The following is a 137388-nucleotide window of genomic DNA, read 5'->3' on the forward strand; positions in this document are numbered from 1 at the left end:
CAGCTGCTGGCCTATGCCACAGCCACAGCAACACCAGATCCAAGCCTCATCTGTGACCTATACCGCAGCTCACAGCAATGCTGGATCCTTAATCCAGTGAGCGGGGCCAGGGATTGAACTGCGTCCTCATGGATACTGGTTGGGTTCCATAACCCACTGAACCACAGGGGGAACACCTATCCATTCATTTTTTTTTTTTCCCCGTTAGTGTGTCTTTTGTTCCCCTCCCCCACAACCTCTCCACGAATCAGCTCAGCAACCCCTAAGAATGAAAAGGAAATAGGCGTTTATAGCATTTCCTGGCCCAAACTTGACTTCCTCTGGGACACTGGGACAAGGTGAGGCCAAACTTAGCTCCTGCTGCGCTAAGTGAATTTGGATGCACCCCTTCCCGCCCCCGCCCCAGGCACAAAACTATCATTGATTTTTTAACATTATGGACAAATTAATGAAATTTGAAAATTTTAACTCGGGCTTAGATCAGTGACGCCCCAACCTGGCTGTGCCATAGAAGCAGTTAGGAAGCTTTAGAATTCAGATGCATTTCAAAAGCATCACTCTCAAAGATTCTGAGCTAATTTTCTTAAGCTCTTCAAGTGACTGATTTACTCAGTAACTGTATGAAAGTCCTGGAGTTACCTGGTGGCTCAGCGAGTTAAGGATATATACACCATTGTCACTGCTGTGGCATGGGTTTAATCCCTGGCCCACGAACTTCCACATGCTGTGGGTGTGGCCAAAGAAAAAAAAGTCCTAATTAATAGATGAGCTTCCTTTACTCTGACATACTGATAAATATACATGAAAAGCATGAGCCTTGTTATATGTTAATTGATAACATTTTATATTACTCTTAAGCACTTATAATTCTTGACATTTCTAATTTGTTCATGATAAATCTGTTGCAGAATATTGACTCCTGGTTATAGGGCTATATATTGATAATTATTTTATAAAGGTACTATTTTGAAAATATTTTACAAAGTAATATTATGGAACATAGGGAATTATTATTTGGGGATTTACTGGTATTTTCAGGGATATCAGTTAATATTTTAGAGACATAGAATTTGATTACTAAAATCCATCAGCTAGTTAAGAAACCATTTTATGGGTGATTTGAATTTACTTTTAGATTCCTCACTTATTTGTTTTTGTATTTGGTTTTCATTTTAGGGTATTTTAAATCTTTATGATACAGTAGTTGGCTACTATGGAAACCATGCTTCTGATATGGCAGTTTGTTAGAGTATAACACTGATTTTGTTATATAAATTTGGTTCCTAGATTTTTCCAGTTTGCTCTATAAATCTTATTAAAAATAGGAGACATTAGCTGCTGTTATAGTAAACATGATGTAATAATTTTGTTGGATGCATGGTTTTATTTGTAAGTTAAGTTTTATGCCTTGTTGTTTAATAGACTAGACTTGAATTAGTAACCTAGTGACCATAAATCAGTCCAGTTTATATAGAAAAACAATTGCCAGATTGTCACATTTTGGTAGGTTTGAGGAGAGTATAGATTTTTCCCAAATGTTATAGGGATACTTCTTAGTGGTGATTTGTTCCCCTATCACTCAGTTTAATTTACAGACTTTTACATTATGTCAGAAAATGAGTGTATGTATTTGCCCTGGAAAACAAGATAGTCAGTTTCTTAGTGGTGGCCTGAGAAAAATTAGTTTACATGGTAAAAGTAAGTCTGAACTGATTACAAAAAGTAGACCTTAAGGTTAAGCAGTATTAGCTTATTTCTCATTAGGACAGGGTTTTGTTGGAGTTGTTTTTTTAGTAAATAAATCTATATTATCATTTTTGAGGAATTTTTATATGAAGCCTTTCTTTGAAGAATTTAATTTCATTTTTTATTTACTCACTTACGTCATTTACTTATTAAAACATTCTCCAAAGTGGTCAGAATGTATTGTGGGAGCCAGTGATACTGATTACTCACATTTAGCAGACTAACAGTTATAAAAGGTAATTTTAGATTGTTAGCATTGGTATTCGGACAAGGAGTAGATTGTAGTTATCTTTTTCCATAGTCGATGCTAATGAATATTTATAGTTTTACAGATAATTTTTAAGTTATGACCCATTATCTTAATGCTTGATAAAATTTCTTCTGTGCATAAATATAATTGGTAACTTATTTTGTTAAATATATATTTGTTATGATAGGTGATTTATGTTGTATATGTACTTACCTATTGACTGGGCCATTTACAAAAATGGTGAACGTGATAAATTCTGGCTCTTGATCAGTTGTATCTTTATTTCAGAAATAAGTTAATCACATTATCTGAAAGGAAACAGTTGAAAAATGGATATTGTTATTTTCTTTAGAAGTAAATTCAAGGATAATTATTTTCTTCTTTATACTCTTCCATATTTTATAAAATTAATGTGAATTATGTCTCAATTAGAAAAACATATATATGTGTTTTACTTCTTTTTTAATGCTTTTTATTTTTTCCATATAGCTGGTTTACAGTGTTCTGTCAATTTTCTACTGCACAGCAAAGTGACCCAGTCACACACACACACACACATTCTTTCTTATTTATTTATTTATTTTTACTTTTTAGGGCCTCATCTGAGGCATATGGAGATTCCCAGGCTAGGGGTCAAATCGGAGCTACAGCAGCCAGCCTACACCAGAGCCACAGCAACTTGGGATCCAAGCTGCATCTGCAACCTACACCACAGCTCACGGCAACGTTGGATCCTTAACCCACTGAGCGAGGCCAGGGATCGAACCCACAACTTAATGGTTCCTAGTCGGATTCATTTTCACTGCACCAAGACGGGAACTCTTGAAAAATGTTTTTGATGTGTGCCTTTTGAAAAAATATATCATACAGAAAGCTTTAAGATACCCAGGTAACATTTATATTCTTTTCACTCATTAGGGAAAGATAATTTCTTTTTACAAACGGGCCCAAATCCTTGTGGCAGATACATGGAGCGTATTAGAGGGCAAAGGAGACGGCTGCTTTAAGGACATCTCCAGTATCACCATGTTTGCTGACTATAGGTTGCCTCAGGTTCTTGTTTACCTGGGAGCCCTGAAATACTCTGATGAACTACTGGAAAAGCTTCTCAGAGGTTTGCCAGCTTAATTAAGACATTCTTTGTCATACTCTGAATCGTTGTTGAGTTTTTGTCTAGTTTAGTTTCTTTCACAAAAGGTCTAATTTCCTTAAAAAAAAAAAAAAAAAGAAGCACTATTATTGTTAAAAGCACATGTGAAGAAGAGGGGCAATTAAAATACAGAGAAAATTGCTTTTTGTTGTTTATGCTGTGGAATCTGAATATTGTGGGGAATCACACTATTTGAACAGCATCATTTCAGAGCCTCATAATAAAATGAAACCTAAATTTATGTCACATGAAGGTGAGCAACATTAGGACAGCTCACCACGCTTGTATTTAAAGAGTGTCTATTAAGCTAAAGAGACATGGTGAAATAAAAGGTGGGCTGAGAGATTGAGAGATAAATATGTACTGGGTGTTGAATTGCCACCGGCTTGCTATGCACAATCCACTCACTTTTCTAGGTTTATTTATTTATCATTGTTGGATTTGATTATTGATTCTCAAGAGTGGGAGCCTTATTATGATATATGAGTGTAGATGGTTGAGTTTGTGTGAAAAGTGGCTTTTTTAAAAACATTTCTTTGTGTAAGAAAAATAATCATATTGCATACATTTCATGTTAATTTCCTTTAGGTGTAGTATTTTCAGCTACTTTTTTCTTTATTTTTAAAAGAGGTAGTTGGTTTTCTTTTTGCTTTTTAGGGCCGTACCCATGCCATATGAAGGTGCCCAGACCAGGGGTTGAATCTGAGCCGTAGCCGCCAGCCTACGCCATAGCCACAGCAATGCCAGATCTGAGCCATGTCTGCAGTCTACATCACAGCTCACAGCAATGCGGATCCTAACCCCACTGAGCTAGGCCAGGGATCAAATCTGCATCCTCATGGATACTTGTCGAATTAATTTCTGCTACGCCATAATGGGAACTCCCTAAAAGAAGTAGTTTTTATGATTGGATAATTTTCTCTTGTGAAAGAGCTTTCAATCACCCAGAATAACACAGAATATAAAGGTGCCCTTATTCCTGTGGTTGCTTCTACCAGGTTTTTATGCAGCCTTGGGGTATCCATTTTGCCCATTTCCTCATTTGAAAAATAACAAGCTATTTTATGTTGTAATGCTCATAACCGGGTTCATTAATTGTTGGATACCTTTAAAAAGGACAACATTTGGGGGAGTGCCTGTTGTGGTACAGTGGGTTAATTAATGATCCAGCATTGTCTCTGTGTCTCTTTGGGTATAATCCCCCGCCCAGTGCAGTGGGTTATGAATCCGGGGTTGCAGCTGTGGCTCTTAATTCCATCCCAGGCTGGAGAACGTCCATAGGCCATGGGTGCTGCCAAAAAAAAAAAAAAAAAAAGGCAGCATTAAGCAATCCAGGCTTCCACTACAAATAGCCATATTCAGCTGATCTTTTTTTTTGGCCAGTATGCATGCTCATTCCTCTCTCTCTATACTGTCTTGTCTGGTTTCCCTCACTCAAATTTTCTTTTTTTTTTTTCAATTGAAATCCTACACAGCCACAAAGGCTTAGCTCAAATGCTACCACTTCTTCTCTCTCTCTTTTTTTTTTTTTTTAGGGCCGCACCTGTGGCATGTGGAGGTTCCCAGGCTAGGGGTTGAATCGGAGCTACAGCTGCCAGCCTATATACCACAGCCACAGCAACTTGGGATCTGAACCGTGTCTGTGACCTACATGACAGCTCATGGCAACGCTTAACCCACTGAGCAAGGCCAGGAATCGAACCCGAATCCTCATGGATACTAGTCAGGTTTGTTAACCACTGAGCCATGACAGGAACTCAGTCAAAAGCTACCACTTCTACATAGCTTTTCCTGACTCTTCATGATTTGTCCATGCCATTCTGAATTTTTAGAGCACCTAGTTGTCTCTGCTACTGTGAGAAAAACCCTGGTGAGAAGGAATCCCCCAGCATAGTTGTACAGAGTCCTCTGAATTTTCTTCTGCCCTCCATTTCACCTCCGGAGGCTCTTTTCCAGGTGTCCAGTTGCAGCTGTTATTGCTTCCATTAAATTTGGCTTCAAAAAGGATACTCTGCTATCCTTAGCTTTTGACATAGGGGGAGCAAATTCCCTTGCCCCTTAGTGTATTTAAGCAAAGTTGGAATTTTTTTTCCCAAAAAGTACTTCACTAGCAAACCAGAGGAGAAATAGAAACTATAAATGTAAAGGAGCATTTCTCTGTGTGTCACTGTTGTGGCTCAGGTCACTGCATGCCATGGCCAGAGAAAAATTTTTAAATAAAAAAATATCTTAAGTTGGAGTTCCTGTCGTGGCACAGCAGAGACGAATCTGATTAGGAACCATGAGGTTGTGGGTTCGATCCCTGACCTTGCTCAGTGGGTTGAGGATCTGGCATTGCCGTGAGCTATGGTGTAAGTCTCAGTCTCGGTTCAGATCTGTCGTGGCTGTGGCTGTGGCTGGCAGCTGTAGCTCTGATTAGACCCCTAGCCTGGGAACCTCCATATGCCTTGGGTGCGGCCCTAAAACGACAAAAAAATCTTAAGTGAAATATAGATTCTGGTGGCTTGACTAGATGAGGTAGAACCCTCCTTAACTAGCCCCCCATGATACTTCTTAACTAGGCCCCAATGATCTTCTAAACTTGAAGATCTTCTAAACTTGAAGATATGCTACACTTTTGTTCCTTCTCTTCTGGGTATCTCTGGGGTAGTCCTTGGGAGACCTACTCAGATTGCTGTCCATTTTGTTTTTAATCCATCTCTTCACCAGAGGCATATTTTTTAGCCAGTTATAAAGACTGGCAATGCAGTTTGCTGAATTAGGTTCTTCATTGTGATTCTAGGGCTGAACTGTAGGCCTCAAATGTTGGCCATGTTACCTTCCCTGAATCTAATCTATGTCAGTCCTCTCCAGCTTTCATTCTTTTTCTGTTTCAAAGTCCATGTCCTATCCCATACTATAAGTTGCTTATTAGTTTATTAGTTTCCTAAGGCTGACATAACAAATTACCATGAACTTGATGGCTTAAAATGACAAAACATTATTTTCTCACATCTTTGGAGGCTGGAAATCTGAAATTACGGTGTTGGCAGGGGCATGCTCCCTCAGAAGGATCTTGGGAAGAATCCTTCCTTGCCTCTTCTACCTTTGTGTGGCTGCCAGCAATTCTTGGCATTCCTTAGCTTGTAGCTGCATCTCTCCAACCATGGCTTTCTTCCCTTTGTGTCTCTTCTGCCTCCTTATCCTCTCCTTGTTTTATGAGGCATGCAGAAAGTCCCTAGCCAGGGACTGAATCTGAGCCACAGCAGTGACAATGTCGAATCCTTAAACACTAGGCCACCAAAGAACTCCAATTTACAATTTTTAAATGAGTACTATTTAAATACTGTATTTTGTCCTGCAGTAAAGTTTTAAGTAGATTTCATTTCCTCAACTATCAGTACTTCTTGCTCTTTTTTCCCCTTGTAGGAGAAATGCTTTCATATGGAAGTAGACAAGAGGTGGAGATCAGAGGGTGTTCACTTTGGTGTGTTGAGCTGATCCGGGATTGTCTTCTGGAGCTTCTTGAAAAAAAGGGTGAAAAAATCTGGTGGAGAGATCAATTCCATTCTTCTGGATTATTACTTGTGGGATTATGCCCGTGATCACAGGGAAGACATGAAAGGAATTCCGTTTCATCGCACACGTTGCATATATTATTGACCCACCATGTAAAGTAATCCTAAGAAAACTCTGCATTTTTATGTCACATAATTATTTGTACAATTTTACTTTGATACTAAGAGAAAGTGAAAGAAGTGACAGCAACAAGGAAATTGATTATCCAGTTCTCTCAAAATATTTTTTCTAACATACCACTCTGTATTCCCAGCTTTATCCTTTGTTTGCTTGTTTAATTTTGACTATGTTTTCCTTTCTGTGGACCCATGACAGAAATAGTGAAAGGAATTTAATGCTTTCTTTAAATTTCTTAAAGTTAATCATGCTTTATAATGTGATTAGTCTTCAGTGATAATATTGCATCCATTCGATTGGTATCTTTTTTCAAGGTTTAATAATTCTCTATATACCTTAATCACTTGATATGAGAGAGAGTAGGGTCTTTGCTGTGTGAATGCTGCTGTTTTTATAGAAATCAATTTTGATGGATTTTTTAAAAAGTTTTGTTGCTAAATACAGTGGGCTTTTACATCTGATTTTCAACTTAGGATATCTGTCTAGTGATTTGTTTGTTTGTTTGTTTGTTTAGAATAACTACATTGGAATTGATTTTTTTTTTTTTTTTTTTTTTTTGCTTCTTAGGGCTGCACTCTCAGGATATGGAGGTTCCCAGGCTAGGGGTAGAATCGTAGAATCAGAGCTGCAGCTGCCAGCCTACACCACAGCTCACAGCATTGCCACACCCTTGACCCACTGAGCAAAACCCAGGGTTGAACCTGCATCCTCATGTATACTAGTCAGGTTCATTTCCACTGTGCCACAATGGGAACTCCCTGGAATTGAATATTTTAAAACTTTTCTTAAACCTGGAATGAATGATTTCATTAAAATAGAGTTTACCACATATAATTTTAAAAGGTTTACAGTGAATTTGATTATTTATGTTGTTGAGCTCTCATTACCTACCAAGCATTCATTTCTACCTTCACCTCCACCTTCCTTCTAATATAATTTTGGTCTTTTGTTACCCTCCCTGTGACTTTGTGTGAACCAGAAAAAGCTGTCCTTGGAAGTTCCCCTGGAGGTGTCACGGGTTAAGGATCCAGCATTGTTGCAGCTGTAGAGCAAGCTGCAACTGCCTTGCAGGTTCAATCTCTGCCTGAGGTTGCAGAAACAAAACAAAACAAAACAAAAAACGCTAAGAAAAAGCTGTCCCTTCTCCAAGCACTTTACTGCCATCTGCTGGACACTTGTCATAATAACTTTACAAATGACAATGACTGGAAATGTGAATGGGGGCCCCTGGAGTCTGTGCACAACTTGCACCACCAGAAGTAGTGTAAGTAGTGGTCCCCTATCTAACGCACTCCCCTATGTGACTTGGGAAAGTGGTCTCGTTCCCAGTTCCAAGGTAGACCCAAGTTAATATGAATGGTTTATTATTCATGATAATCCTATTCTCTGACTGTGATTGTTCTAGTAGTGGAAACATAATCTAGTTCTGGCCAGTGCCATTAGAGGACAAGTATACAGAAAGGCTTATGGCAAAAATAATAATAATAATAATTTAAAAATAAATAAAATTATTATTTCATTAATTTTTCTTTGGGACCACCTGAGGATTTGCCGCCCTCCACAAACTCAAGTAGTTTAGTTGTGGTACCATTGTCAGTGTTCTCCAGCCAAAGTAATGGGTTGGGTCAATTACTTGCTGCAGCAAGAGTGTCTCTGTAAGGGATGACTTGGAAGAGGGTCTAAGGAAGCAAGGTTCTCTTTAGATTGGATGCCGTCAGAAAACGGCAATTCTCCCTTTGGCTGTCTCAATAAATCTTATCTGTAAGGAGGGCGGCCTGGAGCAAGGGAAAGCTGAGATTGGTAAAGAAGCAGCAGTCACTTATTTGAGCCAAGAAACTGGGATGTTTGGTCCATGTGTAATGTGGCACAGTGGCCTAGACAAAATCATCAAGTAGCCTGATTTTGTCTCACTTTATTAAGTAACCTTGTCTGAGGTCATGTTCAACAGGAGAATAACATGGCCTAGTTGTGAGTGCCAGGCCAGCTTTTGTCAGGGGCTGCTTTTGTTCCTTTCTCAACCTTTAATTTCCCCACTAATTTAACACTAAAGAAATTAATAGATTTCATCTGATTCCATTCAGGAATCAGTTAATGGACTCCTTCACTCTTCCTCTCCCCTGAAGCTGAATGGGTAATGGCTTAACAATCCGGTGGAGGAGGTACAAGTTTGATGAGCCAGAGTATGTGACCTGAGGCAACTCCACCTTCCTTTTTCTTGTAACTCTATACCCATCTCTTTCCTAGTGTGCTTAGATCATTCATCGCTCTCTTTTTTAAACTTTTTTTTTTTTGCCAAGCCTGTGGCACATGGAAGTTCCCACGCCAGGGATGGAACCTGTGCCACAGCTGCAGCCCAAGCCACAGCAGTGACAATGCTGAAATGCTGAATGCTTAATCCACTTTGCCACCAGGGAAATCCTTCTTTGCCCCGCCCCGTGCCTGTAGCAAGCAGTAGTTCCTGGGCCAGGTATGACACTTAGCCGCAGCAGTGACAACACTGAATCCTTAGCCACTAGACCACCCGGGAATTTCTCATTCATTGTTTTGTATGTTTTTGTCTTTTTGCCTTTTCTAGGGCCGATCCTGTGGCATATGGAGGTTCCCAGGCTAGGGGTCTAATCGGAGCTGTAACCACCGGCCTACGCCAGAGCCACAGCAACACCAGATCCAAGCCGTGTCTGTGACCTACCCCACAGCTCACGGCAACACCGGATCGTTAACCCACTGAGCGAGGCCAGGGATCGAACCCGCAACTTTATGGTTCCTAGTCGGATTCGTTAACCACTGTGCCACAACGGGAACTCCTCCTCATTCATTTGTTTGCTATCAAACCATGGGAAATAATGACCTCAAAGTAAGAAAGTCGAGAATTGTGAGTTATTCACAGTGTAAAATGTTCAGAGTTCCCATCGTGGCTCAGCAGAAACTAATCTGACTAGCATCCACAAGGATGCAGGTTGATACCTGGTCTTGCTCAGTGGGTTGAGGATCCAGCATTGCTGTGAGCTGTGGTGTAGGTCACAGAGGCAGCTTGGATCTGGAGTTGCTGTGGCTCTGGTGTAGGCCAGTGACTATAGCTCTGATTTGACCCCTAGCCTGGGAACCTTCATATGCTGCAGGTTCGACCCTAAAAAGACATCAATCATTCAGGCAATCAAAATAAATGTCCAGAGTCAAGATCTAAGGGCCTGGGCTGCCCTAATGGGAATCAGTGTTTGCTTACTGCCTTGGTTCTGTAATCAACTTGTGAACAAGTCAGTTAAAATCTCTATTCCTATTTCATTTACATACAATATAGGATAATCTGAGCATGAGCATGATTTGTTAGTTTTGGTTCCAATTTTCTTTTTGTATCATTTTATAAAATATATGCATGTCTCAGATTATTTATAGGCTAAGGTAGGATGGCATTTGTGGTGGTTAATTTTATGTGTCAGCTTTGCTAGGCTGTGGTGCCCAGTCATTTGGTCAATCAATCAGCAGTCTAGATGTGGTTGTAAAGATATTTTTCTTGTGAGATTAAAATTTATAACCCAGATTAAAAAACTTCCAACAAACAAAAGTCCAGGACCAGATGGCTTCACAGGCAAATTCTATCAAACATTTAGAGAAGAGCTAACACCTCTCCTTCTGAAACTATTTCAAAAAATTGCAGAGGAAGGGATACTCCCAAACTCATTTTATGAGGCCACCATCACCCTGATACCAAAACCAGACAAAGATACCACAAAAAAAGAAAACTACAGGCCAATTTCACTGACGGACATAGATGCAAACATCCTCAACAAAATACTAGCAAACTGCATCCAACAATACATTAAAAGGATTGTCCATCATGATCAGGTGGGATTTATCCCAGGGATGCAAGAGTTCTTCAATATCCACAAATCCATCAGTGTGATACACCACATTAACAAACAGAAGAATAAAAACCATATGATCCTCTCAATAGATGGCAGGAAAAGCCTGTGACAAAATCCAACACCCACTTCTGATAAAAACCCTTCAGAAAATGGGCAAAGAGGGAACCTACCTCATCATAATAAAGGCCATATATGACAAACCCAGAGCAAACATCATTCTCAGTGGTGAAAAGCTGAAAGAATTCCCGCTGAGATCAAGCACAAGACAAGGATGTCTGCTCTCGCCACTACTCTTCAACATAGTTTTGGAAGTCCTAGCCACAGCAATCAGAGAAGTAAAAAAGATAAAAGGAATCCAAATTGGAAAGGAAGAAGTAAAACTATCCCTATTTGCAGATGACATGATACTATACCTAGAGAATCCTAAAGACTCTACCAGAAAACTGTTAGAGCTCATCCATGAATTTGGCAAAGTCACAGGACACAAAAGTAATACACAGAAATCGACGGCATTTCTATATACTAACAATGAAAGATCAGAAAGAGAAATTAGGGAAGCAATCCCGTTTACCATCGCATCCAAAAGAATAAAATACCCAGTAGTAAACCTACCTAAAGAGACAAAAGACCTGTACTCTGAAAACTATAAGCCACTGATGAAAGAAATCAAAGATGACACAAATAGATGGAAAGACATACCATGCTCTTGGATTGGAAGAGTCAATATTATCAAAATGACTATACTACCCAAGGCGATCTGCAGATTCAACACAATCCCTATCAAATCACCAAGGACATTTTCCACAGAACTCAAACAAAATATTTTAAAGTTTGTTTGGAAGCACAAAAGACCCAGAATAGCCAAAGACATCCTGAAAAAAAAAAATGGAGCTGGAAGAATCAGGCTCCCTGACTGCAGCCTATACTAAAAGCCACAGTCATCAAAACCATATGGTACTGGCACAAAGACAGAAATATAGATCAGCGGAACAGGATAGAAAGCCCGGAATGAAACTCACGCACCTACAGCCAACTAATCTATGACAAAGGAGGCAAGAATACACAATGGAGAAAAGACAGCCTGTTCAATAAATGGTGCTGGGAAAACTGGACAGCCACATGGAAAAGAAGGAAATCAGAACACTCCCTAACACCATCCACAAAAATAAACTCCAAATGGATTAAAGACCTAGATATAAGACCAGACACTATCAAACTCTTAGAGGAAAACATAGGCCAAACACTCTCTGACACAAATGACAGCAACATCTTCTCAGATCCAACTCTGAGTAATGACAGTAAAAACAAAAATTAACAAATGGGACTCAATCAAACTTCAAAGTTTCTGCACAGCAAAGGAAACCCTAAACAAAACGAAAAGACAACCCACAGAATGGGAGAAAATCTTTGCAAGTGAATCAACTGACAAGGGATTAATATCCCAAATTTATAAACACCTTCTGCAGCTCCATACCAAAAAAACAAACAACCCCATCCAAAAATGGGCAGAAGATCTAAACAGACAATTCTCCAGAGAAGACATACAGATGGCCAAAAAACACATGAAACAATGTTCAACATCACTCATCATTAGAGAAATGCAAATCAAAACCACTGTGAGGTACTACCTTACACCAGCCAGAATGGCCATCATCCAAGTCTACAAGCAGTAAGTGCTAGAGAGGGTGTGGAGAAAAAGAAACCCTATTACACTGTTGGTGGAATTGTAAATTGGTGCAACCACTGTGGAAAACAGTATGGAGATTCCTCAGAAAACTAAAAATAGAACTACCATTTCATCCAGCAATCCCACTCCTGGGCATCTATCCAGAGAAAAACATGACTTGCAAAGACACATGTACTCTGATGTTCATTGCAGCACTATTTTCAATAGCCAAGACATGGAAACAACCTAAATGTCTATTGACAGAGGAGTGGATCACAAAGATGTGGTACATATACACAATGGACTATTACTCATCCACTAAAAAGGACAAAATACTGGCATTTTTAGCAACATGGATGGACCTAGAAATTATCATGCTAAGTGAAGTCAGTCAGACAATGAGACACCAACATCAGATGCTTTCACTGACAAGTGGAATCTGAAAAAAGGACAGACTGAACTTCTTTGCAGAACAGATACTGACTCTACAGACTTTTTGAAAAACTTATGGTTTCCAAAGGAGACAGTTGGGGGGTGGGGGGGATGTGCTGGGGTTGTAGGATGGAAATCCTATAAAATTGGATTGTGATGATCATTGTACAACTATAACTATAATAAATTAATTTAAAAAAACCCAAAAAAACAAAACAAAAAATAAAATTTATAACCAATAGACTTGAGTAAAGCATTGGGTTAAGGATCTGGTGTTGCTGCAAGCTTCATCATAGGTCACAGATGCAGCTTGGATCCCGTGTTTCCATGGGCAAGGTGTAGGCCAGCAGCTGCAGCTCTGATTCAACTCCTAGCCTGGGAACCTCCATATGCTGCAGGTGTGGCCATAAAAAGAAAAAAATTTTCCTAAAGCAATTGTAAGTTTGGAGAATTTATTACTGTAGTGTTCATCTAAGTTTCTCCTTCTCCTATGCACTGCATTGCTTTTCCTTTTCCTTTCTGTTTTGATTTCTCCCTTTGAGTTAAGGATATTTTAAGTTTCTGGAGGGTTTTTTGTTTTTGGCCACAGTGTGCAGTGGCTTGATAGGGGATCTCGGTTCAATTCCCAGACCAGGGATTGAACCCAGATGGTAGGAGTGATAGCCCTAACCACTGGACCACCAGGGAACTCCTGAGGATATTTTATTTATTTATTTTTAAATTTGTAATGATTTTTATTTTTTCCATATAGCTGATTTACAATGTTCTGTCAATTTTTTACTGTACAGCAAGGTGACCCAGTCACACATACATGTATACATTTTTTCTCACATTATTATGCTCCATCATAAGTGACTAGATATAGTTCCTAGTGCTATACAGCAGGATCTCATTGCTTATCCATTCCAAAGGCAAAAGTTTGCAACTATTAACCCCAAATTCCCAATCTATCCCATTCCCTCATCCTTCCCCCTTGGCAACCACAAGTTTGTTCTCCATGTCCATGATTTTCTTTTCTGTGGAAAGGTTCATTTGTGTCATATATTAGATTCCAGATATGTGATATCATATAATATTTTGTCTTTCTCTTTCTGACTCACTTAGTATGAAAGTCTCTAGTTTCATCCATGCTGCTGCGAATGGTATTATTTTGTTCTTTTTTATGGCTGACTAGTAATCCACTCCCACCAAGAACGTGGGAGGGTTTCCTTTTCCCTTTTCTCCACACGCTCTCCAGCATTTGTTATTTGTGGACTTATTAATGATGGCCATTCTGACTGGTGTGAGATGTACTTGTAGTAGTTTTGATTTGCATTTCTCTAATAATCAGTGATGTTGAGCTTTTTTTTTTTTTTTTTTTTGGTTTTTAGGGCTGCACCTGTGGCATATGGAGGTTCCCAGGCTAGGGGTCGAATTAGAGCTGCAGCTGCTATTGTACACCACAGCCACAGCAACACAGAATCCAAGCCACATCTGCGACTTACACCACAGCTCACAGCAAAGCCGGATCCTTAACCCACTAAGCAAGGCCAGGGATTGAACCCAATCCTCATGGATCCTAGCTGGATTTGTTAACCACTGAGCCATGAAAAGAACTCCGAGATGACTCTTAATAGCTATTGATTACAGGCAACAGAGTGCAAATCTTTGCCAACAGCCCATGCAAACATCTGTGGTTTGGCTGATGAGTCTGGCTTGAGTCCCAGGTCCACAGCATAGGGCCTGGGGTAAGGGCCAAGGGATTGACTGACCTACCATGTGGAGCAGGGGCTGTTTTGGAATAGAGGAGCTTTGCTTATAGAAAGGAAAAAGGTATGGTAGTCAGCCAAACAACCTTGTCTTCTGCACCTTTGTATGCTCAGAATTCTTCAGCAGGTAGGGATCATTCAAGTTGAGAACTGCTGAAGAAGAGCTAAGAAAAGGCTAAGTCTGCATTCTGAGTTGGTCTAAGGAATGAACTAATCCAATTTCCTGTTTGGAGGTGGGAAAACCCTAATAACTCCCTTCAGCATTTCTTTCTTTCTTTTTTTCTTTTCTTTTCTTTTTTTTTTGTCTTTTTGTCTTTTTGCCTTTTTCTAGGGCTGATCCCGCAGCGTATGGAGGTTTCCAGGCTAGGGGTCTAATTGGAGCTGTAGCTGCCAGCCTACGCCAGAGCCACAGCAACACGGGATCTGAGCCTTGTCTGAGACCTACACCACAGCTCACCGCAATGCCGGATTCTCAACCCACTGAGCCAGCCCAGGGATCAAACCTGCAACCTCATGGTTCCTAGTTGGATTCATTAACCATTGAGCCACTACAGGAACTCCCCTTCAGCATTTCTATTTTAATATTTTCAGGCTAGACTAAGGGTTGGTTGCCAAATAATTACTCAGTATTCTTTGGTTGCTGAACTGGAATTCATTATTAAGACAACAACTTTGATGAAGACCGAATTAAAATGAAAAGAAACAATAGGTCATGATAGTATTTAATAAGAAGTCTAAAAATACTTTGAGGAATGAAAATGGTATTTGGAAAACAAAACATATAAAATTCTATGAGTTAATAATCACTCCCTTCCCCCAGTCCAAAAGGAAAAGAAATCCTATTTGACTTTGGAGTTTGGTAGGGATCAATTCATTACTCTCGAAATTGATAAATAAGTTGGGATAGAGGCCAGGCGGAGGGGTCTTCTTATTCTTACTTTTCTTCTGAGTACGTGCGGAGGCTACGGATCTTCTTGATCTGAGGAGGAGGCGGGATGAGGCGGAGGAGGAGGAGGAGGAGTAGGAGGCGGAGGAGGAGGAGGAGAGACGGAGGAGGAGGAGGAGGGAGGAGGAGGAGGAGGCGGAGAGGAGGAGGAGGAGGAGGAGGGAGGAGGAGGAGGAGGAGGAGGAGGAGGAGGAGGAGGAGCGAGGAGGAGGTAGGAGGAGGAGGACGGAGGAGAGAGGAGGAGGAGGAGGCGGAGGCGGCGGCGGAGGCGGCGGCGGAGGCGGAGAGGAGGAGGAGAGGAGGAGGAGGAGGGGACGAGGAGGAGGCGGAGGAGGGATGAGATGCGGAGGGAGGACGGCGGAGGAGGAGGAGGAGGAGGAGGGAGGAGGAGGCGGAGGAGGAGGCGGAGGAGGAGGAGGAGGGTAGGAGTAGGCGGGATGAGGAGGAGGGGGAGGAGGAGGAAGAGGAGGAAGAAGGAGGAGGGGAGGAGGAGTAGGAGGAGGAGTAGGCGGACTTCGGCGAGGCGAGGAGTACGCTGAGGAGGCTGGATGAGGAGGACGAAGAAAGAAGCCGAAGAATCAGAAGAAGACGATACGACGATAGCAGTAAGAATGAAGAAATGAAGAAGCCGAGCAAAGAATCCGCCGCAGCCTCCTCCTCAATCGCCTTCCTCCTCACTCCTCTCCTCCTCTCTCCTACTCGCCTCCCCTTCCGTAATCCTCCTCCTCTCCTTCTTCTCTTCTTCTTCTTCTTCTTCTTCTTTTTCCACTTTTTAGGGTTGCATTCACAGCAATACGGAAGTTACCGGGCTGGGGGTCGAATCAGAGCTACAGCTGCCAGCCTACGCCACAACCACAGCAATGTGGGATCCAGGCTGCGTCTTCGACCTACACCACAGCTCACAGCAACTCTGGATCCTTAACCCACTGAGCAAGGCCAGGGACTGAACCCGAATCCTCATGGATCCTAGTCAGGTTCATCAACTGCTGAGCCACGAAGGAAACTCCTAGAAAACCCTTCTTTATAGAACAATTCAGGCTGATAAATGCAAAAAGGAATATTAGAATGAGAACATCACCGTTTTAGAATCTCTGATAGATCTGTAAAACAATCATTAATGGTTGTTAAAAGCAGTGGGTAAAGGACTTCCTGTCGTGGGTCAGTGGTTAACGAATCCGACTAGGAACCATGAGGTTGCGGGTTCGATCCCTGTCCTTGCTCAGTGGGTTAACGATCCGGCGTTGCTGTGAGCTGTGGTGTAGGTTGCAGATGCAGCTCGGATCCCGAGCTGCTGTGGCCCTGGTGTAGGCCAGGGGCTACAGCTCTGATTAGACCCCTAGCCTGGGAAGCTCCATATGCCACAGACGCGGCCCTAGAAATGACAAAAAGACAACAGCAACAACAAAAAAAGCAGTGGGTAAAAATGATGAGAAAATTTTAAATGGATGGGTTAGGCTGAAAGCACCTGTACTCACAAATAATCTTAACATCACTACAAGTGGGATACTCAGTCACTCTCTTCTTCCTGTGTGTTGCAATAGGGAAATACACAGCCCTGTCTATGAATTATTCTTGCCAGAAAAATTGAACCTGAATCTAATCAAGAATCTAGATCTGTGAGTTTACAGGAAATGTAGGAAAAAGAGGAACAAGTTAAATGACAATACAAAGATGTGATCACTAAATCTAGAATGTGAGATGTTCTAAAGGAAAAATGGCATGGTTTCTTCAACACATAAATGATGTTTTAGTGTTGTTTTTTTTTTTTTTGTCTTTTGGGGGCCGCTTCCTCAGCATATGGAGGTTCCCAGGCTAGGGGTTGAATTGGAGCTGTAGCCGCCGGCCTACGCCAGAGCCACAGCAATGCCAGATCCAAGCTGTGTCTGTGACCCATACCACAGCTCACGGCAGCGCCAGATCCTTAATCCTCTGAGCGAAGCCAGAGATTGAACCCACAACCTCATGGTTCCTAGTTGGATTCATTGCCACTGTGCCATGATGGAAACTCCCTTTTTTTTTTTTAAAGTGAGGGTTGGTGAGGATGTGGAATAATTGGATTCCTGTGCACTTTTGGTGGGAATGTAGAATGGTAAAGCTGCTATGGAAAAAGGTATGGCAGTTCCTCAAAAAATTAAAGGTAGATTATAACACAATCCAGCAGTTGCATTCTGGGCATATACCCAAAAGAATTGAAAGGGGTATCTTGAAAAGATAGTTGTACACCTTTGTTCTTAGCAGCTTTGTTCACAATAGCCAAAATTTGGGAGTACCCCAAGTGTCCAACGAGAGATGAATGGATAAACAAAATGTGTTATATCCATACAATGGAATATTAGCCTTAGGAAGGAAGCAAACTCTGACACATGCTACAACATGGGTGCAGCTTGAGGACATTATGTTGTGAATAAGCCAGTCACAAAGGAGAAATACTGTATGAGTCTACTTAGACATCTAGAGTAGTCAGAAGTTCCCGTTGTGCCTCAGCAGTAACGAATCCAACTAGTAACACAACTATGAGGATGCAGGTTCGATCCCTGGCCTTGCTCAGTGGTTAAGGATCCAGCATTGCCATGAGCTGTGGCGTAGACCTGCAGCTGTAGCTCTGGTTTGACCCCTAGCCTGGGAACTTCCATATGCCTCAGGTGTGGCCCTTAAAAGCAAAAATAAGAAGATATCTAGAGTAGTCATTGAGACAAAAAGAAAAATGGTGGCTTCCAGGGGCTGGCAAAAAGGGTGAATGGGGAATTGTTGTTTAATGTGTATAGAGTTTCAGTTTTCCAAGACAACAAAGAGTTCTGGAGGTTGGTTGAACAGCATTGTGAATGTACTTAACACACTTAACACACTGAACTACATGCTTAAAAATGGTCAAATGCTAAGTTTTATGTTATTGTCTTTTACCACAATTTTTACAGAGCTCAAGGGCAGGAGTTCCCTGGTGGTCCAGTGGGCTAAGGATCCAGTGTCACTACCGTGGCTCAGGTCACTGCTGTGGTACGGGTTTGATCCCTGGCCAAGAACTTCCACATGCTGTGGATGCGGCCAAAAAAAAAAAAAAAAAAAAGAGGTGGAGGGTAACTTCTTAAAAGAATTAAGGGAGTTCCCGTCGCAGCGCAGTGGTTAACGAATCCGACTAGGAACCATGAGGTTGCGGGTTCGATCCCTGCCTTTGTTCAGTGGGTTAACCATCCGGCGTTGCTGTGAGCTGTGGTGTAGGTCGCAGAGGTGGCTTGGATCCTGTGTTGCTATGGCTCTGGTGTAGACTGGCAGCTACAGCTCCGATTAGACCCCTAGCCTGTGAACCTCCATATGCCGTGGGAGCGATCCAAGAAATGACAAAAAAAAAAAAATTAAGGAACATGTCAACAAAATATTACATGTGGACTATGTTTGGATCGTGATTGGAGTAAATGTGGGGGGAGAGAGAGGGAGGGAGAGAGGGATAGGGGAGGGGTGCATTATGTAGAAAGCTATCACTCAACTCAGTCTTTGGGGAGGCAGTGTTGATTTTGTCATCTGAAACATATAGGCTTCAGTCTTGCCTCTGCCACTTACCAACAATGTAGGCTTGAACAAATTACTTGCTTTCTATTTTTTTTTTCTGCACCCATGGCATACAGAATTGTCCAGGCCAAGAATCAACCCCTTGCCACAGCGGTAGCCAGACCCAGAGCAGTGACAACGTTGGGTCCCTCACCTGCTGAGTCACGAGGGAACTCCTGTTTTCTATTTTTTTTTAAGTTCCATAAATATTTATTGAATCTCTGCAATGAGCTTAATATTTACTATGTGTTAAACACTGACTATTTCAACAACAGGGACATAGAAATAAATAATATATAGTCTTCTGATGCTGGAGATTAAAATATGAGGCAAGAAATATCAGAGATGAGTCTGGAAAGATGGGCAAAAAGTAAATTACAGAAGGCTATGTGTACCACGTCAAGAAGTGTAGATTTAAAAAATTTTTTTAATATAATGATTTTTATTTTTTTATTATAGCTGGTTTACAGTGTTCTATCAATTTTCTCCTGTATAGCATGGTGACCCAATTACACATACATCTATAGATTCTTTTTTTTTTTTTAGGGCTACACCTGCAGCATATGGAAGTTCCCAAGCTGGGGTTTAATCAGAGCTGTAGCCGCTGGCCTAATCTACAGCCACAGCAATGCTAGATCTGAGCCAAGTCTGCAACCTACGCCACAGCTCACGGCGACCGACGTCGGCTCCTTAACCTACTGATGGAGGCCAGGGATGGAACCCACAACCTCATGGTTCCTAGTTGGATTTGTTTCTGTTGTACCATGACGAGAACTCCAAGAAGACTGGATTTTATCATGAAGAGCTATCTTATCTTTATCATAAAGAAGCATGAAGTTCTTACACTTTAAAATTTGTCCTCTGTTTATAAAAATAATGTGTTATAATTTTTAAAATTTTAATTGTAATTTCAATTTAATTTTATTTTTATTTATTTATTTATTTTTAAGGGCAGCACCCGAGGCATATGGAGGTTCCCACCCTAGGGGTCCAATTGGAGCTACAGATGCTGGCCTATGCCAGAGCCACAGCAACTCGGGATCCGAGCCTCATCTGCAACCTACACCACAGCTCATGGCAATGCTGGATCCTCAACCCACTGAGCCAGGCCAGGGATCAAACCTGCAACCTCATGGTTCCTAGTCAGATTTGTTTCTGCTGCACCATGACGGGAACTCCTGCAATTCAATTTTAGAATCTCAATGGAACTCTCTTCTGCAAATTGTCAAGCTGATTCAAAAGTTGTTGGAAGAGAAATGTCAAGAGTAGTCAAGATAAGTTAGAACAACGAGGAGGGGCTTCCTAACAGCAAAATATACAGGAAAGCTATAGTGATTAAAACAGTATGGTATTGGTTCAGGAATAAATTTATTGATGCAACAGAATAGAGGCCCCCTCAAATAAACTCATGAATATATAGGAGTATGTCCTATTTCACTGATTCTAAGATATGTATTCATATTTCACTTCAAGATTTTTTTTTTTTTTTTGCCACACCCACAGCATGAGGGAGTTCCCAGGTCAGGGATCAAACCCAAGCCACAAGTGACAACACTGGATCCTTAACTGCTAGGCCATGAGGAACTCCAAAAAGATCAGTTTCTCTTGGTGCTGCTCTTGCAGGCTCTCCAGGTCATCCTTAGAGCCTCCTTTCACTTAGGAAGGAAGATTCTCACTTGTGAACCCTTTATTTCCAACTCCACAAGGTCTAAGACCCCATGACTCTCCTTAAGCACCTCAAGTCCCTCTTAGAAGGGCTTTGTTTATTTATTTATTTTAGATGATTTTAATTTTTTTCCATTATAGCTGGTTTACAGGTTTTTTTTTTTTTTAATTTTAGATGACTTTTATTTTTTTCCCATTATTACAAGGGCTTTAAAAGGAGATAGGGTGAGTTCCTGTTGTGGCTCATCGGGTTAAGAACAGAACTAATATCCACGAGGATGCAAGTTCGATCCCTGGCCTTGCTCAGTGGGTTAAGGATCTAGAATTGCTAGCGAGCTGCAATGTAGGTCACAGATGTGGCTCAGATCTGGTGTTGCTGTGGCTGTGACATAGGCTGGGAGTTGCAGCCTGGGAACTTCCATATGCCACAGGTGCAGCCCTAAGAGCAAAAAATAATTTAAATAAATAAATAAAAGGAGATACGGCTGAAGTTGCAATGGAATGAGACTTATTCTGCTGTAAACCCTCGGGATGCAGGGGATGACAATGACTAGTGTCCACTTTACAATGTGGGGAACTTAAGTGACAACTTCTCTTCAACTCTGTACTCAGACGCCAATTTGGGGGCAACAGAAAATGTTCTATTCTAATCCTGGTATGCATTTGCTGACTTTGTCTGCCATCATGTAGCCTCTTGAAACTTGCTACCTAGTCTTCTCTGGGATTCTCAAACCTAAATTGTTTTTTTATTTATTTTATTTATTTTTATTTTTATTTTTTTTAATAATTTTTTTTTAATTTTCCCACTGTACAGCAAGGGGGTCAGGTTATCCTTACATGTATACAATACATTTTTTCCCCCACCCTTTCTTCTGTTGCAACATGAGTATCTAGACAAAGTTCTCAATGCTATTCAGCAGTCAAACCTAAATTGTTACTGTCATCATTGCAGTTTTGTCCGCAGGCTAGTTTGACCTATCTATCAATTTACAGTCATGAAGGGCAATTTTTAAAAAAATTCCAAAAATGCAACATAATTAACATTTTCACATCTTTGAATTTTCAAAATTCAAAATAATCTAATTTAGGAGTTCCTGTAGTGGCTCAGCGGTTAAGGAACCCGACTAGCATCCATGAGGACACAGGTTCGATCTCTGGACTCATTCAGTGGGTTAAGGATCCCGCATTATTGCCATGAGTTGCCGTGTAGGTTGCAGACTTGGCTCGGATCCTGCGTTGCTGTGGTTGTGGTGTAGGCCAGCAGCTACAGCTCTAATTGGACCCCTAGCCTGGGAACATCCATGTGCTGTGTGTGGAGCCCTAAAAAGACAAAAAGAAAAAAAAAATCTATTTCATAACTTAACAGCTTCCCCCCCACCCCTACCCCTACACTTTTAAGTTTCATGAAAAAAAGGACTGCTTTTTGAAGATGCTTAGATTGTGCTACTAAAAATGGGAGGCACTGAGAAACTTAAAACTAAATTGGAAAAGATGAACATCGAATTACCATATGACCCAGCAATTTCATTCCTAGGTCTACACCCAAAAGAACTGAAAAAAATGAATTAAATACTTGTGCATGATGTTCATAGCAGCATTATTCATATTATCCCCAAAATGGAAAAACCCACATGTCCATCAACTGATGAATGGATAAAATGTGGTATGTCTGTACAAAGAAATATTCTGTCACAAAAAGGAATAAAAGTCTTGATACATGGTACAACATGGGTGAATCAGGAAAACACTGTTTAGCAAAATAAGCCGGACACAAAGGCCACAGATTCCATGCATACAAAATGCCCAGAACAGGTAAGTCCACAGAAACAGAAAGCAGAATAGCGGTTGTCAGTGACTGGGGGAGTGACTGCTCAGTGGCATGGGGATTTCCTTTTGGGGTGATGAAAATGTTTTGTAAATAGAGGTGATGGTTGCACAACACTGCGAATGTCTAAAACGTCATTGAATTGTACAGTTTAAAACTGTTCATTTTATGTTATGTGGATTTTTGTGCTTCCGTAAAAATAAATAGAATCGGTAGATAAAATTCCAAAGTAACGTGACTCTCATATTCACTTTACAACTCGTGGAGCGTTACTTTGTCTCAGCACTCTGAGGGGTCCCTGGGTATTTATTTACTTTGGAGCGGATATGGGAGGCGGACTTCCCGACTGCCGGCTCTAGGCTCCTTCCCTGACAGGGCGGGTCCAGGGGGCGGGGCTTGGAGGGGCGGAGCTGGGGGGGGGGGCGCCGGGGAGCCGCGGGACGCCCAGACGGGCGGGGCTGCGTCTGCGGCTGGCTTCACCCGTTGCCGGGAGAACCCGCGACAACAAAAGGCGCGAGCGGCGGCGGTAGCAGCGGCGCAGCGGAGCGAAGTGAAGCCGAGGAGTCCTGCGCTGCGCTCGCCGCCGGAGCCGGGCTTTCTCGAACCGGTCAGTGAGTCGCAGGCGGGCCGGGGCAGGCTGGCGGGGCCGGTTCTGGTGCGGCGTCCGCCCGCCCTCTGCGTAGGTGTCCCCACCCGGCGGTTGGGAGGAGGGGGCGCCGGCTAGGGAATAAGGAGCCGCCGCGGCGTGGCTTGAGGGGCTGTGACGCGCCAGCGAGGCCGAGGAGAGCGCCCGAGAGGCCTGGGGTCGTTGCTGGGACCTTTGGCAAGCGGCTGGGAAAAGTTGGGTGCCTTTTGAGTTAGGAGGGCCTGGAGATAGGGGCGCGCGGGAACCCCGGCCCGAGCTCCACTGAATCGGATGCTGTGTATTTCTTGTGTTCATATTTCCAGTTGCAGGATCTGAAGAGGGATAGGAAGGTCCACCCTCCTTGAGGGTTTCCTTTTGTTACAGGCGGATGTTGAAATTTTTGTGCATTCTATACTCTGGAAGTCTGAAAGCCCTTTCCTTAGAGTAGGTGATAATTGAGAAGGAAAGATGCCCGCATTCTTTCTTTGAAACAATTTTAAAATAAAATTTCTCTCTCCCCAAGTTTTAAAATCTCTGTGGTTTCCCTTTCTTTCCTATCTTCTCCATCTAGTTCTTTATGCTTCGGGGGCCTTTTCTGAGATCCTTGTGGGATTCACTGTCCATTTGCCAGAGTTTCTTTCTTTCTTTTTTTTCAGGGCTGCACCCGCAGCGTATGTTCCCAGGCTAGGGGTGGAATCGGAGCTGTAGCTGTGGGTCTCCACCGCAGCCACAGCAACGGAGGATCTGAGCCTTGTCTGCGACGTACACCACAGCTCACGAGGTAATGCCAGATCCTTAACCCACTGAGCGAGTCCAAGGTTCGAACCCGTGTCCTCATGGATACTAGTCAGGTTCCTTAACCACTGAGCCACCATGGGAACTCTGCCAGAGAATTTATGAAACTATTTATTACTTACAAACTGTAACTTTTAGACAGTTACTACTTTTGAAAAGCCAAGGGCACAGGATGGCAAACATAGACACTTTTGGATCAATGACATGGCTTCAGTGATCAAATACTTCTCTTGTTGCTGAGATTTCAAAACTCCACTGAGTGCTCCTAAATATTACCAGCCAATCACATTTCACCTTTCTTTGCGTTTATTGGTGAGATGATACCTATGCTTCTGATGGCTGTAATTGATCAAAATCTGAAGACGTATAAGTGGTATGGATTTTTAAAAAGAAATATAAATTCTTATATATATATATATCTGTATTTTTGTGCCATCTGTATGTTTATGGACCCTTACCAGCTTATAGGCCCTTACTGGTTTTAGAGTAGCTGAATTTCTATTGACTTTGTAGTCAGATTGTTTATAGGCATTCCTGTTAAAAACAAACAAACAAACAACAACCTAGGAGTTCCTGTCGTTGTGCAGGGGAAACAAATCCGACTAGGAACCATGAGGTCGCGGATTAGATCCCTGGCCTGGCTCAGTGGCTTAAGGATCTAGTGTTGCCATGAGCTGTGGTGTAGGTCGCAGACACAGCTCAGATCTGGCCTTGCTGTGGCTCTGGCGTAGGCTGGTGGCTACAGCTCTGATTCGACCCCTAGCCTGGGAACCTCCATATGCCACGGGTGCAGACCTAAAGACAAATAAATAAATAAGTAAATAATAATAATAATTTAAAAAACCAAGAAAGCAAAAAATATCTTAATTTCACTTGGCATCTTTTATCAGCAATTTTGTTGGAAGTGGCTAGGTTTAGCCTAACATAGACCATGACTTTTGTTTTAATGTGGTGGTATTTAAAAAAAAGAAAAAAAAGAAATAAACTAATCTTTACGATAAAACCTTCTGAGTGTTCAGAGACTTTTGGACGAACCAAGTCATATACATCCCTGTCATTTCTTTGGAAAAGTTTCCAGTACCAAATGATTGTAGAGCCCTTAATTATCCAAGAAAAGATTTACTGAATTTATGAGTATTTATTTTTCCAATAAATATTCATTTCGTGAGTATTTATTATTTCTGAAAAATAGTAGAAATTCACCAGAATGATTAAAACTGCGAAGGTTAGATGCATCTCTTTGGCCATTAGTTTGTTGACTCTGATTTGGGATTTTACAGCCCAGGGGAGCTGATATTTTTTTCACTCTCAGTGGGCTCTTAGTAGAGTGATGTAAATTTTTTGTTGCTATTGTGCTCCTTTTTAGATTATCCACTCACAAAATTATAATTTTGGTCAGTTTGATTAATATGTGTCTTGGTGTGTTCCTTCTTGCGTTTATTCTGTATAGTACTTGTGCTTCTTGGATTTGAGTGAGTGATTCCTTTCCCATGTTAGGGAAGTTTTTGACTATTACCTGTTTGAATATTTTCTCTGGCCCTTTCTCTCTCTCTTCTTCTGGCACCCCTATAATACGGATTTTAGTGCGTTTAACGTTGTCCCAGGGTTCTCTTCGACTGTATTCATTTCTTTTCAATCTTTTTTCTGTTTCACATCAGTGATTTCCACTGGTCTGTGTTCCACCTTGCTTATTCGTTCTTCTGCCTCCTGTGTTCTGCTGTTGGTTGCTTATACTGAATTTTTTATTTGTTATTGTATTTTACATCTCTGCTTGCTTAATCCTTAAATCTTCTATTTCTTTTTTCAGTGTTTCTTGTAATTTATCAATCTTTGCCTCCAGTTTATTTCCAACATCTTGAATCATCTTTACTATCATTAGTCTAAAGTCTGTTTCATGGAGGTTGGTAATCTCCAGATCACTTAGCTGTTTTTCTGGGTTTTTTTTCTTGTTCCGTTATCTGAGTCATAATTCTCTGCCTTTTCATTTTGTATAGATTTTTGGTGTGGTCTCTTTTTTGCAGGCTATAGGGTTGTAGCCTCTCTTGCTTCTGGTATTTGCCCCCCTTGTAGGTGAAATTGGTAGGGGGGCTTGCTATAGGCTACCTGATGGGAGGGACTGTGCCTGCCCACTGGTAGGTGGAGCTGATTTTTATCCCTCTGGTGGTTGGGGCTTTCTCTCTGGGTGAGATTAGATGCAGCTGTATGCCAGGGGTCTTTAGGCAGACTGTTTGCTGAGTGAGGCTGTGTTCCCACCTTGTTTGGCCTGAGGTTTCTCAGCCCTGATGGGTGGGGCCAGATTTTTCCAAAATGGCCACCCTTAGAGACCTCACACTATATCATTCCTGAGATCTTTGCCTCCAATGGCCTTCCCCCACAACAAACCACAGTCACCCCCTGTTTTCCCAGGAGATCTTCTAAGAACCATAGGCAGGTCTGACCTAGATTCCTATGGAGCCTCTGCTTTGCCCTGGGACCCAGTGCACGTGAAAGCCTGTGTGCACCTTTCAAGAGTGGAGTCTCCCCCAGTCCCATGGAGTTCCTATGCACAAGTCCTGCTGGCCCTCAATGCCAAATGCTCTGGGAGCTCCTCCTCCCAAAGCCAGATACCCAGGTGTAGGAACCTGATGTGGGGCTCAAAACTCTCACTCCTGTGGGTAAGCCTCTGTAGTACAGTTGCTTTTCAGTCTGTGGACCATCCATCTGGTGGATATGGGGTTGCTTATGTCGTGTAATCAGCATAATTGGCCCTCCTACTGTCTGGATGTGGCTTCCTCTTTGTCTTCTGAAGTAGGATATCTTTTTTGATCCTTTGCAGTCTATTTGGTTGAAGGTTGTTCAACAGTTGGTTGTAATTTTGTTGCTTTTATGAGAGAAGTTGAGCTCCAGTCCTACTCTGCCAGCTTAATCCCGCCTCCACTAACAAAATTGTAAATGCACAGTATTGCTGCAGAGGTTTTTTTTGAAGACTAGTGAATATTAAATATGCCTTAATTAACATTTCCATTGCATGTAGTGCTGAAAATGTTATTTTAGTCCATTAGTCTCCTAGATTACTGAACAATAGTGTTCAAGACTCTTCTCCAGTGATCCCAGTCCCACCCAAACTGATTATTTTTCATCTGTACTTAAACATAGATTACTTGTTACTTTTTTTTTTCACTTTTACGTAAACATTGTCCTACCAAGACTGTGAGCATTCATGTACAAGTTTTTATGTGAACATAAGCTCTCATTTCTTTTTGGGTATATACACCTAAGAGTGGAGTTGCTGGATCAAATGATAACTCTGTTTAACATTTTGAGGAACTTCAGATTGTTCCAAAGAGACTACATCATTTTACATTCCTGTCAGGAGTACATGAGGGTTCTGTATTCTCTACATTCTTGCCAAAATTCGTTATGATCTATCTTTTTTATTAGAGCTGTGTTAGTTGGAGTGAAGTTGCATCTCATTGTGGATTTGATCACATTTCCCCATAGCTAATGATGTTGAGGATCTTCGGATTGCTTATTGGCCAATTTTATATCATCTTCAAAGAACTGTCTTTTCAGATTCTTTGCCCACTTTTGAGTTGGCTTGTCTTTTTATTATTGACTTGTTCTAGTTCTTTATATATTCTAGTTACAAATCCTTATTAGATCTATGACTTTCAATTTTTTTTTTTTGAGCAAAGGAGAAAAAAAAGCTTTATTGCTTTGCCAGGCAAAGATGGGTCACAGCAGATTAATGCCTTAAAGACTGTGCCCCCCTTAGAAGAGCTGGGGAGGTGGTTTTATAGTTTTGGGAGTGAAAAATAGGGCCACAGAGAAGGATCAGGGTAGGGGTAGGCTTGCATTGTTTTCAAAGCTGGTGTTCTGTGGTATGGTGGTCTTTCTGGAATAAAGAATGCTGCTGTAACATCTTCCATTTGTTGGGGGTTTAGTTCCAGTGTCTGGAGTCACTGAGGTTCAGGTTCTTCATGGCTCTGTGCAGAACGAATTCAGGGAGAGACAAAGTGATAGGCAAGAAATAGAGTTATTAAGATAAGACGCTTGTGAGAGATGCAGGCAGGCAGGCAGGCAAGGAGGCTCTGCCTTGACTTGGAAATATTTTCTCCTATTCAGTGATTTGTCTTTTCACTTTCTTGGTGATTACCTTTGAAGCACAAAACTTTTAAATTTGAGTAAGTCCGTCTTATCTATTTTTCCTTTTACTGCTTATTGCTTTTGCTTTTGATGTCATATCTGAGAAATCACTGCCAAATCCAAGATTACAAATAATTATCCTTGTGTTTTCTCGAGGATTTTACAGTTTCAACTCTTACGCATAAGTCTTATGAGCCATTTGAATTAACTTTTGTATATAGTGTGAGGTAGGAATCCAGTTTTATTCTTATGTGTATGGATATCCAGTTGTCCCATGGCTACTTGTTGAAAGACTGTTCTTTCCCCATTGAATTGTCTTGGCATTCTTGTTGAAAATCAATTGCTGGAGTTCCCATCGTGGCACAGTGGAAATGAATCCAACTAGGAACCATGAGGTTTTGGGTTCGATCTCTGGCCTTGCTCAATGGGGTAAGAATCTGGCATTGCTGTGAGCTGTGGTGTAGTTCGAAGACGCGGCTCGGATCTGACATTGCTTTGGCTCTGGGGTAGGCTGGCAGCAACAGCTCAGTTAGACCCCCTAGCCTGGGAACTTCCATATGCCACGGGGATGGCCCTATAGACCAAAAAAAAAAAAAAAAAAAAAAGGAAAATCAATTGCCAATAGATATTCTTTTTTTTTGGTCTTTTGGTTTTCTTTAGGGCCACACCCTTGGCATATGGAGGTTCCCAGGCTAGGAGTACAATCGGATCTATAGCCTCTGGCCTATGCCACAGCCACAGCAACTCGGGATCTGAGCCACGTCTGGAACCTACAACAGCTCATGGCAACGCTGGATCCTTCACCCACTGAGCAAGGCCAGGGATCGAACCTGCAACCTCATGGTTATTAGGTTTAGTAACCACTGAGCCATACAGCCAACATGGCCCATAGATAGTCTTAGGTGGTAAATGAAACAAGGCCCCAAAAGACAAAAAATCAGCATAACCCAGTCAATTCCAGACTTGCAGACTCCTTCTTGTGGAACAGGTGCATGTGATGGATTGAGTTTCTGAAATAAAGGTAGCCCTGAGGAGAAAGTTAAAGATTACATCGTACTGGAGTCCCAGTTGTGGAGCAGCAGAAACGAATCTGACGAGGAACCATGAGGTTGTGGGTTCAATCCCTGGCCTTGCTCAGTGGGTTGAGGATCCGGCATTGCCAAGGGCTGTGGTGTAGGTCACAGACACGGCTCAGATCTGGCGTTGCTGTGCCTGTGGTGTAGGCTGGTGGCTGTAACTCACATTCAACCCCTAGCCTTGGGAACCTCCAAATGCCGAGGTTGTGGCCCCCCCAAAAAAAGAAAAAAAATATTACATAGTACTCCCAAATACCAACCTTAGACTACATGACTTGGCAAAAACTACCCCTGTCTGTGAAAAAACCAAGCACTCCCCTTGGGGGGGCAACACTGAGTCTTGCTCGAGCAGAGCTCCTAACCACTCTGTTGGTCAATAAACTGCTTGCAATCTCATTGCTCCAGCCTCTGCCTCCTTCTTCCCTGCTGTTCTAACAGACATGAGGGTTTATATCAGGATTCTCAATTATTTTCCATTGATATTTAAGTCTGTCCTATGCCAGTACCACATTGTCTTAATTACTGTTGCCAGGTTTTAAAATTGGGGAAATATGTCCTCCAACTTGGCTCTTTTTTCAATATTGTATTGGCTATTCTGTGTCCCTTGAATTTCCATATGAACTTTATTTTATTCTATTTTACTTTATTATTTTATTTTATTTGTCTTTTTTTTAGGGCCGCACCTGTGGCATATGCAGGTTCCTAGGCTAGGGGTTGAATCGGAGCTGTAGCCGCCAGACTGTGCCACAGCCACAGCAACGTGGGATCTGAGCCGTGTCTGGGACCTACACCACAGCTCACGGTAACGCCGGATCCTTAACCCACTGAGTGGAGGCTAGGGATCAAACCCACATCTTCATGATTGCTGGTTGGGTTTGTTAACCACTGAGCCACCACAGGAACTCTCCGTATGAATTTTAGGATCAGCTTGTCAATTTCTGCAGAGAGGTCAGCTGGGATTTTGATAGGCGTTTCACTGACTTTTTAGATGAATTTGGGGAATATTGCCATTTTTATATGTTGTGTCTTCCAGTCCATGAAGATGAGGTGTTTTTCCATTGGTTTAGATCTTCTTTCAATAATATTTTATGGTTTTCAGAGTGTAAGTTTTACATGTCTTTTGTTAGATTTATTCCTGAGCATTTGATTCCTTTTAATGCTGTTGTAAATGAAATTGTTTTCTTATTTTTCAGGTTGTTCATTGTAAGTGTAGCTACCAATTAAATTTTTAATGTATTAATTAATGTTTTAATTCCACCAGGGATCTTCAGAAATAAGTACCACATGATTTAGGAGTGAAACAGTAATTTTTCTGTTAGTTGTGGTTACTTTTGAATTAAAAATTTTGGTTTTAAATTTACTTATAGAAGTCCTTAAATATATTTTCATGGATTGATTTCTAACATTTGTGACAAAGACGAGATGTTATTTTTCAGTACATAGCTATAAAATCTAATACATGGGTTTACTTTGCACTGTTTGTGTTCATGTGTACAATTACCTAATTATTTTCCTATGTATCAAACTCCCCAGTTGTTCAATATTTAGGTTAGCGACCTGGGAAACATATTACCACTCTAGAAAGAATGGTGTAATTCTTTCTATCCTGTGCACTTAGCGATTTACTTTGTCATTTACCAACTCATGGCTCCCACCCCCCAGATTATTTTGCAGCAAATCCGGACATAATATCATTGCATCTGTAAATAATATACTTTTTAAAGACAGATATTCTCTTTGTAACTATCTTATATTGGTGCAAACCCTGCTATAATTGACTTTGCTTTAGAAAATGGTTAGTTTATTAGGATAGAGGAGTCAATAACTAAATTTTGTTTTTATTTTGATACGCAGGGGTCCAGATCTTATGTAAAATGGATGTTTCTCACACTAGATACTGACTATTAAGTAGAAAATCTATTTAGTAAAACCTAAGCTGCCATGGAAGAAATACCAGTAAAAGTTGCCGTAAGAATTAGACCTCTGCTGTGCAAAGAAGTTCTTCATAATCATCAAGCTTGTGTGAGAGTTATTCCAAACACCCAACAGATTATCATTGGGAGAGATAGAGTCTTTACTTTTGATTTTGTTTTTGGCAAAAATTCCACTCAAGATGAAGTTTATAATACCTGTATAAAGCCACTAGTGTTGTCACTCATTGAGGGCTATAATGCAACCGTTTTTGCCTATGGACAAACTGGATCTGGGAAGACGTACACCATTGGAGGAGGCCATGTTGGTAAGATGCTCTTATTCTTTGACTTTTATTGGAGACACTAGAGGGAAGCTTTAATACCACAGTGCCTGCCACATAGTGGGTGCTCAGCATATTGAGTGAAATAATGAATAGGATGTGTTCATAAGAGCATCATCTTTGAAAGATTTGTTTTTAAATATTGAAGTTGCATTGAATAATTTGATTTATGATTATATTTGCCTGAGGAAAGGCATTTAAGACAGTGTTCGGTGTTCAGTCCTTCACCATTTCCCCACAGTTTTATTGAGATAAAATTGATGTGTAATATTCTTTTTTTTTTGCCTTTTTAGGGCCGCACCCGCGTCATATGGAGGTTCCCAGGCTAGGGGTCAAATCAGAGCTGTAGCTGCTGGCCTACACCACAGCCACAGTAATGCCAGATCTGAGCTGCATCTGACCTACACCATGGCTCATGGCAATGTCGGATCCTTAACCTACTAGCAAGGCCAGGGATCAAACCTGCGTCCTCATGCATACTTGTCAGATTCATATCCACTGAGCCTCGATGGGAACTCCAACATGTAACATTTTGTTAGTCCAAGTATACAACATAGTGATTTGATATATCTGTATATTGCAAAATGATTATCACAGTTAGTTTAGCCAACTTTAGTCACCTCACATAGACTTTTTTTCTTGTGATGAGAACTTTTAAGTCAAACTCTCTTAACAACTTTCAAATATACAAAATAAAGTTCAAATAAACTATAGTTACCATGCTGTAGGTTGCATCCCAGAACTCAATTATGTTATAGCTGGCAGTTTTCACCTTTTGACCACTTTCACCCATTCTCCACCTCCCTCTACCACAGCTCCTTGTCATTTTGAACAGATTTTAAAATAGAGAGGAATGAATTAACACGATCAGATTTTACATCTTTTAATGCTGTAAATGTTAAGAGTCCTGCAATCAAAACTGAAAGGCAATAGAAGAAATTTATTATGTAAATAAAGTGTTTCAACATTTTTTTCTAGTCAGATTTGTATTTTATTTTCTTTCGGCATAATGATTTGATAAATGTATACATTGTGAAAGGATTCCTCCCATTAGTTAACATAGTCATCACCTCATGTAATATACAGATTTCTATTTTAAAAACTGAACATTTTAGGATACAGTTTCTCTTGCTTGTAATTCTAGCTGGGAAAGGTGGAATGGTAGGATTTTCTTTAGAGCTGGAAGGAACGCCTTGAAAATCATTTCTCTTCATTTATAATTGAGGAGCTGCAGCCACAGAGCAGTGAAGGGCTTGGTCAGTTAGGTGGCGAGTGACAGAGCTGAGATTGAAAGCTGGGTCCTCTGTTGAGGTCATTTACTGTATTGGTGTTTTTTTTAATAAAAGCAAAATTTTGAATGTTTCACACATTTATCATTGTTTAAAATTGTTGTTAGTATTCTCCATATGTGTAATGACTCTCAAATATGTTTTCTGCTTTCATGCTTCTGAAACATAGAATGTGTGACTTTCACAAACATCTCATTACAACTAGGGATTATTGGGGAAGGTTAGAGGGTAGCCATGTGGTTTGAGGAAGCCCTTATTCCAAAGATTAAATGGAAGAGTTGCAAGTGCCCTGTACTCCCTGCCCCTTCCCTTTAAATACTTTAAAAAAACAGTGTTTTTTTAGAATTCTGTTATACAGGATTAAGAGATTAAAGATATTAGAGGGAGTTCCCATCATGGGCACGGTGGTTAATGAATCAACTGGAACCATGAGGTTGCGGGTTCAATCCCTGGCCTTGCTCAGGTTAAGGATCCAGAGTGGCTGTGAGTTGTGGTGTAGGTTGCAGACATGGCTTGGATCCTGCGTTGCTGTGGTTGTGGCATAAGCTGGCAGCTGTAGCTCTGATTTGACCCTTAGCATGGGAACCTCCATATGCTGCTGGAGTGGCCCTAGAAAAGACAAAAAAAAAAAGATATTATTTTAGGGTCTCGCAATAAAAAATTTCAATTTTTCTACTACAGGTTGTGCATTTCCTTGAAGATTGTAGGTTTTTGTTTGTTTGTTTGTTTTTACTTTTTTGGCTGCACCCACAGCATATGTAAGCTCCCAGGCCAGTGATTAAATCTGAGCTGTAGTTACGACCTACAGCACAGCTGCAGCAACACCAGATCCTTCACCCACTGCACCACAGCAGGAACTCCTGTATCTTTTTTTTTTTTTTTTATTGGCAATTGCTTTATGATCTTATAGACTTGCTATATGCCTTATACTAATAAGATTTTAACAGCTTGGTGACTTACTTATAGCAATATATTGTGTTGTTTTTGTTTGTTTGTTTTGGCTACACCCAAGGCAGATGGAAGGTTTTGGGCTGAGGATTGAACCTGCGACCCGAACCATTGCAGTGATGGTACTGAATCCTTAACCTACTGTGCCACAAAGGAACAACATGCTGTATTGTTTTTTAAGGGGCCATGAGTACAATTTTAATTCCTTAAGGGAAAAAGATATTAAAGTTACTTGTTGTCCTAAAATACTGGCTCTAAAATACTTGATACCAAAAGAGATAGATGACCATTAGGAATAGTTTTAGATGTTTTTTACTCTAGATTTTTTTTTAAAAAAATTGTTCATTGTAAAAAGAATTACAAGTGATACTTAAGACATCAAACAAATGAAAGCTCCTCTTATTCCCAGAAAGTAACAGTTTGTATAAGTTCAGGAATCCTCTAGACATTTTTCCTGGCGTATTACAAGTACTCACACATGCAGATTTTGGTTGTTTGGTTTTCCTTTTGTTGTTCTTTGTTTGTTTAATGAGGTATTTTATACCTCTGGTTCTATAACTTTCTTTTTGCAGTTAACAAAAAAAATGTCACTTCATTTCTTCTCATTTGGGTCATAGAATTTCACCCCATTTTTTTTGGCTGTGCATATAACATTCCAGAGTTTGAATGGATCATAATTCACCCATTCCAGTATTAATGGACATTTAGGTTGGTTTTGATTTTTACTATTATAAAAAAGTTACAGTGTATATCTCTGTATATTTACCTTTATATCCATGTGCAGATATATAATCTATTTTGTAGAATAGATTCCTAGAGGTAGATTTGTTGATTCAGTGGGTATGCACATTTAAAATGTGGATAGAAGCGTTCCTGTCAAGGCTAAGTAGAAACGAATTGGACTAGTATCCATTAAGATGTGGGTTTGATCCCTGGCCTCACTCAGTGGGTTAAGGATCTGGCATTGCTGTGAACTGAGTTATAGGTCACAAATGCTGTTCAGATACTGCATTGCTGTGGCTGTGGTGTAGGCTGGCAGCTATAGCTCTGATTCAACCCCTAGCCTGGGAACTTCCATATACCACAGGTGTGGCCCTAAAAAACCAACCAATCAATCAATCAGTAAGTGCATAAGTAAGTAAATAAATAAATAAAATGTGGATAGATACTGACAGATTATCCTCCTAAAAGGCCTGTATTAATTGGATTATATTCCCACCAACAATTTATGTGAAAGCCATTTGTTTGCTCATATTCTTGCCAGTTACTGGAAATTATAAATCCAAAAAATTTTTTTCATCATTTGTTGTTTGAAGTTACATTTCTTGGTGTATTTCTGAAAATAGCATTTTCAATTTTCCCAAGTATCTGTAGGACACCAGTTCTGGATTGGCCATCTGCCGTTCGGTTATTTTTTTTTTCTTTTGATTTTTAGGGCTGCACCTGTGGCATATGGAGGGTCCCAGGCTAGGGATCCAATTAGAACTGTAGCTGCCAGCCTACGCCACAGCTGCAGCAACATCAGATCCAAGCTGCATCTGTAACTTACAATACAGTTGATGGAAACGCCAGATCTTTATTAACCCACTGAGCAAGGCCAGGGATCGAACCCGCAATGTCATGGTTCCTAGTTGGATTCATTTCTGCTGTGCCATGATGGGAACTCTTGCTGTTTGGTTATTGACCATGCAAATAATATTGTTTTTTCTCTAATAATTTATCAAGCATTTGCAGTGGCTAAGGTACCATGCTAGGCACTGTGGCAGGATAGAAATCTCTTATTTTCAAAATGATGCTTACTTAAACTAATATTCATTTCCATGCTTTTCAGAACCTTGGATTTACTACCTCTTATCATGCACAATCTTCTCTAAAAACTTTTATTTTCTTACTCTTTAAATGGTGTATAAGAACTAAATGGTGGATGTTGAGCTATAAAGCTTTACAGTTTCTTTCTCTGAGATAGTTGGTTTCAGTAATATAAGCATGACATTGAAAATGTGATCTTTACCAAAATACATATTGAAGCTTTATTTATAAATATTACTTGAAATCCAGCATTTTGATAAGTCTTTTGAATTACTGCGCTTCGTTATCTGTTGAAGTGGGAAATAAATCTTTCTTTTCTTTCTTTCTTTCTTTCTTTCTTTCTTTCTTTCTTTCGGTCGTCTTTCTTTCTGCTTTCTTTCTGCTTTATTTCTTTCTGTCTTTCTTTATTTACTTCCGGTTACGGCCTTCCTTCCGTTTCCGTCCTTCCTTCATTCCGTCCTTCTTCCTTCCATCCTGTGTAGGGCCGCACCTGCAGCATATGGAGGTTCTCAGGCTAGGGGTCTAGTTGGAGCTGTAGCTGCCGGCCTATAGCACAACCACAGCAATGCAGGATCCAAGCCTTGTCTGCGACCTACACTGCAGCTCATGGCAACGCCGGATCCTTAACCCACTGAGCAAGGCCAGGGATCAAACCCTTAACCTCAAGGTTCCTAGTCAGATTCGTTTCTGCTGTGCCAGGACGGAAACTCCAAAATGTGCTATTTCTGATCAGCCTTATATTCTGGCTAATCTGGAGTTGATAGGTAGCATTATTGGCTAGTTCCAGGAAAACTCTAAAAGGAGTCTTAACATCCTCTTGTACAGGAAAGACATGCATCTTCCTTTACTTGCCACACGATGGCGATCCTGCATTTTAAACTAAGTGAAAGGCAGTCCAACTTTGTAGGGCTCAGATTTCTGGGATTTTTGTTGCCAAAAATCTAAAACGTTAATAATCTTCAGCTTGGGAGCAAGTTGTTTTTAAGGTTATTTGTAAGCCACTTTTTTGTAGCTTGGAGTATATTTTCCGTAGAACAGTACTAAAAATGGTGGGCAGGTTTCTAAATGGGCCTGTAGAAACTTATTTAACCTTTTTTCTTTTTCTTTTTCTTTTGTTAGGGTCGCACCCGCGGCATATGGAGGTTCCCAGGCTAGGGATCTAATTGGAGCTGTAGCCATCGGCTTACATCATAGCCACAGTAATGCTGGATCTGAGCCCCGTCTGTGACCTACACCACAGCTCATGGCAAGGCCAGATCCTCAATCCACTGAGCGAGGCCAGGAATTGAACCAAAACCTCATGGTTCCTAGTTAGACTCCTTTCCTCTGTGCTACAATGGGAACTCCCGAAACTTATTATTTTTGTCTTTTCTGGGGCCACACCTGCGGCATATGGATATTCCCAGGCAAGGGTGTCTAATCAGAGCTATAGCTGCCAGCCTACATGACAGCCACAGCAATGGGGGATCTGAGCCACATCTGCAACCTACACCACAGCTCAGGGCAACACTAGATCCTTAACCCACTGAGCGAGGCCAAGGATCGAACCTGAAACCTCATGGTTCCTAGTAGGATTCGTTAACCACTGAGCCATGACAGGAACTCCAACTCCGGAAACTTATTTAACCTTAAGTCCCAATTTATTCTTTCATTTACTCTAAATTTTATCTTGTACACTTAAAAAATTATTTTTAAAATTGTTGTTAAATAAATGTAAAACTCAGTTTGACATTTTAGCTATTGTGGTAGAATTTATAACAAAATTTTTTTTTATCATTTTAACCATTTTTAAGAGTATAGTTCTGTGACATTAAGTACATTCACAGTGCTTTACAATCATCGCTGCTCTTCCAAGAATTTTTTATCACCCCAAATGAAAGCTTTGTGTCCATTAAGCAATAACTCTTCTCTCCCACATCCCCTGGTAACCTCCAGTTTACTTTCTTTGACTATGAATTTGCCTCTTCTGGATGTTTCATAGACTTGGAATCATACAGTATTTGTTCTCCTAGTTCTGGCTTCTTGGACTTAGCATGATGTATCTAAGAGTATGCTCCATGTATGTATAGCATGTATCAGAACTTCATTCCTTTTTATGACTGAATGATTTTCCATTGCATGTATAAGTCACCTTTGGTTTATCCATTCATCTGTTGACGGACCACTTGAGTTATACATCCCTTTTGGCTATTGTGAATAATGCTGCTGTGCACATTGGTGTACAAGTATCTGAGTCTCTTGTGTGCATTCCTATTCATTCGTGTTATTGTGAGACTCTGCTTTCCAGGTTATGGAAGTGATGGAGAAGAGGGGCAGAGATGTTCCCTTCCTCATGCCTGGGCCGTGGTCTTGGCCTGGGCAGAACTGGTCTTTCTGCACATCTCTTCTGCACGTGTTCTTTGCTGCCACTGGACTCTGGCTTCCTCCCCTGTCCCTTTTTTATGCCAGTCTACTTTCAAACTACCTGCACCTTTTCACCTCACCCAGAAATCTCAAAACAAATGCTTATTGGCTAAGTGTGAAGAAATATGACCCAAATATTTTTTTAAAAGGGTTCTTACTAACATAAATGAGTTGCATTCTGATGACGGAGATTCTACCCAGGCCATAATAAATAATCTAAAGAAATATTTTAGTACATAGGACGTGTGAAATAAGGTGATCTAACCAGGGTCAGTTTCTACTACCTCTGCTGTTTTGTTTGTTTGTTTGTTTGGTCATATACTCTTTTTAGGGCTGCACCCATGGCATATGGAAGTTCCCAGGCTAGGGGTCTAATCAGAACTGTAGCCACCGGCCTATGCCCAAGCCACAGCAATGCCGGATCCTTAACCCACTGAGTGAGGCCAGGGATCAAACCTGCACCCTCATGGATGCTAGTCAGATTCATTAACTGCTGAGCCACAACAGGAACTCCGACTTTTGATACTATTGATACTAATGGATCTCCAAAAAAGCTGTACAGGATAGCATTCTCATAGTGTTAGAGGACTGATTTGCTCACCTTGAGGAAATGGGGCATAATCAAATTTAAAAATCTTTGCTCACATGGTATTTTAAACAGTGAATAATCGTAAGTAGTGATAATATGGTTGTGAACACAGTTCTTCATCAATTACAATGATTCTAATAGTATTTTAGTATCAATAGTTGAGAGACTGCTGGATAAATCAGTCATTACTGTATCTTAAAATAATAACCTTTCCCACTTCCCTTTTTGGACCCACTCCCACCCCACTTTTCTGCTTCTCTTGGCAGTGGAACCGTGACGGTGTCATCTGTGACTCGCCATGTCAGTTCTCCTCTCATTCTTTCTTGCTGTCACTCCATTCAGACTTTCCCCTCCTCTACCACTAAGACTGCAGTTGTCAAGATGTCATAAATGACCCTAACTTTACTAAATTCAGTGGTCAATTATCATATCAAACTGGCTTTGCAGCAAATTTGATACACACTCTGCGCTTGGTTTCCAGGCCACCAGGTTTTTTTTTTTTTTTTTTTTTTTGTCTTTTGTTGTTGTTGTTGTTATTTCTTGGGCCACTCCCGCGGCATGTGGAGGTTCCCAGGCTAGGGGTTGAATCGGAGCTGTAGCCACCGGCCTACGCCAGAGCCACAGCAACGCGGGATCCGAGCCGCATCTGCAACCTACACCACAGCTCATGGCAACGCCGGATCGTTAACCCACTGAGCAAGGGCAGGGACCGAACCCGCAACCTCATGGTTCCTAGTCGGATTCGTTAACCACTGCGCCACGACGGGAACTCCAAGGCCACCAGGTTCTTGCTTTTCCTGCTGCTTAACTGAGTGCTCCTCATGCTCTTTTGCTAATTCCTTATAAATGAAACAACAAATGTCAAAGGGTGCAGGGCTCAGTCTTTGGTGCTCTTGTCTTCTGACTCTGTTTTTCTCCTTGATCTCATCCAACCCCATGACATTAATACCATCTGTATGTAGCTAACTGACTTTCAGTTTGTTACCTCCAGTCCAGGCTACTGTCTTGAACTGTGGTCTTATATGTCCAGCTTCCCATTCAACCATCCCAATTGTATCCTTAATAGATATCACAAACTTAATAGGTCAAAAAATGACCACTCCTCCCCATATCAGTTAAGTACAACTCAGCATCCACTCCTCCCCATATCAGTTAATTACAACTCCAGTGCTCAGGATCAAACCTTGGAGTCATCCTTGACTCATCACTTTCTCTCACATTCCACATCCAGTCTGACAGGGAATCTTTTTTTTTTTTTTTGTCTTTTTGTCTCTCTAAGGCCGCACCCACAGCATGTGGAGGTTCCCAGGCCAGGAGTCTAATCGGAGCTATAGCTGCCGGCCTATGTAACAGCCACAGCAACACCAGATCTGAGCCGCATCTGTGGCCTACACCACAGCTCACGGCAATGCTGGATCCTTAACCCACTGAGCAAGGCCAGGGATCAAACCCTTAACCTCATGGTTCCTAGTCAGATTCGTTTCTGCTGCGCCATGACAGGAACTCCTTGACAGGGAATCTTAAAGGCTTTCCCTTAAACTTAAATCTGAAATCTGGACACTTTTTTTTTTTTTTTTTTGGTTATCATGCATTTTATTTCTTTTAATTGTTATTTCCCCAATATAATTTTTTTTTCTACTGTACAGCATGGTGACCCAGTTACACATACATGTATACATTCTTTTTTCTCCCATTATCATGTTCCATCATAATTAACTAGACATAGTTCCCAGTGCCACACAGCACGATCTCATTGCTAATCCATTCCAAAAGCAATAGTTTGCATCTATTAACCCCAGGCTCCCAATTCATCCCACTCCCTCCCCCTCCCCCTTAGCGACCACAAGTCTATTCTGGTCACTTCTTAACCTTTCTCTGATGCCATCCTTGGGTAAACTACCATCATGTCCATCTCTGCCCCTGTCCTTTAATATTGATGTAAAACCCAGTAGCCGGAGTGGTCTCTTTTAAACCCCAAGTTACTGCTGTGCTCCAGTGGTTCTCGTCACAGGATAAGACCTAAAGACTGCTGTGGTCTACAAGGACCTACATGCTCTGATTTCTGTCACTCTTCCCTTGCTCCCTCTGCTCCAGCCACACAGGCCTCCTTGTTTATGGATCACACCATTTTCACACCTTTGTACATGTTCTCTCTGTCTAGGACCCTCAGATACCCACATGACCCCTCTTGCCCCTCTTTCAAGTTTTTGCTCAAATGTCAGCTTGTACGTGATGTCCTATTTAAAGTTGCAAGCGCCTCTCACCTAATTACACTCACACTTCCAGTCTCCCTTACCTTGCCCCATTTATTCCTCTGGGCATATTTAACACCTTTTACTGTACCGTATTATTCACTTATCAGCTATTCTTTTTTGCTGTTGTCTTTCTCTCCTAGTACAGTTCCCTAAGGGCAGGGATTTTTTTTTTTCCGTTTTGTTCACTGATGGTTCCTGGGGTCCTAGAATCTGCCTGGCACATAGTAGGTATTATGTAAATAGTGAGTGCATGAATGAATTTTGAGTAAGGCCCCGCAAGTGAAAACTTTCATTTCTCAATTTTGTAGTTAATGGTTTTAAAAAGTTTAATAATAGAGATTAAGCAAGTGAATTTATTGATTGTACATTTCTTAATTGTAGCTTTTCTTAAACCTTAAGTTTCAGATGTGCTTTCTTTTTCTAAACTTTCAGTTTCAGTTGTGGAGGATCAAAAGGGTATCATTCCTCGTGCTATCCAAGAAATATTTCAAAACATCTCTGAAAATCCTAGCATTGACTTTACTATAAAAGTGTCTTATATAGAAGTTTACAAAGAAGACCTAAGAGATCTTCTAGAATTGGAGACATCTATGAAGGATCTTCACATCCGAGAAGATGAAAAGGGAAACACGGGTAAAGTAGCCTACCTAATTGATAGCCTTCATTAGCAGATGGATATGATTTAATTCAGTTTCTGGGTATTTCCCAAGGATTCTTTAAAAATAGACATAGAAACAAAATGAATTTTGTTTTTACTTTTGCATTGCGTAGCTTAATGATTACCAATAGAAGTGAGCTCATCCAGGTGAAAAACAGAAGTTCAGACTGGTTGGTAAGATGAAATTATTAAGGTACAATTTGAAATTCAGTTGGAGTTCCCATCCTGGCTTAGCAGTTAGCGAACCTGACAAGCATCCATGAGGACGCTTGGCCTCGCTCAGTGGGTTAAGGATCTGGTGTTGCCGGGAGCTGTGTTGTAGGTCACAGATGCGGCTGGGATCCTGCGTTGCTATGGCTCTGATGCAGGCCAACAGCTATAGCTCCAATTCGATCCCTCTCCTGGAAACCTCCACATGCTGTGAGTTCAGCCCTAAAAAGACGAAAAGACCAAAAAAAAAAAAAAAAAGCCCCAAAATTGAGCTAACTCTTGATTAACATGATTGGTGGGGGTGGCATTGGGTTGTTGACCCTCCGCAAAGTCAAAATGCAAGGGTAACTCAATAAAAATGTCAAACAAATGCATTTTGGTTGTGAATGAGCATTTTAAGTGATATATGGCAATCTTCAAATAGTTTACATGGTACCAAAATTTCTGCAGGATTGCTATCAGCTAGAGAATATTTTGATCATTAATTTTATCTAGAGTGATAGTGTATACTTCTGTACTGTCTATTTTATATTTTTGGAACTTTTATTTTTGTCTTTTTAGGACTGAACTTGCAGAACATAGAGGTTCTCAGGTTAGGGGTTGAATAGGAGCTGTAGCCGCTGGCCTGTGTCACAACCACAGCCATGCCAGATCTGAGTCACATCTGTGACCTATACCACAGCTCGTGGCAATGCTGGATCCTTAACCCACTGAGTGAGGCCAGAGATCAAACCTGGGTCCTCCTGGATGCTATTCAGATTTGTTTCCACTGAGCCATGATGGGAACTCCTAGAAACTTTTTTTTTTTTTTGAATTGCCATCTCATCTTGTTTACCTTATACTCTGATATTATATAGGGTAAACCTGTTTTAAAAATGACTAACCAACTTTATTTTTATGAAATTTTCATTTATCATTGGTTATGTACCAAAATTCTTAAACCTTAGAATGGCTTGAGTATTAATGAAACACAAAAGAAACTGGTTTCTCTTAATTAATCTACTACTGATTAATTCTTTTGAGTTATATATTTAGTTTATTTATTTTTTTTCTTTTTAGGGCCATACCTGTGGCATTTGGAAGTTCCAGGCTAGGGGTTGAATTGGAGCTATAGCTGCTGGCATATGCCACAGCCATAGCAATGCCAGATCTGAGCCAGGTCTGTGACCTACACTACAGCTCATAGCAACACTGGATCCTTAACCTGCTGAATGAGGCCAGGGATTGAACCCACATCCTCATGGATACTAGTTGGGTTCTTAACCCACTGAGCCAAGATGGGAACTCCAGTTTATTATCTTTTAATCAGTGTGATAGACTCCACAAATCAAAATACTGGAAGAGTTTTTCTTTTGTCAGCTGTCTTAAAGAATTGTGCGATGTGTCATTCCAAAAAAAAAAAAAAAACCCAGATTGTTTAGAAAATATATGTTACATCTTTTTTTAATATATAATGATTTTTATTTTTTTCCATTATAGCTGGTTTACAGTGTTCTGTCAGTTTTCTGCTGTACAGCATGGTGACCCAGTTACACATACATGTATACATTCTTTTTTCTTACATTATCATGCTCCATTATAAGTGACCAGACATAGTTCCCAGTGCTACACAGCAGGATCTCATTGCTAATCCATTCCAAAGGCAATAGTCTGCATCTATTAACCCCAAGCACCCCATCCATCCCACTCCCTCCTCCTCCCCCTTGGCAACCACAAGTCTATTCTCCAAGTCCGTGATTTTCTTTTCTATGGAAAGGTTCATTTGTGCAGTATATTAGATATGATATGACATATATTACATCTTTTAAAATTTAAACCTCAAAATGAGTGCCATCTGTTAGAATAATCCTGTTAGAAGATTATCTAAAACTATTTAATGATGTTGCTGATGTTACTTTCATTTGAAATGCTATTGATTTTTTTTAAAGGGACAATCTTGGCTGGGCAGCTTAGCAAACGATAACTGTGGTGTGGTTAATTGAACTCTATTGGATTTTGATTAAACTTGATTTAAAACCTTGCTCTTGCCATTTTAAGTGATTGTTGGAGCCAAGGAGTGTCAGGTGGAGAGTGCAGATGAAGTGATGAGTCTCCTGGAGATGGGGAATGCAGCCAGGCACACGGGGACCACCCAAATGAACGAGCACTCCAGTAGATCACATGCCATTTTCACCATCAGCCTTTGTCAAGTAGAGAAAAATAGAGAGTCAGCCAAAGATGGATCATGGTATTCCCCTCGGCATATTGTCTCAAAGTTCCACTTTGTGGATTTGGCTGGGTCAGAAAGAGTAACCAAAACGGGGAATACTGGGGAACGGTTCAAAGAATCCATTCAGATCAACAGTGGGTTGCTGGCGTTAGGAAACGTCATAAGCGCTCTTGGGGACCCACGCCGGAAGAGCTCACATATTCCATATAGGGATGCTAAAATTACCCGGCTTCTGAAAGATTCACTGGGAGGCAGTGCCAAGACCGTCATGATCACTTGTGTCAGCCCATCCTCCTCCGATTTTGACGAGTCCTTAAATTCTCTCAAGTATGCCAACAGAGCACGCAACATTAGAAATAAACCCACCTTAAACTTCAGCCCCGAGTTGGACCGTATGGATGAAATGGAATTTGAGATTAAGTTGCTTCGAGAAGCTTTGCAAAGCCAGCAGACTGGTAGCAGCCAAACTAGCCAGATCCATCGTGAGGGCACTCCTGATAAAAACAGGATCCATTCTCTTGAGGAGCAAGTAGCTCAGCTACAAGGAGAATGTCTGGGTTACCAAAACTGTATAGAGGAAGCCTTTACCTTCTTGGTGGACTTAAAAGATGCTGTCAGACTAAACCAAAAGCAGCAACAAAAACTGCAGGAGTGGTTTAACATGACCCAGGAGGTCAGGAAGGCAATTCTCACAACATTCAGAGGAAGCAGAGGCATTGGCAGCCTGGGCGAGGGACCGCAGCATATTACAGTGCTCCAGCTGAAGAGAGAGCTTAAGAAATGCCAGGTATGTAGACACCACTTTTGTAAGGAACTTGTTTAAGGATAAATTTATCGGGTCAAGGAGGAGTCATTTTGGAATTTCAGAAGGTCCCCCCCCCCCCATTAAGGCTGCACCTGTGGCAAGTGGAGGTTCCCAGGCTAGGGGTCAAATTGGAGTTGCTGGCCTACACTACAGCCATAGCAGTGTGGGGTTCAAGCCGCATCTGCAACTTACACCACAGCTCACGGCAACGCCAGATCCTTAACCCATTGAGGGAGGCCAGGGATCAAACCTGCGTCTTCATGGAAGCTAGTCATATTCATTTCTGCTGAGCCATGACAGGAACTCCAAATTTCAGAAGTTTTTAAAAAGGATTCTGTGTAAAACCTCATTTGCTTTTACTCTGTTTCTCCCTTTTCTTTTCATAGTGCTTTCTCCTCATAAATCATACCTTTCTGGGCTCTTCCCCCTTTCTCCTTTAAATATATTTTAATTTGTTGTATTTATTGAGTAGACTCTTGTGGACCTGGTCATTAATTTACAGAATGAAAAGAAACACAGTTTCAGAAACAACATTAATTAAATTTTATTGGGTTTTTATCCCTCTTTGGGTTAGTGCTGCTGCTTTCTTTCTTTTTTTTTTTTTTTTTTAAAGGGCCACACTTGTGGCATATGAAAGTTCCCCAGCTAGGGGTCCAGTGGTAGCCTAAAGCTTCTGGCTTATGCTGCAGCCACAGTAATGGGGCATCCACCACATCTGTGACCTATACCACAGCTCACAGAATGCTGGATCCTTAACCCACTGAGCGATGCCAGGGATCGAACCTGAATCCTCATGGAAAATAGTTAGGTTCGTTACTGCTGAGCCATGATGGGAACTCTAGGTCAGGTCTTCTTGAAAGAAAAAAATACTTCATCCCTTGAGTTTGGAGTGTTGATTTTTAGACAAACAAATCATCATATTTCAAAAATATTTAAGGAATGTATCTACATATATGTATACATATTATATATACATGTGTTAAGACTTACATTAACCTACTTTTCATTGAAAAAATGAGCTACTGCAGTGACAATGCTGGATCCTTACCCTGTTGCTCCACAAGGGAAATCCCTCATCAGAATATTCTTAAGTGAAACTGGCATTTGTTTGTTTGTGTTATGAATGCACGGCAGTGAAGAATATAGTGACTACCACAGCAGTTTGATGACACTTCCTTTGTTCACACTAGGAGCCAGCCCCTTTACCTGTCATTGTTTTTGCACCATCAGTGCAAGTGTTACCATGGTGGAAAAAGCAATTATCATTTTAGTATAACTAGGAAAATGGTTTTGCCCCGTGGACACCCTGAAATGATCTAAGGGTCATGCTAAAAGGGTCACTACTGAATGCCCTAGGAGAACTGCTACTCTGTTATAAAGCTTTAATATTTAAATATAAGTGTAGTCTTAAAATCATGGATTTTTTTTTTTTAAGGCAGTAACACTGCCCTGTCTTTTTCCTAAATAGAGCAGGCCCAGCCTTTCCTCTTTGGTTTAAGAAACTGGCAGAACAGGAAGTACAAGTGATAGGAAGCTTGAACTTCAGTTCACTATAGGAGCTGGTGGTAGGAAGCATGCCTCTAAGGTGGCTATTGGAAGCCCACAAAACCCACCTGCTTAGCGGTGAGGTGGGTAGTAACTTCTCTCCGTCTGTTGGAAACTCTGTATTTATACTTGCTCTAGATTATGTACTCTGGATTATGACTTCCCAAAGATATTAACAGTCTCAATGAAAAATGGTACCCTGATCAGATTGTTTTGGGGAATTCTAGATTGCAAAAAGCAAAAATCCCAAGACTTCTCAGAATTTTGAAAAATGCTAATGTATATTATAAATCTCAAAGCATTTAGCGTTTCCCAGTTTTATAAAATGGGTTCCTTCTTTTGATCTGCAGACTTGCAGGGCTAGTAATCTTTGGATACCACTGAACAGCAAGTAGAAAAATGATTGGTGTCATTCCTTACCCCATATGTCCCTTTAAAAAAAAAATTTCTTTTTGGAGTTCCCATCATGGTGCAGCAGAAATGAATCTGACTAGTAACCATGAGGTTGTGGGTTCGATTCCTGGCCTTGCTCAGTGGGTTAAGGATCTGGTGTTGCCGTGAGCTGTGGTATAGGTTGCAGACATGGCTTGGATCTGGCATTGCTGTGGCAGTGGTTGTGGCCCAAAGCTGTAGCTCTGATTAGACCCCAAGCCTGGGAACCTCCATATGCCGTGGATGAGGCCCTAAAAAAGACAAAAAAAAAAAATTTTTTTAAGGCCGCACTTGCGGCTTTTGGAAGTTCCCAGGCTAAAGGTCAAATCAGAGCTGTAGCCCCTCAGCTACAGCCCATCTGAGCTGTGGCTGCAACCACGGCTCACAGCAGTGTTGGATCCTCAACCCACTGAGTGAGGCTAGGGATCAGACCTGCATTCTCATGGATACTAGTCAGATTCATTTCTGCCAAACCACGGCAGAAACTCCTAAAGAATTGTTTTTTAAACTTCCTTTTCTGTTCTTTTTCCCTGTGGGAGATAGAATATCATAGTTAAGAATATGGGTACCAAAATTCCAACACTTGAATCCCAGCTCCTCTGCTGATTAGCTCTCTGACCTTGGACAAATATTGAACCTCTCTGTGCTTCCATTTCCCCATCTATAAAATGGAAACACTTAAATTATAAGCTCCATATAGGGTTGTTTTGAAAGCTGTCAGAGCATCCTTAGTTCCCATAAAATCATGTGAAGGATGCCTGAGCTGTAGTAAGGCTCAGTACACATTAGTTTATCATGATCTTTTCATTTATTTTTCACCTGCCTCTGCTTAGGCTATACATTTGTGGCAGCTGAGGGATTGGACTCAGTTGTCATAGGTAGGGCCACATGCCAGGGATTCTGTAGACAGATCAATAAACTCATCTGTTCAGGGAGTCCGTGGGTCTGTGCATGAAGAAGAATGGACATTCTCTTTGCTCAGCCCTGCCTCCCTGGGCCCATTAGGCAAGAAGGTAAGTACTGTAAAAAAGCTAACATGAGATTATTAGACCATCTCACAGGTAGAATAACTTCCTTTAAGAGACATTGTCAAACTATCATTAAACCATGGTTTCTGTGATACTGTGTGGGCTTCCTTGAGTATTTTCTTTTTTCTTTCTTTTATTTTCTTTTTTTTTTTTTTGGTCTTTTTAGCACCATACCTGCAGCATATGGAAGTTCCCAGGCTAGGGGTCAAATCAGAGCTATAACTGCTGGCCTATGCCACAGCCACAGCAACGTGGGATCCGAGCCTCATCTGCAGCCTGCACCACAGCTCACAGCCAAATTGGATCTTTAACTGAGCAAGGCCAGGGATCTCACCTGCGTCTTCATGGATGCTGGTCCTGTTCATTATTGCTGAGCCACAGCGGTAACTCCTCCCTTGAGTATTTTTCATGGTGAATATCACTTGTGCTTTCTTTCCCTCCTCCCAGTGTGCGCTTGCTGCTGATGAAGTAGTATTTAATCAGAAGGACCTGGAGGTGAAGGAGCTAAAGAATCAAGTGCAGATGATGGTACAAGAAAACAAAGGACACGTTGTATCTTTGAAAGAAGCGCAAAAAGTGAATAAGTTACAGGTAGAGTTTCTTAATGTGCCTCACTCTGTATATTTCATTGGAATAGTAACTAAATGGAATTGCATTTTCAGTGATGAGTGGGAATGTTTGCAAAATAGTTTTCAGAAGAATTCTGAACACAGGCACCTGAAAGAGTTATTACAGTTTCCCCCCTAAATTGGTATAAAGGAAAATATTTTTATTGTTAGTTTGACTTATATTTCAAAAATATAAAGCCTAATATCTAGGAAATTAGTTTGCAAATCATATTATGGTTATCTTTTCTTTATACTTTTCCCTTCCGTTATTTGCCAAAGTAATAGCCAATGTGATATTGTTAAGTGATAGAAGGTAAACACGTAATTTAAACATTTTAATTTATTAGATTATCCTTTTATACTCCATCAGTAATTTTGTTCTTTAACTTTTGCTAAGTCTTTCAAATTCTCTGCCTTAGCTTTCCTATTATCAACATGGATGTGCCTGCAGTGTAACATTCTCTGTCCCTAAATATTATACTCCCTGCCTATGAACCCACTCATCTGTCAAATAATTTCTGTTAAAGCCTTTAGCTTCCTACCAGGGAGTAACCACTGCCTTGAGTAATAATCTGATCCAGGGCACATTAGATTCTGATTTTGGCATTATTTTTGCTTTCTTTTTTAACCCTTCTAATTCTATAATAATTAAAAAACAAAATATATGTAAAATGGAATGAATTGTTCAGTGATTTATCATAAAGAGAACAGCTGGGTAACCACCACCAGGTCAGGAAATAGCAAACTGCCAGCTGCTCAGAAGCCCTTAGTCTCTCCTCCTTAGAGAGAGCCACTCTTGTTACTTTCATAATAATGATTTCCTTGTTTTCCTTTGTTGTTTTACTATGTTATCCTTGACTGGTGCAGTTTACTTTTTGGAATTTTTATAAATTTAATTATTCAATATATATGCTTTAGTATCTGGTTGCTTTTATTGAACATCATGTCTATTCTGATTCGTTCGTATTGAGTGTAACTGTAGCTTGACTAGTTTTATAGCTGCTTAGTATTTCATTATATGAATATACCATAATTTATTTTTATATTCTACTATTGATAGATCCTTCCTTCCTTCCTTCCTTCCTTTTCTTTCACTGCACTCATGGCATATGGAGGTTCCCAGGCTAGGGGTTGAATTGGAGCTGGAGCTGCTGGCCTCTGCCACAGCCACCGAAATGCCAGATCCAAGCCATGTCTGCAACCTATACTGTGACTCATGGCAACACCGGATCCTTAACCCACTGAGCAAGGCCAGGCATTGAACCCACGTCCTCATGGATACTAGTCGGGTTCGTTACTGCTGAGTCATGATGGGAACTCCCTGTTGCTAGACTTTTTTCTATGAATTTTCTTATGTATATCTCCTGGTGTGCGCACACACATGCACGCACGCACAGACATTTCTTTTGGATTTGTGTGTAGGGCTTGAGTTGCTAGGTCATAGGGTAGGTGAATCCTCAACTTTGATAAATGATACAAACTGTTTTCCAACTTAAACTTGCACCAGCACTGTCTGAACATTCCTGGTGTTCTACTTGCTTGCCAACATTTGATATTGTTGATTTTAAATCTTAGGCAATTTAGTAGGTATGTAGTGCTGTTTTATAGTGGTTTTAATTTGCATTTCCTTGGTGATGAGTGAAGTTGAGTACTTTTTCATGTTTTTTTTTGCTATTTGGATAATGTCTTTTGGGAAATACTTCTTCAGGTCTCTTGCTTGTTTTTCTATTACACTAAGTCTTTTAAATTAATTTTGCAGGACTTTGTTAGATAATCTGGGTATGAACTCTTTGTCAATTATATGGTTCTAAGTATTTTGTTCTCTTTCTGTGACGTGGTTTTTACTCTTATGATGTCTTTTGAAGAAAAGACATTCTAATCAAATTCAATAGTCTTTTTTTTTCTTCTTTTTTGGCTCTCTAGCAGCATATGGATTTCCTGGGCCAGGGATCAAATCCGAGCTGTAGTTGTGACCTAAGCTGCAGCTGTGGCAATGCGGGATCCTTAACCCATTGTGCTGGGCTGGGGATTGAACCTGTGTCCCAGTACTTTCAAGTTGCCACTGATCCTGTTGTGCCGTAGCAGGAATTCCATCAACAATCTTTTTTTTTTTTTTGCCTTTTCTAGGGCCGTTTCCGTGGCATATGGAGGTTCCCAGGCTAGGGGTCTAATCGGAGCTGTAGCTACTAGCCTATGCCAGAGCCACAGCAACTTGGGATCTGAGCCGCATCTGTGACCTACACCACAGCTCATGGCAACGCTGGATCCTTAACCCAGTGAGCAAGGGCAGGGATCGAACCCGCAACCTCATGGTTCCTAGTCGGATTCGTTAACCACTGTGCCATGATAGGAACTCCAACAATCTTTTTCTTAAAGCTTATTGATATCTGTGCTCTCATTAACAAACCTTATTTTGTCCCAACTCCCTCCTCTGAGAATACTTTTTATTATTTTTTTATTTTTTTGTCTTGTTGTTGTTGTTGTTGCTATTTCTTGGGCCGCTCCCTCGGCATATGGAGGTGCCCAGGCTAGGGGTTGAATCGGAGCTGTAGCCACCGGCCTATGCCAGAGCCACAGCAACACGGGATCCGAGCCGCGTCTGCAACCTACACCACAGCTCACGGCAACGCCAGATCGTACACCACAGCTCACGGCAACGCCGGATCGTTAACCCACAGAGCAAGGGCAGGGACCGAACCCGCAACCTCCTGGTTCCTAGTCGGATTTGTTAACCACTGCGCCACGACGGGAACTCCTGAGAATACTTTTTATATCATCTTCTAGGAGCTTTATTGTTTTGCCTTTCACATTTAGCTCTACTGTCCTCCTGGAATTGATTTTTGTGTTTGGGTTAAAGTAAAGGTCAGATTTCAGTTTTTTCCATATACATATCCATTGATTCCAGCATCATTAATTGAATAGGCCCTCTTTTTACCACTGTTCTGAGTGCTTTTTCATAAGTCAAAGTTCATTTGTGCATGAATTTATTGTGTGTTTCTGGGGCGTCTGCTGTATCCCATTCACTTGTCTATCCTTGGACCAATGTCAGATTTCTTATTTATTGTGAGTACCTAATAAATCTAGTTATTCTTCAGAGCAAGGCCCTCTGTTCTGTTTCCCTCCCCTCCAAGAGTATCTTGATTGTTTCCTATAAATTTTAGCATCAGTTTGTCAAGGACCACACACACACACACACACACACACACACACACACACACACACACACCGCTTATGATTTAAGTTGGAATTGCCTTAAATCTATAAGATGCATTTGAAAAGAATCAACAGCTGTTGATCATGAGTCTTCTTACTAATCTCTGAACATGGTATGTTCCCCCATCAACTCATGTTTTCTTTGTTTTTTCTCAATAACAGTTGTTGTGTATGTCTAGAGGTATTGCATGTCTTTTGTTAGATTCATTCCTAGGTGCTTTACTTTTTCATCTGACTGTAAATGGAGTCTTTTCAAATTTCTACTTTCTTAATTGTTTGTTGGTATGTATAACTGTATTGATTTTCATATGTTAATAGCTTATATCCAGCAACATGATTAAATTCACTTTTTAACTGTAATATTTTATGTAAATTCTTCTGGATTTTCATTTAGAATTGTGTCACCTTCAAGTGATCACATTTTAACTTCTCCCTTTATAATCTTTGCACCTTCCATTTGTTTTTTTACCTTTCTTCATTGACTGATATCTTCAATACAATGTTGAAAACAAGTGATGGCCACAAGCATCATTATCTTATTTCCAACTATAGAGGAAAAGCTTTCATCATTTCGCTATTAAGTAGCATGTTTGCTGTGTATATTTTTAAAATTTTGTTATTTAAAAATTTTTTTTATTGTAGTTGATTTTGCTGTAGATATCTTTAAAATTTATCCTTTATTAAATGAGGGAAAGTTTCTTTGAGAAATTTTATTATGGATGGATATGAAATTTTATCAAGTCATTTTTCTTTAACATGATCTTCCCCTTTTATTCTGTCAGAGTGGCGAATTATATTGATTTTTCTAATTTTAAATCAATCTATATATTCCTGGAATAAGACCTTTTTTGGTCATGATGCACTATTGGGTCAGGGGTCCCCGAGACCATCCTCTGGTTGAATGACACACTAGAGGACCCAGCATATAATTGTGCTCATGGCTAAGGTTTATTACAGTGTGGAGTTCCCGTCATGGCTCAGTGGTTAACAAACCCGACTAGGGGAGTTCCCGTCGTGGCGCAATGGTTAACGAATCCGACTAGGAACCATGAGGTTGCGGGTTTGGTCCCTGCCCTCGCTCAGTGGGTTAGTGATCCGGCGTTGCCGTGAGCTGTGGTGTGGGTCGCAGACTCGGCTCGGATCCCGCGTTGCTGTGGCTTTGGTGTAGGCCAGTGGCTACAGGTCCAATTTGACCCCTAGCCTGGGAACCTCCATATGCCACGGGAGTGGCCCAAAGAAATAGCAAAAAGACAAAAAAAAACCAAAAAACAAACCCGACTAGGATCCATGAGGTTTTGGTTCAATTCCTGGCCTCCCTCAGTTGGTTAAGGATCTGGCATTGCCATGAGCTGTGGTGTAGGTCACAGATGTGGCTTGGATCCAGCATTGCTATGGCTGTGCTGTAGGCTGGCAGCTATAGCTCAAATTGGACCCTAGCCTGGGAACCTCCTTGTGGCATAGGTGTGGCCCTAAAAAGCAAAAAAAAAAAAAAAAAAAAAAAAATTATTATAGTGAAGAACAATGGGAAGAGGGATGTAGAGTGACGTCTGGGAGAAACCAGGCACAAGCTTCTAGGAGTTGTCTTCCAGTGGAGTCACCCACACGTGCCTAATTCCCCCAGCAAACATTGTGACAACACCTGTGAAATGCTGTCTACCAGGGAACCTCAGTAGAGACTCAGGTTTTATTGGGGGCTGGTCACAAAGGCATTTGGTGTCCAGAATGGACCACAATTCCAGACTACCAGAAGGGAAGCAGATGTTCAGCATCAAGTCCCTTGTCTACATGAACAGTTTGAGCGCAGTCAGCCATTCTTACCAATTGGGGTGTTCAGAATCCTCTCAGGATCCAAGTTCCCAGACACCAGCCAGTGGGCAACCTCAAAAGCAGGTCTTAGAAAAGGGCAGCAGTCAGGTCCGCTGTGTTAACTTTTTTCTACATATGTCCTTGATTTGGTTGACAATTATTTTGTTTAGGATTTTTGCAGTTCTGAATCCCACCATTGTGATTTTTACTTATCCTATCTGCTCTGTGTTCCTTTTTCTCTCCTTTTTACCGTCTTTTGGATTAATTGTGGGTTTTTGTTTGTTTGTCTGTTTGTTTTGCTTTTTAGGACCACACTCATAGCATATGGAAGTTCCAGGCTAGGGGTCCAATGGGAGCTGTAGCTGCCAGCCAGTACCGCAGCCACAGCAATGCAGGATCTGATCCACTTCTGCAACCTACGCTGCAGTTCAAGGCAATGCTGGATCCTTAACCTGAGCAAGGCCAGGGATTGAGCCCCTGTCCTCATGGATACTAGTTGGGTTTGTTATTGCTGAGCCACAAAAGGAACTCCCAGTTTATTTTTAATTTTTCTATTTACTTCATTACCTTAAAGGTTGTATTTTCACGGTATGTAGTGGTATCCTAGAGAGTGTACCATGCACCCTTGACTTAATGCAGTCTAATATTAATTGGTATTTTTACCCTTTTCCCAGAGAATGTAAGAACTCCATTTAATATCCTCCCTAAACTTATATGCTATTGACATATATAGATATATAGAAAGATAGTCTTTTTTTTTCTTTTTAGGGCTGCACCCATGGCATATGGAGGTTCCCAGGCAAGGGGCAAATTGGAGCTGTAGCTGCTGGCCTACACCACAACCACAGCAACACGGGATCCAAGCGGAGTCTGTGACTTATGCCATAGCTCACTGGAACACCAGATCCTTAACCCACTGAGGAAGGCCAGGGATCAAACCCACGTCTATATGGATACTAGTTGCAGCCTACACCACAGTCATGGCAACACCGGATCCGAGCAGCGTCTGTGACCTACGCTGCAGCTTGTGGCAACGCCAGACCCTTAACCCACTGAGCGAGGCCAGGAATCCAACCTGAGTCCTCATGGATACTAGTTGGGTTCTTAATTGCTGAGCCACAATGGGAACTCCTCAATTTTTTAAAATAGTTACATTTTATAGCTCAGCATTAACACAGTGAAACTTTAGGTGTTTTTTTTTTCCTCTATTTAAATGTCATAGTACATGTGAAATATTAAAATGAATGACATTGCCTGCTTATGTAATTTAGTGTTTGTAAAGCAAAGATTGATGTCAGAGCCTTCTAGATTGGATATATGTCAGGATTTTTTATTAGAGGCTACATAGAAAGCTAAACCACATACAGTTGCCCCCCCGCCCCTCCCTGCCCATAGAGTTTGTTCTGCCTTTGGTTTCAAGTTCTCCTTTCTTCCATGACTCTTGTCTTCTGTCTCTTTGTTTTGGGCTTTCTTTTTCGATGAGTAAAGTCTTTGATTTCACTGCACTTTCTGTCTCCTTTACTGTCACCTAGGCTATTTGCAGTTCTTTCTAAACTTTTCACCTTTCTAGTCCCTTGTTACTTCTTGGATTTCACTCAGAAAGTTCAGATATTTATAAAGATCAACTAATCAGAGTGCTTTAGGTTGGCAAGCCAACCACTCAGAGTATATGGGACACTGTCTTTGACTCTTCAGGCTGTGTTTGTTGCTGCTTACTGGTCAAAGGTTTTCATCACTCAGAACAATCTTAAATTCTTAACCTGCATCAGAGGTCTAGTCTTTGGATAAGTGAGGTTTTACTGTTAAGGTAGTTGTGATTTTGGTCAGTGTACAATTTAATCATATGGACGTACTGAGATTCTCTTTTTAACATCTTTCTTCTACAAAGAATGAAAAAATAATAGAACAACAACTTCTTGTGGATCAACTGAGTGAAGAACTAACAAAACTTAACCTGTCAATGACTTCTGCAGTTAAGGAAACTTGTGGAGATGGGCCAGATGCCAGGATACCCGAAAAGAGACCATATACTGTACCGTTTGATACTCATTTGGGGCACTATATTTATATTCCAGCAAGATCAGCTTCCAGGAAGGTAAAGTCTAAGCATTAATCTCTTTCTTATTTTGAGATTTCAAAAATACTATATGTTAATGTAATATCACAGTGTATTTATATAGTCTCAACTTTTACTGCTTGGTTTCATAGACTTTTGTGTATACTCTTTGTTTGTTTGTTATGTATACTTTTTTTTTTTTTGCTCATGCCTGCCAATGGCATGTGGAATTTCCCAGGCCAGGAATCAAACCCGTGCTACAGCAGCAACCCAAGCCACTGCAATGACAACACCGAATCCTTAACCCTCTACACCACAAGAGAACTCCTGCTCTTTCTTTTAATCTTGCTTCTTTTTAATACAAAAAAAATAATATATAGGAAAATGTAAAGTTATATTTGGAAGGAATAGTTGAAGATAATGCTTACATTTATCAAGGAGAAAAAAGCTAACCCTTTGCCATTGTAGTTTCAAATATGACTAAGTCTGTTATCTTCATGAATTTTTTTCTTTAATCATACCAAGTTGATGAGGTTAGAGGTTGATGAGGTTACTTTGACTTAATTGGTTTGATTATTTTCAAAATGATATTGCATGTAAGTCTTGCCAAGCTGACATAATCAAGACTATATAGAAACTAGTATGAGATTTCATTTTAGTATTTATTTATAAAAATATGTGTGTGAGTGTTAAATATATGCAAACACAGATTTCTCTTGAAAAATCAAGAAATCTCCACTCTAGAAAACACTAGTTAGGAATTCCCATCATTGCTCAGCGGTAACAATCCCAACTGGTATCCATGAGAATGTGAGTTTGATCCCTAGCTGCACTCAGTGGGTTGAGGATCCAGCATTGCCATGAGCTGTGGTGTAGGTAGCAGATGTGGCTTCGATCTGGCATTGCTGTGGCTGTGGTGTAGTCCAGCAGCTACAGCTCTAATTCGACCCATAGCCTGGGAACTTCCATATGCCATGGGTGTGGCCCTGAAAAGACAAAAAAAAAAAGAAAGAAGACTAATTAGCATATTCATGAATTTTAGTTTCTGTTTATTAATTTTGTTTATTTATTTATTTTTGGCCACATCTACGTGCAGAAGTTCCTGGGTCAGAGATCAAATCTGTACCACAGCAGTAACCAGAGCCAGCAGTGTGAAAATACCAGATTCTTAACCCACTGAGCCACCAGGGAGCTCCCTGTTTATTAATTTTATGAAGGGAAATGACTTGAGATCTGTGTGTTGGTTATAGTCAGAGGGATAAGAAATATGACAGGTGTTAGACTTTGCAATCAGGTAGGCTTGGTATGAACACCAGCTCTATCATGTAGGCCTAGATGTGTGACTAAACCTGTGTGAACCCCAGGTTCCTTATCTGTCAGAATGGGGGACATGGTGGATGTATGAAGGATTACATGAGGTGGTGACTCTGAAAGTGCATAGTACACTGCATTCTCAAACACATGTTAATGAAGTGTCTCCTATGTCATAGTCTCAGTGCCTCAGAGTGCCAAGACAACAGCTCTGATTAGACCCCTAAGCTTCGAACCTCCATGTGCAGTGGGTGCGGCCCTATAAAAGGCAAAAAAAACAAAAAAAAAAAAAAATTTAAACCATTGTCATTATTAATTTTTTTTTAGGGCTACACCCATGGTATTTGGAGGTTCCAAGGCTGGGAGTCTAATTGGAGCTACAGCTGTTGGCCTACACCATAGTCACAGCAACGTGGGATCCGAGCCACGTCTGCAACCCACAAACATTGCTCATGGCAATGCCGGATCCTTAACCCACTGAGCGAGGCCTGGGATGGAACCCGAAACCTCATGGTTCCTAGTTAGATTCGTTTCCGATGTGCCACAACGGGAACTTCTGTCTTTATTAACTTTTGTTAAACTTTCTAGAGTTATTGACATTTTTTCCTTGGTTGAATACATGGTAAATTTTCATAGAACATTTGCGAGGAAAGATAAGTTCTTTGTAGGATTCAATTTGGATATTTATTAATTCAACTTAATAGTTATATATCAAATCTTCTATGTTAAAATTTTTTTATTATTGGCTAGTAGTGAAAGAATTTCCTGTTTGTGTCATTCTTTTGTTTTTTTTAATAACTTTTTTTCTGATCATCAAAGTTAGACCTATTTGTTATCTCTCTCAGCTTCTGTTTCTCTCTCTTTTTTTTTGTCTTTTGTCTTTTTTGTTGTTGTTGTTGTTGTTGTTGCTATTTCTTGGGCTGCTCCCTCGGCATATGGAGGTTCCCAGGCTAGGGGTTGAATCAGAGCTGTAGCCACCGGCCTACGCCAGAGCCACAGCAACACGGGATCCGAGCCGCGTCTGCAACCTACACCACAGCTCACGGCAACGCCGGATTGTCAACCCACTGAGCAAGGGCAGGGACCAAACCCACAACCTCATGGTTCCTAGTCGGATTCGTTAACCACTGCGCCACGATGGGAACTCCTCTCTCTCTTTTTTACTAGACATTCACACACACACATATTCACACATATACACATATTCTTTGAGGAGCCAGAGCTCCATGGGCTCTTGAGAAGGGGGTAGACCCTTCTGTTCTTACCTCTAATTTTGTGATTAGGCCTGAAATAGCTGTGACTGGAATAAAGACTTCCACAGTTATTGTTTCAGATTAGCAGATTCTTTTTTAAAAAAATTTAGTTAATTTTATTACTCCCTTTCACTTTCAAGGGTCCTAGTTTGGAAAGCATACTGTGTGGTTAATATAATTAACAACCTGGCATGCTTAGGAGAGGTCAGATATACTACAAGATTTGTAGCTCACTCTACAAGTAATCTCAGTTCCTTTGTGACCACGTGGGATTGAGATGTAGCAGAAAGAAAGAACCAGTGAGTTTGCCAAAAGATTGCTGTGACATAGAAGGAAGAGTCCCTACTGGATGAAGTGCCTATTGTGGCTCAGCAGAAATGAACCTGACTAGTATCCATGAAGACGCAGGTTCCATCCCTGGCCTTGCTCAGTGGGTAATGATCCAGCGTTGCCATGAGCTGTGGTGTAAGTTGCAAACTCGGCTCAGATCCTGCGTTGCTGTGGCTCTGGTGGAGGCCAGCGGCTATAGCTCTGATTTGACCCCTAGCCTGGGAATATCCATATGCTGCTGGTGTGGCCCTAAAAAGACCAAATCCGGATCAGAGAAACAGCATTATGTTGAGAGACAGGAACACTTCTTCCCCAGGGCTCTCTCCACTATGGAGGAACATATGTATTCAAATTAGCAAATCTTAGTTTTGTTTTTAAATTTTTCCTTCTTCCAAAGAACCCTCCTGGTCACTAAGAGAAGGGGGAAAAAGAGAAAATGCCAAGGAATATGTTCATAGTTTTGAGAGTTCTCTTGCCCCCACTATTTGCCCAGGAATCCTGGCCACCTCTCTTGCTTGGGCTGGTGACTGCAGCAGGCTTGAAGAGGCAGGCTTGCACAGGAAGACACAGAGCGTGCCAAGCCTGGTTCACGTCCTATTTCCTGTTCCATTTTCTGGAATGAAGGGAAGGTTTCAGATTAAACACCAAAACTAGCTGAGTGAAGCCAAAGATGATGTCTGAAATCCCATTTCATTTTTTCCTGGATTTCTGTCTCCTTGGCAGCTCTAAAATTTTCTTTCAGAGTTTAGCTCTAATGTTTTCTTGAAGTAAAGATAGTCTGACAAGGGAAGTACCTCCTTAGCTTAAATTACTTTAAAAGGAAAAGGGGAAAATGGCTTAATTGGTTTTTAAATTGATCACGGAGAGAGCGATTTTTTTTTCTTATATGCTTGTTTATAGGTATTGGAGGGAAAGAATGGGAAAATAATTTATTTTGAAAGTATCTTATTTATGTTATATATATATGTGTGTGTATATATATACTTTTGTAGCTAGCATTTCTCACTTAATCACAAACACTTGAAAGTCATTATTCTATAATATATCATGATTCTGATGGCCGAATAATATTTATCCTAAGCACATACCATTGTTACTTTTTCCTGTTGTTGCACATTTAACTGTTTTCAGCTGTTTCTTAATCTAAAAGGTTTAACACCAAAATGGGATTGTAGGACTTAGGTAGAAATCTTAAAGAAATTGCCTCTCACAACTAAATAGTATAATTTACCAAATTTATAGGAAAAAAAAGAAAGTAATTCATGTGCCTCAACAGATACCAGAAACTCATCCAATGAAATGTAAAACTGAATCTAGATTTTACCTTCAAGAAAAAAATAAGAGGTTTCTGTTTTCTTAACCTGATATAATTAAAAACAATATCCAGGATTATACATACCATAAAGGCACTTTATTTATTTATTTTTTTGTCTTTTGTCTTTTCTAGGGCTGCACCTGTGGCATATGGAAGTTCCCAGGCTAGGGGTCTAATCAGAGCTGTAGCTGCTGGCCTATGCCACAGCCACAGCAATGCCAGATCCGAGTCAAGTCTTTGACCTACACTACAGCTCACAGCAACGCCGGATCCTTAACCCCCTAAACGAGGCCAGGGATCGAACCTGCAACCTCATGGTTCCTACTCGGATTTGTTAACCACCAAGCCATGATGGGAATGCCCCAAAAAGGCACTTTAGAAGGACGAAAATTACAAAGGTGGTCCCAGTCATTACTTAATGTTTAAAATACTATTACAAATGCTACCATTTTTCATTGATTGTAGGGTACATTTTTTTCACATTTTATTATTTTTGACGGCAGGATATGTTTCATAATTGATGGTATGTCATAGTTGACAGCTTTTTTTCTTTCTTCATAGTACAGAAATAATGGTATGTCTTACAGTTGATGACATTTTATATTTGATGAAATATGGTATTATGGAAAGGAAATAAAAACAATGGGTAAATAATATCACTTTCAGTACTTGACATAATTGTAAAGAAAACCAACCAAAATGTTCTTAAGGGACGTATTTAAAAAACAACCTAGAATCTCCAGATTCACAAAAGTGGAAATGTTTGTAAAATCTTTTCTCTTTTTCCTGAATGAATTACATTTTTATTAAGTCACAAGATTCTTATGCATTAAGCACCATATCCTATAAGTTAAGAGCCTCTTCATATTTCACTAAGATTTTCTCTCTCACACAGAGGCCATTTTTTCTCACAAGATAATTAATTTGTTTTGCTTTTTAATCACTCTTTTGTGTACATTGTTGCTCATGGTGTAGCAGGGCTGTGTGAGATGTGTCTGCTGAGCTTTGACCAGATTCCCTTGCTAGCTAAGCATTCACTCCAGCAGAACACACCAACTTCACAGGAGCAAAAGGATAAATTACATCTCATGAACCTTCGGGAACTCTCACATTAAAGTACAGAGTTGAATATCTAAAAGCGACAATCTATGGTAAATGAGTTACTGCACATCTGATGAAATAATATCAAATGCATCACTAATGAGAGGAGATTATCTTACAGTATGATGACTGTGAGAATATTACGTTCAGGTCAGGGTACAACACCTCAAGTCAAATTAGATTATTTTCGGAGAACGGTCAAGTTGCTGAAGACCTTGGGGAAAATCTGAAGTAACTCTAAATTTACTCTGATTCAGAGGGGACATGATGACTCTTTTCAAATATGTGAAGCCTTACCATTATTGTCAGACTTTTCTCCAAAGCTAGGACCAATGAGAAGTGCTAAGGGAATATAAGGAGAACTGTCCAAGTGATATGAGAGGTCCCAGGGCTTGTGAGGGCCCCCCACTGTGAATTTCTTTAAGCAGAGGTTGATTAAATGATAATTTGCAGTATTATAGAGATGAGTCAAACATAGGATGAGTTGAACTCTAATCTTTATAAAGTTCTGTCCAGTCCTATTGCAGTATAATTCTAGGTACAAATGGTTAGAATAAAAAAATTGCCTTCTAGAGTTCCTGTTGTAGCACAGTGGGTTAAGAATCCAACTGCAGTGGCTCAGGTTGCTCCAGAGGCGTGGGTTCAATCCCTGGCCTAGTTCAGTGGGTTAAGGGTCTGGCATTGCCACAGCTGTGGTGTAGGTTGCAGCTATGGCTTGGATTCAATCCCTGGCCTGGGAACTTCCATATGCTCTTCGGTGCAGTCATAAAATTTAAAAAAAAAAATGCCTTCTACTGGGATACCTCTCCATTATCTGAATTATTAATCAGCTTATTGAGTATTTACAGTGTGGTTACTACTGTTTGAGGTATGGTTGAAAATGCAGGAATAGCCTTACTGGGGAGCGGAGAGTGCAGAAGCAACTTGAAGGAAGCAGGACCCAATACTTTGGTAGAAAGGGGCGGATTATAGAAGGTTTTATGAGCCAGAAAGGGCAAAGGACCATTCTTTTGGGTGGAATGACTCTTAAGGAATTAATTTCCTGAATATTACTCATTTGGTGTTCATTAGTAAGCTGAGCCATTTGGTTTTCTTTGTAAAAAGAAAAATTTAAAACAAGTTGCAGTTCCAGAGAACAACGTTTGATTCTGAACAAAAAGTTTCATCTGCTCCTGAAGTAACACCTGCCCCTGAGACACAACCAACACCCCCTTTAGCAAAGAGAAACCCTGAATCCTGTCATTTAGGGTGCAAATGGCCATGCTGGGTAACAATGTACTTGTTAGGCAGATACTTCTTGAACTGGTTCTTCTGCAAATGATTCCCCTCCCCTCCTCTCCTCACACCCCCGAATTGGGAGGCCACCTGGAAAACATTATCCCTCCATCCATCATGGTGCTGATGTGACAAGTGGTCTCATTTTGTGCAGTGGAGGCACAAAAATCAGGTATCAAGGACTATTGAGAAGGGAGTTCCCTGGTGGCCTAGTGGTAAAAGATCCAGTGTTGTCACTACTGTGGCCAAGTGTTTGATCCCTGGCCTGGGAACTTCCATATGCCATGGCAGCAACCAAAAAAAAAAAAAAAAAAAATTGGGTATCAGGTAGGCTTTTCTGGGACGGGGTATGTGAGGAACCTACGTCAATTGAATATTAAACACCATGCGATATACACATTCCACTATATGTTGTAATTTGAATAGCTTCTGATTTATGTTAACAGTAAATTAAATATCTGCTCTAAGAGCTTATTATTTACCTTTTTTGAGAAATCGCCCTAAAGTTTGGTTAGAGAGAAGTGGCCAAAAAGGAAATATTTGGTAACAGAAACTAGAATAAAAGTATAAAGGCAGTTTCTAATTCATTGTTCACTGTTTTCCAAGGTCAGTTTTTGAGAACCTAAGGTGTATTGCCAATAGAAACATGTTGTAATAGAGAAAGTTAGCCCCTGAAAACTTAGCCAGGTAGCTCATGAAAATCTGTTTATCCTATGGTATGTATTAAGTATGTCACTTAGAGCCTTAATTCAGCTATCCCTGACTACCACGTGTAAAGTCTGAATAAATACATTCAAATTTCAAATCAGAACTATTGTAGCCATGGGCTCAGGATTTCTTCCTGTGACAGATTTGGATGGGGGGGATTGCAGATCATTAGCAACACTGCAGTTCTTCAAGTGTTCGGAACTGGGAGGATGGGGCGGGGCAGTTGTTTCCTATTACACCACATATGGGCTCCACAGTTGTTGGGGAGTGTTGTATTTAAGAGCTGTTTTGTTTCTATTCATGCCTCTTTTTTTTTTTTTTTTTGGTCTTTTTAGGGCTGTACGTGCGGCATGTGGAAGTTCCAAATTGGAGCTGCAGTTGCTGGCCTATGCCATAGCCACAGCAACACTAGATCTAAGCCGCATCTGTGACCTACACCAGAGCTCATGGCCATGCCAGATCCTTAACCCAATGAACAAGGCCAGATACTGAACCTGCATCCTCATGGATACTAGTCGGGTTTGTTACCGCTGAATCACAATGAGAAGTCTTGCTTTCATTTTTGAATGATATTTTCCATGAATTATAAATTGAAGCTAGAAGAGCTCTCCAGAAGAGAGAAGGAAGTTTGTGTCCACGAGGCACCATAGTATTATGAAGTGAATTTTGATTTTTTTTGTGGGGGATGGGAAGTGTACGTTTTCAGTGGTTGGTTATTTTAAGAGTACCTATCTGATCATCTCTTTAAAAAATTTTGATTGATAGGATAAAAATAGACACTTTAAAAATCACTTTTTTTGTTGTTGGGTGGGGAAATCCCTTGTAAGGTCTACACAAGTCCTTCTGTGTACTCTCTGGATCGACTAGTTGCTGGATTTCGAACACGAAGTCAGATGCTTCTGGGTCACATAGAAGAACAAGATGAAGTCCTCCACTGCCGATTTTCTGATAACAGTGATGATGAGGAATCAGAAGGCCAAGAGAAAGCTGAAATTAGGTATGTTAATGTAGACTGATTTAATAAATGTAATTACATGATGTAATAAGTATATGCAGATGTAGGTTTTTTAAAAGTGTATCCTTCCCATGTAATCTAAGAGTAGGTGATTTTTTGCTACATGAACTGTCAACTGTTATGAAACCAGTGTTTAAACACAAGTCATTGGTCTAACAACTGTAAAATAATTTTTTATTTAGAGCTTTTATGGTGGCTGAATTTTAATTTTCAGAGAGAATAATTTTGGATTTCTTACCTTTGCTGCTACAGTGGCAACAAACATGATGAATTTTCCACTGGGTCCAGGATGGTAGGGGGGTATCTTTTTATTTTGTGGAATATTATCAAATTGTTTACATAATTCATAATTTTTTTTTATAGCCATATGGAAGTTCCTGAGCCAGGGGTCAAATCGGAACTGCATATAGAAGTTCCTGAGCCAGGGGTCAAATTGGAGCTGCAGCTGTGGTCTATACCACAACCACAACAATGCCAGAACTGAGCTGCATCTGCAACCTATGCTGCAGTTTTTGGCAACGCTGGATCCTTAACTCACTGAGTGAGGCCAGGGATCGAACCTGCATCCTCACAGAGACAACGTCAGGTCTTTAACCCACTGAGCCACAAAAGGAACTCCTATAATTTAATATTATTATTATTATTATTATTATTATTATTATTATTATTATTATTATTGGTCTTTTTAGTGCTGTACCTGTGGCATATGGAAGTTCCCAGGCTAGGGGTCACATAAGAACTATAGCTGCTGGCCTATGCCACAGCCACGGCAATGCCAGATTCAAGCTGAGAGTAAGACCCACACCACTGTTCAGGGCAATGCCAGATCCTTTAGCGCACTGAGTGAGACCAGGGGTCAAACCTGTATCCTCATGGATACTAATAGGGTTCATTACAGCTGAGCCATGATGGAAGTTCCCTATAATTCATAATTTTAAAAATAATTTTGGGGGAAACTCATTGAAGAGCACATTAGAAACCACTAACAGATAAGTTACCTTTGATCCCGATCTTTTTTTTTAGACATAGAGGTTGCTCATGGATTCAAAAGCCAGGCTCTGTTTGTTCTCTTGTTGAATTGAATGATATTCAGGATCAAACACAAAAGTCAGGATTGGAGAATGAAGGTACACAGACTTTCTCAAGTAACTTAGATCTAATATTTATAAGACACCTCTCTTTTTCTGCAGGCACTAATTTAAGAAGCATCTAGGAATTCTCAGAGACAAAAACTTGGTTAGGAGTGCTTTCCTGCCTTTTCCTTTATGTTCTGTGCTCTAAACTCTGATTTTTTTTGTTCTTTTTTACTCCTTAATAAAAAAGTTTTCTCACAGATCAATTCTAGCTAGAGTTATAGGCTAAATCTTTCAGGATGGGGAATTTATATTCAAACCTGAGTTAATATACATTATGCTCTTGGCTACTTCAAAATACATCCTAAGGAATTTATGAAGTATCTATTACTTTGCTGGCATGCATGCCTACCATTAGTGATATATTTGGTATTAGAGCCAACTTAGTCTACTGGGTGCTTGTAATTCTCAATTCACAATTGAGAATTTTTATGCATCAAAAAACAGCATCCAAAAATGTTTATGTAGCAAAAACTACAGTAGGATATTTTAGCTCATTTCTCTTGGACTATGAGTGCTCAAAACATGAAGGGTAAGAGTACAGAGAATATAAATAATGTGATAAGTCCTCCACTGTGAAAATAGAGAGCATCTTTTTAAGAGCCTGTGCATGTGATATTAAAAAATTAACTATATGTCACAAATGAAACTAAAATACCCTTAAAAATAGATAAATAGTTTAGACAAGTGTTACCCAAGTAGCCATCCTTAAACTGTTTTGTTACTGGTCTACAACAAGGTAAGAAACTTATATCACCGTATAAATCAGTGCACCAGCTCCTTCATTGAGGGGGTCTCGCTATGAAAAAAATGTCAGCTGAACTAAAGTAATGGCATGGTTGATTTACGTTCTGGTGCAAGACAGTAACAAACAGTATGGGACCAGACTCTGATTAGCCTGCATTCTCTGATTAGAATAATACCATAAGTGAATAGGAAAAAATTCAAACCTCTACCCATCTGGAGATTTTACACCTTTCTCAAATAACTCAGGTTAAAGAAAAACTCTCATTGCAGTATATCTAAAGACAATGAAAAACTGTGTACCAGAACCTACAGATTATTACTATGTTAACTTTATATATATATATATATATATAAAGGAAAGGAAAACGCACTGTTAGCTGGAAAACTAAAGCCCCGATTGCCATGTATTTTTTTTCCCTTTTTTTCCCTTCTGCTTGTCTCTTCTGTGTTACCTCTAGACTGCTTCTGTGTCTACTTTTCTTTTTTAATTCTGCTTCTGTTGAATATTTCGAGCAGATAGTTTCCTCAGTTTTGTTTCTTTTAAAGATTTAAAGATTGAATGTCTCCAGGAGAGTCAAGATTTGAATTTGCAAAAATTAAGGAATTCAGAACTCATACTGACTGAAGCTAAACAAAAAATGAGAGAACTTACTATAAACATCAAGATGAAGGAAGATCTGATTAAAGAATTAATTAAAACAGGTAATAATATCCTGTGAATCAGCTTATATGAAAAAGAAAAGCTTTCTAAAGTTGCTTCTGATGTAACATTTATTTATTTATTTATTTTTGGCTTTTTAGGGCTGCACCCATGGCATATGGAGGTTCCCAGGCTTGGAGTCTAATCAGAGCTACAGCTGTGCCACAGCCACAGCAATGTCAGATTGAGCCGAGTCTGTGACCTACACCACAGCTCTCGGCAACACCGGATCCTTAACCCACTGAGCGATGCCAGGGATCAAACCTGCAACCTCATGGTTCCTAGTCAGATTCATTTCTGCTGAGCCACAACGGGTACTCTGTAACATTTAATTTTTGATGCAGAGGACTCTCTACTTTAGCTGGGTATTTTGTGTAACAAGGTGTGTTCGTTCTAGAGCCAATATGTGGAGGTTAATTATTGAAATAACTTTGTTATATTTGATTTCATCTGTGAATTGTTCTAACCAGTGGGAACTCCATGTTGTACTGAAAGTCTATGGCACTTAATATTTTTTCACCTTTTTTTTTTTTGGCCACCCTGCAGCATATGGAGTTCCCCGGTCAGGGATTAGATCTGAGCTGCAGTTTCGACCTACACCCCAGCTTTGGCAATGACTGATCGTTAACCCACTGTGCTGGGCAGGGATCAAACCTGGGTCCCAGTGCTCCCACAACACCACCAATGCCACTGTGCCACAGCGGAAACTCCTGTTTTTTTTGCTGTTTTTAAAGAAACATTATACTAAGCATCCGGGAATAAGTCTGAGATGTTTTTCTAACTCATTTTAGTAAGTAATTATTTTAAATTATGAGTCTTTATTGTCTTGGCTAGTTCATTTTTAACATTAATTATAAGCTTAATAATTTAAATGTAGATAATTTTAATTTTTCTAAAGATGTAGGGATTTGTCCTTGAGAGCTGTTCTCTTGAGTGAGCCAAGCTTGCAGCTCTTCCCCTTGGTCTCAAATCCTGCCAGGTTGGGTGATGTGCCACATCCTCTCCTCTCCCTCAGCTACGTTAGGCTTGCCCTAAAATGCACATTTCTAGCTTTTGGGTTTTCCCCCACTAATATACTCAAAGTGTAAGCTATTCTGAAGTGTAAGCTACTCAAACTTGGCTACTCTGAAGTTCAGTAAAGAATTGAAGGAATAAGACACACTAGCATCCCCCCCCCCCCCAGTTCCAATGCAGACAGCTCTCTGGTCACGTTTGGGGGAACTGAGGGAAATACTACTGTCTTCCTCTTCTTCAAGCCCAACGCTGTAATCACACTCCAACCACACGAATTGTGGGTCCCAAATCCTCTGCAGCAAGGAGACACCTGCTGTCCTTCCATGTCCTTTGTCCTGCAAGTTTGCTTTCTGGCCGTCGGTCCTACTTTCTCAGTGTTCTGTTCCTCAGCTGCTGTCCAAAGCATTTTCCTACCTCATTCCTGGTGACCCATGTGCTCTACGTTATCCTAGCTCATTATCCCAGATGTAGAATTTTGACCATGCTCCTTCCACACAGACAGGATCCTTGCCAGTAAATCTCTCTTAGGAGTATCTAGGAAATGATTTAGGATTGGTTTTTGTTTCCTTTTCCTTTTACAGCTGTACCCACGGCATATGGAAGTTCCTGGGCTAGGGGTCAAATCAGAGCTGCAGCTGCCAGCCTACACCACAGCCACAGCAACACCATATCCAACCCACATCTGCCACCTACGCCAAAGCTTGCTGCAATGCCTTAATTCATTGAGGCCAGGGGTCAAATCTGCATCCTCACGGACATGATGTAGGTTCTTAACCTGCCAAGCCACAACGGGAACTCCTGATTTAGGGGTTTACATAGCTTCTCCATCCCCATGATTTTGTAGTAGTACGTGTAGAGGTTAAAAATATTTACGCCCCTGAAATAAATGATTTTCTTTCAGGTACTTATCCCACCATGAGATCTTTCACTAAACAAGCTAACTTTGTAGCCTGGTACCTTCCTGGCTGCCTTAAAATAGAGGAGACCTAAACCTACACAGAGAAGGTCTTCTTCTTGCTCATTCTAACCAAAGGCAGTTTAGAGCTTTCCTGAAGACCCTTAGAGGTGGTGATTAGCAAAAGGGTCAATGCGTGCTTACTTTTCAAAGCCCGCTCAGTGAAGACTTCCCCAGAGAGCAGCTACTTCGGCCAAAATAAATAACAATGGCAATTATACTACATTTCATCAATTTTAGCGTACTTTTTCACATTTTAATGTCTCTCTGAAATGAGGATGCATCTTAAAATCAGTAGCATTTTAACATCTTTTCCTGGCATAGCTTGCACTGTGTTTTTTCCCTTAGCGGTTCATAAAATATTGGTGTGTTAACCAATTTATGGGATCTTAGATTTATTAAAACACAGTAGTCAGATGAATTTTATTTTATTTTTAAATTTTTTGGCTTTTTAGGGCCGCACCCATGGCACATGAAAGTTCCCAGGCTAGCGGTTGAACTGAAATTGCACCAGCCTCCGCCACAGGCACAGCCACAGCAATTTGGGATCTGAGATGTGTCTGCGACCCACCCCACAGTGCATGGCAATGCCAGATCCTTAAACCCACTGAGCGAGGTCAGGGATCTAACCCATGTCCTCATGGATACTAGTCAGGTTCATTACCACTGAGCCACAATGGGAACTCCCTGGATGAATTTTAAAGTTAGTCACATAGAATTGGAGAGCCAGAAGACAGTTGATAGTGTGTTTGGTTCAATAACTCATTTTATTAAAAAATTTAGAGATTTTCAGAGTTCCCATTGTGGCTCAGTGGGTTAAGAACCCGACATAGTGTCCATGAGAATGTGGGTTCAATCCCTAGCCTCGTTCAGTGGCTTAAGGATCTGGCCTTGCTGCACGCTGTAGTGTAGGTTGCAGACATGGTTTGGCATTGCTGTGGCTGTGGTGTAGACCTGCAGCTGCAGCTCTGATTCAAGCCCTAGCCTAGGAACTTCAATGTGCCACAAGTGTGGCCCTAAAAAAAGAGAGAGAGATTTTCAGTAAACCAGTCTAACAACCTGTGCCTGGTAATTATTCATCCCATGAACTCTAGACTCTTACTTCCCGCTGCCACAAATTTGCTAGTCTAGTTCAGGGACAGTTTACTATTCAGAACAAATCAAAACCAAGTTTTTAGGGTCAGTAACTGGGCTTAGAATGAAAAGAGATATAGAAATATCTATATTCTATTTTTCTCTATGTTCTAAATATTCACACGGAAAGCATATAAGAAGAATTCATCTTCAACAAATTCAAGTGAAAATATAAAGGAGAGGGGGCCAGCTCTCAATTAAAGGATTTTTAAGAGACATAACAATAAGATGTATTGTGACCTTCTTTGAGTTGTGATTATAATAGACTAATTGCAAAAGATGTTTCGAGACAGTTGGGGAAGTCTGAATAGGGTCTGGCAGATATTAACATTGTTAGGTGTGGTAGTGACTTTTTTGTTATTTCTATGTTCTGTATAGATGCTTATTGAAGTATGTATAGGTGATGCTATGACATCTGGGACTGCTTTAAAGTTTTTAAGTAAATTTAAAAGGAAAAATGGGAGTTCCCATTGTGGCTCAGTGGAAAAGAATATGACTAGCATCCATGAGGACGTGAGTTCAATCCCTGGCCTCGCTCAGTGGGTTAAGGATCCAGCATTGCCATGAGCTGTGGTGTAGGTCACAGATGTGGCTCAGATCTGGTGTTGCTGTGGCTGTGGTATAGGCCAGCAGCTGCAGCTCCAATTCAGCCCCTTGCCTAGGAAATTCCACATGCCACAGTTATGACCCTAAAGACCCCTGCCCCCCCAAAAAAAGAAAGAAAAGAAAAAAGGCATAGATGAAGCATTTGTGGCAAAATCTTGATAACTCTTGAGTCTGAATGATGGAGGTTCATTATATTATTTACCTACTTTTTATATGTTGGCAATTTTTCATAGTAGTAGAAAAAAAAAAGAATTTAGACACAGATTATGGGTAGTAGTAGGAAGCCAAAGTGTAATAAGAGGCCAAAGAACCACTCCAAACATTCTTTTAAACTGCAGTTTGATGCAAAGCAAAGGTAAACTGCAAATTCAGAAGCTCAGAAATGTCACACTAAAACATAAAAGATGAGCCAGGGAGAAGAATTGAATGGCACCAGATGGGGACAGTAATTAAGAAACTAATTATTAAGGCCAAGTGGCAAGTTATATTTGATGCGGATGGGAGGGAACAGCTGGGTTTTTAAATGCTCTGCCTTAAATAGTTATACTGCCCAGCTTTTCAAGAATAGGGTAGTTTTGGACATTCCACAGTGTTGCAGTGGGTTAAAGATCCGGTGTTGCCATAGCTGTGGTGTAGGTTGCAGCTACAGCTCAGATTTGATCCCTAACCTGGGAACTTCCATATGCCACAGGTGCAGCCAAAAAAATAAATAAATAAATAAAAGGCTGTTTTAGGAGTTCCCGTCATGGCGCAGTGGTTAACGAATCCGACTAGGAACCATGAGGTTGCGGGTTCGGTCCCTGCCCTTGCTCAGTGGGTTAAGGATCTGGCGTTGCCGTGAGCTGTGGTGTAGGTTGCAGACACAGCTTGGATCCTGTGTTGCTGTGGCTCTGGCGTAGGCCAGTGGCTACAGCTCCTATTCGACCCCTAGCCTGGGAACCTCCATATGCCGTGGAAGCGGCCCAAAAAAATAGCAAAAAGGCAAAAAGGCAAAAAAAAAAAAGAAAAGAAAAAGGCTGTTTTATGTTTTCAACATTTTACTTAGTTTTAAAATGTAATTTATGGAGTTCCTGTCGTGGCTCAGTGGTTAACAAATCCAACTAGGAACCATGAGGTTTCGGGTTCAATCCCTGGCCTTGCTCAGTGGGTTGAGGATCCGACATTGCCGTAAGCTGTGGTGTAGGTCGAAGAGGCATCTCGGATCCAACATTGCTATGGCTGTGGTATAGGCTAGTGGCTACACCTCCGATTAAACCCCTAGCCTGGAAACCTCCATATGCCGTGGGTGCAGCCCTAGAAAAGACAAAAAGGCCAAAAAAAAAGTAATTTATAACTTATTACTATTATTATTATTATTATTATGAAGGTAATGATGCCAAGTCTGTAAGCAAACAGTATTCTCTGAAAGTAACAAAACTTGAACATGAAGCAGAACAGGCGAAAGTGGAATTAACTGAAACACAAAAGCGGCTGCAGGAACTGGAAAACAAAGATCTTTCTGATGTTGCTTTGAAGGTAAAATTGCAGAAGGAGTTCCGCAAAAAGATGGATGCCGCCAAGCTAAGAGTCCAGGTAATTTAAAAAATGTAATTGAGAAAACTTATTTAAGGCTTCCAGCTTTTTAAGATTCTTGTACCTAGTTAGGAAAGAAAAAGGGTTCACTTTTTACTAGTAGGAGGAACTGGATAGCAAGTTTTCTTTTCCAGTGTACTGGTGGGTTTAGATAATTTTAGTCTAGGTAGTATATTTCTTCATTCAAGAAGTGTATTATTTCCAGAGTTTCCATCATGGCTCAGTGGAAACGAATCTGAGAAAAAAAGACCAAAAAAAAAAAAAGTATATTATTTTCATCTTTTCCTCAAAAACCACATGGTGGGAGTTCCCATCGTGATGTGGCGGAAGCAAATCCAGCTATTATCCAAGAGGATATGGGTTCAACCCCTGGCCTTGCTCAGTGGGTCAGGGATCCGGCAATTGCCGTGAGCTGTGGTGTAGGTTGCAGACACGACTTGGATCCTGCTTTGCTGCGGCTGTGGTGTAGGCCGGCATCTACAGCTCCAATTTAACCCCTAGCCTGGGAACTTCCATATGCGGCGGGTGTGGCCCTAAAACGCAAAACAGACAAACAAAAACCACATGGTAAGAAATAAAAACAACCACAGAAGTAATGTCCTTTTCTGAAGGATAGAAGATTAACTAGTGATTAAATAATGCATATAAATTATCTTGTTTGTATATAGCACTTTGTTGACACAGCAAATGATAACTGTTTCAGACAGTTTTCTGAAATCATAACTGGTTTAAGAAAGGTTAATAACTTTGAGTAGTACATCTTATTCTTAATTTCCTAAATGCTAGACTTTGCTATAACCTCAGATATAGCTATCTTTAAAAAATTCTATTCTAGGAGTTCCTGTTGTGGCTTGATGGGTTAAGAATCTGGTGTTGCCATAGCTGTGGTGTAAGCCACAGCTGCAGCTTTGATATAACCCCTAGCCTGGGAACTTCCATGTATCACAGGTACGGCTGAAAAAAAAATTATATTCTATGAGAAATATTCCATTACAGAGACATTTTGTTTCTGAAGCCGTTCCCAGGTGCTTTTGGTATGGGTGGAGTGCTTTTTTAGTCTGCTTATAAGAATTTGCTGGAGTGCCTTTCCATTTTTTTTTTTTTTTTTTAGGCCACACCTGTGGCATATGGAAGTTCCCAGGGTAGAGGTCAAATTGGAGCTGCAGCTGCTAGCCTACACCACAGCCACAGCCTCAGCCACACCACATCTGAGCTGCATCTTCACCCTGCACTGCAGCTTGCAGCAACACCAGATCTTCACCCCACTGAGCAAGGCCAGGGGTCAAACTGGCATCCTCATGGGTATTAGTCTGGTTCTTAACCTGCTGACCACAACAGGGATTCCTAGTATGTAATTGTTGATTGTAATCTCTTATGATCCTTTGTATTTCTGTGGTATCATTTGTGACTTCTCTTTCATTTCTGATTTTTTATTTATTTGAGCCTTTTCTTTTTTTCATGATGAATCTGGCTAAATTGTCCAATTTTATTTATCTTTTCAAAGAACGAGTTCTTAGTATCATTGACCTTTTCTAGTATTTTTTAGTCTCTGTTTAATTTATTTTTGGTCTGATCTTTACTCTTTCCTTCCTTCTATTAATTTTAGGTAAGCTTTACTTGTTCTTTTTTTAGTGCCTTTAGGTAGAATATTAGGTTGTTTGATCTTTCTTGTTTCTGAGGTAAGCCTGTATCACTATGCACTTCCCTCTTAAAACTGCATTTGCTGTGTCCCATAGAGTTTGGACAGTTATGGTTCCATTTTCATTTGTCTCAAGGTACTTTTAATTCTCTTTTTGACTTCTTTGTTGATCCATTGGTTGTTTAGTAGCATGTTGTTTAGTCTTTAAATGTTTATGTTTTTTTTCCAGTTTTCTTGAAATAGCTATAATTATTAGAGACTAAAGATTAAATGAAATATTGTTTTAAAACATTTTATTACGGAGTTCCCGTCATGGCTCAGTGGTTAACGAATCCGACTAGGAACCATGAGGTTGTGGGTTCGATCCCTGGCCTTGCTCAGTGGGTTAGGGATCCAGTGTTGCCGTGAGCTGTTGTGTAGGCTGCAGACGCAGCTTGAATCCCGAGTTGCCGCGTTGCTGTGGCTCTGGCATAGGCCGGCGGCTACAGCTCTGTTTGGACCCCTAGCCTGGGAACCTCAGTATGCCACCGGTGCCAGCCAAGAAATGGCAAAAAGACAATAAATAAATAAATAAAACATTTTATTGCCATATAGTTGATTCGCAATGTTTGTGTTAGTTTCAGATGTACAGCAAAGTGAATCAGTTATACATATACATATACCCATTCTTTTTTCCCATGTAGGATTTAATAGAACATTGAGTAGTCCACCTTGTGTTATATATACAGTAGATCCTTTTTCTTTTTTTTTCTTTTTAGGGCTGCACCTGCAGCATATGGAAGTTCCCAGGCTAGGAGTCGAATCGGAGCTATAGCTGTGAGCCTATGCCACAGCTACCTCAACATGGGATCCAAGCTGCATCTGCAACCTACACCACAGCTCACAGCAATGCCAGATCACTGACCCACTGAGTGAGGCCTGGAAACGAACCTGCATCCTCATGGATACTAGTCAGATTCGTTTCTGCTGCACCACAATGGGAACTCCCTACAGTAGGTCCTTGTTAGTTTTCTATTTTATATATAGTAGTGTGTATGTGTTAATCCCATCCTCCCAATTTATCCCTCCCCCCAAATGGTGTCCTCCTTGGTAACCATAAGTTTAATTTTGAAATCTGTTTGTTTCTATTTTATAAGTTCTTTTATGTCATTTTTATTAGATTCCACGTATAAGTGATATGATATTTGTCTTTCTCTGACTTAGATAATTTCTAATGTCCATCCATGATGCTGCTGATGGCATTATTTCATTCTTTTTTATAGCTGAGTATTATTCCATTGTATATGTGTACCACATCTTCTTTATCCATTCTTCTGTCGATGGACATTTAGGCTGCTCCTATGTCTTGGCTATTGTGAATAGTGCTGCATCAAACATTGGGGTGCATATATCTTTTCAAATTATAGTTTTCTCCAGCTATATGCCCAGGAATGGGATTGCTGGATCATATGGCGGTTCTGTATTTAGTTTTTTAAGAAACCTTGCACCAGTTTACATTTCCCACCAACAGTATAGAGTAAGTGAAAGATTAATAGGGTTTGTGAATTATCACGTTCTTTTTGTTTTCCATTTTTCTTGATGCATATCTTTTTCTGCTGAGGATACTGATAAGGAAAAGAAAGAATTTAAGTTCAAAGGAAGCATCTCATAGGCAGAGGATTGAAACACGTTTCCCATGTAGTTTTAGAAATTTCTTTGCCTTTATGATATCCACGTACAACTGATGGCGACCCTAAAGGTGATGAGGATGGTGGTGGTAATGAGAAGGAGGGTGGTAGTTGAGTGTCTACAAAGTACTATATACACACCAGGTGTCTTATATGTATTATTTAGTCATTATTTAACCGTTTGAAGTGGTATTTTTACATTCTTACGAATGAGATAGGTAAAGTTTATGAATATAAAATAACTCATTCAGAGTCACATAATTGTGATGATAATGGTTCTCAGTACTCTCACATCTCATACCATTTTAAAATACTAGTGATTTTATTGATATAATGAAGTTATTTCAGTTTTTAAAACTTAAAAGTTTGTTTTAATTAAAAAATTTGAAATTCTCTGTAGTCTTTGTCTTCAGATATAGAGAGAGTTATATGCTGCATTAGTATCTTTTTTTTTTCTTCTTCTTCTTTTTTTTGTTGTTGTTGTTGTTGTTGTTGCTATTTCTTGGGCCGCTCCCGCGGCATATGGAGGTTCCCAGGCTAGGGGTCGAATCAGAGCTGTAGCCACCGGCCTACGCCAGAGCCACAGCAACGCGGGATCCGAGCCGCGTCTGCAACCTACACCACAGCTCACGGCAACGCCGGATCGTTAACCCACTGAGCAAGGGCAGGGACCAAACCCACAACCTCATGGTTCCTAGTGGGATTCGTTAACCACTGCGCCACGACGGGAACTCCTGCATTAGTATCTTAATGCTAACAGAGGTTGCATGTTTGAACATCTGTGGAGTAAGTACAAAAGGCAATGACAACCTATCTCACTTTTAAACAAGATTGTCAGTACTTATACTGATATTTTCAATATTATGTGGAGACACTAAAACGCTCGTATTAACATTTTTGCTTCAGTAAAGCAATTACTCTCAAAAGTAAGTGCAAAGCCAGGGAGGGTGCAGATCCAGGCATGGGAAGCTTCAGAGTCCTATGGCCTCCAAGCTTAGTAGTACTCAAAGTAGTCCATCTGCAGATTGTGCATTATTGGCCTGCAGTGAGATAAAGGTAAATGGGAGCACAGCTTCCCTCATCTTAAAAGTCTTGCATGAAATCATCACCAACTAATATAGCAGTGTGCTTCATGGTGCCGGCTGACGACAGTCTGTGATTGGTACTGTCCGCAGACTACACATTGAGTAGCACTCTAAGCTACACTATCTTGTGAATACTTAGTTTAATTAAAACAAACTGTGTTTATGTCAACAATATATTACCAGAATAAAGGAAATAATTAAATTTAGCCTGCAAAGTTACAAAGGACCTCACCTTAACCCTTTTTGTTGTGTAAGAGATACTTAGTGCAATGCTAAAGTACATAATACAAATCTAATATATGTTTATTTGATCAGGATTAAATTGATGCCCTCTGGTATTTTGTATTAATAGAGTCAACTCTTCACAAATGTTCACAAGTTTTTAATGCTATCTATGGATAACTTGAGCTAGAGAGGAAAAGCTTTTTTTAAAGATCATTAAAAATGGTAATTACAGTGGTTGGTCACTATTAGGGAAAATGGGATCATTTCAGATCATCTTAATTCAGGGGTTAATGATTTAGGCTACAGCTGGATATTAAAGATGAGCACAGTGGAATATTATGCAGCCATGTAGAAAGATCAAATCTATGTGAAAAGACCTCTCTCTTAGATAAGTTAAATAGAAAAAAAGAGAAGTGGGAAATAGTCTACCTAGAATATATGTAAAATTATTTTCATGCTTGTAAATTATTTCTTGGAGTTCCTGTCGTGGCGCAGTGGTTAACAAATCCGACTAGGAACCATGAGGTTACGGGTTTGATCCCTGCCCTTGCTCAGTGGGTTAACGATCCGGTGTTGCCATGAGCTGTGGTGTAAGTCATAGACGCGGCTCGGATCCTGCATTGCTGTGGCTCTGGCGTAGGCTGGCAGCTACAGCTCTGATTCGACCCCTAGCCTGGGAACCTCCAGATGCTGTAGAAGCAGCCCAAGAAATGGCAAAAAGACAAATAAATAAATAAATAAATAATTTCTCAAAGAATATTTAAGAAATTGATAATTTTTGTTTCAGGAAGCAGCACAAGTAGGTTAGGGGTCTGAGCTAAGGGTCTTTTAAAATTTATGTTCAGCTTTATATTGTTTTTTACCATGTACATAAAATGTTTTTTAAATTAAAACAGTAAAAAAGCAATGATGTCAATTTTGTTCTATTTGGCTTTCAGCATCAGGAGATCTTAGCACACTCTGGTGAAAATCATGATAGTTGCCCAATTGTAAAAGTAAAAATGTAGAAAACACTTATGAAACAATCAAGAATAAATTAAAATTTAGGCAAAATGCTTACCTATGTCATTAAATGAAAAGCTTAAGTTTACTTGGGGGATATGAGAAATGAAATTTTTTCATTTTGAAATATTCCATATGATCCTAGGTGTTACAGAAGAAGCAACAAAACAGTAAGAAATTGGCATCACTGTCGATCCAAAATGAGAAACGTGCTAATGAACTAGAGCAGAATGTAGATCACATGAAATATCAAAAGGTACAGCTACAAAAAAGACTTCGAGAAGAAAACGAGAAAAGGAAGCAACTGGATGCAGAAATTAAGCGGGATCAACAAAAAATCAAAGTAATATTGTCATACTTTCCTGCTAAGCATAATATGAAATGTTCAACGGCTCAGAGCTAACGAAACCAAGGTCTTGATTTATTTGGCTTGTGAGGTATCTAACCTTGGCCTGCCCTTGGCTTCTGTCCTCATTCACTTTAAAGCTTTGTTGATCTACATAGTAAAAGCTATTTATTGAATTCTGAGTACTGTCTTGAAGGCTTTGACTTCACAAAAGAAAGTTCAGTGATAATTTATCTACTAGAACCTTAACTTCAGTTGAGGCTGTCAAAAACATAAATGTATAAAGCTGACTTTCTAAAAAATATCTAACATTTGAATATAGGATTTCCCATTTTCAAAGTGCTTTGACATGCATCGCCCATGTGGCAGCATAGAAAAAAGTCCAAGGTACAAAGGTGTCATTACATTCATAGTGAGCAGAAGAGTGATCAGACTTGTAGGCCCAGCAGTTCTGTTGAATGGATTGGTCTGGGGAGGAACTAGTGGTTGTCAGCCCGGGCTCTGGAGCAAGGCTAACAGGTATTCAAACCCCAGCTCTCTCAGTTCCTGGCTAGATCATGTATTGAGAAAATCACTTACCCTCTCTGTTTCTGTTTATTCTTATCTAAAATGGCCTTAGTCATTCTTGCCTCAGCAGACCTCTTTTGGAGAAGGGGAGGATGATAATGATCATAATAACAGCAATAACAAACACTTAGCACTATGTACCAGGCTCTGTTCTATAGAAGTGTCAAGCTGAACCCAAGGCTTGGTATGTAATTGGAGATTTCCAACTTTGGAATAGAATATATTCTCAGATCCTTAAAAAAATGACAGAATTTAGTGATAGAAGGGAACTGAAAGAGCATTTAAGCCAAGTTACTGATTCTTTTTTTAAAAAACAGCTTTATTGAGATATACCTCACATTCTATACAGTAATATATGTAATACATATTAAAAAACCCAGCTTTATTGAGATATGCCTCACATTCCATACATACCCATGTAAAGTATACAATTCGATGGGTTTGGTATATTATTGATTTTTGTAAATTGTAAAATATAGCATGAAATATACCAGTTTAACCTTGTTTAATATAGAGTTCCTTAATTATATTCACAGTGCTGTACAACCATCATCACTATCTATTTTTAAAGCTTTTTCATCACCCTTAACAGTCACTTGGTAACCATTAAGCAATAACTCCTTTTCCCCTCTTCTCCCAACCCCTGGTAACCTTCAATCTAGTTCTGTCTCTGTGAACTTGCCTATTAGGATATTTTATAAAAGTGAAATCCTACAATATTTGTCCTGTGTCTGCTTATTTCATTTAGCATGATATTTTTTTTTTTAAGGTTCACCCATGTTGTAATACGTACAAGAGCTTCATTCCTTTTTATGGCTGAATAATATTCCTTTGCATGCATATATAACATTTTGTTTATGCATCTATCTGATAGACAGTTGGGTTGTTCCACCTATGGTGAATAATGCTGTGATAAACATTGGTATACAAGTAACTATTCAAGTCCTTGCTTTCAAATACCTATGAGTGGAATTGCTGGGTCATATGGTAGTTCTATGCTTAGCTTTTTGAGGAACCACCACTTTCAACAGTGGCAGCACCATTTTAGATTCCCACCAGAAATATATGAGGGGTCTAATTTCTCTACATCTTCACCAACACTTGTTCTTTTCTTTTCTTTTTTATTATAGTCATCCAAGTACCCGGTGAAGTGGAATCTCTTTGTGGTTTTGATTTACATTTCCCTAATGAGTAATGATACTGAGCATCTTTTCATGTACTTACTGGCCATTTGTATATTTTCTTTGGAAGAAATGTCTTTTCAAGTTCTTTGTCTGTTTTTAATTGGGTTATCTTTTTGTTGTTGAGTGGTGTGAATTCATTATGTATTCTGGAATTTGAACTTTATTAGAATCATGACTTCCATATATTTTTTCCCATTCTGTAGAATGTTTATATTTTCTTTATAATATTCTTTGATGCACCAAAGTTTTCGATTTTTATGAAGTTCCCATTTATCTTTTTTTCCTTTTATTGCTTGTGCTTTTGGTGTCATATCTAAGACTCTGTTGCCAAATCTAAAGTTGTGAAGATTTACCCCTATGTTTTCTTCTTGAGCTTTATGGTTTTAGCTCTTATATTTAGGTCACTGATCCATTTTGAGTTAACTTTTGTATATGGTATGAGGTAGGGGTCCGTCCTTATTCTTTTGCATTGTGGAAATCCACTTGTTCCAGCGTTACCTATTGAAAAGATCATTCTTTTCCCATTGAGTGGACTTGGTGCCCTTGTCAAAAATCAATTGGCTGTAGATTTATGGATTTACTTCTAAAATCTTGATTCTATTCCATTTGTCTGTATGTCTATCCTGTGCCAATTCACACTATTTTGATTGCAATAGCTTTGCAATAGATTTTGACACTGGGAATTAAGTCCTCCAATTAATCCATAAATCTACTTTTTCAAGATTGTTTTGACTATTCAATTCCTTATGAATTTAAGGATCAGCTTTTCCATTTCAGCAAATTGGCCATTAGAATTTTGATATGGATTGTGTTGATTCTGTAGATCTCACAGGGTGATGTAGATGTGATGACAATATTAAATACATCTTCCTGTCCACGAGCACGGGATGTTCATTTATTTACATCTTCTTTAATTTCTTTTAGAATGTTTCATAATCTTCAGTGTGGTGTCTTTTACTTCCTTGGTTCAATTTATTCCCAGATTTTTTTTTTTTTTTTTTTTGGCGTGTGCGAGTTCCCAGGGCAGGGATCAAACCTAAGCCCAGAAGCAACCCAAGCTGCTGCAGTGACAACACTGAATCCTTAACCTGTGCATCACAAGAGAACTCCTGTTCCCAGATAATTTATTCTTTTAGATGTTATTGTAAATATAATTGCTTTTTAATTTCCTTGAGTTAACTCATTCCTGATGGTTATAATTATTATTATAGTAGTAAATAACATTTTTTATTTATCTTCAGTCAATACTATGCTAAGCAATTATGTGCTTTATCTCATCTATTTCTCTTTTTCTGCCTATATTTTCATTTTTCCTTTTCTCCTAGATTCTTTTTTTAAATATCTCAGATTTTTCTCATCCTAAAATTATTTTTCTTCAAGTTTATACTTCTCCCTTGCTTTCTGCTCCCCTTTATGACCAGACTTCTTGGAAAAGTTTACTATATTTGATTCTGTTGCCTTTTCTTTCGTTTGTTCTCTTACTCTCTCCAGTCTGGCCTCTGGGTCTTGGCTGTACCATACACTTCAGGGCTCTTGAGAAGTTCACTAGTGCTCTGTCACTCTAGTCCCTAACACCTCAGCTGCATCTAGCATAGTTCACCACTGCCTCCATCTTGAATTATTTCCCCTTTGCAATTTTTCCCCCCTTTGCCTTTGTGAGATTGTACTCACCTTGTTTTTTCTTCTCTGATTGCTTGTTCTTTATCTTTGCTAGCTTATCCTACATTATCGTTTCTTTACCACTGGGAATTACTCAAGGCTCTAGCCTGTGCCCTTATCTTCTGTATTTGTCCTGAGTGACCTTTGACCTCATCTTTTTCCATGGCTGCAGTTTAATTCTGACAATTCCTAGATATAATCCTTTAATAGCAGATTTGCCCTTTGAGCTCTGGATTCATATATCCAACTGTTGACATCTTCATTAGGCTGTCTTACAGATGAATTCAAAATCTTCCTTTCTTATCTTCCCACTATTCCTCCTCCCTGCTCCCTTCATTGGGGAGAAAATATGGTTTTCCAAAGCACCTTACAATACATTTCAGCCCATTCACTTGGGTAAGCTAGACATATAGCAGTCATCCTTGACTCTGTCCTCTTCCTCATTACCCATGTCCAGTGAACCACTAAGTCCCATAGATTGTGTCTTCTAAATGTCTTGAATCTGTTCAATTTTCATTTCATTGCCAACAACCTTCCTCCAATATAAAGATCAGGCCTGTCAGTCTTATGATCTTTGGATATCAGCTTCTCATCTCTCTTGTGCTCTGGCTCATACCAGCAAGACATAGTACTCTCTAAATCTATATTTAGCGAAAAGAAAAAAACTTTTGAGCAGAGTGCCTAGTCTGCTGAAATGCAACTCTGCCAGTAACTTAAACTTTTTACATTCTTATCCAGGGAAATTTTGTTCCTTCTAGCCATATCTCTCATTCCAGGGAAATGATCCATTTATGGGGGAGATGAATATTCCAGAAAAGGAACAGGCTGCTCCAAAGATATACTGAAGTGTGTCTATTACTTCATGCAAAAACAGAAAACCTGCTCAGAGTCCTAAAAGACATCTTGTCTTCTGTTTGAAGCTAACTCTAATCTGTTTTTCACTTGGCTAAACCAGACCATTTCCAGGGAATACTATGACTTCTACATGGGTTCTCCTTAGAACAGCAGTTCTTAATGGAAGCCCATGGATGAGCTATAAAGAAAAGGTATGGGCACCCCTGGAATTGTGGAAACTGGGATCTTGGGCTTTTTTCTTCTCTAAGCACCAATTTCCTCATCTATAAAATGGGGTTTATGATGGTATCTGTTTCATAGGATTATTGTGAAGATTAAATGGGATAATTAAATAGATGTAAAAAGGCTAGCACAATACCTGGTAGGTAGTTATTTTACTATCATAACAGGGATTACAACATATGTCTAAAGAAACATGCAGAAGATGGGATTAGTCCAACTACATTATACTTTTAAAGCATTTGTAGAAGAATCAGAATAGTAGAGAGTCAGCCCCAAGTGTAAGGTGCCTTTATTTCAGCATCTTGAAGTTGCTGTGACTGTGAAAGGGGCTAAATTACAACTGTGAATCAGAGCTAGGAAAGCATGAAAAATTAATGGGTAGTACATATAACAGGGTCCAAATTTGCTCATAATACAACTCAGGTGGGCAGAGAAAATTTATTTAGTCTATAGCAGACCTGTGTTCTTTTTTTTTTTTTTTTTTTGGTCTTTTTGCTATTTCTTTGGGCTGCTCCCGTGGCATATGGAGGTTCCCAGGCTAGGGGTCAAATCGGAGCTGTAGCCGCCAGCCTATGCAGAGCCACAGCAACACGGGATCCGAGCCGCGTCTGCAACCTACACCACAGCTCACGGCAACACCGGATCGTTAACCCACTGAGCAAGGGCAGGGACTGAACCCGCAACCTCATGGTTCCTAGTCGGATTCGTTAACCACTGCGCCACGACGGGAACGCCTTTTTTTTTTTTTTGTCTTTTTTAGGGCCACACCCATAGCATATGGTTCCCAGGCTAGGGGTTGAATTGGAGCTATAGCTGCTGGCCTACTCCACAGCCACAGCAATGCCAGATCCGAGCTACATCTACAAACTACACCACAGCTCATGGCAACACCGGATCCTTAATGCACTGAGTAAGGCCAGGAATTGAACCTGCGTCCTCATAGATGCTAGTCAGATTTGTTTCCACTGAGCCACAACAGGAACTCTTACGCCTGTGTTCTTTATGAAAGAGCTTCCACCCTGTCCTGCCCAAACCATGTCATGATAATTGCTGGGACTATGGTAGGAGCTAACTAGATATCCAGTCTTATTCTGGTAGCTTAAACATTTCCTTCAGATATTTCTCAGTCTTCTTGAATAAGAATATTCAATCTCTTGGCCTCTTTTTCCCTGTGCTTCTCTAAGATAGAGTCTGGTATATGTGGTTTTCAGGTGTGTAGCTTTATTGCATTATATGGAGTTGAGGGGGAAGGGAAATCCTGAGTTTCAGTTGGTCCTTGGATGTGACTGGCTGGAATCTGCCCTCCCTTGTCCACTTTTCCCCCTGGCCCCTGATATGAAGCTGCTGTAGTTCATCATCTGGTTTAACTTTCAGCTTAGGGAGTGGAGGTTCTTTGGCTTTATCTCATCTCCTAACGGTGTTTTAAATTCCTGTCGAGACTACTAGGTCTTCCATCTAGCATGGTAGCCCAGTGGCCTGTCCTCACCTTCAGTTTGGGGATTAATTCACCATGATAACTGACCTCTGTTGGTTCTCAATTCAGGATCCTTGTCACCGAGGCCAAGGAGTCCCCACAGTCTCTCTCTCTTTCTCCTGATCATACTTCTCTCTTCTTTCAGCAAGGCTGGGCAGACCCACGTGCGTGTGGGGCCTCTCTGCTGCAGTGCTCCTTCGCTCCCTCTGCCCTCAGTGATACCTTTACTTATCATCCCCTTTTGGGGCCACAACTCAGAGGGGGGGAGATCAGGACACACCTCTTTCTCCTTGCTGCCATTTCCAGGGCTGGCAGATGGCAGGCTTCCATTTTACTTCCTTTTTATCAGTACTTCCAAAATGACTAATGGAAAAGGTACAGTTTTCATGTTATTATTAATTTGTCAGACAGCCCAATACTTTTGTAAAACAAGAACTAGTAGAAAAATGAAATAAAAAATTAAAGTGGACAATAAAAATCCATCTTTTATTAGATTAAACAGACATTAAATTATTCTGTTAATTTTTATAAAGGTTCTAAATGCTAACTTTCCATTTCTATACTTATCCGTCATGGACCAGTAAGAAATAGCCGTGCGGACCAGGCCTTTTTGAATTCATGGCCTCCTTCCTGATTCCTGCTAAGCTTTGTGGTGGACAGTAACATCATCTCTAAACCCCAGTAGGACACATGGGCCCTCTTGACTCTTAAGGTGTGGATGGAAACTACAGGATTTTGGAAAATACTCTTCAGAGGACCATGATCTGTCTTGAAAGACTATGCTCATGCTGCAAAATCTGGTTTTTGAATGCTGGAAACTGAATATTCCTTTTCTTTTTACATTTCTCCTGTCATAAATTCTCATATTCCCATTGCAGGTGGGTGCCTTGGGCCAACTAACTAAAGGTAATGAACTCAGAAAGGCAGAAGAGAAAAGCAGATTTATAATTTTCATACTCTTACCCCATTATGCTAATTTGTAACACTGGCAAAGAATGAAAAAAAAAAAATACCTAGTTTGTCTAGTAAATCCTGTTTAGTTTTTTTTTTCTGCGAGATTGTATAGCTTGAATGAGGAGCTAACATTATTTTCTTCTTAAGTAGCCCCAGCCTTCACCTACTCCCCCCCTTTTTTTAACAGAAAGTAAATGTTAAAATGCTTATCTGTATAGGTATTTAATGATGGCCATGTAGTAAAAGCAATAAGGTATCTTCAACTTCTGTTTTCTACAGGAGCTGCAGCTAAAAACAGAACAGGAAGGAGGTCAACAACTGAAAGCCGAGGACTCTGATGCATTTAAGATGAAAAGGAGAAAAGGTTCGTTTGGCAGTATAGACCAGCTCCAGGTTTGTTGATTCTATTTAGTGTTTCCTGGTTTCTCTTCAATTTGATTTAAGTAGAGGAAAAAAGTGGTGGACTCTAAATAAAATCTTCATAAACATTAGACTTTGCCACTCAAGTGAAAAATTTCTAATATTTCTTCAAAAATTGTTCTGTTATTAAAAAATAATTTCTTATTCAAAATGTGCTGTATTCTTATTTTAGTTGAACAGGGTTTATTTGAATGTTGTTGAATGTATACCTGAAAACTAGATTTATTCCCATGTCAAGACTGGTTTATTCCTCTGGAAACAGGTATCTTTCTAAAGATAAGAGCTTTTTATCCAAACATAACTAAATTATATATGTATCATATATTTAAAAGCTATTGTTTTAGTGCCACATTTAAAAAATGAAATCCATAAATTAATATCAAAGTTCAAAAAAACAAAATTTTTTGTATATTTGAAATGGCAGTTCTAAAAACTTAAAATTATTGTACTTACAACTGTAGTTACACTCAAATATAAATACATCACCTTAATTCTGAAAAATATATTTGCTCTCTCTTCATATAGAGAGTTCCCAGGCTAGGGGTTGATTCAGAGCTGCAGCTGCTGGCCTACACCACAGCCACAGCAACACCAAGTCCGAGCCGCATTGGCAACCTATACCACAGCTCATGGCAACACCAGATCTTTAACCCACTGAGCGAGGCCAAGGATCAAACTTGCATCCTTATGGATACTAGTTGGGTTTGTAACTGTTGAGCCATGATGGGAACTCCCAAATCTTATGTATTTTAATAGCAGAATTTGGGACCGAATGTATTCCCGGTTATTTTACCAGTGTATTTTAGAAATTGATTAAAGATCTCCCTCTCTGACATGCTTGGTAATAATATTTCTGGGGTGGAAAGGGCATGTGGAGGAGCAGGAGAGGTAGCAATGCATAGAATATTGAGACCTGTTTTTCAAAACGTTAAAGATCTAAATTTTTATGTATTTATTTATTTAGGCCATACCCATGGCATATGGAAGTTCCTGGGCCAGGGACTGAACCTGTGCCACAGCAGTGACCCAAGCTGCTGCAGTGACAACACCAGATCCTTAACCTGCTATGCCACAGAGAACACCAAGGCTCTGATTTTTTTTTTTTTTGTCTTTTTAGGGCCTCACTTGGGGCATATAGAGGTTCCCAGGCTAGGGGTCAAATCGGACCTGTAGCTGCTGGCCTACACCACACACAGCCATAGAAATGCGAGATCCGAACCACATCTTGGACCTACACCACGGCTCATGGCACTGCCAGATCCTTAACCCACTGCAAGGCTCTAAATTTTAAATGAATACAATGATAAAGAGTCTCTCACAGCTTGCAATGGGTTAGAAATAATAAAAAAAAACTGTCAAGCTTTTTAATGTTGTAAAACAAAAAACCATTTTCCATAATTTAACCCTAAACAAGATTATAAGTTAATTAATATGAGTATCCAAAGAGCTTATAATAGGAATTGATTTGATATGAAGCACCTTTATAGAAGAAAGTATTTAAAATTGGAATTGTGTAGTAGGAATATTTTCTATAGAAAGAGAAAAGACTAAAGAAATTTTCAGAAAACTTACTAAGATACAGTAAATTGCACAAATCATAACTTTTATTATATCAAATGGAGATATCCATTCATTTATTACTGTTTCCTTAAAAAATCTGTATTATGTTAGCAGAGTCCTACCCACTATTCAGAGGACAGCTAAAATATTACCTACTCTATGAGGCGGGCACTGACCTTTCTTCCATTTCCCAGAGAGAACTGATCCCTCCCTCTGTTTTGGCTTACATGGTACCTAGGAGTTAGCTGTATGTAGCATGGTTAGCAACAATCAACATTTTTCCTTTTGGAATGGCCCTTACAAAAGATGTTATTCGTCTTTCAAACCCCACTTAGAGTTAAGACATGTTTGTAGAATAGGTTTTACATTAATTGCTGGTCCACATATATGGAGTTTCTAAGGTATAGCTGAATATAACAAAACTCAAGTATTTCTGTGGCTGCTCTGGGATATCCTTCCTGTTCCTAATAATTGCAGAGCTGCTTCTTTAGAGTTCAGTGTTATTTGGATGTGCTATTGCTTATAGGACCATGTTATCTAGGTCTGAATGAAAGACTGCATAGCTCTGGACCTACTTTGCCTTGGCCACTTTGCTCTCTTTTCCTCATGCATATTCATGATCTTATTGGCTTAACATAGATCTCTAGGAACCATTTTTCTGAAGTTTGAGAAGAACTGGAAAATAGTACTACATTGATTTGTTGTCTTATTACTTGTTGTTTAGGTGTAGTAGCTTCATTGCTTTGTCCACAGTGTAGGTGGGCACTTGGTAGAGTTCATCTTGGACGGTCATTCCATTCACTTGTTTATTCTTATTTCTGAGTATCCTTAACTCAAGAGAATATTAATATGCTTGTTTTGGAAATCTTGCCAGCTCAATTTATTTTACTTTATAATTATTTGTTATTGACAGGCTACAGTGGAGAGTGTATTTCCATGCTCTGTTATCTGTGTTTTCCGCTGTGTGTATTCACTTATTCATTTCCTTGGTTAATTGATTGAATCAGGCATTCGTTCAGTCATTCATTTAACATAAGCTATTGAAAGCCAGCCATGGGCCAGGCAGTATAGTAGGTCTTGGGGTTAGAGAAGCAAAAAGCACAGTCCTTGCAATTAGTCAGGAGCTCAAGTAGGGTGTCCCTGTGGGACTGTCAAGCAACCCACAGTGTTCGTGTTGTGATGGAGGTATGCACCTCTTAATAGGTTTCCAGCATGTTCTCAGAACTAACTCTCAGTAAATATAAAGAAAATTGTCAGCCTAAAAAATCCAAGGCTCAAACATATTTGGGAAATACATTTTAATTCCTTATAAAACAACACAAGAAGATTGTTAAATTAGAACCACCTATTTCTTGACAATTTTATTTTTTTGTCTTTTTTGCCATGTCTTGGGCCACTCCCGCAGCATATGGAGGTTCCCAGGCTAGGGGTCGAATCGGAGCTGTAGCCACAGGCCTACACCAGAGCCACAGCAACGTGGGATCCAAGCTGCGTCTGTGACCTACATCACAGCTCACGGCAACACCAGATCCTTAACCCACTGAGCAAGGGCAGGGATCGAACCTGCAACCTCATGGTTCCTAGTCGGATTCGTTAATCACTGAGCCACGACAGGAACTCCCTATTTCTTGACAATTTTATACAAACACTATTTTGTTATTCTCACTGTTCATTTAAGGTGTTCTGGATAGTTTTTAAATGTTCATTTAAGGTGTTTTATTTGATCTGAAATTATGTTATTACCATGTAAATTGTATGTCAGAAGGAAAACAAATTGTAACATTTCTTTGGAATTTTAATGTAGAAATTGGATGAGCAGAAGAAATGGTTAGATGAAGAAGTAGAGAAAGTTCTGAACCAACGCCAAGAATTAGAGGAACTGGAAGAAGACTTAAAGAAACGAGAGGCCATAGTTTCTAAGAAGGAGGCCCTGTTACAAGAGAAGAGCCACCTGGAAAGTAAGAAGTTGAGATCTAGTCAGGTATTCTATTTAGTATGCTCTTTGATTCTGATTGTAAGCCATATAAACTAGGATTTATTTTCTCTATGAAGTAAATCATATCACTGTAAAGTTACCAACCAAAAGAAAACTCCTCTTCTGGTTTTCAGTGTATTTTCCTTACCATCAGTAAAATCTGTGGCAATTTTGAAGTAAAATGTTCGGTGTTCTACACTTTTGGGGGGTATTTAAAAATTGTGGTGTATTATTCATAACATAAAATTTACCATTTTGACAGTTTCAAAGTATCAACTCAGTGGCATTAGTTAGATTCACAATGTTGTACAACCATTATCATTATCTACTTGCAAAACCTTTTATTACTGCAAACAGAAACTCTGTAATCATTAAGCTATAACTCCATTTCCCCTGGCAGCCTCTATTGTTAATCTTTGTGGATATTTTAAAAGTACATGGCACCATTTGATGCTGTAGAGTGAACATTGGTAATTTGGAAAAACAAGACTTGAAAATCATCTAGCTATCACTACTGCTCAAAGTTAAGGGTTTGCAGGGTTCCTATAAAAAAAAGATTTTGTATAATAAAGATTTATTTATTTTTCTAATTATAAAGACTTGGGGACCTTTAAAAAGTTTTGCTGGAAGACTTGGATTTTATGAGTCATTCACAGAAGTGGTTTTATGAAGGACTTTGCCTCATATTCAGGATTTTTTTTTAATATTAGATTTTTTTTTTTTCCACATCCATGGCATTTGGAAGTTCCCAGGCCATGGATTGAATCCAAGCCACAGCTACAACCTACACCACAGCTTTGGCAATGCCAGATCCCCCACAGCAGGAACTCTTCAATTTTAGGTTTTGAAAAAGGAATGACTGGGGGCGGGCAGGGGGGAGTAGAAGGACCAGGAGAAGCTTTTTTTTGATATATGTATATGTGTATATGTGTGTGAGAGAGAGAGATATGTGTGTATTTTCAGTAGCAGCAGCAGCAACAATAGCATCTAAACATGAAGCTGGCTTGCCCCAGACTTGAAGAAGACTTTCTACATAAACCTTTGCCTCCAGCTGGCCTCGAGTCTGGGGTCAGTCTATAGCACTGAGTCACAGAACAGAGAGATCAGTGATGCGCCTCTTTATTAAACCTGCCCTTCATCCAGCATCTAGACCACTAGGATCTGAGGTGATGGTGACATGTTCTTAACTTCTCTATCTCAACATAATAGGTAGACAGGCTTGGGGACCTGTTCTTACCTCTGCTCTGTCCTCCATTCCCCAAACATGTTGAAGTAGGTTTTAGCACCAGGCTGTTGGACTTACGAGTACTGGCAGCCTCTCCAGTGGACATAGGGGTACAGGCCACCCCTCCACCCAACCTAGCTGCTGGTGCTGTATCCAGGTAGCTTGTTCACATTGGCTGTCAGATAGCTGTCAAGCTACCCCTCTCCATGGGAATTCCCATTGTGGGTCAGTGGTAAAGAACCTGACTAGTATCTATGAGGATGTGGGTATGATCCCTGGCCCCACTCAGTGGATTAAGGATCTAGTGTTGCTGTGAGCTGTGGTGTAGGTCCCTGATGCAGCTCAGATCTTGTGTTGCTGTGGCATAGGCTGGCTGCTGCAGCTCCACTTCAACCCCTAGCCTGGGAATTTCCATATGCTGCAAGTGCAGCCATAAAAAGCAAAAAAATTTTAAAAAGTAAAAAAAAGTAAAAGCTGCCCCCCAAACATGTAAATGATAGCAAAGGAGTTTAACAATTAACGTATCAAATGAATGAATAGAGGACAATACCTGGACCTTTATGATATGTTCTGTATCACAAAAGAGAAAAGAGGAAAAAAATTAAAAAAGGAATGATAAGGAAACTCTTATTCCTGAAATACATTTACTTCATGATACAGGGGAGAAACGCTGTTTTATTATTTCAATGAGATGTAATATTTAGGAAGCAAGAACATACTGAGATAAGCAGAGAGTGCAAATAAATGAAACCCATAGTAGATCATAGCAAAATTGAATCTGTGAAGATTGTTTTAATGAAACAGAAGAGAAACTTGAGACATGCTGCTGGGTTCTTTTTTTGAACAAAAAGCATAAGAATATAACATTTTTTCAGTAAGAAGTACTGTAAGATGTAATCATATACATTTTAGACATGAAACATGATATAAAAAGCCTATATTCATACCATGTACAAATTTAACTCTGAATGAATCAAAGATCTAATTGTAAGTGCTAAAACTATTATATCTCTTAGAAGAAAACATAGTTATAAATCTTTGGGACCTTGCATTAAGCAATGGTTTCTTGGATATTGCACCTAAAGCACCAGCAACAAAAGAAACATTAGATAAATTGGACTTCATCAAAATTAAAAATGTTTATGATGCAAAGAATAACATCCAGAAAGTGAAAAGACAACCCACAGAATGGGGGAATATAGTTGGAAATCATATGTTTAATAAAAAACTTGTATCTAGAATAGATAAAGAACTTTTACAACTCAATAATAAAAAGCCCAATTTTAAAATGAGTAAAGAATATAATAGAAGTTTCTCTGAAGAAGATATACAAATGGCCAATAAGTACATGAGAAGATGCTCAACATCATTAGCTGTCACATAAATGCCAATCAAAATTTAAATGAGCTACTGTTTCACACCCACTAGGATGGTTAGAATCAGAAAATCAGATAATATCTAAGTGTTGGTGAGGACCTCTCATACAGCGCTGGTGGGATTGTAAAATGGTGCAGTTGCTCTGGATAACTATCTTGCAGTTCCTCAAAAAATTAAACATAGGATCACCAAATGACCCAGCAATTCTACTCCTAGGTGTATATCCAAGACAGGTGAAGAATCTGTCTGCCCAAAAACTTGCACATGAATGTTCATAACACCATTATTCATAATAGCCAAAAACATGAAAAGAGCCCAAACGTTCATCAGCCAATGAATGCACAAATGAAATGTGGTGCATCCTTGCAATGGAGTATTATTCAGCGGCTGAGAGGAATGAAGCACTGGTACATGCTACCACATGGATGAGCCTGAAGATGTTATGTTAAGTCAAAGAAGCCAGTCATTGTAGGCAATTCCATAGAGACAGAAAGTAGAGTAGTGGTTACTTAGGACTGGGTGGGAGCTTGACAAGGAAATGGAATGACTGCTAGTGGGCAGGGGTTTATTTTGGGGGACTGAGAAAAATATTCTAAAGTTGATTGTGGTGATGGTTGCAAACTTTGCACATACACTAAAGCCCATCGAATTATACGCTTTAAATAGGTGAACTGTAGATATGTGAACTATATTTCAGTAAAGCTATTACTCAAAAAAAAAAAAAAACTATAAACATGTAAGGGGACAACATACTAGGAGAGACAACAGAGGATGAAAGGTTACAAAAAATGTAAGATGGAAAGCAGACAGGTGAGTGGTTACTGACTCAACCGAACAGAAGAAGCTGTAGTCAGAGTGCCTAGAAGAGGGACACCAATGAGAACCAAGCCTTTAGCTTAAAAAAAATAAAATAAAATAAAAAATAACAGCTTTAGGAGATATAATTCACATAGAACCTGAAAAAGGCTCAGAAGGGACCATAATTTTTAGAAGGCAAGAGTGAGGCCTAAGGATGAAAAAAGGGCATAGCCAAGTAACATCCTTTTCTCACTCTGGGAGTAGAAGGTTTATTTTTCTGAAGATTGAACCAGGTGCAGCAGAAGACCAGGGTAAATCAAGTACTCTAAACAGGGAATGAATGAAAGTCTGCATATGAATCCTGAGATACCTATTTCCTCTATTTGGACCCCAGAAAGCTGGCAGCCAGACTTATACTTCCCAGCAAGAAATTGGTGGATTTTTCTGAAACAGTCTTAGAAAATAGACCTTAAGAAACTTACACTTGGGGAGCTCCCAACTAAGTGGCTAGATCCCAGATATACCCTATTGTGACACATCTTACCCAGCACAGTTTACTAGCATTTTAATACCTGACTCTTAAATATGATGGCTACTTCAGGAATGCTACTAGCATTGAAGATAGAGGCCAAAACAAAACAAAAGAAGCTCAGAGAAATTAGAGATAGAACAGGAGCTGAAAAAATTTATTTTTTTTCTTTTTTTTTTCTTTTAGTGCCGCACCCACGGCATATGGAGGTTCCCAGGCTAGGGGTCAAATAGAGCTGTAGCTGCCGGCCTATACCACAGCCACAGCAACTCAGGATCCGAGCCATGTCTGCGATCTACACCACAGCTCACAGCAACACCGTATCCTTAACCCACTGAGTGAGGCCAGGGATCGAACCCTCAACCTCATGGTTCCTAGTCGGATTCATTTCTGCTATGTCACGACGGGAACTCCTGAAAAAATTTCTTAAAAATATCTTCAAGGTGCTAAGAGATGATATTCTATCCGTAAAACAGCTGCAGGTTATAAAACACATGAAAGAACTCTTAGAAATTAAAAGGTCCGGAGGAAAGTGTTAAGGTAATATCCCAGAAGTAAATAAAAAGATAAATAGAAAATAGGAGGAAAAATTTAATCAGCAGATAAATCCAGAAAGTCCATTATCCAAATAATAGGAGTTCTAGAAAGATATAGCAGAGAAAACAGAAGAGGACATTCTCAAAGACATAGTACAAACATTTGCCAACACTGAAAATATGAGACTCTGGGTTGAAATAGCTCACCAAGGACCTGGCAAAGAGTGCCAAAAGCATATCATTGTGAAGTTTTGAGTACACTAGGAAAGAAAAGATCATGAAAGCTTCCAGAGAGAAAAGACTAGTCACTTGAAAACCTCGAGAATCAGAATGGCATTGGACTTCTCAACCCTTCTTCAATCAAAGTTAAAAGACCTGAAGTAGTTGTAACACTCAGAAGGAAAATGGTTTTCAGTCAAGGATTCTCTTTTCAGCATATCAGTCAAATGGGGAGGTAGAACAAGGACATACCTGTCTCAGGAAACTACTAGAAGATGTGCTTCTTAAATATGAGGGCACAAACTATGAAAAAGGAAGACTTAGGATCCTGAAAATGTGATCTAACATGGAGGTTTTCAGGATAATACCCGAAAAAGGAGGAAGTCCAGGCACAGCCAGTCCAGTTTGGAGCAGGAAGATGGAGACTCCAGGCAAAACATTTCCAGGAATGAAAAGATTTCCTGGTTTAAGTTTTGGTCAACTGAAAAAAAATAATGTTGAGAGGAATTTTATGGTTCTACTGGAGAAGAATTAGTTATAAGGTACCAAAAAAGTTGTTTCAGGTGGAAATATGCTCATTTTGTACTAGATAGTTCAGTTCTGAATAATAGTCACAAAGTCAGGTAAACTGAATATTGATTTAACTAGAAATTGTAATATAACCTATTTTGGGAGAGTAGAGGGAGGGGAAGTAAGAGTGCTAAATCCTTATCTACCATAATAGATAATCAGCAGACAGTATCAAAAATTAGTAATGTTATATAGAAACATGAACATAATCACCGTAAGAAATAGCTTAAAAGGTTGAAGATGGTTGTTTCTAGGGAACAGGACTCACATGAAAGGGTGGGGTATGAGGTAGGGGACTACTTTTGAGGAAAATTATAAATCTTGTTTTATATGTGTGTGTGTATATATATATATATATAATTACTTTGATGAAAAATTCTTTTTAAGATCCTCTTAAATTGGGAGTTCCTGTTGTGGTGCACTGGAAACAAATCAACTAATATCCATGAGGATGTAGGTTCCATCCCTATCCTCACTTAGTGGGTTAAGGATCTGGCGTCACCATGAGCTGTGGTGTAGATCACAGATGCAGCTTGGATTCCGAGTTGATGTGACTGTGGCTGTGGCTGGCAGCTGTAACTCTAACTGGACCCTTATCCAGGGAACTTCCTTATGCTGTGGGTGTGGCCCTAAAAAGCAAAAAAAAAAAAAAAAGATTAAAGATTATCTTAAATTGATAATGAAAATCTCCATAAATCTAACTGGCCTTATTTTTGACGAGAAGCAAATAAGAGTAGAAACACATTATATGTTTAAATACCAACAAACCAAGTAGTAATCCCTAGGAAATTTTAACGTAATTAATTCTACTATGTAACAGGCTAGGAATATAGTATATATAATATAAAGGAAGAAAAATTTAATTTATAATATAAAGGAAGAAAAGTTTAATAACACAAAAGAGGGAGTTCCCGTTGTGGCACAGTGGTTAATGCGACTAGGTTGCCTGTTCAATCCCTGGCCTTGCTCAGTGGGTTAAGGATCTGGTGTTGCCGTGAGCTGTGGTGTAGGTCACAGACGCGGCTCGGATCCTGTGTTGCTGTGGCTGTGGTGTAGGCCAGCGGCTATAGCTCTGATTAGACCCCTAGCCTGGGAACCTCCATATGCCGCGGGTGTGGCCCTAGAAAAGACGCAAAGACAAAAACCAAAAACCAAACCAAAACAAACAAACAAACAAAAAACAAAAAAAAAGCAAAAGAAATATACTATCTCTCAAAACCTATGTTGTATAGTCTTATATGGCAAGCAATCCTTGGCAGTCAGTTCGTTGTTTGAATGTCTCTTTTTTTTAAAAGGCATTCAATTTAATTTTTAGAAAATTAAGCCTGCCCCCCCCCAAAAAAAATCCATGGGAGAAAACAATAATGTAGAATTAAAAATACATTCCTTTAGTAATTTTCTCTCTGTTTCTCCTAACTTATTGACAGTCTGTATTTCTAGTAACTGTTTTGGGGGTGTCTGGTTGATTGTCTTTTTAGGCTTTAAACACAGATAGTTTGAAAATATCAACTCGCCTGAACTTGTTGGACCAAGAGTTGTCTGAAAAGAATGTGCAGCTCCAGAGCAGCACAGCTGAGGAGAAAATAAAGATTTCAGAACAAGTTCAAGCCCTCCAAAAAGAAAAGGATCAGCTACAGAGACGAAGAAACAGCGTGGATGAGAAACTTAAAAATGGTAGTGTGTTATCACCTGAAGTAAGTCAGTATTCTTTGGAACTGGAAGTGCTGTATGATGGATCGCTAGGATGATTTCCTCTGTCTTCATTACTTAAACATAAAAATGATACATCTGGTCAACCTTGTTTCCTTGAGACTTTGTCAGATGTAATGAGTTTACCTGGCACCTGTTTGGCGCCATAAGCCATGCTTGACTGTAGACTTCGATGTCCTCACATAGAGGTCCATGAACGATGCCCTACTGATCCCAATCAGGAGACTCCACTTTGCTTGAGTGTGGGCTTTCTCAGCTGGGGTTTTTCATCTGAAATCACAGAACACAGAAAATGATATGAGGGGCTCTTATTCTCATTTCTTCCAAAAAGGGCACCGACCTTCTCTCTATGCATCTTTCTTAAATGATATTTGGTAATTCTTCCCCTATAATGGATCCCAAGGGCATGAAGGGTTAGTTCTTTCAGAAAGAACAGGAGCATGTTCCAAACTAAGTCCTAGCCAAGGAGATGCGTAAAATTCAAACCCCAATAAAAGTATTTTTTAGGAGTTTTCATTTAGGGGAGCATATGGCTTCTTTCACCTATATTTTTTTAAACTATGTAAAAGATGTTTCATTTATTGGCTACCAAATTGTCTGAGACTTTGTCTTTTTTTCAAAATTTTACTTTACTACTTACTACGTGATATCTGCACCTTATTACTTTATCAGACAAAGATGAACTTATGAGTTTGTATTTTCTTTGCAAATATTTATAGTTGATGTCCTGTCATTACCAAAGCAAGGGAAAGTTGCTAAAATGAAGTAAGTAGCTGGGACTCATGCACCTTTCTGAATCTTAACAGTGTTTTATTTATTTTTATTTTATTTTTTTAGGCAAGAAATAGAATTATTAAGATAGGACACTTGTGGGACATGCAAGTGGGGAGGCGAGGAGGCTTTGCCAACAGTATTGGAGCAAGTGTGAGAGGAAGGGGGATGGTTAAGAAGGAAGAGAAGAAAAGATTTCATGACATTAGATTATTATTTATTGTTGATGAAAGAAATTGAAGACAAACTTGATTGGGAGCCATGTGACATCATAAGCTTCAACAGTCCTATATTATAACTTAACTTGGTTAGCTTTGCAGAGGACCACAGAATGAGGTTATCCTCCAGATGCTCTTAATTGGATCCCCCAGCTTGCGGATTTGAAGGTCTGAGAGCCTAAGATACAGCAAAACACATGAGCATTTAAGGAATTTTGCCTGTCCAGGACAGTTACTGGGTCCTATGGAAGAAACAAAAAAAGTAGAAAACATTATGCTTCTCTTGAGTAATTCCTATTCCATCTGAGGAGAAGAGACAGAAGGATGAGAAAGTGCTAAACCCTAAAGAATATAAAAAAGCAAATTATAGATAATGTAATAAAGCTATACTTATTTATATAAAGCAGTGCAGTGATCATTTGGGGGAAGATTCATTTCAGGCAGTCTTGGTGGATTGGAATCTTGAGCTGGATTATGAAAAACATGGTATGTATTGGTAGATACAAGAAAAAAGGCCATTTTAGATGGAACACTGTTAAATAAGGCATAGAGATGGGAATGAGCAAATTATGTTTGCAAAGGGGTAGGGGCGTGTCCATTTTTATTTATTTTTTATTTATTATTATTATTATTATTTTGTCTTTTTTTGCCATTTCTTGGGCCATTCCGCAGCATGTGGAGGTTCCCAGGCTAGGAGTCGAATCGGAGCTGTAGCTGCCGGCCTACACCACAGCCACAGCAACGCGGGATCCGAGCTGTGTCTGCAACCTACACCACAGCTCACGGCAACGCCAGATCATGAACCCACTGAGCAAGGCCAGGGATCGAACCCACCACCTCATGGTTTCTAGTCAGATTCATTAACCACTGAGCCACGAAGGGAACTCCCTATTTTTTATTTTTAATATGTTGTAAAGGTTACACTTCATTTACAGTTATTACAAAATACTGGCTATATTCCCCGTGTTGTGTAATACATCCCTGTAGCCTATCTTACTCCCATAGTTTGGACCTCCCACTTCTTTACCCCTGTATTCCCTCCACTCCCCCAAACTGGTAACCACTTTTGTTCTCTATATCTGTGACTCTGCTTTTTTTTTTGTTATATTTACTAGTTCGTTGTACTTTTTAGATTCTACATGTAAGTGATACCATGTAGCATTTGTCTTTCTGTCTGACTTATCACTTGGCATAATGCTTTCCAAGTCCTTCTGTGTTGCTGCAAATGGTAAAATTTTGTTCTTTTCTTTCTTTATGGTTGAGTAGTATTCCATTGTATATAGATACCACATCTTCTTTATCCTAACTGGTGATGGACACTTAGGTTGTTTCCATATCTTAGCAATTGTAAATAATGCTGCTGTAAACACCAGGGTGCATGTATCTTTTTGAATTAGTGGTTTTTTTTGTTTTTTTTTTTCAGATATATACCCAGGAGTAGAATCACTGGATCATATTGTAGTTCTATTTTTAGTTTTTTGAGACAGCTCCATACTGTTTTTCACAGTGTGTATACCAATTTACGTTCCCACCAGTAGCGTACTAAGGGTCCCCTTTTCTCCACATCCTCTCCAACATTTGTTATTTGTATTCTTTTTGATGATGGCCATTCCGATAGGTGTGAGGTGACATCTCATTGTGGTTTTGATTTGCATTTCCCTGACGATTAACAATGTTGAGCATCTTCTCATGTACCTGTTGGCCATCTGCATTTCTAGATGGTCCATTCTTATCTCCAAGAAACATTTAAATTTCTGTTTCATGAGGAATTATGTAACTAAGAACATTATGTAAGAGTTCCCTGGTGGCTCAGCAGGTTAAGGATCCAGCATTGTCACTGCCATGGTACAGGTTCGATCTTTGGCCCAGGAACTTCTGCATGCCATGGGCAAGGCCAAACAAACAAACAAAACCCCAAATCCCAATAAACATTATGTAGTGTTCCGTGCTGGAAGTACAGCACTCTGTATTACGTGAAACCTATTTGGCAGCCATTTTGGACTGGTTTGAGGGAAGGACAAGCCTCTGACAACGTGTGGGGTTCCATTTAGTCATGTGCACTTCTGTGCACCCTCCTTCCACACGGTTGGTCCTTCTTAGTGTAGCTCTTAAGTAGGCTTTGCTCTCACCACTGTTTTGAAGCCAGGATTAATAGTATGAAATAGAGGCATTCCCATTGTGGTGCAGCAGAAATGAATCCGACTAGTATCCATGAGGATGCAGGTTCAATCCCTGGCCTCGCTCAGTGAGTTAAGGATTTGGCATTGCCACAAACTGTGGTGTAGATCACAGATGTGGCTTGGATCTGGCATTGCATAGGCCGGCAGCTACAGCTCCGATCCAACCTCTAGCCTGGGAACTTCCATATGCCACTGGTGTGACCCTAAAAAACAAAACAAAACAAAAAAGAAAGAAAGAAATAGTACCAAATAGATCTCCAGTAGCAGATCGGGAACATGAGACTGCTATGACACAAAACATCAATAAAATCTAGGTGGGATGGTTTCTTGTTTCAGTGTCTTTAAACTTGCTTAGAATTATTTTTTCTTTCCACAATAAATTAGAATATTTTCTTTCTTCCTTTTTTTTTTTTGCTACTTTTTTTAGGGCTGTGCCCTCGGCATATGGAGGTTTCCCAGGCCAGGGGTCAAATCGGAGCTGTAGCCCACTGGCCTACACCACAGCCACAGCAACGTGGGATATGAGCTGCGTCTGCAATCTACATCCCAGCTCACGGCAACACCGGATCCTTAACCCACTGAGTGAGGCCAGGGATCGAACCCACATCCTCATGGATCCTAGTCGGGTTCGTTAACTGCTGAGCCACGAAGTGCACTCCCCAGAATATTTTTTCTAATTGTATTACTTCAAGGGACGTGATAGAAAGATTTTAGATCACTACACTAGTACAGGATTACCCAATAATTTAATATAGACAAGTCACCTCCTTTTTTTTTTTTTTTGGTAAAATCCAGAAACTAAAATTAAAAAAACTACTTAAACTCTGTTTTTCTAATAATGCAGAGCAAATGCCTAAGTGGAGTATAGGAAGACTACATATGAACTATTAAATCTATGTTTATTTCATCTTTTAAAATTTCAGTTTTATGTTTTATCATTAGAAAGTGCATATAATTTATAGAGAAATATATGCAGTGCTTGCTCAAAAGGTTGTGTTTTTGTTTTTTTGGCTAGGAAATGTGTGATCTAAAATTGTTGGAGACCACTGCTTTAGATCCTTTTTACTCTCAGTATGATCTCTGTACCAACCTGGAGACTCTTAGAAATTTAGAGGCTCAGGCCCCACCCAGACCTGCTGAATTAAAAGTGTGCATTTTAGCAGGATCCCTGGTGGACATTTGACAAGCAGTATTCTAGGATAAAGCATAGTCCACTCTTGATAATCTAAGGTTTGAGTTGTGGCAAATTTTTCATTCTGGGACAGTTTCCCGTTTCCATTCAATCTTGTCAACCCACAACCTATTACTGGGTTAGGTGGAACCATAATATTTATCTGCTGGAACCTCACTAGAGCGGGCTATCCTCACAGTTCTATAGTCATACTACCTTATAGTATCTCAGTGCTCCCTTAACTTAGAACCCAAACTACAGAAAATAAATTTGTACCAAACTGTTCTCAGCTATACATAAAGGCAAACCCTTTCCTCATTTGTTTTCGATAGAGCATAATCACAGTAGGCATTCAAAAGCCAAATTTGTTCTTTGGATAATTCACTTTTATTTTCTGGGCTTTCTTATTCATCTGAGTATCTTTTAGGATTTAAGTTTGCTTTTCTTAAAAAGGTGAATGTTGTTATTTTCTTCCTTATGGAATGATGATCAAATCATCAAATTCTTGATGGTCAGTGATTGCACCAAGAAATAAAATTGCTGTTGAGATTTTTTTTTTCAAAATGGATCTTTCAGGAGATTTTATAAAATGGCTTTTTAGGAGTTCCTGTCGTGGCACAGCAGAAACAAATCCGACTAGGAACCATGAGGTTTCAGGTTTGATCCCTGGCCTTGCTCAGTGGGTTAAGGATCTGGTGTTGCCATGATCTGTGATGTAGGTCACAGACACAGCGTGGCTCTGGCCTAGGCCGGTAGCAACAGTTCCAATTTGACCCCTAGCCTGGGAACCTCCATATGCTGCAGGTGTGGCCCTAAAAAGACAAAAAGACAAAAAAATAAAATATCTTTTTAAAAAGTAAGTATTATTCAACCTCCACTGGAATAGGTTATTACATGGCTTTTCTCTGAATTCTAGAAAAGGAGTTCCAGTAGTCATTCTAACTGTTCTTTGTGTAGGTCAGAAGCAGTAGCAGTATTTTCCTCTAAAATGCCGGTGGTTGAAGAGGGGCAGTAGAGAGAAATACTTGGGCCATGTACCCAAGACATATGAAAAAAAATTTTTTTTTCCTTTCCCTTCGTTAACTGGTTCAGCAGATACTTAACTGAGTTTAAACTATGTAATAAGTACTGTGCTGGGCAATAAGGACATATGGATAAGACTGCCCACAAGGAACTTAAAGTTAAGGTAGCTTCCACATGTACAGGAATACAAAAAAAAAAAAAACAAAAAAAACATATTCAGGTCTTACCACATCCAAAATGATTTCTTAGCAGAGGTTTGGATCCCCCCAAATAAGATGTGTTTTGGATAGTTCAGAAAACTCCTGGGTTTTCTGACAGGAATTCATCAGATTTTTTTTTTCTTACACAGGAAATCTGCTCTGGCATGTGAGAAAAAGTTTATGCTGCCACCATTTTTAATGCCTACACTCTCCCTCTAAGGACATTTCTTAGAAACCTTATGAAATGTTTCATGCCCCTAAATCCTTTCTGCTTTTTCTTATGCCATACTGTGTTTTCCCCTAGAGACACTCCTCTGATTACCAGTTTAACAACTTATTCTATTTCTTCTTTCCTTCTGCCACTGAGGGAGATACACGACAATACTGTCAAACCTCTGGGTCGAGGCTTTGTTCAGGTGTCTTCCTTGGTGATTGGCATTTATTTATGACCTTGGGATGTTTCATAACTCACCTAAGCTTCTGCCTCTTCTGTTTTACTACCCAAGGCTAACTACAAGGATTCAATGATTACATGTTATATGTATATATGTGTGGACACACACAGTGTACTGTGTAGCATAGCAAGCACTCAATAAACACTCTCTTAAAATTTAATAGAATGGTAACAGTGTCCATTAGACTCAAATAGCGTAGTGAGATATTAGTATATGACAAAGCCCAGATTATAATATTTCATTTAAAATGAGTGATTTCTGTTGTATCATGTCTAGGAGGAACATGTTCTTTTCCAACTTGAAGAAGGGATTGAAGCTTTGGAAGCCGCCATTGAATACAAGAACGAAAGCATCCAGAGTCGCCAGAAATCGCTCAGAGCTTCATTTCAAAACCTCTCTCACAGTGAAGCAAATGTCCTAGAAAAACTCATTTGCCTGAGTCCTGCTGAGATTAGAGCTATTCTTTTCAGATATTTCAATAAGGTCTGTTTTTCAAGGAGCGAGGATTTTCCTATGGAGAGGGGTCAATATACTTACACGGCTGACAAATTTTATACAATTTACAGTACTAAATGTTGTCATCTGAAATATTTGTGCTTATTCAAGTATGTAGCCATAACTTGGTGAGGTTCTTAAAGTTGAAGGGCCTATGAAAGAAGGACTTTTTAAAATAGTTTTAAAAGCAAAAGAATTTAAGTTATAGTCATCAGTCACTATTTCTTGGATGTTTTTTAGATTTGGTTATTGATAACTCAGCATTTGTGAGAAATCAAGGGCCCTCCAAGTTGGGGTTCCCCTTCTTTCACTGCTGTAGGGTAGGGGTACCTGTACTTTGTCATCATACCTTGTGAAGTGAAATGGATATAGAATGGTGCCTCCGTGACAAAGATGGTAATAGACTTTAGCATTCACCTGAATGTGCTTAATATAAATGAAAATATTTTATGCAAAATTTGACAGTTTACTGATGCAGAGATGTTTCATAGCATTGAAAACTATATCCATCTTTTCTCTAATGTCTTCCCTTAGGATATATGTATTACAAAGTGTTAAATAAGTAGGTAACTCTTTTCTCTGGAAAACATTTTCAATTTAAGGGAATAGCAGGCAATTAATAATAAATAAAACACTGACTTTTTTTTGTCTTTTTTTGCTATTTCTTTGGGCCGCTCCCACGGCATATGGAGGTTCCCAGGCTAGGGGTTGAATCGGAGCTGTAGCCACCGGCCTATGCCAGAGCCACAGCAACGCAGGATTGGAGCCGCTTCTGCAACCTACACCACAGCTCACGGCAACGCCGGATCGTTAACCCACTGAGCAAGGGCAGGGACCGAACCCGCAACCTCATGGTTTCTAGTCGGATTCGTTAACCACTGCGCCACGACGGGAACTCCCAACACTGACGTTTTAAAAGAAAGTTCTAATTCTGTTAGACAAGTGAAAAAAAAGATGAACAAATTATTGGAAATGTCGTACACAGCCATCTTCTTGGATAGTTATTGTCAGTAGGAAGCTTCTATTATTGATGAGTGTATATCCTGTCATTGGATGTGTGAAGGGCAGAAATATGGTGCCTATTGCCCAAATCTTGAATATAGATAATACTTTGATGGTGTTAAGGCAAGAATTCCTCACCCAAAACACCTGGGCCAAAGTCAGTGGATTTTCTGATCTTAAGAACCCTCTGTAGGAGTTCTCTTATGGCACAGTGGTCACTGCAGCCCCTCAGGTCACTGCTGTGGTGAGGGATTGAGCTCTGCCCTAGGTACTTCCACATGCCGCAGGTGCAGCCAAAAAAAAAAAAAAAAGAGGAAGAAACCTTTGTAGAAATGAGTATTTTTCTGGAGAGAAGATCATTAACATTTTTAATAAGTTTTGTGACACAGACATTGTCTGATGTGTTTTTACTTTATATCAATGCAAAGAGGAACCCCCTGAACTAAATGTACACTCCGACACCAAATTCTGTATTTATAGTTTAAAAAATTCTATCATTTATGACTTTCATTTTGGAGTTGAAAGTGGGATTTATTGGGAGTTCCAAACAAATCTAATATCCGTGAGGACGTAGGTTTGATCCCTGTCCTCAAGGATCTGGCATTGCTGTGAGCTATGGTGTAGGTCACAGACGTGGCTCAGATCCTGCATTGCTGTGGCTGTGGTGTAGGCCGGCAGCTACAGCTCCAGTTTGACCCCTAGCCTGGGAACCTCCAGATGCTACAGGTGCGGCCCTAAAAAGCCCAAAAAAAAAAAAAAGGCGAAAGAGTGGGAATTATCTAGATAAGACTCTTTAGACTCTTTTTTTGGCTTTTTTTTTTGATTCTTGATATCTTTGTAGACTAGTGAAATAGAGTTATAGGATTATAAATGTACACCACAGAAGTCACGTCTAAGAAATGATGGAGGGGTGATTGTTAGAACAATGTTATATTTAAAATGAAGTTTTGGAGTTCCCTGGTGGCCTGCTGGTTAAGGATCTGGTGTTGTCAATGCTGTGGCTCAGGTCACTCCTGTGAGGTGCGTTTGATTTCTGGCCTGGAAACTTCTGCATGCTGCAGGAAAGGCAAAATAAAGTAAGATATAAAATAAAGTAACTAAAGTTTTCCAATTTAGAATCCCCCAAAATTCAAAGGTTATTTATTTTGTGGGTAGATTACAAAGCATTTACCTAGTTATACCATGGTGATTAAGGGAGTTTATCTTTATGAAGTCTAAGAGAAGTAAATTTATTATATTAGGCTGTCTAAGACATACTTAAAAGGTCAACAAATGTCTTTGCTAGGTGATTAATTTGCGAGAAGCTGAACGTAAACTACAGTTACAGAATGAAGAAATTAAAATGAAACTTCTGGAACGAGACAGTATGGTTCGTGAGTTAGAATCGGCACTGGAACATCTGAAATTGCAGTGTGACCGGAGACTGACTCTCCAGCAAAAGGAACACGAGCAAAAAACGCAGCTGCTGTTACATCATTTCAAAGGTAACCCCTTCTTATCAGTTGTGTGAAGGTGATATGTAGGAGGGGGTTGAGAAAGGAACCTGGGACAGATTTGGATCAGTCAAAGCCCAGCATGCATAAGTAGTTACTGCTTATCCGGGTGTTGTGCATCACGTGTTTTGGTCTACATGCTGGGATGGTTGACTTTGATGTAGGACTATTCTTACCTGAAATGCCATCCCCTCTGCCTGTCCCTCATGCCACACAGAGAACTGCTACAATCCTGTTAGTTTGTTGTTGGTCTTGTTTTTATGTAGAAATCTGAGATGGCTTCTGACTTGGTGATGAACAGTTGAAAAATTCCTGTCTTCCAAGGATATAGAATCTTGCTATTTAAATCACTTTCCCATCATAAAATTAAAGTGATAGGTTCTGTCAGATTTCTGGTTATATTTCTTGTTACAATTATCAGTCAATTATATATATATATTTTTTTTTGGCTGTGCCCACAGCACATAGAAGTTCCTGGGCCAGGGATTGAACCTACACCACAGCAGCAACCCAAGTCACTGCAGTGGCAGCATCAGATCCTTAACCCACTGTGCCATAGGAGAACTCCAGTCAATTATAAATTTTATGCATTATGGCTATAGCTTATGTCAAAATTAGTCTACCATTGATAGGCACATACAGTTATCAGTGCATAGTAGTTCACCTGTCAACTCTGGTGTGGAAAGAGTTATCATAGCAATTGATCTTTACAATACCTGGGCTTATGGCTGGTGCACCAAAAGTTACTATCGCAACAAAATCACTGCCTGACGACACTGGGAATGCATCAGTCTGGGCTCCTTAGTTGCTTAGTCTTGATTGTCATGAACCTATAGCTGGCAGTGGATTAAAAGGGATCTGGAAGAAGCAACCTGAGTAAGCAGAAAATTGGAAAATATATGCATTTGAATGTTGAGGCAGTTTGCCTCTAAGTTAATTCTATGACCAGTTAATTAGCACCCAGTTGCCTGATGACAGGATTTCCTTGACTTGCTGTGAGCTGTGGTGTGGGTTACAGATGTGGCTTGGATCTGGAGGTGCTGTGGCTGTGGTTTAGGCTGCGGGCTACAGCTCAGATTTGACCCCTAGCCTGGAAACTTCCATGTGCTGTAGGTTCAGCACTAAAAAAGACAAAAATAAATAAATAATTTTTTTATCATAGTTGATTTACAATATTATGTCAATTTCTGCCATGCAGCAAAGTGACCCAGTTTATATATACATATATATATATTTTTCTCATATTATCTTCCATCATGTTCTATCTCAAGAGACTGGATATAGTTCCCTGTGCTATGGAGTAGGACTTCACTGCTAATCCATTCTAAATGTAATAGTTTGCATCTACTAACCCCAAACTTCCAGTCCATCCACTTCCTCCCCCACCTCCTTGGCAACGACACATCTGCTCTCCATGTCTGTGAGTGTGTTGAACATAATTTTCAATCGTTTATTTTAACTGATTTTAAATGTAAATTTTTATTTTATAGAGCAAGATGGGGAAGGCATTATGGAAACTTTAAAAAATTATGAAGATAAAATTCAGCAGCTGGAAAGAGATCTTTATTTCTATAAGAGAACCAGCAGAGATCTTAAGAAGAAACTTAAGGAACTGGTAGGGGGAGCAATTCGGCAGCAACTAGTACCATCAGAAAGTAAGAGATTTAGTGTTATTTGTCATGCTAGCACCATAGCATGGTTTGTAGTGGGTTTTTTAGGATTAGATACTTCTGTTTGTCTCTGTAAACAAAAATAGTTGTCTAGTCTATGTGTAAGACAAAATTCTGGAGAAAATGAATGAGCAAATGTATATGTGGGAAGGAAATGATCATTTATTGGATCACCTGCTGTGTACCAGGGGCTCTGGCATTTACTAACTCATTTAATTCTTAAAATAACCCTATATTATAGGATAGCTTTGCTTTCCTATTTTATAGTAAATTAAGCCTTCTGATTATCACAAGAAATGGAGAATAATAACAGTAAAGGTAAAATAGTATTGTATGTATGTCTAAGATCAATCAGGTTTTTTTAAATATCATGACCTCTGGAAATTCAAAATTATAATAAAACCCATCATTGAGACAGAGATGTCTTCTTGCATAATTACATGAGATATATAGAAGTACCACCTTCCTCAATGATAGGCTAAAACATGATAAAGAACTTTGCAGAAGTAAAAAGTGCCACGAAGGTGTTATATTTAGCTTTAATGCCACCACCATCTCTAAAATAATGTATTCTTGGATTTCCTGTTGTGGCACAGCAGGCTAAGAACCTGACTAGTATCCATGAGGATGTGGGTTCAATCCCTGGCCTCACTCAGTAGGTTAAAGATCCAACATTGCCATAAGCTGTGGCACAGATAATGGATGTGGCTTTTATCTGACATTGCTGTGGCTGTGGCATAGGCTGGTGGCTATGACTCTGATTTGACCCCTAGCCTGGGAACCTCCATATGACTTAGGTACGGCCCTAAAAAGACAAAATAAAATAATATAGAAAATATTCTTCTAATGACTTAAGTATGGCTTTTTAAAGTTTAATTTACAGTCTTTCAGGAACACAGCTATTTTGTACCTGTAAAGAAAAGTAAGTACTTAAAGATCAGTAAACAAGATGTAAAGAGTACACTTGAAATGAATATAATGTTATCTATCAATTATATCTTGGTTAAAAAGACAATTACAGGACTGTGGGTGTGAGGGCTCGTGATGTGCACTGTGCAGGGCGGGGCAAGGCCTCCCACATGCTGCTCTGACTCGGGAGGGGACGTGTTCACCCTGCGCATGCTTTGCTGTGACTGGATCCTGCCTTATCTGTGACACTAAGAGCAGGAGCACTGATTCCTGGAGAAGAGAAGCATCGTGAACTCAGGCATGAAAGATCCAAGAGTCCATGTGGCTTACCCCTGCATCCAGTTTCCACATCTATAAAGTGGGGTCAACAAAACTTAAAACTTCCGGATCAATGGGATTAAGATGGTGGAATACAAGGACTGGAGCTCAACTTCTCTCCTAAAAACAACAAAATTTACAACCAAATGCTGAGCAATCTTCAGCCAAATGGACTGGAAACTTTCAAAAAGGTATCCTACTCCAGAAGACAAAGAGGAGGCCACATCAAGAGGTAGGAGGGGTGATTACATGATTTAAGCAACCCCATACCTCCCAGGTGGGAAGCCCCACAGACTGGAAAGTAACTGGTTCACAGAGACTCACCTACAGGAGTGAGAGTTCTGAGCCCCACATCAAACTCCCATGAGTGGGGATCTGGCAATGGGAGAAAGACTGTTGATGCTAAAGATGAAGCAAGACATTAGAAATAAAGTGGAGGCAAAGTGATACAAGATATAAAACTTAAACAAGCAGAGATGCAAAATACAATAACTGAAACAGCTAACAGCAGAATACAGGAGGCAGAGGTGGAGGACAGATTAGTGGAAATTACGGATGCAGAACAGAAAAGAGAAGAAAGATTGAAAACAAATGGAGAGAGAGAGAGTCTCAGACAACTCTGGGACATCAAATGCACCAACATCCGTACTATAGGGGTGCCAGAAGGAGAAGAGAGGGAGAAGGGGGCAGAAAAAATATTCCAGGAGATAATAGCCAAAAACTTCCCTAACATGGGAAAGGAGCCACTCACTCAAATCCAGGAAGCACAACGAGTACCACATAAAATAAACGCAAGAAGGAACACACCAAGACACATATTAATCAAACTGACCAAAATTAAAGACAAAGAGAAAATCTTGAAAGCAGCTAGGGAAAAGAAACAAATAACATACCATGGAAACTCTGCAGGCCAGAAGGGAGTGGCATGATATAGTTAAAGTGATGAAAGGAAAAAACTGCCAACCAAGATTACTTTACCCAGCAAGGCTCTCATTCACATTTGAAGGAGAAAGCAGAAGCTTCACAGATAAGCAAAAGCTAAGAGAATTCAGCAACACTAAACCAGCTTTACAACAAATACTAAAGGAACTTCTCAAGGCAGAAACAAAAAGGCCACAAATGCCAAGGCTCACCAGTAAAGGTATGCATACAGTAAAGATATGAAATCATCCATACACAATTATGCCACCAAAATCAGAAATCATGAGAAGAGGTGGGAACAAATGCAGGACACTGGAGATGCACTTCCAATTAAGAGACCAACAACTTAAAATAATCTCGTGTATGTATATAGACTCTTATATCAAAACTTCAGAATAACTGCAAACCAAAAATCTACAATTGATACACAAACAAATGAGAAAAATCAACTCAAATACAACACTAAAGATAGCCATCAAACCACTAGAGGAGAGAACAAGAGAAGAAGGGAAGAAAAAAGAGCAACAAAAACAAATCCAAAGCAATTAATAAAATGGCAATAAGAACATACATATCAATAATTACCTTAAATGTTAATGGACTAAACGCCCCAGCCAAAAAACATAGACTGGCTGAATGGATACAAAAACAAGATCCATATATATGCTGCCTTCAAGAGACCCACTTCACCTCTAGGGACACAAACAAATTGAAAGTGAGAAGATGGAATAAAATAGCCCATGCAAATGGGAATTAAAAAAAAAAAAAAGCCAGAGTAGAGGAGTTCCTGTCGTGGCACAGTGGTTAACAAATCTGATGAGGAAGCATGAGGTTGCAGGTTCGATCTCTGGCCTTGCTCAGTGGGTTAAGGATCCAGCGTTGCCGTGAGCTGTTTTGTCAGTTGCGGACATGGCTCAGATCCCGCGTTGCTGTGGCTCTGGCGTAGGCCGGCAGCTACAGCTCCAGTTGGACCCCTGGCGTGGGAACCTCCATGTGCTATGGGAGCAGCCCTAGAAAAGGCAAAAAGACCAAAAAAAAAAAAAAAAAGCCAGAGTATCAATACTCATATCAGACAAAATAGATTTTAAAATGAAGAATGTTTTAAGGGACCAAGAAGGTCATTACATAATGATCAAAGGACCAATCCAAGAAGACGTTATAACAATTTTAAATATCTACACACCCAACATAGGTTCACCACAATATATAAGGCAACTGCTAACAAACAACCTTAAAAGGACAAATTGACAATAACACAATCATAGTGGGGGACTTTAACACCCGACTCACAGCAATGGACAGATCATCCAGTCAGAAAATCAATAAGGAAACACAGGCCCTGAATGAAGCATTAGACCAGATAGACTTAATAGATATTTATAGGACATTCCATCCAAAAGCAACAAAATAACATGCTTCTCAGGTGCACATGGAACGTTCTCTAAGATTGATCACCCCCTGGGCTACAAATCCAACCTCGGGTAACTTTAAGAACATTAAAATCATATCAAGCATCTTTTCAGACCACAACACTACACAACTGGAAATCAACAACAAGGAAAAAACTGCAAAAAACACAAACACGTGGAGACTAACCACCATGCTACTAACCAACCAATGGATCACTCAAGAAATCAAAGAGGAAATTTACAAATACCTAGAAACAAATGACAACAAAGATACGACACTCCAAAACCTATGGGATGCAGCAAAAGGCGTTCTAAGAGGAAAGTTTATAGCAATAGAGGCTCACCTCGGGAAACAAAAAGCTCAAATAAACAAGCTAACTTTACATCTAAAGCAGCTAGAGAGAGGAGAACAGACAAGACCCAACATGAGTAGAAGGAAAGAAATCATAAAGATCAGAGCAGAAATCAATGAAATAGAAATGAAGAAAACCATAGAAAAGATCAGTGAAACGAAAAGCTGGTTCTTTGAAGAGATCAACAAAATTGATAAACCCTTAGCTAGCCTGATCAAGAATAAAAGAGAGAGGACTCAAAAGAATAAAATTAGAAATGAAAGAGGAGAAGTAACAACGGACATCACAGAAATACAAAGGATCATAAGAGACTACTGTATGCAACTATATGCCAATAAAACGAACAACCTAGAAGAAATGCACAAATTCTTAGAACAGTCCAGTCTTCCAAGACTAAACCAAGAGGAAATAGAAAAGATGACAAATGACAAATAACAAAACGACAGTGTGGTAAATGGTCATAACCAGGTTTAAGAAACCTGGATCCTTATCATGCTCTTCGATGAAACAAACACAGAAAGCTAAAAAAAAAAGTTATATAATCTTGGAGATGTGTAGGGAGTGCCCACGTGTCTCAGCAGTAACAAACCTTGCTTAGTGGGTTAAGGATCTGGTGTTGCTGTGAGCTGTGCTTAGGTTGCAGATGCGGCTCGGATCCTGAGTTGCTGTGGTGTAGGCCAGCAGCTGCAGCCCTGATTCAACCCCTAGACTGGGAACTACCATATGCTGCAGGTGTGGCCCTAAAAAACAAAACAAACAAAAAAAATCTTGGAGATGTGTAAACTGAGGATAACTCCTGTCTTACCAACTTGTCTGGAAACTCTAGTCTTAGTAATAATTATGTCAAAGATGTTATTTCAGCTAATTTGCTATTTCACCTAGAAATATTTTAAATATTTTTATTTTTTGGCTATAAAAAGTAGTACATAGTCAATATAGAAAACTTTGAAAATATAGAAAAAAAAATCACCCAAAATCCTACCCACAACTGTTTACATTTCAGAATAATTGTTTTCAATATTTTCCCCATGCTTTGAAAAAAAATAAGTTGGAATCACATTGGTGATATACTACATCCTTTCAAAATGCTGCTCTAGGAGTTCCCATCTTGGCACATTGGAAAGGAATCTGACTAGGAACCATGAGGTTGCAGGTTTGATCCCTGGCTTCACTCAGTGGGTTAAGGATCTGGGGTTGCTGTGAGCTGTGGTGTAGGTTGCAGACAAGGCTTGGATCTGGCATTGCTGTGGCTCTGGCATAGGCCAGCAGCTGTAGCTCCAGTTAGACCCCTAGCCTGGGAACCTCCATATGCTGTGGGTGTGGCCCTAAAAAAAAGACAAAAGGAACCCAAAAAAACCCAAAAAACAAAATGCTGCTCTAGTACAATGACAGTAAGATTTGAATTATAGAATATAGCAATTTAAATACATCAAATTTTGAGTTCCCTAAAATGTATTTGCTTAATAATCAGTATTCTAGTTAATACAAAACTGTCTCAGTATTCAGTTGATTGGGGTTTTATTTAATTAATTTATTTATTAATGTCCACACCCAAGACATATGGAAGTTCCTGGGCTAGGGGGTTGAATAGGAGCTACAGCCGCAGGCCTATGCCACAGCAACGCCGGATCTGAGCCATATCTGCGACCTACGCCACAGCTTGCAACAACACCGGATCCTTAACCCACTGGGCAAGGCCAGGGATTGAACCTGCATACTTTATTCTTTTTCATTATAAGTTATTAGGCATCAAGATGTTTAAAAGCTTCCAGGTAACACTAATGGGCAGCAAAGTTTGGGAGCCACTCTGATCATTACAGTCAACTTTATAGTTGCTAATTCCATGTGAGGATCTACATCATTTGCTAGTTCAGGTTTTTTGTGTGTAAGAATTTTCTTTTTTTTTTTTCTTGAGGTATAGTTGATGTACCATATTATGTTAAGTTTCAGGTGTACAATAAAGTGATTCATAATTTTTAATGGTTATATAGGAAATCAGTGAGGTTTTAAACCGGGAACCACAAACTAAGATGCCTGCAGGAGCCAGGAAGGCAGCATGAGCAGTGGGACTCAGCAGTTGTCTCAATTGGCAGGGGCAGCTCTGCTCCAGCTGCCGTTGCCAGGCAGAAATTGTCAGTTCTTCTCATTTTTCTATAAAAGCCAGAAATCTGTATTTTTATATGAAACTTTCCAAAAACTTAAAAAATTTTTATGGTATATTCATAGGCTAAGTAAAACATATCTGTGGGCCAGATTTGGCTCAGGAGCGGCCAGTGTGCAACTTCTGCTTTTAAACTTGTATTCTCAGGACCAGAAGTGTACTAATTGCATCCTCAACATATGTTAGAGTTGGTGTTTTTTCTTTGCATTAGGTCTAGTACCTATATGGACTTCTCTTAAATTTTCTCTTTGATATTAGACAGTTTGTGATGTGATAGCCTCAAGCTTTGATTTCTTCACTCGCTCCCATCACTCATTCCAATGGAGCGCCCCCCCCCCCCCCGAGGGGTGTGCTGTCATTTTCATCTTGATGGTCGAAGCTGTGGCATGTACCTCAGAGTACATTCAGGCAGAAGAACCCTGCTCTCCTGCTAGGAGTGTCAACCAAGACGAGGTTTTCACACACATAAGGCCAAGTCCCAGAAGATTCCCCGGAGATAGGACCAGGATTGGAATGTGATTCACCAGTGGCAAGGCCAGTGGAGGCTGGTGTGGAAGGGCACCGGAGAGGCCTAAAGTACTCCGGTGTTTCCATGTGGTACCAAGATCTCCAGAAGACTATTTCTCTATTTTGTTCCATTTATTAAAACTCAGGGAGTTCCTGCCATGGCTCAGTGGAAACGAATCTGACTGGTATCCATGAGGACATCAAGTTCGATCCCTGGCCTCACTCAGTGGGTTAAGGATCTGGCATTGCCATGAGCCGTGGTGTAGGTCGCAGACATGGCTCAGATCTGGTGTTGCTGTGGCTATGGTGTAGGCAAGCAGCTGTGGCTCTGACTGGACCCCTAGCCTGGGGACCGCCATATGCTGCAGGTGCGGGCCCTTAAGGCAAAAAAAAAAAAGTTTTTTACATACAAGAGGCCTCTAAGTGAAATAAGAATAATTCATATTCAAATTTGTTTTTCTCAAATCATTTAACAAATAAGCTGAAAGACATAATTTATATTGCATGATAATAATGTGGTTATATTAGGATATCATGATTAAAATACCTATTTTTGAAGAAACAATTTTTTTCTGCATATTTGATTATTTTTAGATCATGATGCTGGAGATGGAGTCCAGAACCCAGAAGCAGAAGGAGTGGTTTCAGAAGAATTAAAATGGGCATCCAGAACTGAAAGTATGAAATTAAATGGAAAGGAAACAGAATTAGACATTTCCACAAGCAGTTTAAGAACACAACCAAATCCTCAGAAGCTCTGGGAAGATGGCCCAGAATTACCTCCAATTTGTAGCTCTTTAGCACCCACTAGTGGACATTTGTTAAGCATTGAGGACAAAACAGAAATAGATGAAAATCAGTTTACAGAATCCCTCAGTCGACCATCACCCCAAATTCAGCCAGTAGGAAATGTGGGACAGCTGCATAGTGTCACACCTGTAAAGTTGTGTCGCAAAGAGTTACGTCAAATCTCTGCCTTGGAACTATCATTACGACGTTCCAGTCTTGGAGTTGGGGTTGGATCTATGAGTGCTGATTCCATTGAAGTAGTTAGGAAAACGAGTGACTTAAAAACTTAAGCATTTAACGAAAGAAATTTTAATTTAGTAGATGTGTAAGATTCCTTATTCTAACCTGTTAAAAATTAAAGCTTAAGCTCACTAGCTCTTCCTTCAGGATAAAAGGAGGGAAAGGAATCCCTAATCTTTTTGTATACTATGGATGAATATATCTTCTATAGTATATTTGAGGAGTTTTAATTTGTATTTTCACTATAATGAAACATATGTTTTACGATACTATCAAGTCATGGAACATTAAAATATTTCCACTTATAAATGTGCTTAAAATTTTTTTCCAGGCATATTTGAATAACAAAACTAAGAGGAGAAAAATAAAATATCCATCAAATGTGTATCATTATACAATATAAAAGTATATTATTATATTATAAAAGTATATTATAATACAGTAATTATCTTATAAATTCATATTATTGTTATTCCCAAATATATTTTGTTATTTAAAAAAAAAGTTAGACATTGCTTCTGTCAGAGGGAGAGTCACCTGCTGTGTATATTTTGGCACAGTTGAATATTTGTGCCAGACGTCATCAACTGTCTAGGGCTATGGATTAAATTTCATTTATGGTCCTCAGAGCCCATAGAGATTGAGCAGTCAGTCTTGACTTTTTAAACCTGGTCTCTGCTCTTTTTCTAAAATTGTTCGTAGAGTATTATAGTATTGGTTTTCTCATATTTTGGAATATAAATTTTCATCTCTCTCCTGCCCTATCTATTCACCTAAAACAGGGGGAAATGAATACAGTTCCATGGAATAGAGAAACAAGGATAGAATAACATTAAAGCATTCTAACACTTCCAAGAAAAGATACCTGGTTGCATCGAGTACATCTGTAAAGCTTAAAGTCTAGCTAGAGGATCTTTAGCCAATAACCTTATGGGCTTAATATACTGAAATTTTTTCTCAAGATTTTTTTTTTTTTGGTTTAAATCTTATTATATAATATAAAAACTGCAGTTTGGAATTAAGAACTAACATTGATTTACCCAACAAATACAATTTGTACTTTTTCATCATATTTTCAATCACAGAAAATACCCCATTATAATGACCAGAGGTATTATTTTGTTACTTCTGTTGTTATTTATGTTACTTTTCTAAACTTTCACCTATAAAATAAAGTTTCTTAATTACTATTTGGGTGGGGCAGTGTCAAAATCACCCTGATTTATGGATGCCTACTCCATGACAGGAACCCACTTTCTTACTGACTCCAGTTTTTCTCATATGATGCTAATTTTGTTCTTTGATTCTTTCCTCTGTTGCTGTTGACCCTGACTGTCTTACCTAAGACCCAGGCTGTTGCCTTGTGCTCAAAGACTGTTTTCTTCTAGTTTTAGCTCCTGGTCTCATTGGTAAAAACAAGTCCTATAGGAAAAGGAAACCAAACCTAAACAAACTTCTAAATTGGTGAACAGTTTCTGTATCTCTTAAGTATGTTATTAAAACTCACTTAAATTATGGGTTAGGTAGTCTTCTGTGGACTTATCTGGGAATGGAATCACAGTTTATAACATTGGCACAAGGAGAAACTGCTTCAACCAACAAATTTACAAAGCAACTTAGAAATTTTATTTTTAACAGGGACTATTTGAAGTCAGATTCTGGTTTTAAGCTAGTTTTCTCTTTGTACCTTTGGTTTGTATGACATATGTATATATTTTTTTGGGGGGGGTCTTTTTTTTTGTCTATTTAGGGCTGCATCTGCAGCATATGGAGGTTCCCAGGCTAGGGGTCTAATTGGAGCTATAGCTGCCGGCCTACACCATGGCCACAGCAATACCAGATCTGAGCTGTGTCTGCGACATATGCCACAGCTCACTGCAACACTGAATGCTTAACCCACTGAGTGAATCCGCAACCTCGTGGTCCCTACTCGGATTCATTTCCACTGTGCCACAATGGGAACTCCCCCTGTATGATATATATCTAATATATATCATATATAATTGTTATGTATATATAATGGCAAAAGGCCAGTGCCTTAACAGAGCATAGCAAAATCATATATTTATTAATAAGTATATATTTATTAATGTCCTGATTTTAAATTCCTTATAAAATGAATAATTTAAAAATAATTCATATAAGAATGTATTTTGACACTGGAATTTTGCCTGCCCAAGAAATTGACACATATTTGTTTTACTTGTGGAAATATAAACACATTTTCTAAAAGCTCACTAACAAAGCAAGAAAATTTATATTAAACCAACCATGAGTAGATTTGATAATGCAAATGTGAACTGATTTCTAAATAACAAAGGTACAATTCTTTTCTTCCTTTTGGTTAAACATGTATCCTTTATATGCTATGACAGATTTCACATACATAGTCAAACACACACATATAAATAATGTCCTAAATAATATATTTAGGGAGTGAACCTCTTATCTTTCTTTTTTCTTTTTAAATACTTATTTTATTTTATTTTTATTTTTTGTCTTTTTGCCTTTTCTAGGGCCCCTCCTGCGGCATATGGAGGTTCCCAGGCTAGGGGTCGAATCAGAGCTACAGCCTCCGGCCTACACCAGAGCCACAGCAACGCTGGATCCGAGCTGTGTCTGCGACCTACACCACAGCTCACAGCAACACTGGATCCTTAACCCACTGAGCAAGGCCAGGGATCGAACCGACAACCTCATGGTTCCTGGTCGGATTCGTTAACCACTGCGCCACGACGGGAACTCCCTTCTTAGCTTTCTAGTTTAGTCAGTGCACTCACAAAGGAGCAAAAGAATTAAGGCACTCTCCTAAGGCAAGTACAATTTTCTTTTAATATATACTAGTAATAAATTTTACTGTCTGTTTCAGTGCTCTTAGCTAAATCATTTTGTCATCGTATTTGTCTCTTTGCATAAATATGAAATATGTTTGTGGTTTTCTCTTTTTGTTCATTATTTTTTTCCACCTACAACAGAGTGTCTGGAAAGAAACATATTTGCTTCCATAAAGTACTAGTTCCTTCCCTAACTCCAGAGTGTTGTAGATAACAGAGTTGGAGAATTTTATGAGTGTGGGAACTGTGGGTGGCAAGAACCTCAATGAAGATACTGTTATACTTTAATATTTGTTTTCTTTTGCTAATGGTTTTTTCTTTCCCCTCAGTTCTTCATATCTTCATGAACTCAGGGTCCAAGGAGTCAACAAAAATACACATATGATCTTCAGTAATATGGACTTTATTGCCATTGGCTTGTTTGTAATAGTCCAGGTGAATAAAGTGATAAATGCTTAAGAACAGGTGTCTTACATTTTAAAACAAAAGGTCTTATAAGTCTTAGAATGAATTGCTAAGGAGTGAAGTCCTCAGTGGGAGTTTGGTCTATAGTCAACACAAGTTCTCCTGCATTAAATACAAGTATGACATGTTTGGCTCTTTCATTTATTTCCTTAGGCACATACTTATGATTTTTTAAAACACTGGAGTATGAATAATGAAAGCTCAGTGTCCACTTATGTCTACAGTTCCTCTCTCAACCTCACTGGAATTTTTCAAAGTGTTAATTTTGTATGTTTTACATTTAAAGATATAACAGGCTGCAGGCTGCCTTGATTAGTACTGATAACACATTCTTCTTCCACATTTATATTTTCAAAAATTGAAAATAAAGGCGAGAGCGAGATCCTGCCACAATAAATATCTCACATGCATTGGGTATGTAGTATTATGAGCTTATCCAGGCAGCTGTGTTCAAAAGGTGGGTATGGGAGCATCTGTCTAATGGGGAGAGTATTTTTCACTGTCGTTTGCCTCACTGCTGATAATAAAAAGCAGACTGAGGGAGTTCCCTTGTGGTGCAGCTAGTTAAGGATCCGGTGTTGTCACTACAGTGCCTTGGGTTGCTGCTGTGGCATGGGTTCAGTCCCTGGCCCAGGAACTTACACATGCTGTGGGTATGGCCAAAAAAAAAAAAAAAAGACTGACTTTTCGTGAATTTATTGATTTTAAATTCTCTGCAAACAATGCATGCCTTAATGCCTGCATCAGATATGAATGCTTCCATTCCTTGCTTTTGGAATGCAGTGCATACATGGCTAGAGTGGTGTCTGATTTTTTTTTTTTTTTTTTTGCTTTTTAGGGCTGAACCCGTGGCATATGGAGGTTCCCAGGCTAGGGGTCTAATTGGAGCTACAGCTGCTGGCCTACACCACAGCCACAGCAACACAGGATCCTTAACCCACTGAGAGAGGCCAGGGATTTAACTTGTAACCTGATGGTTCCTAGTCGGATTCGTTTCCTCTGCACCACAATGGGGACTCTGAGTGGTGTCTTATTTTTATCACAGCCTCTATGTTGACTCCAACAATACCCCAACATGGGAGTAATTAGAACAAGAGGAATTATAAAAATAAGGCTCAGAAAGACCATGTATATTATAATAATGGCTTTTGATGTTTTGCATAGTTCTTTGTCCCTTTTTATATCTTTTTTCATAAGAATTTCCACAATGAATAAACAGAATTGCCACTATTTGAAATGCTAACAGTGTAATTTAATTGAATCCAAATGTAACGACTTAGATAGAGGTATTAGGTCCTACTGGTAAATTATTGTTTGTTTTTTGCTTTTTTTTTTTTTGTCTTTTTGCCTTTTCTAGGGCTACTTCCCACAGCATATGGAGGTTCCCAGGCTAGGGGTCTAATCGGAGCTATAGCCACTGGCCTAGGCCAGAGCCACAGCAACGCCAGATCCAAGCCGCGTGTGTGACCTACACCACAGCTCATGGCAACGCTGGATCCTTAACCTACTGAGCAAGGCCAGAGATCGAACCCACAACCTCATGGTTTCTAGTTGGATTCGTTAACCACTGAGCCACGATGGGAACTCCCTTACTGGTAAATTATTACATAAAGCTCCACTGAGTTATCTCTACAGTACTTGAAGAGAAAAATACTACAATCTCACAGATTTTGTTATAATGAGCAAGATCCCTATATGCGCAAGGAACAAAACAATTCACAACAGAAAGGTAGAAAACTAAACACTTAAAAAATTTTCTACTTAATGATGGTTGGAAATGTATTTATTTATTTATTTATTTTTTGTCTTTTTGCTATTTCTTGGGCTGCTCCCTCGGAATATGGAGGTTCCCAGGCTAGGGGTCGAATCGGAGCTGTAGCCGCCAGCCTACGCCAGAGCCACAGCAACGCGGGATCCGAGCCGCGTCTGCAACCTACACCACAGCTCACAGCAACACCGGATCATTAACCCACTGAGCAAGGGCAGGGACCGAACCTGCAACCTCATGGCTCCTAGTCGGATTCGTTAACCACTGCGCCACGACGGGAACTCCGGAAATTTAAATTCCATTTATTAGTTAATACTTGTGTAATTAAAGTAGAACAAAAGAAATATATCTTGAAACAATATTTGCATACTCTATTTGCTTTCAGCCTTATTAAAGTATATACAAAGCAAGGTATAAGTTTTCAAGTCTTAAGTGGTGAATATTGTTAGAATTTATTTGATCAGAGGGGCCTCTTAAAAGAACCACTTCTTGAACCCTGCCTTAAATAACAACAACAAATTATAGGCAAATTATAGCTTACTTACCCCTCACTCCCCAGAGTGTTCCAGAATTCAAATAGCTCTGGTAAAAACAGGAGAAAAGGAGGTTTATTTTAAAGTATTCTATAGGCCAGCAAGGAATTTTCAGAAATATTTTGAGAGACTATATTTTATTTCTGTTGCAACAACACTAAAACTAACTTCAATCTTTGGCTATCTCCAAAACCCTAAAGTATGCTAGTTACTATTGAATTTTCCATTTGAAAATATACATCCCAGTTTTTATGCTGATTTTTCTCCCTACGATTACTATTCATTCAGGATTATATGAAAAGAAGCTACCCTAGACAGAATTTAAATGGAAATTGTAGAGCCAGCCATTCAACAGAAAACTATAAGAAACATTAGTTTTGGATAAATTCCATCAGCTATAACATAAACTGAATAAGAGGACTTATTAATAGTATGTGAAGAACCACAAACACTGTAGGCAGAATTGACAGGATTTATCTTTATAAAACAATACTAAACCATTTTGCTTAATTTTTCTCTCTGCTAAAATATCCTGAAGTTTTCTGAAAAATTTCTGGATAAAAGACTTGTACTCATGATTATAATACAGCAGCTACTGGCCTGCCTTGAGAGGCTGAACTGATGTTACTTGCTTTTGTTTGTGGACTGCAAATTCCATATTTCACTATCTTCCATGAAAAGGAGTTAGGAACTAATCTAAATTCAACTGATTTATAATTTTGATAATTTATAAGTATTAAAATTGTCAAAGTTTTATTGTTTCTTTCTAGCATGATTATTTTTTTCTAGATAAGGAAAGGCCAAGGTATTTTTATACCAACGTGCCAGTCTTTTGAAATTCCAGTCACCTGGAGGTTGGGCAGCACTTGAATTGTTCCATTTGAAGCCTGGAAGTAAGCTTATCTATTTCATTGGACCCATTCCCAGTCAGCACCAAGTGTCCCTGGCTGTAAGACAACCAGCACATGATCAGAATGATCCAGGTTATAAACTTATTAATGAAGTACATTAAAAAATAGTATTTTCTAAAACACTGAACAGCCTTTGTAAGTTCCTTTATGGTGCAGGGGTTAAGGATCCAGTGTTGCTGCAGTTGTGGTGCAGGTTGCAGCTGTGGCTCAGATTTAGTACCTGGCCTGGGACCTTCCACATGCTGTGAGTGCAGCCAATAAATAAATAAAACATCAAACAGTTCCTAGGCTAGGGATTGAATCCAGCTGTGATCTTGCACCACAGCTGCAGCAACACCAAATACCTAATCCACAGCATTAGGCAGGGGATCAAACCTGCACTGCCACAGCATCTTGAGCCGCTGCAGTCAGATCCTTAACCCACTGTGCCACAACAGGAACTCCTAAGCCCTTTTTTTTTTTTTTTTTTTAAAGAAGCAATTTATGAATGACCCCTTGCATTCAAAATCTTATTTTTCTTTTCTTCTGTTTTTTAGGGCCGCACCCGCAGCAGATGGAAGTTTCCAGGCTAGGGGTCGAATTGGAGCTACAGCTGCCAGCCTACACCATAGCCACTGCAACGCAGGATCTGAGCCATATCTGCGACCTACACCATAGCTCATGGCAACATGGATCCTTAACCCACTGAGTGAGGCCAGGGATCGAACCTGTGTCCTCATGAATACTAGGCAGCTTTGTTTCTGCTGAGCCACAATGGGAACTCCCAAAATCTTATATTTCAAATAAAACTCTATTTAATTGAGAATGAAACTGCTATTTTTATTATAAGTAGTCTTGCTTTATCAAATAAATATATAAAAGGGCTTTGAAAACTAAAGAATCATATATGTTTATAACAGAATTATAAGTAGGTTTTCCAAAGAGTTGGCTTGAAAAATGGGATAACTTTTTAGCACAAATGTGGCCATTGACTTTATATATATCATAAAACATTTTAAAACAAATTCTCAGCTTTAATTATATATGTTAGCAACAGCAGAAATAACCATTCTCTGGAAAATTTCATGTGAAGTCTATTCTCACAAGAAAATATTTTAAAGACTTGCCTGAGTCTATTTTTATAGGCATAAGAAGGGCTTCATGACTTTTTGAACAAAAAATATGTTTTTACGGGTTTGTTAACCACTGGGTTTTGGTTATTTGTTACATATTTCTTTAGTAAAAATTACATTTTTGAGTTATTGATGAATTCTGGCTAGAAAATAAAACTGAAAATTCTAGTTTCCATTTGGTAAATATTTTAAACAATTTTTTTCATTCAGGGAAACTGTAAAAGTTAATTTTTTGGTACATGTACAGATAGGTGATAAAATTAACAGCAAAGTCAGCCTTTGACATTTGACACTCTTACCTACTGTATACAAGAAGTATATATTAGAATGAAATCTGATTACCGTGGTAGTCTCCTTTATAAGTATCCTGAGTGAAGCTCATTACCGTTAGTTTGCAAGTATCTTCCAATGTTAAGGAATATTTTCTCTCTGTTTAGATCAAAGCACCCATGACCTGTGCAGTCAAGTAATCAAAGAGAAGGCCAAGACTTCAGGAGTAATGGAACCCACAATCAGAAGTATTCTAGTGGATTGTGAGCAAATAAGAGAGGAAGAGTTCTAATATACACTTTTCCTGATTTATCTTCAGTGGTGCTGAGGTCCTTTTGATAAGGTTTATTACAAAGTTCACTATCTCACTAGTCACTAAGAAGGGATACTAGATGTAAGGACCCAATTATGTGAGTTTCATTGGCTAGGCTACAGCAAACCATAACACCCTTTGGAACCAGGCCTGTACCCTGAGGTTTAATTCTTATATGGGGAAGAATCTGTGCCTCTTTCAAAGGGTGAGCTGGTAACTAAAGTTACCTGTATTCTGAAAACATTACAAAAATGGCATCTGCAGACAACAGATGGAAATTTTCTGTAGATAATTTATAGGCATTTCCCCTGCTTTATGTTTTCTATTAACCTTTTATTATAGAGGATAGAGCTGAGAACTAAAGGCCTTATCACTCAAGGAACCTACATTCCAATAAGTACGATGAAGAAAATAAAACAAGGTAGGGGAATAGAGAATAAAGGATGCTTATTTTTTAAAGATGGAAATTTTGAGTTAGGTAAATACACACAAAGCTGTAAAAACCAGATATAAACTCATGGACCTAAAGGTTGCTTTTCAATTGACCCAATGCATACAAGGAGCAAATATCATAAATTGCATCTGAATGTAGAAATAATATCCAGCCAGTTTTATGGGAGGGGTAGAGCACTGACTAATTTTACTGAGCCATTTCATCCTTTGATAAAGAGAAAACTGCTCTAGATCCACTGCCTTGATCTATACAACTGCTTAGGATTTATTTCAAGTTTAAGATCACATTTCACTTAAACTTTTTAAAAATGAGATATAATTCACAGAACATAAAATACCATCTTAAAGTGCACAATTCAGTAGTTTTTGGTATATACACCATGGTGTGCAATCATACTAATTCTGGAACATTTTCATCAAAAAGAAACTCTGTCCCTATTAGCAATCAGTCCTAATTTCTGCTTTTTCCAACACCTGGCAACCACTAATCTCTCTGTCTCTGTGGAGTTGCCTGTTTTTGACATTTCATATGTCTTTTAGTGTATGGCTTCTTTTCCTTAGGATGATGTTTTCAAGATTCATTCATGTAGTATGTCACAGCATTGCATTCCTTTTTATGGCTGAATAATAATCTGATGTGTGGATACACCATGCTTTGTTTATCCATTCATGAATGGATAGGCATTTGGATTATTTCTACTTTTTGGTTATTATGAATAACCATGCTACAGAATGCTATAAACACCTGTGTACATGTTTTTGTGTGAATATGTTTTCAATTCTCTTGGACATATCCCTAAGAGTGGAATTTCTGAGTAATATGGTAATTCTACTTTTTTTTTTGGAGAGACTGGCAGACTGTTTCCCACAGCAGCTACACCATTCTACATTCCTACCAGCAGTGTATGAAGTTCTGATTACTCTATGGCCTTGTCAACACTTCTTAGTGTCTGTCTTTTTTTAAAGTTTCTTTTTAATTTTTTTATTACTCAATGAATTCATTACATTTATAGCTGTACAATGATCATCACAATCCAATTTTATAGGATTTCCATCCTACAACCCCGGCACATCCTCCCACCCCCCAAACTGTCTCCCTTGGAAGCCATAAGTTTTTCAAAGTCTGTAGAGTCAGTATCTGTTCTGCAAAGTTCATTCTGTCCTTTTTTCAGATTCCACATGTCAGCGAAAGCATTTGATGTTGGTGTCTCATTGTCTGACTTCACTTAGCATGATAATTTCTAGGTCCATCCATGTTGCTAAAAATGCCAGTATTTTGTTCCTTTTAATGGCTTAGTGATATTCCATTGTGTGTATGTACCACATCTTTGTGATCCACTCCTCTGTCAATAGACATTTAGGTTGTTTCCATGTCTTGGCTATTGAAAATAGTGCTGCAATGAACATCGGAGTTCATGTGTCTTTGCAAGTCATGTTTTTCTCTGGATAGATGGCCAGGAGTGGGATTGCTGGATCAAATGGTAGTTCTATGTTTCGTTTTCTGAGGAATCTCCATACTGCTTTCCACAGTGGTTGTACCAATTTACAATTCCACCAACAGTGTAACAGGGTTCCTTTTTCTCCACATCCTCTCTAGCACTTACTGCTTGTAGACTTTTTGATGATGGCTATTCTGGCTGGTGTAAGGTGGTAGTGGGTTTGATTTGCATTTCTCTAATGATGAGTGATGTTGAACATTGTTTTTTGGCCATCTGTATGTCTTCTCTGGAGAATTGTCTGTTTAGATCTTCTGCCCATTTTTTGATGGGGTTGTTTGGTTTTTTTGGTATGGAGCAGTAGGAGGTGTTTATAAATTTTGGAGATTAATCCCTTGTCAGTTGATTCACCTGCAAAGATTTTCTCCCATTCTCAGAGTTCCCGTTGTGGCGCAGTGGTTAATGAATCCGACTAGGAACCATGAGGTTGCGGGTTCGGTCCCTGCCCTTGCTCAGTGGGTTAGCGATCCGGCGTTGCTGTGAGCTGTGGTGTAGGTTGCAGATGCGGCTCGGATCCCGCGTTGCTGTGGCTCTGGCGTAGGCCCGTGGCTGCAGCTCCGATTCGACCCCTAGCCTGGGAACCTCCATATGCCGCAGGAGCGGCCCAAGAAATAGCAACAACCACAACAATAACAACAACAACAACAAAAAGATTTTCTCCCATTCTGTGGGTTGTCTTTTTCTGTTGTTTAGGGTTTCCTTTGCTGTGCAGAAACTTTGAAGTTTGATTGTCCTGTTTATTTTTGTTTTTACTGTCATTACTCAGAGTTGGATCTGAGAAGATGTTGCTGTCATTTGTGTCAGAGAGTGTTTGGCCTATGTTTTCCTCTAAGAGTTTGATAGTGTCTGGTCTTATATCTAGGTCTTTAATCCATTTGGAGTTTATTTTTGTGGATGGTGTTAGGGAGTGTTCTGATTTCCTTCTTTTCCATGTGGCTGTCCAGTTTTCCCAGCACCATTTATTGAACAGGCTGTCTTGTCTCCATTGTGTATTCTTGCCTCCTTTGTCATAGATTAGTTGGCTGTAGGTGCGTGAGTTTCATTCCGGGCTTTCTATCCTGTTCCGCTGATCTATATTTCTGTCTTTGTGCCAGTACCATATGGTTTTGATGACTGTGGCTTTTAGTATAGGCTGCAGTCAGGGAGCCTGATTCTTCCAGCTCCATTTTTTTTTTCAGGATGTCTTTGGCTATTCTGGGTCTTTTGTGCTTCCAAACAAACTTTAAAATATTTTGTTTGAGTTCTGTGGAAAATGTCCTTGGTGATTTGATAGGGATTGTGTTGAATCTGCAGATCGCCTTGGGTAGTATAGTCATTTTGATAATATTGACTCTTCCAATCTAAGAGCATGGTATGTCTATCTATTTGTGTCATCTTTGATTTCTTTCATCAGTGGCTTATAGTTTTCAGAGTACAGGTCTTTTGTCTCTTTAGGTAGGTTTACTACTGGGTATTTTATTCTTTTGGATGCGATGGTAAACGGGATTGCTTCCCTAATTTATCTTTCTGATCTTTCATTGTTAGTATATAGAAATGCCATCGATTTCTGTGTATTACTTTTGTGTCCTGTGACTTTGCCAAATTCATGGATGAGCTCTAACAGTTTTCTAGTAGAGTCTTTAGGATTCTCTAGGTATAGTATCATGTCATCTGCAAATAGGGATAGTTTTACTTCTTCCTTTCCAATTTGGATTCCTTTTATCTTTTTTACTTCTCTGATTGCTGTGGCTAGGACTTCCAAAACTATGTTGAAGAGTAGTGGCGAGAGCAGACATCCTTGTCTTGTGCTTGATCTCAGCGGGAATTCTTTCAGCTTTTCACCACTGAGAATGATGTTTGCTCTGGGTTTGTCATATATGGCCTTTATTATGTTGAGGTAGGTTCCCTCTATGCCTACTTTCTGAAGGGCTTTTATCGGCAATGTTTGTTGGATTTTGTGAAAGGCTTTTTCCATGTCTATTGAGAGGATCACATGGTTTTTATTCTTCAGTGTGTTAATGTGGTGTATCACACTGATTGGTTTGCAGATATTGAAGAACCCTTGCATCCCTGGGATAAATCCCACTTGATCATGATATACAATCCTTTTAATGTATTGTTGGATGCAGTTGAGGATTTTTGTATCGATGTTCATCAGTGAAATTGGCCTGTAGTTTTCTTTTTTTGTGGTATCTTTGTCTGGTTTTGGTATCAGGGTGATGGTGGTCTCATAAAATGAGTTTGGGAGTATCCCTTCCTCTGCAATTTTTTGAAATAGTTTCAGAAGGAGAGGTGTTAGCTCTTCTCTAAATGTTTGATAGAATTTGCCTGTGAAGCCGAGTTCTGGTTCTGGACTTTTGTTTGTTGGAAGTTTTTTAATCACAGTTTCAATTTCAGTACTTGTGATTGCTCTATTCATCTTTTCTATTTCCTCTTGGTTTAGTCTTGGAAGACTGGACTGTTCTAAGAATTTGTGCATTTCTTCTAGGTTGTTTGTTTTATTGGCATATAGTTGCATACAGTAGTCTCTTATGATCCTTTGTATTTCTGTGATGTCCATTGTTACTTCTCCTCTTTCATTTCTAATTTTATTCTTTTGAGTCCTCTCTCTTTTATTCTTGATCAGGCTAGCTAAGGGTTTATCAATTTTGTTGATCTCTTCAAAGAACCAGCTTTTCGTTTCACTGATCTTTTCTATGGTTTTCTTCATTTCTATTTCATTGATTTCTGCTCTGATCTTTATGATTTCTTTCCTTCTACTCATGTTGGGTCTTGTCTGTTCTCCTCTCTCTAGCTGCTTTAGATGTAAAGTTAGCTTGTTTATTTGAGCTTTTTGTTTCCCGAGGTGGGCCTCTATTGCTATAAACTTTCCTCTTAGAACGCCTTTTGCTGCATCCCATAGGTTTTGGAGTGTCGTATCTTTGTTGTCATTTGTTTCTAGGTATTTGTAAATTTCCTCTTTGATTTCTTGAGTGATCCATTGGTTGGTTAGTAGCATGGTGGTTAGTCTCCACGTGTTTGTGTTTTTTGCAGTTTTTTCCTTGTTGTTGATTTCCAGTTGTGTAGTGTTGTGGTCTGAAAAGATGCTTGATATGATTTTAATGTTCTTAAAGTTACCCGAGGTTGGATTTGTAGCCCAGGGGGTGATCAATCTTAGAGAACGTTCCATGTGCACCTGAGAAGCATGTTATTTTGTTGCTTTTGGATGGAATGTCCTATAAATATCTATTAAGTCTATCTGGTCTAATGCTTCATTCAGGGCCTATGTTTCCTTATTGATTTTCTGACTGGATGATCTGTCCATTGCTGTAAGTGGGGTGTTAAAGTCCCCCACTATGATTGTGTTATTGTCAATTTGTCCTTTTAAGGTTGTTTGTTAGCAGTTGCCTTATATATTGTGGTGAACCTATGCTGGGTGTGTAGATATTTAAAATTGTTATAACGTCTTCTTGGATTGGTCCTTTGATCATTATGTAATGACCTTCTTGGTCCCTTAAAACATTCTTCATTTTAAAATCTATTTTGTCTGATATGAGTATTGATACTCTGGCTTTTTTTTTTTTTTTTGGTCTTTTTGCCTTTTCTAGGGCTGCTCCCATAGCACATGGAGGTTCCCACGCCAGGGGTCCAACTGGAGCTGTAGCTGCCGGCCTACGCCAGAGCCACAGCAACGCGGGATCTGAGCCATGTCCGCAACTGACAAAACAGCTCACGGCAACGCTGGATCCTTAACCCACTGAGCAAGGCCAGAGATCGAACCTGCAACCTCATGCTTCCTCATCAGATTTGTTAACCACTGTGCCACGACAGGAACTCCTCTACTCTGGCTTTTTTTTTTTTTAATTCCCATTTGCATGGGCTATTTTATTCCATCTTCTCACTTTCAATTTGTTTGTGTCCCTAGAGGTGAAGTGGGTCTCTTGAAGGCAGCATATATATGGATCTTGTTTTTGTATCCATTCAGCCAGTCTATGTTTTTTGGCTGGGGCGTTTAGTCCATTAACATTTAAGGTAATTATTGATATGTATGTTCTTATTGCCATTTTATTAATTGCTTTGGATTTGTTTTTGTTGCTCTTTTTTCTTCCCTTCTTCTCTTGTTCTCTCCTCTAGTGGTTTGATGGCTATCTTTAGTGTTGTATTTGAGTTGATTTTTCTCATTTGTTTGTGTATCAATTGTAGATTTTTGGTTTGCAGTTATTCTGAAGTTTTGATATAAGAGTCTATATACATACACGAGATTATTTTAAGTTGTTGGTCTCTTAATTGGAAGTGCATCTCCAGTGTCCTGCATTTGTTCCCACCTCTTCTCATGATTTCTGATTTTGGTGGCATAATTGTGTATGGATGATTTCATATCTTTACTGTATGCATACCTTTACTGGTGAGCCTTGGCATTTGTGGCCTTTTTGTTTCTGCCTTGAGAAGTTCCTTTAGTATTTGTTGTAAAGCTGGTTTAGTGTTGCTGAATTCTCTTAGCTTTGCTTATCTGTGAAGCTTCTGCTTTCTCCTTCAAATGTGAATGAGAGCCTTGCTGGGTAAAGTAATCTTGGTTGGCAGTTTTTTCCTTTCATCACTTTAACTATATCATGCCACTCCCTTCTGGCCTGCAGAGTTTCCATGGTATGTTATTTGTTTCTTTTCCCTAGCTGCTTTCAAGATTTTCTCTTTGTCTTTAATTTTGGTCAGTTTGATTAATATGTGTCTTGGTGTGTTCCTTCTTGCGTTTATTTTATGTGGTACTCGTTGTGCTTCCTGGATTTGAGTGAGTGGCTCCTTTCCCATGTTAGGGAAGTTTTTGGCTATTATCTCCTGGAATATTTTTTCTGCCCCCTTCTCCCTCTCTTCTCCTTCTGGCACCCCTATAGTACGGATGTTGGTGCATTTGATGTCCCAGAGTTGTCTGAGACTCTCTCTCTCTCCATTTGTTTTCAATCTTTCTTCTCTTTTCTGTTCTGCATCCGTAATTTCCACTAATCTGTCCTCCACCTCGCTTATTCGTTCCTCTGCCTCCTGTATTCTGCTGTTAGCTGCTTCTAGTGAATTTTTTGTTTCAGTTATTGTATTTTGCATCTCTGCTTGTTTAAGTTTTATATCTTGTATCACTTTGCTCAGTGTTTCCTGTACGTTATCCATCTTTGCCTCCACTTTATTTCTAATGTCTTGCTTCATCTTCAGCATCAACAGTCTAAAGTCTTTTTCCTGGAGGCTGAGAATCTCCTGATCACTTAGCTGATTTTCTGGGTTTTTTGTTTCTCCCTCATCAGAGTTATAGTTCTCTAGTCTTTTCATTTGTATAGGTTTTTGGTGTGGTGACCTTTTTATAGATGGTAGAGTTGTAGCCTCTCTTACTTCTGGTGTCTGCCCCCCTTGGGGCTGAAGTTGGTATGGGGGCTTGCTGTAGGCTTCCTGATGGGAGGGAATGATGCCTGCCCACTGGTAGGTGGAGCTGATTCCTATCCCTCTGGTGGGTGGGGCTTTGTCTCTGAATGGGATTAGAGGTGGGGCTGTGTGCCTGGGGGGGGGGAGGGGTTCTTTAGGCAGCCTGTTTAGTGATGGGCGGGGCTGTGATCCCACCTGGATTGTTGTTTGGCCTGGGGCTTCTCAGTGCTGATGGGTGGGGCCAGATTTTCCCAAAATGGCCACCTCCAGAGAAAGGCACACTGCTGAATATTCCTGAGAGCTTTGCTTCCAATGACCTTCCCCCACAACAAGCCACATTCACCCCTGTTTTCCCAGGAGGTCCTCCAGGAACTGCAGTCAGGTCTGACCCAGATTCCTATGGAGACTTTGCTTTGCCCTGGGATCCAGTCCACTTAAAAGTCTGTGTGCACCTTTTCAGAATGGGGTCTCCATTTTCCCCAGTCCTGCGGAGCTCCTGTGCACAAGCCCCACTGGCCTTCAATGCCAGATGCTCTAGGGGCTCCTTCTCCCATTGCCAGATCCCCACTCATGGGAGTTTGATGTGGGGCTCAGAACTCTCACTCCTGTAGGTGAGTCTCTGTGAACCAGTTACTTTCCAGTCTGTGGGGCTTCCCACCTGGGAGGTATGGGGTTGCTTAAATCATGTAATCACCCCTCCTACCTCTTGATGTGGCCTCCTCTTTGTCTTCTGGAGTAGGATACCTTTTTGAAAGTTTCCAGTCCATTTGGCTGAAGATTGTTCAGCATTTGGTTGTAAATTTTGTTGTTTTTAGGAGAGAAGTTGAGCTCCAGTCCTTCTATTCCGCCATTTTAATCCTCAGTGTCTGTCTTTTTGATTATAGTCATCCTAGTATATATGAAAGGGTATCTCATTGCAGTTTTGAGTTATATTTTCCTAATGCCTAATGATACTGAATATTTTTTTCATATGTATATTGGGCATTTATCTTCTTTGGAGTAATGTCTGTTCATATCCTTTGCTCATTTAAAGTTATTTGTCTTTTCAATTTTGAGTTGTAAGATTTCTTTATATATTCTAGACTCAAGTCCCTTTCAGATATATGATTTACAAATATTTTCTCCCATCCTGTGTTGTCTTTTCACTTTCTCAGTGGTGTCCTTTGCATTGGAGAAATATTTACTTTTGATGAAATCCAATTTATTTTTTTCTTTGGTTGTTTGGGCTTTAGTTGTCATATCTAAGAATCCATTGCCAATCTGATATCATACAGATTTACATCTCTTTCCTTCAAAGAGTTTTATTGTTTTAGCTCTTACATTTATGTCTTGGATCCATTTTGAATTAATTTTTGTGTATGGTTTGACGTAGGGTTCATTCTTTTGCAGACGGATACTAAGTTGTCTTAGCACCATTTATTGGGGAAAAAAAAACTCCTATCTTTTGTTTATTGAGTTGTCTTGGCACTGTTGTTGAACGCTGATTGACCATAGATGTTTGGGTTTGTTTATGTTTTTTTTTTTTTTTCCCACACCTGTGGCATGCAGAAGTTCCCAGGCCAGGGACCAAACCCAAGCCACAGCAGAACCCAGCCATAGTAGTGCCAACACTGAATCCCCAACCACTAGAAAACTCCATGGACTCCTGATTCTATTCCATTGGCTTATTTCTGTCCTTATGCCAGTACCACACTTGATTACTGTAGCTTTGAATTTTACAAATATCCTGTTCATTTCTTTTTTTTTTTTTTTGCTTTTGTGTGTGCTTTGTATTTTTATTTTTCTAATTTTAATTTTTTCATTTTTAAGTTTTATTAAAGAATAGTTGATAGCTTACCCATTTCTGCAAAAAAGGCTGTTGGAATTTTGGTAGGAATTACACTGAATCTGTAGCTATATTTGTGGAATATTGCCGTCTTAACAAATATTAAGTTTTCCAATCCATAAACATGGGCTGCCTTTCATTTATTTAGTCTATAATTTCTTTTAACCATGCTTTGTAGTTTTCAGTGCACAAGTCTTATCTTTCTTTGGCTAAATTTATTCCTGAATATTTTATTTCTTTTGATGCTATTGTAAGTGGGCTTGTTTTCTTAATTTCATTTTTGGATTGTTCATTGTTAGTGTATAGAAATACAACTTATTTTTGCATATTGATCACACTTTGGTTTTGGTGGATAGTGAAATTTGGCTTAGAAACCTGTGTACCCATAGGAACTTACTTAATGAGCAGAAATCCAACTTTTTGTTGTTGTTGATGATGCCAAATTTTTAGCTGATTATTTCCATATTATTACTTCAAAAATTATTTGTTTTTCTTATTGCTAGGTGAAGGTGATAAGGGCATAGAGCACAGCTAGATAATTTGTCTTTTGAAGTCTATAGTCTCAAATTTTTCACATTTATTTTTCCTATTTAAGTAAAACACAAAAGGAACAATCTTCAGTACCCACCCTATCTCTCTGTAGCATGAGAATACTTTCTGAATATTCCTCAGTGCTATATATTTTAAAGATTAATGGTAATGCAAAAAGCTAATTTATTCAACAAATTTCTATGTGCTGCGTCTTATCCTAAGTGCTTAGAACGAAAGAAAACATAGTTTAATCAATTGCAGACCAAGAAGCATGATCTGTTGAAGAAAGAAACATTCGAATGCATACAAGAAGCCTGGTTGTGGCAGTGACATAGAAATGAGTAAAAGGCTAGGTTTCTGTTTTATGGGGCTCACAATATAAACGAGAATGTAATGGTTCTGGTAAAAATATAGAGGATTCTAAGGGAATATAGAGGAAGGGCTTTGTAACTTTCAGGGGTAAGAGAAGACTCCCTTAAGAATGTGCCCTTTGTGTCTTAAGGGACAAACTGGCTTTTAGAAGGTTTAAGAAGAACAGCATTTTAGATCAGGAAACTCCATTGCAAATGGGAGAGAGAACTGTCAACAGTTTAGTAATAGGCCTAGTACACTGGGAACTCCAGAGTCTGCTGAATGACTGAATTGGTGCTGGGTGTAAAAGGATGGCTGAAGATGAGGATAGAAAGGGGGTCTAGATCGCAAAAGGACCACACTAAAGAATCAAAAGATTATGGAAAGACTGCTGCACTTATTCTGTACAATAAACACAGCAATTGGACTGGTTTACTTTTGCTGCCCAAATCCTTTTTCTTTAGATATAGTACAGATGAGTACAAAATACCAAAAGAGGAGTTCCCATCGTGGCTCAGCGGAAATGCATGTGACTAGCATCCATGAGGATGCAGGTTTGATCCCTGGCCTTGCTCAGTGGGTTAAGGATCCACTGTTGTGAGCTGTGGTGTAGGTTGCAGATGCGGCTCAGGTCCTGACTTGCTGTGGCTGTGCTGTGGCCAGCAGCTTTGATTTGACCCCTAACCTGGGAATCTCCATACGCTATGAGTGTAGCACCCCTGCAAAAAAAAAAAAAAAAAAAAAAAAACCTGAAGAGAGTTTAAAACCCATTAAGTAGAATTAATTATTTGCAAATAATTTATAGGCTGTATCTATGTTTATATCTATATCTAACATCAATTTTAATCACTGCCAGGCTCCTGAGTAAAATACTTTTAAGTCTAGTATGAGAGGGTATTTTGAAATTAATTATTTTTGAGAGTATAGAATAGCCTTTCATAAAACAATTCCATATTCATGTGGGTCATTTTTCAAATTCAAGTTAGTGACATTTGACTTCATATAAATAGTACACTATAAATAACACCACAGTAAGGGCAAGAGAAGGAGGTGGCTGAGTCAAGCAAAGCCATATTAATATTTCTATTTTATATGGGCAGTGTGAAGAATGAAAAAATTTAGCTTTTAGTGCTTTGATTTATCTAGTTCTCTCGAAAAAAGTATCTTAAAAGTATTAGTCAAGAATTAGTTCTACTTACAATCTTAAGGTTACTGTGGGATGATTAATGGTCATTCTATTAAGTTGACTGAATTAAAAACAGTAATACTACAACCTTCCCCTCTTCTCACTTAGCATTAACTTTTTTTTTTTTTTTTTTGTCTTTTTGCTATTTCTTTGGGCCGCTCCCTCGGCATATGGAGGTTCCCAGGCTAGGGGTCGAATCGGAGCTGTAGTCGCCAGCCTACACCGGCCACAGCAACGAGGGATCCGAGCAGAGTCTGCAACCTACACCACAGCTCACGGCAACGCCGGATCGTTAACCCAGTGAGCAAGGGCAGGGATCGAACCCGCAACCTCATGGTTCCTGGTCGGATTCGTTAACCACTGCGCCACGACGGGAACTCCAGCATTAACTTTTTTAAAAGAAATGTAATTTTAATTTTTTTCCCAAGTGACAGCGTATGTGGTTTAAGAGTCAAATAATTACAAGGCTCATAACAATAACAGAAGGCCCTGCTCCATCGGTCATCACTCTGATGTCTGCTTCCCAAAGGAAAACTGCTGTCCTATTTATCTCCACATTTCTCAAGAGCACATTTCTACTGGCATGTTTTATTCAGTTTTAGCCATTTTATGCCATTTATTAATTTCCTAATATGTTTTTATCACATTGCTCAGTGTTTACTGTCTATATTTTATATTCCCACAGCCACAGCCACACCAGATCTGAGCCGCGTCCGCCACCTACACCACAGCTCCTGGCAACGCCAGATCCTTAAACCCACTGAGCGAGGACAGGGATCAAACCTGCGTCCTCATGGATGCTAGTCAGATTCGTTTCCGCTTAGCCACGACAGGAACTCTTATTGTCTACATTTTAATGCCTATTATATATTGTCCACAATATCCCATGTTATATAGCTCAGGAGAGGTGAATTCTGCTGTAGTAACAAATTCCCTCTCCTTTATAGTGCATATCAGCAGCAGGTCAGCTGCAGTTCTGCTCCATGGTGTCTGCACTGAGGACTCCAATGGCCAGAGGCAGCGTCTCACAGTGCCCACCCTGTGGTAGGGCTGCTGACATATGCTGAGTTAAACATTTTTATTTTGACATCTTTTTCTTCTCCCTGCATTGGCTCTATTTCCACTCTTTCTTTTCTTTTTCTTCTTTCTTTCTCCTGTTTGTTCATTTCAGGCTCTTTCATGGAAGGGGGGTTTCTTCAAATATCTAGAGGTCTTTGACCAATCACCCACATTTAAGAATGAGATGACTGGAGTTCCCACTGTGGCACAGTGGGTTGAGGAGACAGCATTGTCTCTGCAGCAGCTCAGGTTGCTGCTTAGGCACAGGTTTGATCACCAGCCTGGCACAGTGGGTTAAGAATGCAGCTGCAGCTTGGATTCAATCTCTGGTCTAGGAACTTCCATATGCCACAGGTGCAACCAAAAAAAAAAAAAAAAAAGCCTCTGTTGGTATAAGCAGGACTTGTCTCCTGTTGGCTTCACTGTAAAGAGTTAGGTGACAAGACCTTCTCCATTAGAGAACCCACGAATGTCAATATTTGTAGGCCTTTTCTCTTGCACTTCCCCCAGAGGAAGCTTCCAATTCCCTAACAGGAGCCCAGTGTTCTAGAATCCAAATTTGGGGATGAAGCTGGGGGGATATGTCCCATAACTCAACATGCAAAACTTTATTTAATTCTTTTCTACAGAGCGAGTCACCCCAGCTCTCAGCTCTGCCAGTGTCCAGAGCAGCTCTGAGCAAAACTCTCCAGAAAATAAGCATCTATCTGCTAAGTTAAGGCAGCAGGAAATAGGGTAGCGGTTGGGGGAAGGAGGATCCCACTGTTCTTCATAAAAACCTTCATAATTAAATTCTCATTTTCAACCCCACTCTACCTCTGCTTTCCTGTGTATTAACACAATTAGATGTAATGAAAATATCTTTTTTTTAATTAGTTGATTTCTGTGTCAATTGTGTCATTTATGCTGTAATTTGTGTTTTTTTCTTTTTCTGAGTTTTCTTTTTCTTTTTTGACTGCCCGGTGGCATATGGAGTTACTGGACCAAGAATCAGATCTGAGCCACAGTGGGATCCTTTGACCCACTCTGCTGGCTGGGAATAGAACCTGCATCCTGGCACTGCAGAGACGCTGCCAATCTCATTGCACCATGGCGGGAACTCTGAACATATTTTCTAAGTGAGAAAAGTCTGAGGATAGTTATAGGCAATTCTATAAGGATTAGATATATGTACAATAATATATCTAATTTTTTTCAGTGCTTTATATGCTAAAGAGTCTTTTAAATGCTTATATGTATGATATGTATTAATGTTTTATCCTCCCAATAACCCCATGAGATGGATGCTGTGATTCAACAACTAGGAGTCTGACTTCAGGGCACCTATGCTACATAATGTACCACATCATTTTCCAACCTACAGATAACCTAGTTATTTTCCATCTGTCAGGTCTCTAGTCAATCCCCAGGTATTGTTAACTTAACCTATACCTGACATTTTTCACATAGATTTTGAACATTTTCAGCACACTATTTGATGTGGCAAGGCTAGCCTCCTTTGGATGTATCTATTCGAGGATACACTTTGGAGGTAGAAGAGAGTAGTTTATGACAAATTTTAAAGCATAGTCATTTAAACTGGGAATCCTGGCATGTGTTTGTTTTATAATAAAGACAGATGGGCATTTCCTCTTAAAGAAGGCAGTTACCATCTGTAATCTGAGAGGTCAAAAAGAAGCAATTAGAAATCCCACATTAGTAACACAAAACTTTGAAGCACCTGTGTAAATGAAACCCGATAACTGCAAGAGTTCAACATCTTAACATCCCTGATAGCCTTGAGCACCCTAATTTAGAGAATTCAGCCCCTCATTCTTTGAAAATTTTAGTACCAGCTCATTATCACTCTCTCCAGAGCAACTCACTACTCCAACACCACAGTCACTTCTATGGACAATTCTTTGCAAGATATATATATAGATATACCTTTCAAATCCTTACTGCCCCTCAATTCCTTGACCACTGGTTCTTTGAACGATCTTTGGCCCCGCTATCTCAGCTACCCACTCTCAAGGTCATTCTCTGAACCTTGACATTACTGACAACTGCCCTCTTCTGTTTTTTTTTTTTTTTCTGTCCTTTTGTTTTAGGGCCGTACCCGAGGCATCTGGAGGTTCCCAGGTTAGGGGTCAAATCGGAGCTGTAGCTGCCAGCCTACACCACAGCCACAGCAACACAGGATCCAAGCCGCACCTGTGACCTTCCACAGCTCATGGCAATGCTGGATCCTTAACCCACAGAGCGAGGCCAGGGATTGAACCTGTGTCCTCGTGGATACTAGTCCTATTTGTTTCCACTGAGCCACAAAGAGAACTCCAGCCCTCTTCTGATCTTAATTTCAAGCTTCTCTCCAAACCGTCTTTTATCTTTTCAGGTCAGACTCTATGATACCTAAACTCCAACAATTCTTCAGTCTGATCAGAAACACATTCCACACACACACACACACACACACACACACACACACACAAAAGAATGAAAGGAGTTCCCATTGTGGCTCAGTGGTTAACGAATCCGACTAGGAACCATGAGGTTGTGGGTTCGATCCCTGGCCTTGCTCAGTGGGTTGAGGATCCAGCATTGCTGTGAGCTGTGGTATAAGTTGCAGATGGCAGCTCAGATCTTGCGTTGCTGTGGCCCTGGTGTGGGCCGGCGGCTACAGCTCCGATTAGACCCCTAGCCTGGGAACCTCCATATGCCATGGGAGTGGCTCTAGAAAAGGCAAAAAGACAAAAAAAAAAAAAGAAAAGAAACACATTCCATTCACCCTATCATTTTATAGCCCCCCCAGCCTTAATTCTTAAAACATCTGATATTATAATGCCTCCTTTGCATCTACCCTCAACTACCCTTTGCCCACCTATCTCGATCACACTTGCCCTGCCAGATCTCAGTCCTGGGTAATCCAAAACTTCCTTCTCAGTGCCTGTGCATGAGCAACTAAATGTGGCTGGTGAAAAATGTACACCATGTTGACTGGTCTCACTATAAATTCACTCACTCAGGGGGGCCCTTCATAGTGCCTGGAAAACTTACCATGTTTCCCCAATCAATTATTTCTCCCACATTCACAGACTACTATTTCCTTTCTTTCCTTTCTTTCTTTCTTTTCTCTCTTTCCTTTCTTTCTTTCTTTTTCTTCCTTCCTTTCTTTTCTTTTCTTTCTCTCTCTCTCTTTTTCTTTTCCTTCTTTCTTTTTGCTTTTTAGGGCCACACCCGAGGCATATGGAGGTTCCCAGCCTAGGGGTCAAGTTGCAGCCACAGCTGCTGGTCATAGCCACAGCCACAGCCACAGCAACTCAGGATCCAAGCTGCATCTGTGACTGCAGCTCATGGTAATGCTGGATCCTTAACCCACGGAGCAAGGCCAGGAATCAAACCCACATCCTCATGGATACCGGTTGGATTCCTTTCTGCTGCA

General features: G+C 39.7%; 2 protein-coding genes across 6 annotated transcripts in view; both read left to right on the forward strand.

Annotated features, from left to right (window-relative positions):
* Positions 1-7293, forward strand: part of QNG1 (Q-nucleotide N-glycosylase 1) — a 10533-nt gene extending 3240 nt beyond the window's left edge. For 3 of the 4 annotated variants that reach the window (XM_047755194.1, XM_047755196.1, XM_047755197.1), the window contains 2 exons: positions 2915-3110; positions 6555-7293. In XM_047755194.1, the coding sequence (XP_047611150.1) occupies positions 2915-3110; positions 6555-6730 (372 nt within the window). In that variant the 3' untranslated portion in view covers positions 6731-7293. The remainder of the gene's footprint in view (positions 1-2914; positions 3111-6554) is intronic. The other variant, XM_047755195.1, reaches the window with a different exon arrangement.
* Positions 7294-22997: 15704 nt separating this feature from the next.
* On the forward strand, positions 22998-117367 carry KIF27 (kinesin family member 27). 2 transcript variants are annotated; one of them, XM_047755111.1, is made up of 19 exons: positions 22998-23116; positions 30985-31369; positions 41110-41310; positions 43583-44541; positions 48012-48155; positions 55080-55286; positions 63368-63537; positions 64579-64682; positions 65982-66137; positions 71211-71416; positions 77180-77377; positions 84575-84688; positions 88080-88256; positions 94983-95198; positions 101509-101715; positions 104015-104213; positions 105713-105877; positions 113065-113148; positions 116663-117367. In XM_047755111.1, exons 2-19 carry the CDS (start codon positions 31072-31074, stop codon positions 116716-116718), a joined length of 3861 nt encoding a protein of 1286 aa, XP_047611067.1. In that variant the 5' UTR covers positions 22998-23116; positions 30985-31071; the 3' UTR covers positions 116719-117367. The 2 variants fall into 2 exon arrangements, with proteins under 2 accessions (XP_047611067.1, XP_047611066.1); XM_047755110.1 differs by lacking the exon at positions 116663-117367 and having other exon boundaries at positions 113065-113871.
* Positions 117368-137388: the final 20021 nt, after the last annotated feature.

The sequence above is a fragment of the Phacochoerus africanus genome, chromosome 12, assembly GCF_016906955.1.
Source record: "Phacochoerus africanus isolate WHEZ1 chromosome 12, ROS_Pafr_v1, whole genome shotgun sequence".
NCBI lineage: Eukaryota > Metazoa > Chordata > Mammalia > Artiodactyla > Suidae > Phacochoerus > Phacochoerus africanus.

Bases quoted from the DNA above. Each gene is read 5' to 3' on its own strand.
- KIF27 (XM_047755110.1), top strand. From the start codon at position 31,072: ATGGAAGAAATACCAGTAAAAGTTGCCGTAAGAATTAGACCTCTGCTG. The intron at 31,370-41,109 runs GTAAGATGCTCT...CTAAACTTTCAG, and splicing joins CATTGGAGGAGGCCATGTTG to TTTCAGTTGTGGAGGATCAA. The intron at 104,214-105,712 runs GTAACCCCTTCT...TTTATTTTATAG, and splicing joins GCTGTTACATCATTTCAAAG to AGCAAGATGGGGAAGGCATT.